Source organism: Salminus brasiliensis, chromosome 4 (genome assembly GCF_030463535.1).
Source record: "Salminus brasiliensis chromosome 4, fSalBra1.hap2, whole genome shotgun sequence".
NCBI classification, from domain to species: domain Eukaryota; kingdom Metazoa; phylum Chordata; class Actinopteri; order Characiformes; family Bryconidae; genus Salminus; species Salminus brasiliensis.
This window is the reverse complement of record NC_132881.1, coordinates 23,640,263-23,784,441: the sequence shown is the minus strand read 5'-3', so window position 1 is coordinate 23,784,441 and position 144,179 is coordinate 23,640,263. Positions and strand designations below refer to the sequence as shown.

General features: G+C 41.7%; 5 protein-coding genes across 15 annotated transcripts in view; 3 read left to right on the top strand and 2 right to left on the bottom strand.

Annotated features, from left to right (window-relative positions):
• Positions 1 to 60,176, top strand: part of LOC140554556 (KH domain-containing RNA-binding protein QKI) — a 119,441-nt gene extending 59,265 nt beyond the window's left edge. The window contains exons 3-8 of one of the 4 annotated variants that reach the window (XM_072677682.1): positions 2,468 to 2,584; positions 18,398 to 18,541; positions 47,703 to 47,790; positions 48,400 to 48,705; positions 53,300 to 53,377; positions 58,327 to 60,176. In XM_072677682.1, the coding sequence (XP_072533783.1) occupies positions 2,468 to 2,584; positions 18,398 to 18,541; positions 47,703 to 47,790; positions 48,400 to 48,705; positions 53,300 to 53,377; positions 58,327 to 58,343 (750 nt within the window). In that variant the 3' untranslated portion in view covers positions 58,344 to 60,176. Of the gene's footprint in view, positions 1 to 2,467; positions 2,585 to 18,397; positions 18,542 to 47,702; positions 47,791 to 48,399; positions 48,706 to 50,972; positions 56,728 to 58,326 lie in introns of those variants that run through there. The other 3 variants (XM_072677684.1, XM_072677683.1, XM_072677681.1) reach the window with 3 other exon arrangements.
• Positions 60,177 to 99,563: 39,387 nt separating this feature from the next.
• LOC140554555 (uncharacterized) lies at positions 99,564 to 106,661 on the bottom strand. 5 transcript variants are annotated; one of them, XM_072677675.1, is made up of 2 exons: positions 104,166 to 106,661; positions 99,564 to 104,065 (listed from the first exon to the last, which is right to left on the bottom strand). In XM_072677675.1, exon 2 carries the CDS (start codon positions 103,967 to 103,969, stop codon positions 102,530 to 102,532), a length of 1,440 nt encoding a protein of 479 aa, XP_072533776.1. In that variant the 5' UTR covers positions 103,970 to 104,065; positions 104,166 to 106,661; the 3' UTR covers positions 99,564 to 102,529. The 5 variants fall into 5 exon arrangements, with proteins under 5 accessions (XP_072533776.1, XP_072533778.1, XP_072533779.1 ...); XM_072677677.1 differs by having other exon boundaries at positions 105,124 to 106,661; XM_072677678.1 differs by having other exon boundaries at positions 105,407 to 106,661.
• Positions 106,662 to 106,812: 151 nt separating this feature from the next.
• timm23b (translocase of inner mitochondrial membrane 23 homolog b (yeast)) lies at positions 106,813 to 121,596 on the top strand. Its single transcript, XM_072677674.1, has 8 exons — positions 106,813 to 106,994; positions 107,846 to 108,033; positions 108,356 to 108,414; positions 109,852 to 109,945; positions 110,429 to 110,513; positions 113,444 to 113,502; positions 113,726 to 113,836; positions 119,983 to 121,596. The coding sequence occupies exons 2-8, from the start codon at positions 107,913 to 107,915 to the stop codon at positions 120,090 to 120,092; spliced, it is 639 nt and encodes a 212-aa protein (XP_072533775.1). The 5' UTR covers positions 106,813 to 106,994; positions 107,846 to 107,912; the 3' UTR covers positions 120,093 to 121,596.
• A 4,192-nt stretch (positions 121,597 to 125,788) lies between these two features.
• ncoa4 (nuclear receptor coactivator 4) lies at positions 125,789 to 134,713 on the bottom strand. 4 transcript variants are annotated; one of them, XM_072677671.1, is made up of 10 exons: positions 134,541 to 134,713; positions 131,874 to 132,000; positions 130,877 to 131,017; positions 130,604 to 130,692; positions 130,265 to 130,373; positions 128,927 to 129,004; positions 128,681 to 128,815; positions 127,436 to 128,473; positions 127,231 to 127,323; positions 125,789 to 127,130 (listed from the first exon to the last, which is right to left on the bottom strand). In XM_072677671.1, exons 1-10 carry the CDS (start codon positions 134,588 to 134,590, stop codon positions 127,125 to 127,127), a joined length of 1,866 nt encoding a protein of 621 aa, XP_072533772.1. In that variant the 5' UTR covers positions 134,591 to 134,713; the 3' UTR covers positions 125,789 to 127,124. The 4 variants fall into 4 exon arrangements, with proteins under 4 accessions (XP_072533772.1, XP_072533771.1, XP_072533773.1 ...); XM_072677670.1 differs by having other exon boundaries at positions 128,927 to 129,007; positions 134,541 to 134,712; XM_072677672.1 differs by lacking the exon at positions 134,541 to 134,713 and adding an exon at positions 133,292 to 133,502 and having other exon boundaries at positions 128,927 to 129,007.
• A 1,854-nt stretch (positions 134,714 to 136,567) lies between these two features.
• yipf3 (Yip1 domain family, member 3) lies at positions 136,568 to 143,955 on the top strand. Its single transcript, XM_072677662.1, has 9 exons — positions 136,568 to 136,866; positions 138,054 to 138,263; positions 138,645 to 138,751; positions 139,026 to 139,071; positions 139,192 to 139,284; positions 139,627 to 139,758; positions 140,775 to 140,888; positions 141,122 to 141,245; positions 142,669 to 143,955. The coding sequence occupies exons 1-9, from the start codon at positions 136,792 to 136,794 to the stop codon at positions 142,797 to 142,799; spliced, it is 1,032 nt and encodes a 343-aa protein (XP_072533763.1). The 5' UTR covers positions 136,568 to 136,791; the 3' UTR covers positions 142,800 to 143,955.
• Positions 143,956 to 144,179: the final 224 nt, after the last annotated feature.

Here is a 144,179-nt window from a genome sequence, read left to right as displayed (position 1 = left end):
CTGATAGCTGATCGATCGGACGAACGATCGGCGGTTCTTATCTTGTCACGGCGGGCCCGGAGCAGGCCGGGGATGCACTTCGCGCTATTGACACCCGCTCACCACACATCGAGCGCCATTGTCAGAGGCTGGCCTGATGAGCCTATGAGATAACGCTTAGACAGCCCCGCTCAAACAAGCTGCCGCATGGGATTCTCATTCCCTTTCCCTCTCACTCCCCTATTCTCCCTTCCATTACTCTTCTGGATTTTTGGTTCAGAAAAGCAGTTCTAGGCTTGTTATTCTGTTATTAATGTTAAGGCGATATGTGCATATTTTTCAGTAACTACTACCAATTATTCTGAAACTATTTATATATATATATATATATATATATATATATATATATATATATATATATATATATATATATATAAGTTATGTAGCTGTAAGAGAATGAAATATGGATGTAAGTATTGTGTGATTGTTGATTGTGGTACTGATATGTACATATGTGTCCACATGTGGTTTAGACCATTAGAGCTTCATGTTGTGTATTCATTTTGTATTAGACAGTTATTTTAATGTAATTCCTTAATTAAGTCTTTGTGTTCATAGTTACACAGATTACATGCATGCATTTACATGCATTTATATGTCGTCACTGTCCAATAGAAAAAAGCATGTCTCCAAATTGTTGACTTTACAGGAGAAGGCAACAATGCTCTCAGTGTAAAATATGTAATAATTTTAGTCATTTAGAGCATTTCTTTTGGACTATTAATCTAGATGTATTCACACAGTGTAGAGAGCAGGGTTCAAACTAATAATGGACAAAAAATGAGATGTTCAGCAATACAACAGCAATACAAAGCATATCAGCCTCGACAGGTGCTAGTGTGTAATAATACAGTGTATTGTACTGTATTGTTCAATACGAGCCTCTCAATTCAGTATACATGAATGTTGAACAACATAGTCAACAGACGGGAGCAAATAGAGTACCCATTTTAATACTATTATAAGGTTAATAAAAATGAACTAAACAAGCTCACAACAAAAATATCATACCCTCTTTACTTCACAATTAAGTGTGTGTGGGGGAGAGCACACTCTTCTTGACCATTGTTTTGCCTTGTTTTTTCAGGCTAAGCGATAGATCTTTTAACTGTACTAGTTTAATGTACTAGTGTTGTGCGTAAAAGCAACTCCAAATGCTGTCTACCCCCCCCCATCCCACTACCATAATGCTAAGTATTGTTTATGTGAGAGTTCTGCTAAGTTCTGCTAGCACTGCCTTAAACCACTTTGCTTGTAGTTAACCATTTCATATAATGATTGATTTATTGTTGTTTGTTAGCGACTCTTATGTTTGTGTTTAATTTAGGCTGTATTTAATATCTGATCAGAGCATTTCCTACATGGATTTGTATCACTTAGGAGTGAAAACATGCTGGGAGTACATTTGCCCACATTGGGTAGAATTGAATAGAATATCTTTGTCATTGTCAAATACACTGGAACAGAGCTGGTTTGGAGGAATGGGCAAAAACAGCAGGTTTCCACTTTAACTTACACTGTTCAGTGACCTTCTGAGAATGCTCGTCACTGCTGTAAAACAGGCTGTAAAAAAATGCCTGTTATTGGCCCCTAGAGGACACCAGAGGGCACTCTGCTAAAACACAGTGGTAAAAACAAAGGATCGGAACTGGATCAGGTTAAAAATAGATGATGGCCGATCCATGAACATACATGCCTGGATCGTCCCTAATCCAGATCCACTGGATCCACTGGACCAGATTGGGACATCATTGCCAAATGTAATGTTTTTCTTTCACAAACTTGAAACCTCAAATGTAAAAACAAAGCCGTTGCAGAAACATCCAGGCATGCCCAAAGGAGCAGTTTTAGTTGCTTCTTTCTACTTGAATACTGCATCAGCCTTATGGGGATTTTGACTCCAGCTTGTGTTCACACTGACCCCCTTCTCCTTTAATTACCATTAAATTCCCATGGAAAAGTGCATGCGGGAAAGGGGTCTCTAATATATGTATCTCATGGTTTTCTTTTGTTTTCCACAATAATACCTATTCCAAACCAAACCCATGTTAATATAATAATGCAGTGTTTCTTCTGTGACATTTATTGAAGGTTTAGGATCACCACTTTTCAATGAGCTATGGGAATTAATATCAAATACTACACACTGGACGTTTTTCGTCTATCAGCAGGATGTTTTTGTGAATGCATAACACTATGAGAGGGCAAGGCCTTACATTGTTCAGGAAAGCTGTTTTGCATACTGCCTTTCATCAAGGTCACCCTGATGAAGTATTGTGCGCTGCACTGTGTAAGTTTATTGTATTGGGTTTTTGTGTAATATAAAATGTATCATCTGCTTTTAATCTATTGAAACTAATGTAGTGTAGATGCATGCAGGGTGTAAGCCGAGGGCTAACTGGTGTGTGTGTCTGTGTTTGTGTCACAGTTTAATTTCGTGGGCCGGATCCTAGGCCCGCGGGGGCTCACCGCCAAGCAGCTGGAGGCTGAGACAGGATGCAAGATCATGGTGAGAGGCAAAGGCTCAATGAGAGACAAGAAAAAGGTAAGCCCCTCTAAACACACATAGACACACAGTCACTGCTATAGTCTCAAATAATTTATTCATTAGTTTTTAAAATACATTTTTAAAAGTCTATTAGTGTATGAGCAACATTTGTTGTAGGGCATATACCAAGGGTGGGAGGAAAATTGGATTCTTAGATGCATTTCGATGCGGACATGGACGATTGTAAATCGATTCACAAATGTCAAAAAATGATTTTCTGAAGGTTAATTAATAATGTAATTTTGAGGGAATGCAAAAGGCAGAACCCAGAATTGCAGCACCGAACAATCTGTGGCGTGCACATAACAAAGACACAAGATGGATGAGCAAGAAATCTGTCCGGCACCCCCTGCATTAAAAGCTAGTGTATTCTTACAGTCAGAAAAGCTAATGATGCAAACCATTAATAGCCAGGTATGAGCATTACTACATTATTGGAGCCATTACAACAACTGAAAAGCAACTCAAATTCCAAATAAGGCAAGGCACCACCACAAAGATTTTTAATGGCCGTAGGTGTAGGTGCATCCACGTGTGCAGTATGTGCAGGTGTGTAGCAGTGTGTGTCCGGTCTGGTCCAGTCGGCGCTGTGCTATTTGCGCGCACAGCTGAAACGTTCAGCTTTCCTGGTGATGGGGAATAACAAGCCCTCCCCAAACTGCAGTTTTGCTCCTGAGAGCTTTGGGCAGGTGTTCAAACATTGTCCTTGGCCTCAGATTGCATGGGGCCTGGCTCCAGTGGCCCCGCCAGGGCTGCAGTCCCAGTCAAAGCCAGGGTCTGAGCAGTGCACGCTGGGCCTGTATCTCTCTGGGTCAGCGGGGGTTATGGGAGGGTCTGGTGCCTAGGGTTATATCCATAGTCCATTACCACAGTCTATGAACACTTGGATAAACATACGCACTCTGTCTTTCGTAAGGGAGTAGACGTACCTCAGTGTTTGCTTATTTATCTGATAACTTATCTGAGCGTTCATCTGAGTGGTACCAGTCACGTTTGGACACTGCTGATTGAATGTATCTTTGGAAATTTGTTTCTGAGAAAATATCAATCAAAATATCACATTTAAAAAGAAACTTTTTTGGAATGTTTCCTGAGTGAGTGGTTCTCAGCAAGCAGCACGCATTCGGCGAGGAACTTTTTCAAGCCTGTTGGAAAAGCATTCCAAGTGGCTCCTCATGAAACTGCTTGAGAGAATGTGAAGTGTGTGTAAAGCTGGATCCAGACAAAAGAGGGCTACTCTGAAGAATTTAAAATGATGAGAAAGTTTAGATACTATGTTTTTAGCATTGTAATAAAAACCAAGTAGCGCTGCTGTCCATTTTGTGACCTTTTGGTGCATTGTGTAGTTAACTAGCTGTAGAGATTAAAACTGAGCTTTTTTTCGTTCCTTGTGTATTTCTTTGGAGTTCCCTTTCTGAAGTGTGGTTAACTCTATTCTCTAGTTCAGTTTGAAGGCCATTGGAGAGAGGAGTTGGTAAAAGCTGGTCGGCTAGGTTAGCTTCTGGCCTAGCACAGATACCCGCTCGCTTCCTGGCTTTTACTTCCTTGCTTACAAATTTGAGTTAGCCTTCTGAAAAGCCACGCTCATGAGGTCTGATTTTTGTAGCAACCCATTTTCCGAGGCCCGAGTGTATGTCAGATTTGAAGTGTGTAAATATAAATAAGTAAAGTAAATAAGTTAAGATTGTTACCTAACGGTTTTGGGATTGGCCCATTTTATTTCTCTGTCTTGGTGATGCTGAATTTGCTTTTGAATAAGGAGACAGACTTTAAGATTTGTGGTTTGTCCCTTCCTTGTGCCGAACTCCTTTTATTTAACTGTGCCAAGATCAGTACATTTTCTAGGACACCTTTAATATGAATTACGTTACTTGCATTACTCATGTGTCTCCATGAGAGCAATATTAATTTTACACGCTCCATTTCAAACGTCCATTTTCTCTATATAGATTATCCGTGCTTGTCCTTGTGTCTAATTTGTGCGAGCGCGTGCCACCTGCAACAGCTGACCGTGTGACTTTGATTGTGAATTGTGAAACGCAGCGAGTGGTCTGTGGAAGCATCTAATCATACTACAAGGAAACTGATGGATAAAGACCCCATGCAGAAGAACAGAGAGACCCAGCCTCACCCAAATGTAGCGCACTCAGCTGTTTTTGAACTATTTCTACTGGCTGGTTTGTGGGGTTTCATCATTTTAATCAGCATAATTGGCCGTTTGTAAAGAGGAGTAAAGTCGGGCTTCCCAAGCACTAGCAATGCTTCTGAGACTAGGAGGGTAAGGACTTAACACGTCAACAAGTGAAGCCAGCCTCTTTTTTGCCTCAAGATTTGCTGATGCAGCATCATCCAGGCTGCCAACATGTTTAAAGGACAGCGCCAGGTACCCAGCTCTGCAGCAGCAGCAGCTAACAGACGCCTGTGCCGCCCAACGTCGCTTAAGAGTGATGAGGGGAGTCGCGGTCAATTGTGCCCCCTCAGACGCTGGCCGCTGATGGCAAACCACCTATAGACAGGACTTTTGACGATTACTGGATGTTTCTTTAAATACTTAAATGCTACACAGGTTGTTGGGTTTTCTCACACTCGTTTTGGTAAGTGCACTCTTAAAAAGAGGTCAGAGCTTTCTAATAGTTCTTTGAGTTTGCCATAGAAGAACCGCTTTTGGTTCTATAAGGACATTGTTTGCTGAAGATTTGTGGGTGTGAAGAACCTAATTAAATTCTTCACTTGATGAAAAGCAGTTAACCAATTCAACAATTTGTCACACTCACACATCTTTATTGTAAACATGTTTTTTCATGGATCCAAAAGTGGTTCTTCAGTGACATTGCTCAAAGAACCTTTATTTTTAGGAGTGCCAAGGATATCCCTGTGGCATGTACACCACACTACACCAGTAAGACTAACACTATATTCACCTACCTGGGTAACATAGTTCAACTGTAAATTGGCCTGGATTAGAGCATCAGAAAAAAAACATAACAATAAGTGTAAACAGGTGCATCTCAGTACTGTTCATGGACCAGGTCCCTTTAGTAATAGAGCGCAAGCAGGAAATGTTTCTCACACTTACTCCATGCGTACGTGTGTTTGTGTGCAGTATGGTTCTAAGAAAGAGGTCCATTTGTGTTTCCATCAGCGGGGTCGGTTGTGTATTTGGACAAGTGACTGTAGCACAGAGAGTTATCAGAGGGCGTCCCGCTCAGTGGTGAGGGAGAGAGGGGGGAAAATTAAACAAGTGCTATGTGAAAAGCGCTGTTGTCATCTCACGCTCCGCTCCCACATCTGGATCAGTTCTGTATCCTGTTGGAGCACAGCTGGTCATCAGCGTATCATATCTCAGCCCTGTGTGTGTGTGTGTCTCCGCACATGTGTTTATGCCGATCTGTGTGTCCATGTGTGTGTGCATATTTAGACGGTTCATCTGACATTGATGGGGTCATCTGAAGCCTCGACCTTAAACGTACGCTCACGGATATACTCCGACAGCCTTGTTGATAAGTGTGGTACGAGTGGTGGGCGTTTGGGGTAATTCCATGGTCAATTACGGGTCATCAGTTTTGAAATTTTGAAATGATTCATGGCACCAAATTTAATAACAGAGACAGATCTGGGCTTCCTTTTGTTTCTCAAATGGCAGAGAATCCAACAGTAGCCTACATATATATTTTGTAGGATATACCTACAAAATAGATTTTGTAGGTTTTGTACCTTTACCTTTTACAGAAAGGCTTATTAAGCACTAAGGTGCATTACTCGGTAACAACAGGGACTTCTGTACAAACTGGTGGGGCTATTCTTTAGTAATAATGCTTTCGGCCCACTGGTGCATAGGCTGCTTAAGGGGTTAATAGCTTTTCTTAATCAAGCTAAATGCTAAGCTAAACAGGAGACCCTCACACATGCATGTCTATCAACTGATATACATCTTAGTTTCACATGGATGTTTTTCCTGTAGCACTGCTTAGATAATTGTACACGTCATGTAAAATAACAGTCCATGGTCAGACGTTCTGTATATTGGTCAAAAATCTTTGCCCTGTCAAAGTGGGGCGGATTTTAGCTACGTTGAGTGACAAGCAGACTATGGTGACCAAAATATGTTTTTAAAGGTCAGTTTGTTAGGAACCTGTTTCCAAGCTATCGACTATCCACTCTACTCTGTAAAATTACAAGTGTAACAATTCATAAAAATTTATTTAATTTGATTCAGTACACTTTTATTTGTTGTTGGAATTTTACCACAGAAGGCCTTGAGCCCTATTCACTGTCCCCTACATGCAAAAATCCAGATCACTATATAGAGCACTGATGTGGGCAACAGAATTCAAGGTAATGAGCAGTTTTGGACACCTCGTTGTGTGTGTGAGGTTATCGGTATTCCATGTCCGCTAGTGTGCGTTTATTGCTGAAAGATTTTTTTAAATATCATAATTTATATTTAATCAATTATCGATATTTAAACAATGAATTAAATTACATTTTGCTTTCGAGTATCTACAATTTTTTGTGCCATTCGTACCAACTACAGAATTTATGCTATTGTCACCTCACTACACTGTTAAAAATATAAGATTGTTGAGGACCTTTTAGAGGTTCTTCAGTTCAAAACTGGAGGAACCTGTTAAGGTGCTTTAAGGAACCTTCAAAATTCAACCTTTTTCTTCTTAAAACCTTTTCTTGAAGGTTCCTCAAAAGCACCATAAGAGGTTCCTCCACAGTTTAAAATTGACAAACCTTCAAACGTTCCTCAAAGATCTTAAACTTTTAACAGTACAGTCAATAGCACAAGCTACAGTTGTTTGTCAAAGTTCAAAAATCGACAGGTCGCTACAAATGCAGGAATTCGAGATTACACTAGAGGAATCTGATGTATTCCATGAACTACTAGTGGATTTGTGGTTTCAGTGTTGGTTCAGCAGCTAAACCTTCACTGGGTTGTAGTGACATCACATGTAAATGAAGCTTTCATTACTGTGTCTTACACCCTACAGAATCAAAATTTTTGAATGTCAGATATTTCACATATTTTACTGGTTGGCTATGTGGCTCTAAGTGGAGTTCTCCCGTCCATGCATAGCACATACGGTGCTCAGCCAAAGAGTAAAAAGCTCGTCCTTGAAGATCTTCTTTGACCTTCTTTTCCTTCTTGCCGCCTGCCTCACCCATAGAGGTGTGTGTTTTTTGTCACTGGGTATAAGAGCTTATTCTACCTGCACATATTTGATTAGATTACTCTCCTCTTGGGCAAGTGTCCTTGTCCTCTGTGTCATATTTCATGGCTCTCTCTCTCTCACACACACATACACACACACACACGCAGGTTCGTTCATGCACGCACAAACACACACCCTGCCTAAGTGAAACAAATGCCAGCTGACACTGTGTGTGTGTGTGTTCATGGAATGCAGAATGTCTCACCAGTAGCCCAAGCAGATGAGGAAGAACAGAAATGCAACATCCAGTGACGGAGAGCGCTGAAGGAAAACCCTGCATGGAGAACATCCAGGGCTGTCATTGGCCTTCAGAATAAAACCTGCTCAGTTCGGTGCTATGAGACCAGTGTATTTTCATCATTGAATATGTGCTTGATAAAATCACTGTTTACATGCATTATGAGAGCGAACGCACAGGCCTTTTCATTCAAATCTTGCCTCAGCAGCAGGTTCTCAAAAGCCTGTTTTTATGAGCTACAATGCAACGGATCGTCAGCTGGACGTAAGCAGACAATAGTGAACTTGTCCAAGCTCTCTAAACAGAATTGAGTTTCTTTTGTCTTGCCTCAGCCTAAAGCACAACTTTAATGCGAGTGGAGATAGAATCTGGCAGTTGGATCATTTTCTCCAACACTCAAGGCGAAGCTTTTCACAACCTGCACATCTATCCAGTTCTCATTTAGAGATGTTCTCAGGCAGCATCAGAGACTCAGCGAAAGAATCTCTTGTAGCTTTCCTTTTCGAAATCGCTCTCACAAGCGTAATGAGGATGGATGCCCAAAGAATACAGAGTTTTTATAGGAAAATAAAAACTCCCACGCTAAGTGTTGTAATTACAGGTGGAAACTTATAATGAATAGGAAAATTTTGCTTCCTAAACAGCTTCCGGCTTTAACCCCTTTTATCATGATAGAGGAACAGTTGGCAGCTGGTGCAACATAGTAGGTAAAGTCTAGTGCCTGTAGAGGAGTATTGTCAGTAGAATAGGACTCTCTGGAGCAGATAAACATGAACCTATTGACACCATGTCTAATTCCAGGCATGGGCTAGAGGGGTATAACGCCCCACCAGCATTGAGCTGTGGAGCAGCGGAACTGTGTTCTCTGGAATGATGGATGGTGCTCCATCCAGTACTTTTGGGATGAGTTGGGGAGTTGGAGATGAGGTGGGGTGGTGATCGTCCAACATCCTGACCTCACTAATGTTCTTGTCACTGAATGCTCCAGAATCTAGTAGAAGGTCTTTTCTAGACAGTAGAGGCAGTGGGAATATTGACAGATGTAATTGGCTAAAAATAAATACATTAAGATCATCCAGATCCAGGCATGTTTTCAGCAGTTCAGCTCCCTAGCTTGGGCAAGACTCCAAAAATTACATTATCCTGCCTGTGTAACAAGATTCTAAAGTAAGATCATCTGGATTAGAGACCAGACAGAGCCCATGAATGTAAATGTAAAGGCTGTCATGTTTAGGCAGTTCTGTATTGGATGAGAGATAAATTGTCTACTGAGGTTTGGACCCTGTAAATAAAAAAAGGAAATCAACACCTGTACTGCGAAAGAACAGGTGAAAGACTAAGACTAAGATTATCTGTGAAAAAGCACATGCCTGTATTTTCTAAAGTCCATCTATTTTAAGGCTTTTTATTTTTATTTTTTAACAACATGGCGACATGTTTGTTACTGATTACCTCCATTGCTTTGAGTGTGTTTTGCTTTAGATAAGATTTGGACTGTTTATCCTAAAACTCCGCTGCTGAATCCCCCAGGATTCCTGCATTGTTCAAGCATTTAACCACCAGGTGTGCACCAGTTTACAAAGCTTTGTCTACTGAACCATTCTCTGAGACAGCTTTAAGAAGAAAGCTTTACTTCTTCATTTTTGTCATCATTAATAAAACTCACAAAAGAATAAAGTAATGAAGTACAAAACCCAGCAATCCACAAAGGAAGCAAAGAGAGTATTAAGTGTATGCAGTATCACTAAAGACAAAAAACAGCTGACAACACTAAAAGGAGGCGGAGTTAGAACCCAAACACAGGTGAGGATGATGATCATTGGGCAGTACAAAGGAGGAAACACAACCCAAAACCAATTCTAGAGCACATGGCCACAAAGCACTATGGGCCATGATTGTTTATTGTTGTAAAAATGACTTGGGAAACAAAGAGCAGTGCTTGGCGTGGGCCGACGGGGCAGAAACGCAAGGCTAAAAATAAAGCTACAATTAAAGATTTAACACCCTGCAAAGTTTAGCTCCATGACTAATCCAACACCCCGATCTAGGTAATGAAGGCCTTCAGGAACACTGAATCCTAGATCCAGGAGCGTTGAATCTAAACACTCTCCAATACACAACATTTTATTGCTAAAATATTTAAATATTGTTTAAAAAGGGAAGTAATATATTTTTGTATGAAGCATATGAATATGTTTGTATGTTCGTTCCCTGACTGGCTGAAGGGGCAAGTGGCATTCCGTGAACCACAAATTCAGCAGTTCTAAAATACACCAGTCAGCCATAACTTTAACACCACTGACTCATGAAGTGAATAACCTTGATGATCAGGTTCCATTGGCACCTATCAAGGAGTGGAATATAAAAGACAGCAAGTGAGCAGTCAGTTCCTGAAGAGCAGTCAGTTCCTGAAGGTGTGAAAAGCCAGAAAAATGGGCAAGCATACGAATCTAAGACACTTTGACAAAGGGCCAAACTGTGATGACTAGACGACTGGAGGGTCAGAACATCTCCAAAACATCAGGCAGGTTTTATTGGTTGTTCCCGGTTATGCAGTGGTCAGTACCTACCAAAGCTGGAACAAGGACAACCATTGAACTTGTGACAGGGTCATTAATGCAATTCATGGAGGCCCTACCTCACAACTTACAGGGTCTGCTGCTAACTTCTTGGTGCCAGACACCACAGGACACCTTCAGAGGTCTTGTGGCGTCTATACCTTGACGGCTCAGAGCTGTTTTGGCAGCACAAGGGAGGCCTACACAACAATAGGCAGCTGGTATTATTGTTATGGCTGTGTATAAGTGTATAAGTGCAAACGTTAATAATAATCAGTAATTGGTGTTAACATGCTTGTCATCATCCTCCAAAAATTCCACATCAGTGCATTCCTAGCTGCGTTATGTACATTCTAAGCATACCTGAACACATCGAATTAGATCAGGCTAGCTAACTAGTCATGCCTCTATACTGAACGCAGTGGCTTTGTAATTATGGAAAACAGTTGGCATTAAATAAGTATGTGAAGGCAGCACAAGTATATGCAGGTTGCTGCTGTGCTTCTGCTGAGGTCCTGCTGTCTACTGGAGCAGCTATTGTTCAGGTTGGACCTGTCAGAAAGGCTCTGCTCCACTGTTGAGCCTGCTAGCAATTACTGTTATTAGGTCTGTCATAATCACTTCAGCATCTAGTCATACCATAGCCACCAAGCAGAAGCATTGTCTGAGATTGTGTGCATGTGTGTGTGTGTCCGCGCTTGCATTATTGCATGCAGTGTTTATTTTTATTTATAACCTCCTCCACCCCTTCCTGCAGAGGACACATATTGAGAGTGGTTGTTTATACGAGCCTCACCATGGCTTTTTAAATTAGCAGTAGAGGCACGTTGTGACTATGCTAACATGAAGTTAGCCATGGGCTCATTGTTCAGCGATGTAAATTACAAGTAGTTTTATGAATTTTAAAGCTCAGTTTAATTACTGCCTTTGCACAAGCCCTCGAAAGCGCTGCACCTTTGCGACAAGGACGCCAGACACTTAAATCAAGTTTTGTCCTGGCTCGTTCTGAATGAGAGCCAAACTCGCAGTGTACATAATATGAATGCATAATTCAGCACAGTCATTTTTGTCAGCCAGTCTTTATTAGTCAGCCAGGAGGAAATGGGCTGAAGAACAGATCCAGGGAAACTGCTAAATTAAAGGTGTGCCTGTGTGGGTGGGTATGCGTGTGTCCAGATCCAGATAAATGTGTGTGTGTGTGTGTGTGGCGGCGATCTTTAGTGCAGGGCGAATATTGGAATGTTGCAATTGGGAGTTCTCTAACAAAGAACATAACCCTGGATTTTTCTGTTCTCCAAATCCTCTAACAAGCAGCTTTGATGTGCTGGGGTTTTTACACAATCGCAGATTCGTCTGGATTTCAGAGCACAGCCCTCTCTCATTCTCCTGCCTCTCTCCCCTCAACCTGAAATCCTCCCCTGGGAGACAGAGCGAGAGCAAGAGAGAGAGAGAGAGAGAGAAGTAGAGGGAGGAGCCTGGTGGTTTCTGACAGTCTTTCATTATCCACCCCAAAGCAGCACTGAATTGAATATCTCAGGTTTTACACAAATGAAAATTTAGATACCATAGTCATCACAATGCACTCACTGATTAGATCATACTAAAGGCCCAATCAGGAAAGACTGCAGCTACTGTGGCAAAGCTTACCCTTCAGTTACTTGAGCATAAATCATGGATCTCATTTCCCAAAACCAGGGCCCTGAAACGGAATAAAAACAAATCACTTTGCTCTGAGCAGAACCAATATTAAAACTGTTCCTTTTCTTCTATTCCAAACCCAACAAAAACCCACGCTTAGAAAAAAAGTAAACGCTGTAAATTCTGTTTCTTTTACAAAGGCTGGATGTAACTATAGTAGCATTACATTTGCTATAGATACAGCAGTAGTATTGATAATGACATGTAATAATAATGATTATTGTAAATGATCTGCATTCTGTATGTTTTGGAATTGTACTATAGCATTAGATGTCTTAAATATCTTAAACAAGCTTCCTGCTGCAGTTTCTTGTGGCCACAACTATGAAATTGGTCCTAAAGCACTGAGCTGCATTCTCAAAGTGGCCTAAAGCATTGAGCTACATTCTCAAAGTGGCCTAAAGCATTGAGCTACATTCTCAAAGTGGACTAAAGCATGGGCAAATGCAATGAATTGCATTCTCAAAGTGGCTTAAAGCACTACGCTGCATTATCAAAGTGACTTAAAACATTGGGCTACATTCTCAAAGTGGCCTAAAGCATTGGGCTGCATTCACAAAGTGGCCTAAAGCATTGATCTGCATTCTCAAAGTGGCCTAAAGCATTGATCTGCATTCTCAAAGTGGCTTAAAGCATTGAGCTACATTCTCAAAGTGGACTAAAGCATTGAGCTACATTCTCAAAGTGGACTAAAGCATTGAGCTACATTCTCAAAGTGGCCTAAAGCATTGAGCAACATTCTCAAAGTGGACTAAAGCATGGACTAATGCAATGAATTGCATTCTCAAAGTGGCTCAAAGCACTGAGCTGCATCATCAAAGTGACCTAAAACATTGAGCTACATTATCAAAGTGGCCAAAAGTATTAATCTGCATCATCAAAGTGACCTAAAACATTGAGCTACATTATCAAAGTGGCCAAAAGTATTAATCTGCATCAATAAAGTGACCTAAAACATTGAGCTACATTATCAAAGTGGCTTAAAGCATTGAGCTACATTCTCAAAGTGGCTTAAAGCATTGAGCTCCATTATCGAAGTGGCCTTTGATAACATTCAAGAAGTAGATTTGTTTCTAAATGGGAAATGGGACTATGAGTGCAGCATTAAATACTGGTTGTGTGTATGTGTGTGAGGGAGAAAGAGGGGGGAGGGAGAGAGAGAGAAGGTGATAATCGAAGTGTAAATCTTTATTGCTCTGAAGTTATGTTTGCTTACATCTGTTGCGGTCATTATTCCGCAGTGTAGATCTATCACTGGAAAATCTTTATCGCACAATCTGACCTGCAGCATAACTTAATTTGTACCATCTGCCATGGAATTTGTCTAAGATTGAATTTGCAGCATTCTGTGCAGTGTGACATGCAATAAACCGCTAAAAATGCTGCTATTGCACAGTCTACAGTGGGCTTAAAGCTGAGGAATTTGAATTTGTCCTTTCAGGGCTATGCCAGATTCATTTGAAGTCTCACAATAGGTTTGGATGTTTTGAATATGCCTTTTAGGGGCTGTGATTTGTGAAACTGTGAGTCTGGGAAGATGTTGATAGAGATTTGGGTAGTTTGAAGAAACTAGTCCACTACACCAGATTCATTACACCCCAGATTTTGCCCCTCCATTCTTTCCATCCCTCTCTCTTCCCTGTGTGTTCCTCAGCCAATTAAACCTGACCCCCCCACCCCCCTCTTGAGCAGGCTGTGATATTAGTTCCCAGCAGCCTTGGTGGTGGGGCCAGCTTTGCTCCAGGGCAGTGTTATTGCCTCTGTGAGGATTACAAAGGAACTGGACAATGGATTTATAGACATTGATTAGGCTACTGCTCAGCTACTGGATGGCCAGGCAGCAAGGAAGAGGAGGAGGGAGGGAGACAGAGATGGAGGGAGAGAAGGTGTAAACAAAGGACTGCACAGCTGGACATGTTTCCTCTGTAGAGCGTTGCGGGAGCGTCACCTTGACTACCAGCCTGTCACCGGCCGCCCTGCAGGGCCTGGAGTGGACGTGATGTGAGACAAGCTGACCGGACCCCGAGAGGGTCCAGCAGTGCGTGCACACACCCAGACACACACAGACATATATATATATATATATATATATTTATTTATACACACAGTATATACACACTCAGACAGACAGGCCTACACAAAGGACTACCATTAACCTCCAAGCAAAAAAATAAAAGAAGCAGCACACACTCGAGCACCCTCCTGGATGTCTTTGCCAGGCTTTTTTCTGAGTGTTATTGACTGGGTGGTCGTGGGTGGGCTACTGGGCTGTGGCAGCCAGGCACAGAGGATCAATTTTTAGTGCTTGTCAAAATCAAGGAAACCCAAGTAAATCAGCCGAAAAAAGAAACAAAAATGAAAAAAGGAAGTGACCTAATATGAGCGCGCCACCTCAGCATCAGATGATAAATCATATTGAGCACATATGATGATGCTAATACTGCAATATTTTCCAGCCGCATCAGCCACCCCCCCCCCCCCCCCAACAAAAAACAGGGGCAACAATGGAGCCCTAATGAAAATCAACAGACACGAAAAATGCAGCAACACAGACGGCGGCACTGATTGCCATCAATTTCCCATTTGCTGGCACAAGGAGAAAAATGAGCACTGTTTGCATATCTGATTATTGCATAAATCAAATCTTGAGGGTTTTTTGCACAGGGAAATCATATAAAAAGAAGGGCAAGCAAAGAAGCTGGAGAGCTGCACTTTCTCTTTAGTAAGAATTGGAATGAATGCTGATAATTTTCAGAATTTTGGTTGGAATTCAAAGTCACGTATCCAACATTGGGTTGACCTAAAGCTCCAGCATTGTCCAGATGTTGAATTGTGGTTGGAAATCAAATTCACATATCCATCAAAAACCAACATTGGGTTGACCTAAAGCTACAACGCTGTCCAGACATTAAATTTTGGTTGGAAATTAAAGTCACATATACTGTAAAAACCAACACTGGGTTGACTTCAAGCTCCATTGTTTTCCAGATGTTACATTTTGGTTGGAAATCAACTTTACTTAACCCTTTAAAACCAACATTGGGTGGACTTCAAGCTCCAACATGGTCCAGACATTGAATTTTGGTTGGAAATCAAATTCACATATCCATCAAAATCCAACATTGAGTTGACCTAAAGCTCCAGTGTTGTCCAGATGTTGAATTTTGGTTGGAAATCAAATTCACATATCCATCAAAAACCAACATTGGGTTTACCTAAAGCTACAACGCTATCCATTAAACACAACACTTGATTGGTACCTTAATCTCCAACATTGTCCAGACATTGAATTCTGGTTGGAAATTAAAGTCACATATACTGAAAAAACCAACATTGGGTTGACTTCAAGCTCCATTGTTTTCCAGATGTTACATTTTGGTTGGAAACCAACTTTACTTAACCCCTTAAAACCAACATTGGGTTGACTTCAAGCTCCAGTGTTGTCTAGATGTTGAATTTTGGTTGGAAATCAAATTCACATATCCATCAAAAAACAACATTGTGTTGACCTAAAGCTACAACGCTGTCGAGACATTGAATTTTGGTTGGAAATCAAAGTCACATATACTGAAAAAACCAACATTGGATTGACTTCAAGCTCCGTTGTTTTCCAACATTGGGTTGACCCAAAGCTCCAGCATTGTCCTGATGTTAAATTTTAGTTGGAAATTTGTATACAGCAATGTGGCTCCATTTACTCCAGTGCCTGTGAAAGCCCCTGCCACTGTTTGTCTTGAGAATCTGTTGGCTGCTTCGTGAGTCTCCTTTTAAAAAACAGCGCATTACTGCATGGCACGTGCATGACACCTTTGGTAGCAGGCGGCAGATCAAAGTCACAGCACCTCTTTCTGCTTCGTTTTAAGTTTATTTCCACGGCCTCTCCTGTTTTGCCCTTGTTGGTTCTGTTCTTTGTTGGAGAAGTGAAAACACAGCATGTTGTTTTGGTCCCGTCAAGGTATCGAACAACAAGGGCTGGAGGCAAACTAGAATTCTTAATGCTAAAGTTTTGACAGCAAGGATGCCGCACTTAGATCCGAACAGCTCCGAGACTCATTTTTGATCTGTTCTGAGTAACAAATATACTCTATTCCCCATTCACGTTATTTGAGAATAAGGTCAGAATGAGTAAGAAACTGATTTAGTGACAGTGTTGGTGGATGTAGATGGTGTTAGTCATCAGCGTTGGTTTAGGATGGGTGCACACTGTGCAGTATCTGGGAGGCCATTAAACTGCATTGATTGTGTCATGAAAAGGTTTCGGACTGTTTTAACAAATACTCAGCTGGATACTCTTCAAGATCCCAGGATTCCAGCATCTGGATTTCACTATTTGTGCATTTACAATACAGGAAGAGGAAACACTGCTTGTTATCTTGTAAAACGTGACTGTAAATCACTGTATACACTTGGCTACTATAATGCACAAGTGCCATTTGCGCATTGCTAATTTCCACATCTATGTTAGCCCTGATGTCAGCTAGATGTTAACTAGTCTGGCTAATGTTATCTAGATTTTAGCTCATCTAGGTGGTGTTAGCTAGATGTTGAGTAGTCTAGCTGATGCCAGATAGATTTGAACTCCCCTAGCTGATATTATCTATGATGTTAACTATTATGATGTTGGCTAGATGTTAACTCTTCTAAGGTAAAGGTGCATGTATTTGTCACTGTACAGTGTAACGTGTCCTCCGCATTTAACCCATCTGGTAGTGAACACACACACACGTGTTAGGGGCACACACACACACACACACATGTGTTAGGGGCAGTGAGTACACACACACCCAGAGCGGTGGGCAGCCAACTCCAGCGCCCGGGGAGCAGAGAGGGTAAAGGGCCCAAAGGGTCCAACAATGGCAGCTTGCCGAGCTCGGGAATCGAACCAACAACCCTGTTATCGATATCCCGGCGCTCTAACCGCTGAGCCACCACTGCCTAAATCTGAGCCACCACTGCCTATATCTGATCATATCTAGCTGATATGATCTAGATGTTAACTACTCTGGTGTTATCTAGATGTTAATTAGTCTAGCTAATGTTATCTAGATGTTAACTATCCTGGTGTTAGCTAGATGTTGAGTAGTCTAGCTGATGCCAGATAGATTTAAACTCCCCTAGCTGATATTATCTATGATGTTAACTATTCTGATGTTGGCTAAATGTTAACTCTTCTAGCCGATGTGATCTAAATGTTAACTACTCTGGTGTTATCTAGATGTTAATTAGTCTAGCTGATATTTAAATGTTAACTCTCCTGTTAGCAAGATGTTTTATGTCTGATGTCAGCTAAATGTTGAGTAGTCTAGCTAATGTTATCTAGATGTTAGTTCATCTAGCTGGTGTTAGCTGGATGTTGAGTAGTCTAGCTGATGTCAGCTAGATTTTAACATTTAACTAGACGTTAACTAGTCTAGCTGATGTTAGCTAAATGTTAACTCTTTTAGCTGATATTATTTAGAGGTTAACTACTCTGGTGTTAGCTAAATGTTAACGATCTAAATGTTATCTAATGTTAGCAAGATGTTAACTAATCTGATGTCAGCTAGATATTAACTAGTTCAGCTGATTTCTACCTGTTAACCTAATGTTAGGAAGATGTTAACTGGTATAGCTGATGTTAGCTTATCTAGCTGGTGTTAGCTTGATGTTGAGCAGTCTATCTGATGTTAGCTAGATTTTAACACCCCTAGTTGATATTAGCAAGATGTTAACTAGTCTAGCTGATGTTAACTAGATGTTAACTCTTCAAGCTGATATTATCTGTTGTTATCTAGGTGTTAACCAGTCTAGCTGATATCTACATGTTAACTCTGATGTTAGCAAGATGTCAACTAGTCTGATGTCAGCTAGATGTTAACTCTTCTATCTGATATGTACATATTAACTTTACTGATGTTATCTAGCTGTTAACTAGTCTAGCCGATGTTAGCTAGATGTTGACTACTCTCGCTGGTGTTCACTAGGTCCAGAAGCAGTGAAAATGTATTTCTGTGACAAAGATAACGTCATTTTCCCTAAAACATCAACAAAATCATTGTGAGGTCAGTTAAAGTTCATCCTAAAGTCTTCACATTGTCAATGTTTTTGTTTTTTCCAGGAGGAGCAGAATCGGGGTAAACCGAACTGGGAGCACCTGAATGAGGATCTGCATGTTCTGATTACAGTTGAAGACGCTCAGAATCGCGCCGAGATCAAGCTGAAGCGGGCCGTGGAGGAGGTCAATAAGCTACTGGTTCCTGCGGTGAGTGAATGCCGAAATGTGTGGCTTCCTGCCACAGCTCGTGACTCTTCCTCTTCCTCCAAAATGCCTTTTCACACAGAACAGCTTTTTTTTTTTTTACCACAGAAATTGATGTCATGCATGTAAAAGTGAACATCATGAGACTAATGAAAAAGTGCATGATAAGTGCTGTGAACTTTGCCTTGTGATTAGGCTGTTGTAAGATGTGAAAAAATTTATAGAAGAGATTTACGGTTGCTATGCAGGGGGCAATTTCATAGTATGGCATGTTAAGGTGCAATGTGATCATTTGTATGAGTATGTGTGTGTGCTGAGTTTCCTATAGTTTTGACCTATATGAGTTTACCTTGCAATTTCTCTGAACCATTTCATGTAGCATCAGGTGCTTATTAGAGTATTCATTTCACTCAGAGAGGCATCATAAAATCAGCAGACAAAGTGTTTGCCCTTTAAAACCAATTATCTCTGATTGCATTGCTAGGCAGTGTACTGTACACCTCTGCAGAGTAGTAGAACACCCTCAGTGTCAGCTATATCTTAGCCAGTTCGTCTTTTGACACTTATGTTTTTTTCTTTAGTAATTGGTAGGTTGTTTGTGTGGTGTTGTCTTTGTGCATGTGCATCCCTGTTCATTTGCACTCTCCTTTGAGCTGGTACACATTTCCCCATTTCATTTCCATTCATCGTCATGTCACTTGATGAGCAGGAAGTGAAATTTTCTCTCATCTCTCTTGTGAAAGAGGAAGCGCCGTTTTAGGACATCTGCGATTGTGTAATCTGACATTCTTCAGGCTTTTCCCTTTTTGGCTGAGCTAATAAGGAGGTATGTGAAGAAAGAAAGCCAGGCCACTGACCAGAGGGCTGGTCTACTTCCAGTAGTAGATTGAGTCAGTAGGGCCCTGTACTGTAAAACAGAGATGTTGAGAGAATTACACAATGCAGGGAAAACAAATACATTAAATATTTAAAAAAATAAGCAAGAATTTACATATATCTGATTATATATATCCGCATTTTAGCCCCTACAGCACTTTAGCCCCATTCACACCAAACCAAGTTATAAGGAGGGTTTCAGCCTGTACTGCTTTTAAATAAAGCAAAACAGACTGGACTAGACCATAACTAATATAAGCTAATATATAAAATTGTTTTATGTTATTTCAGAAACGTGTTAAAAATATATAGAAATATCAGATCTGATCTAATAAGTGTTATTCTTTTTTATTTTTAATATGATATTAGCTTCTCCATGTGTAGGTAAGTAGGCGTTACCATGTATTTTTCTACAAATATCCTCAGCAAATCAGCTTTATATTGTAGCTCAGTGTAGTTTCTTTGGGCCACATGATATCTTAAGACAGGGGTCATGTGATGTGCTCGTAGCTTCACGGAGATCACGGTCATTGGATTATGTTAGCCGCCATTGATGATTTCAAAGCTACTGGGAGTTTGCTAACAGCTAGGGCATGACCGGTGAGGCCCGCCTCATTGATTTCATTAGCCACTGGGCATTAATGAAGAACACAAGACTGCAGGGTCAGCCTCTGGAGAGCCTGGCTGCAACTGGAGTAGGCACTGTGTGTATTAGTGCTATTATCATGGAGATCTACATTCATTATATGGAGCTACAACTGTGATTACACGTGGCACTTGTTTGTGTGTGTGTGTGAACAAGAGAAAAGAAATGTGCAATGACTCTGAGCAGCACCTAATGTTTCTCCACTTGAAAGGATTCTGCAAGGATGTATAACATTCTCTTTTCAATGCAACATGAAAAGAAAATACATCCCAATCGCAGGCAATGGCTGTTCCTGGTTCAGTACTTGTAGATAAGCAGCTAAGTTTTGTATGGGGGGGGTGGGGGGTCACAGGATTACACAGGATAGGATAGTATTACACAGGAGAATTACCCATTTAGCCTGGCTAACTCAATAGAGGTAGCAGTGATGGGCATTCCTGTAGGGCAGTCTTCACTTTTAGCTTAAATGATGCTTTTTACTGAGAAATTCTGCTTAATGAACTATCCCCCTGGAGTACCCCTGCCTTGTATATTTCGGTGTTTTCTCTGCTCTAACACAGCTCATCGAACTAATTGGCTAGGCAACAAGTCCTTGTTGAATTTAATCAGGTGTGTTAGAGCAGGTGGGGAACCACTTCTACAAGTTGCAGTTACCGTTACAGGTGCCGGATGGTACTGATACAGGTCAGTAGTATTAACCTGTATTTCTGAATATATCAGGGTATTACATGATGATTATGTTTGCATTAATAAACCCAGCATGCACAGAATTTAATCAATTTAATGCCAGAAACACAACAGACCCTAACATCTGAGAGATGTTGAATTTCAGTTGAAAATAAAACTCAGTTTGTTGTCAAAACCATACGTTGTACAGATCCAACTTACATAACTCTAGGTGGACATCAAGCTGCAATTGTCCAGCCATCCAATTTTTTCCAATTTTGATTGGACCAACATTGGTTTGATGTTAACTTTTAGTCAAGAATTCACCCTCTTGGATATTGTCCCCTTTTATTCATTTCACAAATATAATCATGGCCAAGATGAAGTAATTTGGCCTGTTTTACATACATTTCCAAAACATCAGGTTTCTACAAAGTAATGTAAATTGAATAAAAATATAGAATTTTAATTAAACGATTGCAGAAATATTTACCCCCTAATTCAACAGAGGTCCAGGAAATTGGTGCTAGAAGACCCTAAGATGCTAAGAAGTTAGTGAAATATAGATCACCTGAGTGCAGTGAATGTGTCTCAAGTGATTGCAATATAAAGACACCTGTCTGGAAGGTCCAGTCACTGGTAATTCAGTATTCCTAGCTACAATTACACCACGCAGACAAAAGAACACTCCATGCAACTCTGAGAAAGGGATATTGAAGAGTATAAGTCAGGGAATGGATACAAAAAAAATCACTGAACATCCTCTGCAGATCGGTTATATCTATCTTTAAGAAATGGAAGGAATATGGCACATGTGTAAATCTACCTAGAGCAGGACATCCCTTACAAACCGAGTGACCATGCAAAAAGAAGACTAGTGAGGGAGGCCACCAAGACTCCTACAACACCTGACGATGAGTTTGAGTTTATTTTGGGAAGTTCTTGCATATAAAAGGCGAATTATATCGACCATGATTCCATTTATAAAAGCAATAAAAAGGAAAGCATCCAAGGGGGTGAAAATTATTAAAGAAATTCCTGTTCCTGTGTGGACGTTCAGCAGACGTTGGGTTTCGGTCTCCATATCTCACAACTAAATGTTCTTATTTTCCATCAATATGGCGTTGGAATGTGACATACTGGAAGGTGGTTACTCAATATCACAACTTACAAAACCAACAGAATATCGACTATCAGCTGTCGTCAGTGTTTTACTATTCTACACCGAATAGACACTGGAATTAGTCGTCATGCTAACACTACATTTTGCCCACCCAGAGCCGTGACCTACATTCAACCAGATAACAATGTCTATCGATATTGGTGTACAGCTTGGGAGTTAATTAAGCCATGCTTCCTGCTGGTACAATGTTTTAAAACAATCAAACTTGCCACCTACTTGTTTCTCGGCTCTTGGAATCAGAAAAAGTGAAAGCACAGCGCGAAGCACCCAAATTTCATACACTGTTTGGATTCATATTCATAATTGCTGTTGTTTTATTCAAGAACAGCTTACACAGTTTAAACTGAATTACTGTAAGGTAGACACCAGATGGCATTTTTATTTTTATTCAGTAAGCTTTCAGTTCAGGAACACCAAGAAGGTGTGAAATGATAATATACTATAGTATATATAAGTAATATACTGCAATGATCTGTTTCCGTTCATCCACACATTTCTCTCTTACTGCAGAATAGCGCTACAGCTCTGGTTTAGCATTCTAGACACAGATACAGACACTGATTCCTACAAACCACTGAGACCTAACAGGTACCATGGAGCAGAAGCATTATAATGAATGAATACCAACACTTCATGGAACAGGCGTCTACATATCGACTTCATAACACATGCATAAGCATTGAACAGCATCAATGCAAGCAATACTTGAGAATTATGCTGAAGAGCTGTGTTTTGGACACAGAAGAGAATAATTGATCTGTGCACCCTGCAGCACACTCAACTACCTTCTGTCAGGGTCATGGTGGGTCCAGGGCCTACCCGAAATTCCTTGGCGCATGGAATTAAAAGGGTTTATTACCTTCTTTTTCTCATAATCTGTCCGGTGGTTCTACCACCTTAGTTTGAAGGCATCAGCATTGTACACTAGTGCATTTTGTCTTATAGACTAATAAACACTCAAATACTGATATATCCTCAACAAATTGGTTGTATACATTTTTAAAAATGACGTGTTTGGACCTGGACCTTAAATCCAGTTTCCAGTCCTGGATTTTGTTCTCGCTGGAAGTTAAAACTGACCGGCCATATATGTAGTGCCACAGCTACCAAGGATTGCAAAGTCAAGTGAAGCTTCTTTAGGCCCCTAAAAGGTTCTTTACAAACATTAAAAAGACTTATGACTAAAAGTGATTCTTCTATGGCATCACTCTAAATATATATATATATATATATATATATATATATATATATATATAAATATTAAAAACAGGAATTCTAGACTTTTGAATGGTGTGTCCAGACCTCAACATTGTAGAATGCACTGAATTTTTTCTGTTTTTTTCTTCATATTTCTTTATATTTTAATGCTTAAGTAGTCCTTTTCCATAATGGGAAGCCTATTGTGTAAGGTTCCTTTTAAATGGTTCTATTGAGAGTATTTTTTTCTGAGAGTATGTAGAACTAAAAATCAATCCTGGTGTGTGTACAGAAGTATAGATGTATCGCCCAGCACTAGGGCAGCCTTGTTACTCCTGGATGTCATGGCAACTGCTTGTTTTTCCAGCCACCTATCTGAGAGCTGTCCATCTCTGTCAGCAGAGCTTTAGCACTTTTTCACCGCCACACCTGTAACATCGTCATGAACCCTGACCTTATGTCCAACAGCACTGACCTGTGGTCACCCACAGGCCCACAGACTGTGCCTCAAGCTTCATTACCCCAACTCTGCTCTGCAGTGTGAGGTTTCAGAGAAGAGCACACTCTGGTGTCCCGAGGTAAAAGCCATTAACGCCTCCATGTTTGCCTCCAGGGGCTGGTCTCAGACAGAGCGCTGGAGAGAGAGTCTGTTTTTTCTTCTCAGTGTTTGTGCTCAGATCAGGGCTGCCAGTGTTCTGCTCCAACTCATTGAGAGCGCTCCTAATCCCCGCCAAAATTTACATACAGATTGAAGGCACCCCATGGCATTTGAACTGCCAGTCCTGCTCCCTGGTGGGCGGGGGTGGGGGTGGGGGGGGATGTTGCAGCCCAGCATCCAAAGGGCTTGTGGGAAATGCAGTGAGTTCAATGGCATGCATTAGCAGAGTTCCCATCACACCAGGATTTGGCATGCCTGGTTGTAGGGGGGCTGCCTTTAGAGTGCCACTCATGGTCTGGAAGGAGATCTGTTGCTACCTGCCCTCCAGGACACCAATAGAAGAGATTTTATTGGACCTGTAGTTTTGAGCCTGAATATTATGAGTGTATGATGTGGGAAAAGTGTTGAAGACATCTTTACAGTACACAGTACGTATTGCAATAACTCAGTTTTCTGAAGTTTTTTAACGGTAGACAAAACCCACCACACTGGTTCTCTATGATTGGTCTAAAGTTCTACTTTAGGGATTGGATGAGTTGAAGTTTTAGGGATTTTTAGGGATTTGATTAGTTTGATGTACTCAGAACTCTAGACTTTACTATATATATATTATATATTAGGATTTGTGGTTAATTTAAGGGTAAGGGTAAGGTTAGGGTTAGGATTTGGGGTTAGTTTAAGGGTAAGGTTAAGGTTAGGATTTAGGATTCGGTTTAAGATTTAGGTTAAGGTTAGGGTTAGTATTTAGGTTAAGGTTTAAGATTTAGGTTAAAGTTAGGGTTAGAATTTGGGGTTAATTTAAGGGCAAGGTTAAGGTTAGGATTTGGGGTTAGTTTAAGGTTAAGGTTAGGATTTAGGGTTAGGTTTAAGATTTAGGTTAAGGTTAGGATTTAGGATTTAGGTTAAGGTTAGGGTTAGGATTTAGGGTTAGGTTTAAGATTTAGGTTAAAGTTAGGGTTAGAATTTGGGGTTAATTTAAGGTTAAGGTTAGGGTTAGGATTTGGGGTTGATTCAATGGTAAGTTTAGGGTTAGGATTAGGAAATTGCAGTTGATTTAATGGTAAGATTAAGTCATGGATAAGGTTAGGGTTAGGATTTAGGGTTGATTTAAATGTAAGATTAAGGTTATGGTTAGGGCTAGGGTTAGGATTTGGGGTTGGTTTAAGGGTAAGGTTAAGGTTAGAGTTAGGATTTGGGGTTAATTCAATGGTAAGATTAAGGTCAGGGTTAAAAAAGAGTTTATCCCGCTTTTGATGTAGTAACTGTCCCCACTGTCCAGGAAAGGCTTTATACTAGATTTTGGACCACTGCTGTGAGGATTTGATTGCATACAGCGACAAGAGCATTAGTGAGATCAGAATGTTAGATGATCACAACCCCATCTCATCCTCAACTCCCCAGCTCATCCCAAAAATATTGCATTGCAGTTGAACACACAGTGTATCTTTGAGAACCTGACCAATCCCTGACCCATCCAAAATGTAAAATTCAAGCCGGTAAGCCTCATTTAGTGCTTAAGATCATGTTGTCTATTCAAACAATCATTATTACCCTCATCATCATCATCATCGTCATCATAGTCGCTCTCACAATCAGCATTCACTGCAGCTCCCGGCTTGGTGCTGGCTGGAGCGCAGTGACCAGCGGGATGCTGGTTACACAGTCAAAAGCAATTATCATCAATGGCTTTGTGGCAAAAATAAAAAACGCCTTGCTGCAGACAATCGCACCTGATTGTGCTGACAGTGGCAGAGGTCCATGCAGACACACCCCCAGTCAACTCACACACACACACATACACACACACACACACAACGACACACTGCCACAGGAGAGAAACTCTGCCTTGTGTCAGCGACATTCACACTGCGTGCCGCTGCAATACTTTGAAGTTGGGAAATGTGCAAGGTAATATTGCTTTTAGCTCTTAGCTTAGCCTCTTTCTTTCTCTACTCCTTTTTTTTGGATGCCTTTTCTTCACAGACTAAAAATTCCATATATCTGTAAGCGAAATGCCTCAAGTCCACAAAACTCTTTGGGATTACTTCTTCTTTTCACCCTGTGTATTCATTTCTGCAGTTTAGCCATCTGATATGAAGCCAGCGATGATTCATATTTGTAAACAGCAGGAGTGTCGCTGCAGTGTCGCGTGCAAAATTACAGCGACCGTTGAGTACATAAGCCAGTGGCCAGTTTCTCAGCCTTCGTAAAGCATCATGAAGCTCTCGATGACGTCTGTAGGGCCTTAGCCACACTAGCAGAAGCCAGGCCTAAACGTCCATTCCTGAAGGGGCCACTTTAATTAAAGTCCTGTCCGTCAGCCTCCCCACAGTGGCTTCCAGCCACAGTCGGGACAGATAAAGACAGCTTTAATTGTCAGGGCTGAAGATAAAGTGGAATTTAAAGTGTGGGGTAAGGGGTGGGGTGGGGTTGGGCAGGAGTTGTACACACATATAGTGCGCTTGCACACCGGCCATGTCTGGCCAGCAGTGTTGACGGATAAACAGCGAGGGCCTCAGGAGCTGCAGATTCGATCCTCCACCAGCTTGGCTTGTCAGTCACACGGTCCAAGCCCCTTCAGCTCGCGCAGTCTGAGCTCAGCAATTTTGTATTGGTGCCTGTGGCCTCGAGGGAAACAGTGGATGTTACTCTGTGCTCTGAATCTGGCCATTGCGTCAGGCTCAGGCTTCGTTCCAGTGTAACACTGCCTCTACACTACGGACCAAAAGTATGGAGGCAAGCAGAGATTTCTTACTTTCATAAGTAAAAAAAAAAATCACAATCAGCAATGCCAACCATCGGCGTGGTCTGCTCCACACCTCCGCTTCACTCTGGTGCAGTGGAAACGTGTTCTGTGGAGCGATAAATCACACTTCACCATCTGGAGGTCTGATAGATAAAGCACATACGGTGCTATAAACGATGTTATGTTTGGGTGTCCTCATACTTTTGGCCATGCAGTGGGTTATATGGGAAAAGCTTTCTTCTTCGCTGTTGATACCCTGAAAAAAATTACGTCTTGGCAAATGAAATCAACGCAAATTTAGACTTTAATCCATCCCATGTATCTTTTGTGTTTTATTTAGATTATTTTATGAATATTAATTATTAAATTATTAAACCCATTTCTAGACATTTTGACTTGTATATGAACACCTGTTCATCTGACATTTCTTCTGAATTCAATGGCATATAGTTTGTTCCCTTTTGCCGCAGTAACAACCTTATTATGAGAAGGCTTTAAACTAGATGGAACATTGCTGTGAGAATTTGACTGGATTCAGCCACAAACGCATATGCAAGGATGCTCCAAATCATCCCAGAGGGATGAAGTATTAGTCCAGTGCTGGGGGGGCGGGGCTTTATACCTTTTTACCATGGGAATGCATTGATAAGAAGGTGTGTCCACATACTTTTGGCCATGCAGTACATTATATAGGAAATGCTGTATCCACTGCTTTTGATACCTTGCAAAAATGATGTACACCGTGTGGTCAATGTACACCATATGGACAAAAGTATTGGGACACCTGCTCATGAAGCACTGCTGTAAGGATTTGACTGCATTCAGCGACAGGAATGGTAGTGAGGTTTGGAGGTTGGATGATCACCATCCCACCTCATCCCCAACTCCCCAACGCATCCCAAAAGTACTGGATGGAGCACCCATCCATCATCCCAGAGAACACTGTTGCACTGCTCCACAGCTCAATGCTCCTCTAGCCCAGGCCTGCCATTAGGCATGGTGCCAGTAGGTTCATGTTTATCTACTCAGAGAGTCCTATTCTATTGGCAATACTTCTCTACAAGGACTAGGCAGGCTGCGTGTGTGCATTTGCACATCTGTGCCAGCCATGGGAACGAGAATATTCAGTCTGGATCTCTTTGCTAGTTTTTGATTATTAACTTACAGTGTATGTCTGAACGTTAGTAGACACCTGATCATCTGACGTTTCTTCTGAAAGCAATAGTGCTAATAGGGAGATTGTCCTCCTTTTGCTGCAGTAGCAGCCTCTGTTCTTTTGACAAGGCTTTATGCTATAGGTTGGAACATTGCTGTAGGGATTTGATTGGATTTAGCCACAAGGTTCATTAGCCAGGTCAAGAACTGATGTTGGAGGATTAGTTCTGGATCACAAACTCCACTCCAGCTCATCCCAGAGATGTTGGAGGGAGCTCCATTTCTCCAGAAAAAGCCTTTCCACTGGTTTCTCCACTGTCTTCATACACCTTTACCATGGGAATTCACTAAGGGGTGTCTGCATACTTTTGGACTTTTTCATGTGTGTTATTCAATCAGCAGATCATTTCCGGAATCATTTATTGAACGATGCCTGCCAAGAGCAAAGCAAATGAACAGTCACTTGGTTGCGTACTGTTGTTGCAGGCATTTAGTCAAACCCTTTTGTTCTCTCTCTCTCCCACTCTCCCTCTCCCCCTCTCTCTCTCCCTCTCCTAGATCCTAACCCAGATAGTTTCAGTTTCTCTGGCTCTCTGTTGCTCTAACACTCGGTTCACCTTCTCCGGGGTTCACAGCAGGGTGTGTGTGAGCCTCCGAGCTGCTCGTGCTTTATGGAGGACGTGTGTATCTCAGTGTGTGTGTGTGTATGAGAGGGTGGGGAACTCTGAATGTTTAACTTGGGGATTCCCATCCCGAGTTCAGCCCCAAACCCACTCCCATAAACACTAAGCTTTAAGAGACACACGCTTACGTCTCTGTGAGGGAGGCCTTGAGTGGACATAAAAGTAGAAGGGTCCCTATGGGCGGTTTCTGTTTGTGACGGTGTGTGTGTGTGTGTGTGTGTGTGTGTATGTGTGTTTGTGTGAGCGTGTCTTTATGAGTGCAGTTGAATGGTGGAATAAAAGACGCAGTGGTTTGTGGGAGTTCCCATCTGTTCGCCGCTCTGCACAATAGACTCCCTCTTGCATGACATGTTTTTGTGCTACTCACTGCTTCTCTGAGTGCCTCAGCCCAGGCAGGGAGTCCGTGTGTGTGTGTGTGTCCCTCTCTCTCTCTTCCTCAAATACTGCCCTTGCCTCTGTGTGCTCTGTGGGAATGGGCTTGTGTGTGTATGCAGGCGTGAGCATCCCATTCCTTCCCTCCATCTAATCGTTTAGGTGTGTGTGTGTGTGAGAGAGAGAGAGAGAGAGAGAGAGAGAGAGAGAGAGGGAATGTGTGTGGGTGTGGTATTCTGGTAAACCTTCTTTTAAAAGTTTGGGGACACGCATTTCAAATACTCAGAGTATTGGTTTCTTTTGTAAAGTATGGCTAAAAGCACATATTGAAAATCTTTAGGTCCAAAGGAGGTTTAAAGGTAAAAAGGAGCAGTATGCAAGAATTGATATTTCAACGATATTTCCTACACTCGGGAAGTGTAATTCCTGCCTTGGGCCACCACTGAAAGACATGTATACATGCATTTCTGGACAAGATGAGAGTTCAGAATGACTGTGAGTTTTGGGGTAATTCTCAAATAGAGATTCTACTTACTACTAAGTAGTTAACCCCTAACACAGGTAGTGACTGATAAACCCATGGGAGCTCATTACAAAGAGCTATCATCAATACACTCACCAGCATTATGATGAATTTCATAATCTGCTCTGTTCAAACACCACTGCTTTGCCAAAAAGGTGTGCTTTCTGGCAATAAAAGGATCAGCGGATATAAAAGGAAAGCTTCTTTAGAATACAAAAGTGCTTGCTTTCGAAATGTTAAATGTGTTTGAAATTTCTTGAAAGTACGGAAAGCTCAGTGGGCCCAGCGCCGGGCCCTTGAGCAAGGCCCTAAACCCTCCCTGCTTCCTAGGTGCTGCAGCAATGGCTGCCCATTCCTTGCTTGGTTTGTTTACTGCATGGATGGGTTAAAGGTGGTTATATGGGTATATGGGTATCTTTGTTTTTAGAGCCTCTGTTACTTCTGCATACTACAGCTATGTTTGGGCAGTTTGTATTTAGGAGTGGAGTTTAGTGAAAGGTGCAGTATGATTGTTTTACAGTGCAACAGGATTGGTTTACATCAGTCTGGAAGCACATCATTTTGAGGTTTGAGGTATACCATGGTATAAAAATTTATTGTTATCATACTATGTACTGCTTAATATGGGTATTGGGGGCATAATTAATTAAATACGGATAATAATCAGTAGCTAGATATAGAAATAGTTTAAAAAAGCCACACCTCATGTGCACTTTTCTTATTTTGTTATTTAGTTATTTTCTTGTTTTGGGAAGACTTTTTTTACATTTACTTCCATTCCAATATAGACAAAAAAAGAGAAATGATAGTTAAGCACCTTTTCTTTTCATTTCTTAAAGAGTCTCTGTATCTGATAATAATAATAATAATAATAATAATAATAATAATAATAATAATAATAATTAGAAAAAAAGAATTTCACTGTGATTTTTGACACATTCATTCAAAAAGCAGAGGAGTAAGAAGTATTTATTATAGGTATATTTTACTCTGAAATTTGGTGTACAGTTGTGAGGTACATGAAGAACAGTACAACTGAACTTCAAGGAAGTACAGTAATATTCACATATGACCCTGTGTACCTCCGGATCAACCCAGTTAGCCTTTAATATATTAAGCTGTTGAAAACTGACAATGGAAAGAGAAGGATATTGCAGAGTGTATTATTCTTTAAAGCATTGGGAAAGGCTGGACATTTCCAAACATGAGAAAGGCTGTGTGCACTGGAAGAGCCTGGGAAGTCATAAATCCAGTGCGTTTCTTGCTCCACAGCTGTGAATGTTGCATAACTAGTTCAATTTCTTTTTCAATAGCAGTGGGGAGGTGGACTCAAGACCAGGGTCTATGACTTTGTGTGTATGTATGTGTGTGTGGCTGTTTTGGATGTGTGAACAGCGTAGACTTCTTTGCTCTAGTCACATGATTGAGTAGTCATCCAGGTCTTTGAGGCTGGGAGAGCATCAAAAGGGTCCTTTGTTTACAACTGGAGTGTGGAAATCCTGAGCGGAGCTTTCAGCTCCAGCAAGGCTGCATAATGCTCCCAGTGGGGCTCTCCCTCTTTCTCTCTCTCTTTCTCTCTTTCCACATACCCCATTCTTCAATGTCCAGTTCACTGAGTAACATGTTATCTCCTGCTACTCCTGTGAGTACAGTTGGGGTTTCGGTGGGGAATAAAAGCACGCTCAGCAGTGCACAAGGTTAGAGAATAAGTTGCCTTGGAGATCTTTGGAGAGAGGCTCCTGCCCCATCTTTCAAGCCTAAGGTCATATGACCGTGAGACGGAGGAGCTTTAATCCTCAAAGCCAAAAAGCCCCTGCTCACCATGTTCACATCACCCTGCTAACAAGAACCTTATAATGCTTGCTCACTCTTTCTTGACTAGGGATGGTAGATTAGTATTATCATATTATCATATGGTAGATGGTATTATCATATGTCACAATGATATTGCCAGTATTGCAAATAATGTTGTAATTTTGTCCTTTACATACGGGTGGGTTAATTGGCAGTACCAAATTGGGAGAGGAGAAAGTGTATCACTGTCCAAATACTTTTTTATTGAGGCTAGATAATGGCATAATGTCTAAAATCCAGCCAGCTCCTTTTTAGGAGTTTTATTGTTTCATAAATTTGTCAAATTATATCCATATCATTTGTTACTGCCAATTAACCCACCTGTTCAAAGCTCCCCTAGCAAAAGCAATGCTCCTGACACTAGGAGGGTAAGGACTTAACACATGTTTCCTCAGATACATGTAAAGCCAGCCACCGCCTCTTTTTGAACTACCCCCGATGCTTCATTGCTAAGCAGCTAAGACATTTGGAGGATTTTGCCAGGTCCTTAGCTCCACCACTCCAGCTAACAGACGCCTGTGATGGCCAACATCGCTTAAGAGTAATGAGGAGAGGGATTGCCATCCACCCACCCAGATAAAGCACAGACTTGGTCACTGATGGCTAAACAGCATGGCTCAGGATTCAAACTCAAGACAGACAAATATCTGTTTTTGGCCTAAAACATGCAGTTGGTCAGAAATACTCATGGTACCTGTAATGAAAAGTGGATTAAGATGTAGAGGTGGGCAATAGGAAGGTATTTTATCACTACATTATACAGGTATTATGCTATGTTACGTCACTTTACACTTTACTATGGATATTATCAGCACTTAAGAAATGCTGAACAACTGCAAGCTGCATTACAATTGAAGAGCATACTTAGTTCTGCTTAATTTAATTTTATACAGCGTTAGGTTAAGTGGATTAGTGAAATGGTGCGTTACTGTACTGCATTACAGTGCATTACTCCACTGATCATTTTAGATATTGCTTTGTAAATGTGTTAGTATTGCTTTACTGTCTTTATCAACGTACCAAACTAAAAATAAATAAATAAATAATAAATCCTGACAGTGCGTGATTCTATATTTGCCAAATTGCTCAATCCTGTCAGGATGTATTTTTTAAAGTAGTGTCATAACACTGACCCGTTACTCTCACCCATCAACCTTCATACTTTTCTCTCCCCTTTTCCCCCACCCCCATCCGCCACCTGCCCACCTCTGAATTGTGTTCCCTGCTGAATGACATATTAATCCCAGAGTAAGTGAAAGAATGTAGTAAAGACGCCGACTCCAGCGTCTCAGGAACCGATCCGATTCAGGAGCCTCCCCCAGGCTCTGCAAGAACGAAATGTCAGCGGTTGAAATAAAGGCACCCATTCTCAACATGTACCTTCTGTCAGCTCTCGTCACTTTCTCAAACACTTCGTTCTGACTCTCTAATACGCCGCTTGCCTCTGCTGAGCGCTCCGCGGCTTTCCCTCCCGAGAAGTTAGCGGCGCCGGTGTCATCCTGGGCTGTTTGAAAGTCTCTGACACCCCTGCAGTGCTGCGAAACATAAAAAGCTATTTTGACTCTTCATACTATGTCTTCATTGCTCCTGTAAAGCTGATTTCAGCATGGCGAGGAGCAGCACTGAATCCTCACTGATCCGACTGTAGACCCGGCACTAGATCCCGTTGCCTGTGTGTTTAAAAGCCAATTCCTACAGACGTTTCCATAAAAAGTACAATTCTGACCTGCCAGGGTGGCCAGGGCGAAAGGGCTCAACGTGAAGACACATCAAAGGTGTCTTTTGACACACTATAGCAGTCCATAGTGTAAAATGTAAAAATCCAACGGGACTTCCTAAGCGTTCAGGGGAGGTCTGCACAGGCATGAAGGTGAAGGCCTACCCGGCTCATACTGAGACCTTTTTGAGACCTCCCTGACCAGACCTGGTACGGGTCGATTTGAAACCCAAGCCTGACCCATAACTACTATTCAAAACATAGCTTTAGACTACAATGCTGCAAAACAGACAGGGAGAGAGGACAAATGACCCAGGACAATATTTTGACGGGCCCTGCCGTGCATACTGCTAGTATTTAGGGCCTTTTAAGCAATGTTTCAGCACAGGGAGCCGTCACATACACTATATGTCCAAAACTTTGTGGACAGCACATCTTCTTTGTTAATTAAGGTGCATCTGGAGGAGCTGCACAAAGGCCAAAGGTCAACATGCCCAATGATAAGTGTTGGCCAGACTGGTATAAAGTCCACACAGGGCTGTGAGGCAGTGGATGTAATTCAGAACTAATCACCCACCATCATTCCCCTACATAGAATCGGATTCCATTCTGACTAACCGGATATGCACTTGACAACCTAGTGTAAATGCATGTAGCTGAAATCTTATCAGGATACAGTCCAGATACTGGTCACATAAAGTGACCGAATGTAAACAGGGTCCTAGTGTAAAGACTTCCCAGACATACAGAGGCTGTTACTGCAGCAGAGGGATGGACAACATCCTTTTTTATCTCCTTGATTTCAGGAGAACATTGGGGATGAGCAGTCAGCCACAGATTTCGGACCACACAGTGCAAGCATCCGGAGATGTAGAGCAGAAACCCCTTCATTCTGAGGTCATTTGTCCTTCCTTAGCTTCTCTCCAAAAGCATTCGATTTCTCATTATTCTCCCATTGTTCCTCCAGATCATTATCCATTGATATTGCCGCTGCTCAACAATGCTTTTCATTCAGTAGGGGAGAGAGGCCGTCTCACTCTGGGATTTTTTTTGCTTTTCGGAATTTGGATGCAGTCGGAAAATGAATTATAAAGGATGGCATGCATTTTTAAAGGGCAAATTTGAGTCGGATCTGTTTTAGAGCGTCTGGGACAGCCACTGGCTTCCAGTGCTGCTGCTGGAGAGATGAGAGGGCTCTGTTTGTCTGATGTCAAGCAGTTTCTCTTTTTCTATTCCTTCTCCCACTCCCTCTCTCCCTCTCTCTCTCTTTTTTTTTTTTTACAATCCTGTCTCCCATAATGTTTGGGACTTTGTGTCCAGCGGACCCGTCGGAGCAGCGTTTCTTCTCTCGAGCGGTCTCTCCGTGCTTGAGGGCGTATTTTATGAGAAGAGAAGGAAACGATGGCATATTAATATATGGAGAGAGGACTGAGCCGTTTGTGAGTAGGAGCGTGAGTTCTAAGAGGGAGGGAAGGGAGAGTGTATGCTTTTTATTTCAACCACTGTGTGTGTGCGCATGTGTGTATGTGTGTGTGTGTGTGTGTGTGTGTGCACATACAAACGCACACTGAACAATCAGAGTTCCTTCCGGAGTGATAAAGTGAGTCTGCCTGGCTGTCACTCAGCCTGGTGAGCAGTTAGCTGGGTTTAAACAGACCCTCTCCCTCTTTCTCTCTCTCTCTTTCTCTCTCTCTCTCTCTCGCTCCTTCTCTCTCCTTCCCTGTCTCTGTAGTCTCCTCAGTTCAAAGCCGGTTTGATGTATGAGACTTCCTCCTCCCCCTAATTATGGCTCTTTAATTCCAATCAGGAGAGTGCCTACGCTTTGACAGCCAGTCATTGCCTCAACCTGCATTTACATTACAATTATGTGTATGCGTATTTGTACTGCTTGCTGAGTACATGGCTTACACTCTGTGTGCATGTATGTGTGTGTGTGTGTGTGTGTGAGTGTGTGTGAGAGAGAGAGAGAGAGAGAGAGAGAGAGAGAAATCATGGGTTGCACCCAGTCCCGGGTCCTTTATGCTAAATTCTGGCAGCTAGCGCAGTGTCTTGCTGTGCAGAACTGGCAGACACAACAGCTTGGAACAGGAACGCATGAGGCGTCTATTCCAAATGCGGGCAACTAATGCGAATCTGAACCGCTATCAAAGACTCTTTTGGACTCATTTTGTATCCCATACCCAGAGGCCTTGATTCCAAGACTGCTATTGTACAGAGGCAGGCAGATGACCCAAATCCAGGTCTTGGGATGGCTTACTTTAGCATAGCTTTCCACTGAAGCACTAAGAAAAGATGAAAGAGCAAATAGGTGAGCTGTTAAGATGATAACCGTAGCCATTTTTTTTTTATCAAATGCAGTTAGGTGTTTGAGTATCCATTTATATACCCTGAGCAAGTGCTGCGCTATTGAAGGTAGCAGGGAAATATACCAGGCCCCAGAAAATAGCAGGTCCCGCAAGGATGTGTGTCTGTGTGTGTATTTGGTTCCTCACACAACTCTTTGATTACATGGGCTTGTGTTTGTTGTAATAGATCTGTATGTACATTTATGGGGTATGACTAACACTCGTTCCCAAAGCAACATCATCTAGCAGTATTTATCTTAAAATAGCAGCTTTAGACTCATTGTGATGCTTCACTGACCTGTAAAAGGGAGAATAGCCTCTGGATCGTTGTTTCTGGGGGGGGTTGGCATGCTGCTAACTGCACTATGCAACTGTAGAGAAGCGGGCAGGACAATGTTTGCGATAACGGTGTAATGCTGCATATAATGCTGCCATATTCATATAAAAATGCATGTGTAAATCGTGTCCTTTAAGGGTGGCACATCCTGACTGTAGGGGGAGCCTAGTAGTTAGAAATAGACCTATTCTCACACAGTACTGCTTCAACAGGAAGCGAGCGTTTATATGTCGACCCAAGGATGCTTTTTTTGGAGTCAATACAAAATGTTAAACCATACATCTGTCAGTTTCCAGCTCTAGACTTCAGGTTCAAACTGGCTCTGTGTTATATTTTCAGTCCACAGGATAGGATAGTTTAATTATGCCGGCTAAACCTGGTAATTAACTAATGAGCTGAATTGGGAGTGGTAATTTAGAAGGCGAATTACCAAACTGTAGGAGTTCTTGGCCATTCTTCAGTTAATTTACTTGGGAACTTTGGGTCATTAGCTGTGTTCTAAAGTCTAGGTTGCAGCGGAGGTAGAGCGGGTCCTTGTAGAACGTTCCTTTTTTAAAAACTCTTCCGTTCACACAAATTGAACAGTCAAACCAGATTGTCTGTCCCTCCTCTTACAGTTGTGGCACGAAATGTTTGTGCTCTTTTCATTTTTTTCTGGAAATGAATTATAATTCAATTCAAAAACAGTTTTTATAAGAAATCTGGAGGCTTTCTTTTCTGCCATTTCCAGGGGGCTGTTTTTTTCCTTTTCCCCCCCGCATTGCATGTGTAATGGGAAAGGATACATCAGTTGCGTCCTCCAAAACAGAGCCTGCATTTCTGGGCCGTAAACTTTGTTACAACCTTCAATGACAAAGCGACTTGAAAGCAGCCTAGGCTTTGGAACGCAACTTCTTGTTGCATCACCCAGCATCTCTTCAGGACATGGACTTCAGCCTTTACATTCTCCTGTAAAATGAGAATTAATTGCTCCCTCAGTAATCTTTCCAAGATCTAAGACCCCAAAGCAGCCCCAAACCATGATGTTCCCTCCACCATGCTTTGCAGTTAGGATGTGTACGACTGTTTGTTTGTGTTTGTCTGTAATTGTGACTTGGATAATGATCAGGCAACATTTGATTTATCATCCAATGCAGACATCCAGGTCATTCCAAAAGGGTCATTAGGGGTCATAGAGCTGCCTTCTTCTTAAACCTTATGTTCAGATCAACTTTGACAAAAGGCACCTGGTTTCACTGCTTTATTTGTTCAGATGGAGCATCAGGGCAGTGTGATGCATACATCCAGAATAGAAACAGGGTGTCCTTCAAAAACAGCATGCGACATCTTGCTCTGCCTCCTGTCGGGGGTGTGAAGGCAGCTTTCGCTGATTACAGTGGAAGCGCTTTGGATTTGTCGTTGACGCTCACATCGCTTGCTGTTAGGACAAGGTGTTACACAGAGGACTACAAGTGCAAGTGTTAAAGGAGCAGCGTTTTTCAACCTAAGTCAATTACCGCAGACAGTAATTTCCCGATGCTTAGGAAAGAACTACAAAAAAGCAATGTTCAAATTACGGGAGAGCCTGGGGGAGCTTCTCCCACAAAAGGAGACTTTAACTCTGTTAAAAAACATAAAAATGACTTATTTGAAGTAACCCTCCTCTTATTTATTTTCCAATATATTTCTACAATTGCAATTTATTATAAAAAATTAAGAAAACTAATGAAATTTCTACTGTCACTATTCTAGCTTTCGTGATATTTCTGTGATGCATTAAAATTATGACAATATTTGGACACACAGACATAGATGACTAGTAGTTTAAAAAAGAACTACGAGAAACTCTATAATGAAGCATTATGTTAAAGCTGAGAGCTGAGCACAGGTACTGTGTCATGTTTATCCATCCCAATTTAAGTATCTGGAGACAGAAAGGCAGGTACAGCAGACTGTAGCTGTTGATACTCACTATACTCTCACTATAGCTCTATAGTGACAGAGAGAGTGTGGATACAATGCTGGAGAGAGAGAGACAGATATGAACTCAAGGTGAAGTAAACGGTAGCTACCTACAGTGCAGAGGGGGATGAAAGAAGAATAAACAGAAGTACAGTCTACGATTTGTCATAGCCAGGGAGAGGTGGGGGTGGAGCAAGCAGTGGCTCTTTATCATTTAAACAGGAACAGGTACTCTGTACAGGGCTGTTCTAAACAGGGTTGTTTAAACAAGGTTAAAAGTATGCTCCTGGTGCTTGATTCTTGTTGTATTTTGACCAAAAGATTGTGGAAAAGACATTCACAGTATGCTCAGAAAAATCTATAGTGGATCACGATAGTAAAGAATATCATATTGATAAAATATTGGCTTATCACCTCCAGGCTATCAGAAGCTTTGGTTGTACCGAAAAGTCCAAAACAACAGCACTTCTCATATGCGCGTCTGACCGTGCATACATCCTAACGGACAACATTTGGCTGTGCCTCAAAAGCACCCTTGAAAGCTATGGTGTGAAGGCTGCGGAAGACACTGAGAATTGCTGCCAGTGGGCAGGTGCTCCAGTATTCAGCATAATTGTCTTCTATTAGAAGTGAGTTTCGAGTTAACAGAGTTTCTCTTCTTTTGTAAGTGGAGGGAAATGTGTCACAGTTATTATCCACGGTAATTGACTGTACGCTACGAATACCGCAGATAGAGATTAGGTTTGAACAACAGCAGAGTGTATTACATTAACACAGCGTGGAAAATAATGTTCGCTGTTCGAGTGTATGTTGGTGTTTATTTGCATGTTCTGTCATTGCTCTATTTGGCCAGACATGCCCAGATTTCATTCCAACAGAGGGTTTTACATTAACATTCACAGTACATTAGAAGCACACACACACAGGGCTCTGACACAGGGGACACTTCCACCTCTTCCTACTCTCAAAACCAATTAACACCTGAGCTGGGGCTCTGCTAGACTCTTCCTGATTACTGTAGTAGATATGCAGGAAGATCTAACTTTCCCTCTCCTTCTCCACCTGACCTCTGAAATCCCCCTTCTGTTTACACACTGCTGGTGCACACACTCTCTCTCTCACACACATACACACATCTATGCGGTTAAACCTGAAGCTGATGCATGCTCACACACTGTTTCCCCAAATGTGTAGATACAGTGCTCATAATCCTCTTCCCACACACACACACACACACACACACACACTTACAGTAATTAGCCACGTAAGGTAAACACTGCCCCCCCCCCTTCTTTCTCATTTTCTTACTTTCATCTCTCTCGGTTTTTGTTGCTCTCTTTGTGCAATAGATCTTTGAGGAAAACACAGAGATCCTACCAAGAAAATGAAAGGGAGATAGAGAGAGATCAGCCATAACATTAGTACCCAATATAGTAACCTAAAAAAAAATACATTGCTTATCATCATCTGCAGTGGCATCTGCCAAGCGATGGACTCTACAGATTAGCCAGCCAGTGAGCAGTCAGTTCTTGAAGGTGATGAAGGCAGGCATAAGAATCTGAGACACTTCGACAAGGGCCAAATTTAGATGGCTAGGTAACTGGAGGGTCAGAACATCGCCAAAACATCAGGCATCAGGTCTTGAGGGGTGTTCCCAGTATGCAGTGGTCAGTACCTACCAAAAGTGCTCCAAGAACAGACAACCAGTGAACCTGAAAAAGGGTCATGGGAACCTAAAGCTCATTGATGTGATCCAGGGAGGCCCCACCTCACAACTTACAGGACTTAACGGACTTAAAGGATCTGCTGCTAACATCTTGGTGCCAAATACTACAGGACACCTTCACAATGTCTTGTGGAGTCCATTCCTCGAATGGTCAGATCTGTTGTGGCCGCAAAAGAGGACTTAGAATATAAGAATATAAGGCAGGTATTGTTACGGCTAATCAGTGTATGTCTGATTTCTCTCTCTCACTCTTATTTTCTTGGTCTAACCTCTCTCCCTTTGTCTGATCTTTTTTTTTTTGTCTGATCTCTCTTTTTTGGTCCAGGTTTCTTTACGTTTCTTGCTTTTTTCCACTCTTGTCTCCTCCTCTCTCCTCTCGCTCTCTCTCCCTTCTCTGTCTGTATCTGTCCACTTCTTTCTATAAAGGACTTTTTAGAAAGGTTTTTTTCCTTTCTCATTCTCTTTCTGTTTCTCTGTTCTTTCTCTTTTTCTCTCTTTTTGTCTCTGCACACACTAAATGGACAGTATTGTAGTATTGGGACACCTTCTCATTTATTGTTTCTTTTTAAAATCAAGGGTATTACAAAGAACGTATACTGTTTTTGGTGGAGTATCTGTCTCAAGTGTCCGGGGAATGAAGACTTTCTACTAGATTTTAAAGCACTGCTGTGAGGATTTGATTGCTTTCAGCGACAAGAGGGAGGTTAGGATGTCAGATGATCGCCACTCCATCTCACCCCCCAACTCCCTATCTAATCCCAAAAGTATTGGATGGAGCACCACCATCATCAGAAAACACAGTTCCACTCCTCCACAGGTCAATGCTGGAGGGCTTTACTTTACTCCCCCTCTACCTAGACCTGCCATTAGGCATGGTGCCAATAGGTTCATAATCGTCTGCTCTGGAGAGTCCTATTCCATTGGCTGTACATGCCCACAGGGACCAGACAAGCTATTCTATTGGCCGTACATCCCCACAGGGACCAGAGAAGCTGTTTCAGCAATGGGTGCAGCTTAAAGTAGCTGAATGCATTCATTAGAAAGGGTGTCCACAAACTTTTGGATGTAGTGTATTTGTCCGCCATTTCTCACTTTCTCAGTCTCTTGCTCGCTCTCTTTCTCTCCATCTGCTAGTCTGTGCTTATATGACCCTGGGTCTTGATTCTTGTTCCACACATCCAGGAAAGGCTGTTTTCCTCTGTTTCCTGATCTAATTTTAACCTGCATGCGCATGTGTGTGTGTGTGTGTGTGTGTGTGTGTGTGTGTGTGCTCAGACAAAAGACAGGGATGTCCATCCTCTTTGTGCTTATTTATATAGCTCTTCACTCTCTGTGCTCCTGGACTGCTGTTCAGACAACACACACTGCTCTGAAGCTGGGCGGTAAATACAGCTCTGGTACTGGTTCAAGATTCAAACCAGACTGGTATTAGAGGTGCCTCATTATCTCAGGGCATTTCCTAGACGACACGTTGCTCACCTTTTCTTCTCCACAGGCACACACAAGGAGGTTTAACAGACAGGGAGAGTGTTTTCTCCTCTTCAATTAGCAAGTTAAGCCACCCAATTACGTGACGTGCGGCAAGTCTGATCAACATTAAGAGCGGATTAAGATGCAATTATTCCAGCAGGTCTGTGCAGCGCTCGAGATGGCATTGCCTGAGCTGTACGCTCCTGCGCATGTTGGTGTGTACACGCCTTTAGATAGTGAGAGACAGGAAACCAGCATGTGTTTTCGCAGTCCCTGCAGCTCTGCTGTCTCGTCTCAGTGGGACGATTCGGCTGCGAGCAGCTGCAGTGGAATCTCAATCTGCGTTTCTGATAAACTCCACTTTGCACCTGACTCGCTGCCAGTGCTGCTGAACTTCGGGCCACCCCAGTTAGCTAGGCCGTCTTCATGTCTGCCACACACTCTCAGCTCGGAGCTCAGAGCTCTCTCAGCCTGAGAAAGCCTGTTCAGAGGAAGGACTTCCCAATCTGACTTGAAAGGCATATTTTAATGCCTGATCCAATCCCGACCCATTGTTAAGACTATAAGACCCCATTATGCTCAGTTTGCGCCACTGTCAGAAATGCCACTGAAACAGACCATGACTGAGGACACTGAGGGACACAAGCTTTTTAAAAGTCTATAATGTGAAAACAGCAGATGCCAGTATTTTCACTGCAGTTTCACTAAAACAAAGTTAAAGTAACTGTATGGAAAATGTGAGTGCATGGCTAGTACACAGTTTGTGGTAACAGTGCAAACAAAATCAAGAAAAGGTTTGACCTTTACATATTGGGGTAACCTAACATCGGAAAGCAACATTTAAGACACCATGATATGGTCATTAAATGTATATCAGTTCAGTTTGTCACTACACACATCCTGTTTCCAAGCTTCTGACACTTAACATCATTAGGCTGGATTGGTTTACACACTTTAAGTGTACTTCAATGTACGAATTAAAGATAAAACATGATCTAAACGTTTGCACCTGCTTGTTTCATTACATTTAGCTAAACTGAAGTCAATTAAAGCAACCCTATGGAAAATTGGCATTTCTTGCAATTCACACTTTGAGCCACCACAAAAGGACACGTTTTTCTGGACGACCTTAAAGATACATCACATGGACTGATGCAGTAGAGTAATTTTACAGAATTTTGCACAAAAATGGCTCGGGTTATGCAGTGTTACAGATGCCCTGCCCGCTGTTTGCCAAGCACACTGACCGCTTTACTGTTGTCTACATTACATATAAAACTCAGGAGACATGTGGCGGCCCACAGGCTGTTTTGGGTGGTAATTAAAATGGCTTTTACAACTTCGGATTCCTATCACCATCACTGTAAGGAAATCTGAGTTTCTCTACAATGATCGATTTTACACCAAATCACCCTAAATGATTTTGTTTATATCTCAAGCACAAAGTTTTAAAATGAGCACTTTAACGCTGTATGATCTACAAACAGATATTAAAGGACTGGATGGAACTGGATCGGGAAACCCAGTGTGATCAGGCCATCTCCAGTTCAGAGGCAGCAGTCAGGGTTTCGGGGCTACTCTGGGGAAAACGTTGGGTTCCTGTGTGGTGCAGGGAGACAGGAAGGGCCGGAGAGGGGATGAGGCGACTCTGTGGCGCACAGCCAAGTGTGTGTGTATGTGTGTGCGCGTGTTCGTATTCACCAAGAGCAGCTGTGCACACTGGGAGCGGGAGACGTTCTTGGAGCGGCGGCGTCCGGTTTCCATTCACACAGCTTTCCATGTCCTCACAGTCCTCCTTCAGCCAGTTGCAGCGCCTCTCTGTCCTCCGGCCCTCCGGCTCAGCCAATCAGATCAATGCCTCGTCTGACAGAAGCAAACAGCATCACTGCCCTTCAAAGAGTACCGCTAATAAGATCACTCACATAACAGGATCAAGCTTGGAGGAGTACCAAATCTGATCATATTTTGTGCTGTTAAGAAAGCAATCGCTTAAGTGGTTTGCTGAGTGGAAGGGGGATTGGGGGCGGGGTAATGGGGTAATGGGGTTGGGAGGCTGAATAGTAAAAGTTGCATGGAGGTCATACGAGAGTGCCTGTTACAGTGAACATGTTAGAGGTAAGAGAATACAAGAATGACAGTGTGATAGCAAGATAGTCTTGACTGGCTCATTCTGCATTTTATAGCCCTTAGCACACAAGTTACAAGGTACACTTGTGATTGTGAAGGGATTTCAAATAAAATTAGCCCAACACCTATGGTACCATTCATTTCATACAAATTTGTATACTATTTTTAAATACATTTTATATATTGAATACAAATTTAAATATTTATATTATACACATTTTTATATTGTACTTTATATTTTACCCATTTTTTATTATATTTTGAATTATACATTTTTCATTAATTTCATATATTTATACATAGATTTGTATATTATACATTTGGAATATATTCTATTTTCTTGTACATTTTATGTATTTTTATACATAGAACATTTCACATTCACATGTTGCCAGAATCTCATATACTTTAAACTCTCTTCTCTGTGATGGTTCTTTAAATAACCCTTTTTAAAATGTAAAAAAGCAAAAATTAGGCCTTAGGAGGTTAAAGCTAAGTGTTCCCATTTTCTGAGGTTTCTGAGCTTTTGAACACTTTCAAACGAACTGATATGTTGGCTCAGTCAATGTTTTGTTTGGCTCATGAAATAATAAAAACTAAATCTGATAATATCAGATAAAAATCATCAGTTCAATGGATGTGCTGCCATTGGTGAAAATGGCATTCATAAAAATCTGTATGCACATTCAGTAATGTGATGTAAACATAATGAGTGCTTTTGTGGTGATCATATCATGTTCCGATTTCACTTAGGTGCAAACACGCCCAAGACGCCTTGTGATCTGATTGTAATCGGATCACTTAAACTACATTCGAAGGTGGTCTAAACTACATTCTGTCAGATAAGGGGAAATACAGATTTTTTACTGGTAGATGAGAGCAGTTTGTTCAGAGCCGTTACGGGAACCTTGTATTGATACGTGGCGATGCGTGTAGAACCCTCACCGTTCCTCTAAACTGTTTACAGTCTCCCAGAGAAGAAACTATTGGTAATAGGAAGTAAAATTGAAACAGTATACCGTTGGTGTGCTTTTTACGCAGGGAAGTAAAATCGAATCTTATCTGGTCTCACTGGGAACACATTTTAATGACCAGTGTAAACAGAATCCGACCATAGTAGATCCAGATACTGTCCAGACACTGAAAGCATGCTCTTGTTTGGTTTTAAAGTTCAATTATAACCTGATTTTTTATTTATTTTTTCAATTATAAATCAATTCTGATTTGTAAAAGTTATTTATAAGTGGTCTGTTAAATTATATAAGACATACTTTTCTAATTTCACAATTAAGATCTGAATCATATTCATATTTATCTGTTGTTTCAGTTTTGATTAAATTAAACCATATCAGTTAACATTGTTGACTGAGGACATTTTTCCGGCTCTAGCACACAACCCTCTGAGAGATGGGGTGTGTGTGAGAAAGTGAGAGACAGAGAGAGAGAGAGAGAGAGAAAGAGAGAGAGAGGCAGCCTGACAGGCAGTGATGGAGAGGGCTAGGCAGGCAGGCATTGTGCTCCAAAGGTCATTATGATCCCAGCCTGAATAGGTCCAGAGTGATTCCTCTTTATGCAAGCGGACATAAAAAGCATTCCACTGCGGCTGACCTGCGTTTTTGCCCCACTGTCCCCACTCCAGTCCACCCCCCCCCTCCACACACACACACACACACTCTCTCTCTCTCTCTCAGGGTCTGGGGTTAGAGCATGCACCACAACATCTATAAATCTCCATTACTCCAATCCATTGTTAGAGGCTCATCAGCCATTACGTGTGCTCCCAGCCTGGTGAATGTGTGTGTGCGCGCATCCGTTTGATGGTGTGCGGCGTGGACGGCTTCCTCATATGAAAATGATATCTGGCACGTATTGCTAAAGAAAATGGCTTTTCTGCGCAGGTGGTGAAATCTTGTGAGTGCCCCCGGCGTGTGGGGTGGATTTCTTCACCTGTCTTGTTTTTTAGGTTATAGAGCAGGGATATGTTTTCCAAAGCAAGACCTTGGAATGGGATCATGATTCGGATCATTATGAGATTGAGAGAAAGAGAGAGAGAGAATGGTCATTGTACAGCTCACTCTACCCTATCCGTTTGTTTGTTGTCATGATGTTCTTGGCAACTGGCAGCAGTTTGGACGCTGCGAGCTTCAGTTGTATAGCTGGGCTCCTTTTAGTTCTTTTTGTGCAGCCAGAGTTTTTGTCTCGGCCTTCGGAATGTGGGAGCACTCCAGCGAAGACAATCGGCCGAAGCCCCCGGCGGAAGAGTGAGAGCGAGATTCAGAAGCTTCCCCATCCTAGAGCATCCTTTATATTAAATCGAGATCAACCATATTGATGTTTGCTGTGAGCGCCAGCGAGCCTCCACCACTCGCACTCGCGTAATCGCGGAAGCTCGTGATCGGGAGTGCGGCTTTGCTGGGCTTTTGTCTGGATGCAGGAAAGGCTTTGCCACACGGAGAGAAAGAGAGTGTGTGAGAGTGATGAGCAGAGGACGGGGATGAAGGAATGATAGCAAGGAAGAAAAAGAGAATTATAGAGTGAGATAGAGGAATAGAGGGGACAGTGAAGCATGGAGGAGGTACCCAGTGTGAGGAAGATAGTCAGCAGGCCTGTAATAGATTACTGAGGTGTGAGGGAAAACTGAGAGCAGCCGAAATCACTCACGTTCAGCCTCAGAGAGATGAACAGAGGCAGATAAGAGTGGAGCACAACTACGGAGGATGAAAACGGCTTTTGATTTGTAGAATAAAGAGGAATAGAGCTGTGGGGAAAGGAAAGGGGGCATCAATCAGAGCTCGGATCAGCTGGATTTGCTCCACGGCTCTCTCTAACACTGGCCGGATTCGGTGAGGAGCTAAGGCTCCTCTGTAGAGAGTGATGCACGGAGCGAAAGTGAGAAAGTTGGGCTGCCACTACCATTCATCGTGGTGCACTGTGGAGTCTGTGGAACTGTATAGGCAGCTGGTCCTTGTCAAGAAACTACAGTGACAACACAGCACCTCTCACTGGTTCAGACCTGACACTGCACCATATTGTCTGTGGCCTCATATTACAATGCAGTCCCCCCTCAGCCTTCCCTGAGCACACAAAATAGAACCTTTTCCATCATTTAACACCACTGTCATCATGAATTGTTGGCTGCTCCAACAAATGTATTCATATCACATACCAAATCATATCCTAGTGCTTTTGCTGTTCAGTGTTTTGCTGTACATTACTATGCAAAAGCCTCACCTCTTCTAAAGTAGGCCACCAACTGAACACCAACACCAAAGAGAGTTCTCCAAACTCTCTCTCTAGTCGTTCTCAGGCCTTTGCAAGCCTGTATGTCAGGGTGGCCCGCAGTAGCCGAGCCCCCAAAGGCCCTTCTTAGCTTCTCCCTCTGTAGCCAAGGACAGAGAGCATTTGGCTGATTACATAAAGACAGAGAGTGATTTATAACAGCTCTCTCTCCCTCCCTCCCACGCGATTCATCACCAGCCTCTTGACTTAATAAAGTATTGATATTTAGACGCAGTCGAAGCTGGGGAGCTCTTCAGCGGCGCAGCGGGGGAGGGCACCAGGGGCCCGGACAAGAGCATGCCGCGACAGGCCACGAAGCACGCCTCCCCTTCCGCACCTCGTCTCCAGACGCCTCAGACAAATCAAAAAGACGAGGACGGACTGAAGGCTTGATAGCATTTCACTTGGCAAGTTAATTGCTGCTGCGGGCCTGCGAGTGATCAAACGGGGCTGTGATGTGGGATGGGGGGGGTTAGTGTGTAATGAAACAAAGCTTTGTTATGTTGTCGCCGCAGTGCCAGCCACGCAGATTAGAGTCGACGTAAATATAAGAGATTTTGGTCTGATTAGATTTCAGCTGCTTTTTTATTCCACTCTTAAGTAAAGTGAGGTCCTACAGAAGATTGAGAGGTAGTTTCTTGTGATATGAAGTGCACGGGGGGGCAGAAGTCACATGGTTTACTTCACACCACTGTTTGGACATCGCGGTTCACAATGATTTTGATACAATGGACAGAAAAGCAACAAAACCTCACAAATTCAGAGGCTTTTTTTTATTATTTACTCAGACAGTGGAATAGTCCCACTGAGGTAGCTGGTACAGCCTGGAGTGCGTAAACATTAGCATGTTCAACATGTTTCTGTACACACACTCTACAACAGTCCAACAACACAGACACACTGTCCTCGTCTGATCCACCTTGAGTTTATGAGTTGGAAAAAGATGGGAAAAGGCCACAATGTCTGTTAAACACATAGCCCGCATTATCGCCAGCCCCACCCCCTGTCCCGCTGCTGCCGGCCCCACCACTGTTCCCATCATCTGTCAGATCCAGACTGTCCCAACCGTGTGTTCTATAAGTACCACTATACACCCGTCCACTGGCGCCCGCCACCTCCATCCTGGAGTACCCCATTGATTCCAGCGGGGTGCTAGGTAAGGATGGCTGGACCCATTGTCTCACTCCCACTGATCCACTGCACCCCCACCAATCCATCTTGCTTTCATGAGTTGAAATAAGATGAGAACAGGCTGGAATGTAGGTGAAATATCTTTATTTTAAAGAATAAATAAAGAAGAGTTATCCACTCTAGACAGAAGAAGGTGGTGGTGGTGGAGAGCTAATAAAACTACAGTTACCATAGCGATACTCCTAAAGCCAAGCGTTACTTGCTGGCGGTTAGAAGCATACGTTTTCCTGCTGGAACTCACGCTTGTGAAATGTGACGCCAAATGACGTTCATCAGTCTTCATCCATAACACATACCATGTGTTCTATGTGCGTCTGTATGCACCAGTCGATGATGTCCATATCGCGGCAGTTCGGTATAAGTGAAGTACCGTTACACCTCTGTTACACACTTGCAAGCACACACATAGACAGGCAGTGGATAAGGGTGCGAGTGCCTCTACTGATTACTGACCTTTGTATTTTTCACCCAGGCTGAAGGAGAGGACAGCCTGAAGAAGATGCAGTTGATGGAGCTGGCCATTCTAAACGGCACCTACAGGGACGCCAACATTAAATCACGTAAGTGCCTCTTCTCCACAGGGATTTGTTTGCACATTGCTGGCATTGTTAAAGGGCTGCACGATCCCGACTTTTTGCTAATGCTCAACCCTGTGCTCTCAGGTAACCCTGATTCGCAGATAAGAGCACTCAGAAAGCGCTCAGTGCTTTGATTCTAAATTGCCACAGCGAGCTGTAGTAAGCCTGCGAAAGCTTGAAAACAGTCAAAAAGGAGGGGGCGAAAAAGCCTTGTTTTATGTCATGGAACATTGCGCTATTCCCCTCTTTCGCCTCGCTGCTTTTGCAAACGTTGCTGCTGATAAAGTGCCACCCTGTGGAGTTTTATATTAGCCGAAGTATAAGTACCACTGGATTGCCCCTCCCCCCCCCCCGCCCCGCCCCGCCCCCAGCCCTGCCCCCAGCCCCCAGCCCCCAGCCCCCAACTAACGAATGTCTGGCCACTCTTGTCTCAGCAGACATGCTTTATGTGCCGTGTACAGCTCATGCATGATACTAACTCTTGTTTTGTCTCCCCCTCCCACCCTCCCCTATTCCTCCCTTTTCCTCCCTTTTCCTCCTCCCTTTCTCCCCCCTCCTCACCCACCCTCCACATTCCTCCGCTCACCGCAGCTGCCCTTGCCTTCTCTCTTGCAGCGAGTGCCCAGGCACCCCGCATCATCGCCGGCCCCGCACCTGTCCTGCCACCGGCCGCCCTGCGCACCCCCACGCCCGCCGGCCCCACCATCATGCCCCTCATCCGTCAGATCCAGACTGTCATGCCCAACGGCTCGGCCCACCCGGCCGCCGCCGCCACCCTGGTGCCGCCCGGCCCCGAGTCGGCGGGCCTGATCTACGCCGCGCCCTACGAGTACCCCTATACACTGGCGCCCGCCACATCCATCCTGGAGTACCCCATCGACTCCAGCGGGGTGTTAGGTAAGCACGGCTGCGCCTGCGAGTGCCCACCGCTGCACCCCCACCCGCTCGGCCAGTGGGTCACAGCACCTGCCCTGATCCTGCACCACTCTTCTTAGACTCCTCAACTAGGGATGGGCTTTTTAAGCGGTTTTGGGCAGTTTGATTATATTCAAGTCTTTAAACAGATAGTTTTCCAACATCCTAATGAGAACCTTTGTCATATTGTGGTGAATAACAGACCATGGAAGGTTTTCCAGGATTTAACATTCTGATATTGTGTGCATCTACTATAAGAGGCAACCTGTGCCGGATTGTTGAGTTTGTGATATGTCTTTGTGTTTTAGGCAAATGTGATTTAACACACTACCAGCTGATCCACAGTCGTCAAATGAAATTTGTCAGTTTTTCATTGTAAATATATCCACAAGCTTTAAAGCTCCAGTTACCAGAACAGAACCAGGACTGTCCAGTCGAAATGTATTTAAAAAGTACGATAATTGTTCAAAACTATGCTACAGACGCAAGCTTCAGTACCTGTTTAAGGAAGCGAATACTAAGAGGAGTAGGAGGTTCAGATATCTGTATATTCAAATAACCATGCCCATCCCTAACCCCAGCCTCCCCTTAAACCCTTCCCCCAAGCTCAGCCTCCTCACTGCAGTGTAGCTCTTTATACACCTACGCAGCCCAGAAGAGTTACTGCCGCCTCCCCAGTCCTCTCCCACCTCTGCTATCGCAGTGGGCAAGTAAAAAAAAAAGCAACAACATAAGAACAAAAAACAATAACACTCCCAGCCTTTTCCACTTAATCCATTTAGTGTCATAAAAGTCCTCTCTCACTGCTAAAAAAAAATCCTTTTCAGAAATGTGTGCATAAATGATTGGGCTGTTAAGTGCTCTGCTGGCTTTATGTGAATTATAAGAGAGCGCTCTCTTTTCCTCACTGCTCTCGCTCTCGCTCTCTCTCTCTCTCTCTCGCGCTCTCTCTCAAAGGCCCTGTCCTCCCCTCTCCGCACAAGCTCTATGGCTTCATTAAGGCACTTGAGAAAAGCCGATTATGAATATCATGTTACAAACAGCATTCTGCCAGTTTAACACAGGCTGCTCCCAGAGGCGCAGTGTTAAGTTGAGCAATGACAAAAAATGCGTCCCCATGCCAAGAGCAGCGTGTCCAATGAGATGAGCCCAAGCAGGGTTTAGCCACTGTCCAATAAGCAGCCTTTATTCAGCCAAGACCGAGCCGGCTGCCCCCAAGTGTTCCTAGCCCAGTACAGCGGTCCTGTCTTCAAGGGCTGTTCCAGTGTGTTTCTGTGGGGGGGGGGATTGGGAAAGGGGGGATTGGGTGGTTTTAGTGTTGATGCTTTAGGGCTCGTCCACATGTATATGGATATGCATTAAAAGTAGGGATGTCTCGATCCCATTGGGAACCAAGAGCATTGTGGAAATTTGCTTGTGCCGATTGTGCATGGCCTTGTCTTTCTGGTGTAAAACCAGTGTGTGGCATTGTGGGCCAAAAGCGAAGTGATTTTACTGTAATTACCAGCCTGGATATGCAAATTATATGCAAATTGTTTAGCTGATACGCAACATTAATAGGAGTGGATTGGATCGACAGGCAAAAATCCTGGATCGGGACACCCTTACTGAATGTGTTATTTTCTTCCTCTGTTTTTATTCAAATTCCCACCCACACCAAAAGTGTTTTCTCTGTCCTACAACATAAATGACAAAAAACTATTTGAAAACCTTCATACAAGCATGTCAGCCTCGGAGGAGGCTGTCAGACGCTTTGAGAAGAACATTATTACGTTTATTGTACTGTGTATTGCGCAAAATAAGGAGCCAGAATTTGTAGAGAGGCCATGAAAACAAAGAGGGGGTGTCATACAGTATGTGTGGACTGATTGTGTTAACATATCTCTACTGTCATTCCAAAACCTTGTATCTCTGTTTCTGTTGTTCTTTACTTTTTGATATAATGTGATGCTGGCAGTTGTTCTTTACATTGTGTCACAATTTCATGATAAACAGACCAATAGAAATGCTCCAAAATTACTTGAAAAATATCTCTTCCATTGAAAGCTAAAAAAAGTTTTCTCCTCTTCCTATAAAGTTGAAATTTTGGAGATACAAGGTTTTTGCATAATAACATTGATTATATACCGGATAGAGTCCAGTTCAAATCCGTATACAGGTGGACGGGGTCTTGGTCAGGTGAGGAGGGATTGGGAGGGAGAAGAGTGGAAGATTTCACCCTGTCTTCTCTCTTGTGTACACCTATACAGCGTCCTCAAAGGCCGAAGAGCTGCCCCTCTACCTGGGCTTTCAGACCTGTCATTTTCCCATCACTGTCCAGCGCGGAGAGCCAACCAGCCGGCCTCCATTTTAAAGCAGAACCCCTCACCACCACCACCACCACCCCCCCACCCCTTATCCTTTTTTCCCCCTTTTCTGACCCACACTCACTCTTCCAAGGGCCACACCTATCGCACCCTCCCCTCCCCAGTCCCCGCCCAACAACCGCCCGTCTTATTGGACTGACCGGAAAGCAGCTCATTGGAGTCTCTTTCACTGTATCTCTTCTGCTACCATGCCTTGTGTCCGTTCCTTTCCCTTTTTTTTTTATTCTGATTTATTTGTTTTCATTTGTGATGAATGTGCTGTGTTGAAACTGTGTGTATCATAATGAGGGAGATACAAAAAAAAGAAAAAAAAGAGCACTGAGCCCCAAACTGCTGCAAAACCTTCTCTGGATGCTCTCTCCATTCACCGTTCTCTTAGGGCGGGCCAGTCCGGAGGGGGCATCAGGAGGGGTAACATGACGACGGTGAGGGGACAGTGGGGGTCAGACAGGGGCTGCTTTTGGAGACTACAGCGGGGCATCTGATCTGAATACAGCTCTGTTCACGCAGCCGTTGTAGGACAGTTCACCAGACTTCGATACGAATGTGTGTTTACAGTATGACCTAACCAGCTCTGAGGGCCCTTGCTACGCAGGGCCTCACACATGACTCGGACTGCCCTAGAACGGCTGTGCTGATTCAGCAGACTGTAGTGTGTGTTGCTTCCCGAAGACAGACACTCCAGGCACTAATTTCCCATTCCCTTCCTTCATTCTATAGGTGTGGCTTTCCCCACGAAAGGCTAAAAGCGCTTTTGAGGATCCTTACTGAGCCCCTCATCCGATCTGAGTGTTAACACACATGCGCTTTTTGTTTCACAGCGGCCTTGTTATTGGTGAACCCTGCTTATGTGTCTAGCAGTCAGTCAGACACACTACTGTTTTCTGGTTTTGTCTGTTTGTTTACACTGGCCATGCCTCGCCCAAAGAGGCTCAGCTCCTAGTATATATATATATATATAAACATGTATATAAATAGTCATTGTCGCGCAAACACCTTGTGTCATTTTTTCATTTTGAGTCTGACATGATGTGAATCTGACAGTTGTTCTTTAGACTGTGTCAAAATTTCATTTTGTACATACAAGGTTTTTGTGTGCCAGCAATAGTCTCTCTCTTATATATATATATATATACACACACACACACACACACACACACACACACACACACACACACATTTATATTACATCTTATATATATATATATAAGAGAGAGAGAGAGTGAGATTGTTGTTATCACGCAAAAACTCTTTCACGTTTTGATATAATGTGATACAGTTGTTTTTACGGACCAATAGAAATGCTCCAAAATGACGTTAAGGAGCCAGAGACGATACACATACCTATATTAATATATAGATCATCACTATCACTCAAAACACTCACTTTAATATGACATAATATGAATATCTATGTTCTTTACATTGTGTCAGAATGTCATGATGACCGGACCAATAGAAAATCTCTGTCCATTGACCTCCATTGAAGGTTAAGAAGGTTTTTTCCTTCACCTGAAAAGTTTTGATTTTGAAGATACAAGGTTTTTGCACAACAGCGACAACATACAATGTTATATGCTATGTGTTTTGGTTTAGGAGAAAAGTATCCAAAAAAAAAAAGATCCCCCCCATGATCTCGCTTTACTAATCACCTAATTCATCACTGTTGTGTTTTCTACCTTGTTCTTTTTTATTGTTAACTACTGCAGACGTGCCTAAACGCTATCGTCTCTGTGCCTGTGCTCAGAGCGCGAGTGTATCAGTATTATATTTAAATGTGGAACTGGAGACGCGCACTTCCCTGTTGCTCCTCCGCAGGAATTATGTGACTAGTAAAGCCTCCCCTCTGTGTGTGTCTGTGTGTCCGTACGCGTGTGCCTGTCACTAATGTCCGTTATACTGTATCCAAGCAACGCATGGGTCCACTTGAGATAAATGCAACCATGTTTTATTTTTGTTTTACTTTGTGTTTGGTTGGAGTTTTTTTTTCAATTGCTAGTTTTACAGATGAAAGATGAGTATTTTTTGTGCCTTAACTTGTATTTTTTTATCCTTATTCTTATTGTTTGCAAAAACAGTGGTTTAGAGATTTGGTCCTTACAGATATATGCCACCTGTCCAGTCTTGCCTTAAATTGATCTGTTGATCTTGGGAATTGTGACGTTTGATTGATCTAATCTGTGTTGTTGGTGATATTGTTGCAATCCAAGCAGGTGCAGTGACCACTAAAGTTCGAAGGCACGAAATGCGGGTCCATCCTTACCAAAGGGTAGTGACCACAGACAGAGGTTAGTTTAGCTCCCATGCTTTCGTTTTTCATCACCAGTAGTTGTTGGTCCTGTTGTGCATCATACACAGTGTGCAGGCCATTCCCAGCTCCACAGCATTCACCGTCAGCCTTTTCCTGTAAGCTCCACTTAGGATAAAATAAGCCGTGAGCATGCGTACAGTACAAGCGCAGCACACACAGCACCTGCAGAAGTTAAGTGGTTGATTTCACTCCATTATTTCGATGACCTTGTGAATCTGACATGATGTTGATGACAAATAATGGACCCTCTTGCATGAAAATCTGCTGTAGACTGCTCTCAATTTCCCATCACCCCACTGGCTCTGCGTGCCGGTGAGGTTCGCTATTTACGTTTATTTATTTTGCAGACCCTAGTTACAAATAGTGACTCAAATTGAATACAGTTTAATAATCAGACACAGATATAGTCTACAATAAAATAAAGGTGATTGAAACTATGCATGTTTACTTATGAAGACAATAGGGGGCAGATATTAAAAATACAGCATTAAAGGAGCTATATGTAATTTACTATTCTGGCTTCCAGATTCTACCATGGGTGCTTCATGTGAGCTCAACCTGGAGTCTGCATTGTTGACCATTTTCATTTAGTAATTTCTGGCTATATTTGGGGTGTTTATTGTTAATAAATGAATTAAGGTGGGTAAACTTCAAATTTTAGTGGGAGCCCAGTTGGTTAACTGTTGAACGATGACTGCTCACAAAAACCAGACAAACAATATCTTTGTATCCTTTTAAATCACTGTAGTTTTATTAGCTATCAGGTTTATAATTTGTGTTTTAATATTTGTTCACCCTCAACTTTACCTGATTGTACACAGTAAAAAAACACTATATAAGCTATGTTGGCACATGTGGGCTCAGGACACAAACACCAATTTATGAGTTTAATGTTTAAACATCAATGTAAATATTACAGATTAGTTTTTAACATTTCAGCAAGCCAGTATTATATAAGAGTACCCCTTAATTTTTATCACTTCCCAGATCCTGAAGTCATTTATATTTATCCATGTATTGGCTATTTATCAACTATTTGATTTAAAAATGGTAATATTCTGGACCTACACTGATGAGGATAAAAAACAAACAAAAAAAATCACGCTTAAAAGTTTGATATTTATCCCAGTTTAAAAGAAAAAGTAACACCACCTTGAAACTGGAAATAACTGTGGACAAACTAGAATCTGCAGATGTACAGATGATTTTTGAAATGATGGAGCATACAGATGCTACAACATATCAACAGATGACTTACAAAACTGTGTCACGTATAAAATTACCCACAACCCTGCATTCCAGCAGACCACTGCAACTGACCCTCACTGTGAAGTTAAGAGCCTTGAATACTGTGTTTCCAATGTATGGATTTAGATCAGTGTATATGCTTTTTTATTCCTTTGTCCGTTTTTCTCCAAATGTCTTCTGATTGACGTTTAGGGGTGCTTAGTGGTACTTCTGACTGACTGAATCCAGGAGAAATAGCTTAGTTAAGTCAAGTGTGTGTACGAGAAGGAAGAAAGTTGTTCTAATGCCATTTTAAAGGCATAGTTTAGTAAAACATCAAGTTATCAGGATTTATCACTGAGTCCAGATGCAGTGGATCTACCAAAGACATGCTAGGTATCAGAATTTTGCTTCTTTAGTTTAGAACAGGAGATGCTTGGCTAACGGCGCTAACACAGACTGGATTCAGATTGTCACCAATCTCATCTATGTGAACAGAGACCCAAAAACATCTGCTCAGAACCCACCCAGGCCTTCATCGGTTTTGGACAGATAAAGGGTGTGGTTTAGAACATGGTAGGACTGAATTTAGTCTAGAAAATAAAATAAACACATCAGCACAGATGAATGGCAGCCATTTTGAGTAGCACATTATGTGGTTTGATTCTAGTTTGAGGTGTTGATAATGTAGTTCCCCCCCGAGTATCTCTTTGCCGTTTTACTAAATCCTTTCATAGCAAAGAAATAAAATGAGGGCTTGTATGTACTGAGATGAAACTGGTGATCGAGCATGTCTTGGCTGATTGAGTGCATCTGGGGTAAGTGATAAATTAGGTTAATTAATTTTTTGCTGAAGCATTCCTTTAAACCTGGCTCTTTTCACCAGCTACAGCTGGCAATTAGATCAAGGATGTCAAGCAGGCAAAATTGTCTCATGAGATTTTTAAAATCCTTATTCATTATTATCATTTCTCATTTATTTCTCATTGTTTTCTTTTATACTGTAAATGTTTTTATATTATGGTACTACTGCTTTCAAGAGAGTCTACTTTTGAGAACCCGTTTGCACAGAACTTCCAAATTCCCAATCTGTGCGTTCTTACTGGATTGCCAATCTACATAGAGGCCTTCATTTTTTTGTTTATTTGTTGTTTTTTTGGTTTGGTTTGATTTCTTTGGTTGGTTTGTTTGTTTCAGTTGTTTGGTTACATGTTTTGTTTATTTCCACCGGTTGTATTTGCCTCATTTGGCACGACTCTTATTTTTGCACTGAACGAGTCAGAAGCATTCATCTCCTCTGCTCTACCCAGAGCGGACATGTGACATGAAAAAGTGAAAAAACTACATCAAACCTCAGACGACGGAACTGAAAGAACCTGTTGAGTACATGTGCGATTAAAGCCGCATTAGTCTTAAGGTTGACCACTGTGATGTGGACAAAAAAAATGGTGTCGAGTCCGCTTTGTGGATTTGATCGTGTCCGAGCATTTATGAGAAATATTCCACTTGATATTTTTCTTCTTTTTCTTTTTTTTTTTTTACATTTTACTGTAAGCTTCTTTTTATTTTTTTGGTTGTTGCAAAGAAAATAGTATTTACTTGTGGCTTCTTAAAAAAAATATATATATATAAATATATAAATATATATATACAAAAAAATATAAAGCAGGAATGTATATGAAATGTCAGATTTTACTTGTATTTTGCAAAGAAATAGCAATGATATTATAGAGGGCTATTTGTAGGAAAGAACAAATATGCATCATAGTGGCTTTATAGTACCACCTTAGAGAATTTCCTATATTTTTGGATATATATGTTAGGGCTTTATATGAACGACAGGACTTTTTTCAGTGTTTATATGCAAAAGCATTTTATATTATGTGTCCTGTGAATTACTGTCAATAGTCTGCAATGCTGAGGGTAATGGCTAAAATTCCCACAGCTTGTGTTTCCATGGCTATTATGCTATCTAGAGAATACCTTGTAGTGTTGCTTTGTATCATTAAGGCCATGATTTTTATGTTGTTGTAAATAGAAGGAAAAAAAAAAGAGTTTGAAAAGGCAATAAAAATTTTATTGAGTACAAAAAAACACCAACACTTGTTTTGGCCCTAAATTCTTTTCCTCCGTCCAATGTGGACCTCTCAAATTCCCTTCTGCCTCTTAGTCTTAACAAGCCAGCCATAATAATTCATCTCCATCATAACTGTCAGCTTGCTGCTTGATCCTGTGAAGAGCTTTAGTGCTGGATAGCAGTCGGTAGGGTTGGGCGATATGAGGATATTATACTGTTATTGTGATTAATTAGGACACAGTATGCTTTTCTGAGCATTTCAGAGATGTCGTCAGCATTTGTAAATACTGACCGGCTGCATATTTCATTAACAGAGAGAGATTATTCATGTTTGACCCTATTCAAATCACTGTACTGTCCATTCTGGATTGAAATGATCAATCATCAGATTGATAAATTAGAATATTGAGCTAAATGTTGTGATATAACAAAAATCAGTAAATAGTGAGAAATTATATTTTGAGACTGATAATATTGTAATCTGATATGCATGGTGATAAATATTACATAGCGATAGTGATACTATCATGATAAATATGATGATAGTAATAATACTGTGTTTCAATAGCTTTGTGATATTTTGTTTTCCATCATATCGCCCATCTCTAGCAGTCAGATTATGAAACCTTTGCCTGCTGCTATCTCTGTCCTTTTCATTTCATTAGGACCTCTTGCCCATTCTCTTGACTGCTACTAACCATTAGACACATTTACTGCAGTTATGTTCTGTTTTGGTTTCTCAGGTTTTCTCTTTTCGTTTCCTCCTCCTTAACATGTGACCTGTTAGAATCAGGCGGCCTGCACTCTTTACAATAAAGGTGCTACGAAGGCTTCTTTGGGTGATGCCATAGAAGAACTATATTTAATCCTATAAAGGACCATTTATTGTAGGAGAAACCTTGTACAGGTTTTAAGAAGTGGATGTAGAGGTTCTTCACCAATTACAATGTTCTTCACAGTAACATCTCTCTTTTACAGAAATGGTAGATTATGAAAGCCAACATGGTTCTCCAATTGCATCGCTCAGAGAATCCTTTGTAGCTCCTTTAGGTTTTAGGGTTTTTCTTATAAAGAGTGTCACACTGCTGGTAAAATCATTCACTGATTTTACGGCCGCATTTAGGTTAAATAAATTAAAAAAATCAATCAATTGTTGGTCCATTATGCTTCCATATTCATTCAACCCACTGTTGGACTTGTTCTTAATTACACAACACTGTTTTCATACCCAACATAACATTACTGATGGTCTTACCAGTCTTATCCACAAAGGGTGGATGTGGCTGCACATCTTCATTCCAGTCAAGCTGGAGACCTACAGCTTGAACCAGTGCAATCAGGTGAGCTCCAGCTGGGTTGGAATGAAAACCTGCAGCCACTCCGGCCCTTTCTGGATAGCATTGATGACCCCTGCCTTAGGGTGTTGTGAAAGACATGGAAACAGTGAAGGAGTTAAGAGTAGTGCTCATGAAGCCCAATTGTGATCAGTTTATCATATTGTCATCCTGCCGCCACTAGCTGAAACTAATCTCCTCTCTATCTTTTTTCCTTTCCTTCCCTTCCTCTTTTGTTCCCCCTTCTTTACCTTCCCCTTTCCCTTTCTGTTTCTCTAACCCACCCAGCCACCACCGGCAACTAACCCCTGACCTTCTGACCTCTCAACTTCACCCAATGATGACCTGCCCATTACCTGCCTGCAGATCACTTCTCTGAACTTCTTTCTAAACATATACAAAACAAACAATCTAAACAGAACCAATGAAAGAAAGGAAAACTTAAAAAAAAAAAAAATCTCAACAGTGTTAAACAGCCTTCACTTGTCAATGGCAGTGGAGAAGCAGCTTTCCTGCATCTGACGTATGGACGCACGCCCACGGCTGGAAGACGCCCCTCTGGGTTCGAACGGTCTGCTCCAAGCGGACCGCCCTGCCACTGTCGACCTGCACTCAGTCATTTGTAAAGCAATAAGCAATAACGATTAGCCCACTCTTCTCCACCGACGTCTCCCCTCAACGAAGGCTACTCGCTCCACCCCACAGCCCTCTCGGTAGCCCACACATGACCTCCAGACCCAGCCTTCAGTCAATGGGACTGAAGCTCTTACACCGCCCTCATTGCCCATCTGTTGGTAACAGCTCTATCTGAATGTATAGCGTGATGGTGTGGCCTCAGTGCATGCACCTTTCCCTTCCCAGCACATCAACTCGGCATTAGCTGTCCCAACTGTTCTACTTCTGCTCCGACATTGTGACTAGGGGGGAACGTTAGAGTAACGCCGTAGCGCGAATACAGAAAAAGATGCGTGTCAAAAAGCATTTCCCCCCACAACACCACCCCCCAAAACAATCGAACACTTTTCAGTGGACGTAAAAAACACTTTTCTGAGGATGTAAAAGCCATGCTTGCCTATCTGCTGTACAAAATGTATGAAATTTGTAGATAAAAATGTTTAAAGAGAACAAACAGAACCACCGAGACAAAGAACACGTGTACAGAAAAGAAACCTTTTATTACCCTCCGGTGCAGGGGAAGAACATATATATTTTTACAAATCAGACTTTTATACTCGCAAGTATTGTCAAGTGAACGAAAAAAAAAAAAAATACAGAAAAAAACTAAACAAAAATAGATCAAACCGAACCCTTTATGAAGTGAAAACAATCCAGTTTTCTGTAATTGGATGTAGAAATGGATGACCAAAACAACCCTCTCTTCTTGCCGACGGAGGGTTGAAATGGAAACATTACAAAAGTGCCTTATTGTGGTTCTCTTCGATCTGAATGTGTCATCATTAGTGGCGAATGAGCAGACCAGAGCTCAGTGCACGCAGCTTTCTCGGAGTGGCGGGACGTGCAGTCATCCTGTTTCGCCCTGTCACTTCCCTCGCAGTTTAAGCAGGTCGACCTGCTTCGACGTCCGACCTGCTGTAACACATGGCTTAGAATCTAAATTCTGAATCTGAATCTTAAATCTTAACTCCTTAAACTCCAAGCTTGATGTTCAGGTTTCAGTCATCAGAAACTTCAGTCTTCAGTAACTACTGTGAATTATTCAGTTACTGCTCTGAAACTAATGCAGTGTGTAAGAGGTGCAAGTAGGCTCACATATAGGCCTTCAGGGGTATAAGGGGTTAAAGTGTTCAGCTGTAGATTGATTCACCCTTAATCTGCACTCCTCAAACCCTCAACACACACACACAACCTTTTAAATGCTTGAATCATTGCTCAGAAGTCTGGAATGAATGTGTTCAGTAAGAAAATGATCAAAAGTCCAGTGCAGCTTTACAGATTTCTGGCCCTTTGTAATAAACTGAGAATCTGAAATAGATCAAACTGATTCATTCAGCTGGACAGTGTAAACTAGGCAATATCTCAGAAACCTGTAGAACATCAAGAATGAAGCGAATATAAAGACGGCCTTGTTTACGGATGGATGCAGGTGCCACTCCTCACCTTGTCACCCTGTGTCGGGAGCATAACATGTGGGGGGGGGGGGGGGGGGAGTATTAACAGGTGGGTTGTGTAATTGGCTATCTAAAACTGGGGCCAAAAAATAAAGTGAGAAAAGTGATTTTATTATTTATACATTTTTAATAGCTTTATGTACACTTCATATACAGTTCTATATAATACTATAGATAGATGTGTTGACCCTTTTTTGGTGCTAAAAACAACCATTTACATAAAGGTCATTTATAGAACCATGTATAAGATCATGGAAAAGATCAATTTACCCAGGCAAACACTCATTTAAGGTTTCAGGTCATTTGAGTTGTTTTAGTTCTTTTTAAAACAATTGGCTTTTTTGTCCAAGAACTTTGTGAATGCTTAAAAAGTTCTTTGCCTGGTTAAACATTTTGCATATCGTCTGGGTCACACCAACACATTAACAAATATAAACTTTACAGGAGAAGGAAAAAAAATCTTCTTAATTTTCAATGGAAGTCAGCTTAAAAATAGTCATTTAGGAGCTTTTCTATTTGTCCATTCATCATTCATTATCAACATTTTTTAACAACTTCCAGATTTACAACATTAAAAATAGCTAAATTTGCTCAATTTTTGCTCCAAAAAGAGTTCAACAGATGTTAAAACCCCTTCTGGATAAAAGTGAACATTGTGGTGGTTTATCATATTGAAATCTACACTGTAGAGGTGCTTATAGAATAACACAAAGCGATTCCAGACTTCTGAACCTCTAGGAGTCACAGGTAAGCTGGTGTGAAACAGGAATAGCATTGTGCCCAAAACCTCAAGATTCCTGATTGGGGCTTTAATGCTATGGTCAATATTTAATACAGTACAACAGCAAACTCGGTACACTGTAATCTTTTGAGCAGTATTGTAGAAGTCAGCCTTCAGTGTGGCCATTTAACAGTAGGAGTCACGGGGTTGTAATTTGAGTGAGTTGCAGACAATGCAGGTTGCACTACTGTATCAGTGAACTGCAAAAGTTTTGTTCAAGTGAAAGCTGCGTGCACTGCCCACCCTGGACTGCACCATACTACTGTGTTGCGTGTCCCCACGCACCCCTTCATCCCCCCCGACCCCACCTCCAAATCTTTCTTTACTATGCAACAGAATGGCCTCTGACGTCTTGTGGGGAGTCTGTGTGTCAATCAGACATGTCTTCCTGTACCGTCCTCACTTCACCACCGCTCTTCAGTTTGGATTCTGCAGTGCCATGACAGCATTATTGTAATTTTGAAGGTATTAGAATTGTTAGTCTTTTGGAATGAGATGAAAATAGCCTGAATGTCTGAAACACGCTGGTTTTTAGTCAGTTTGATTATAAGAGAAAAATTCAAGAGTGTTTCAGAAGAAAAAAAAATAAAATAAAATAAAAGGTTAAAAGATACATTACAGGTTACATCTGTCTGTGGGCGGACTGTACCATAATCAACATTGCATGATACTTTACCCCTTCGATAGCAGTTAGTCTAAATCTGTTTTTTTGGGGGGATTTTTTTTGTTGTTGTTGTTTTGATAAAATTGATTTTTCCAGAATTAGTCAGAATTGATCAATGTGAATGTTCTTCATGGTTCGAGTGGATAAGTGTGTTACAGACCTGCAGACTGAAGTCTCTGTGTTAGATCCATGCTATGTGTGCGTCCCTACCCAAGTATTGCCTATGAGAAAATACGTATGTCTGTATCAACAGCCATTGTTACAAGTTTATACCGTATTTTTCTATCTTATTTTTTATGTATGTAATAAACTACATTAAATGCATCGTCTCCGTACAGTGTGTAAATGAAGAGTCCTTCATGGCGTCTCCGTTCCTCGCGCTGGGGCACTGCTACCCTCAGCCAATAAGCTAACAGCACGTTCTGTCGTGTTTTATCACCGAATGTTAATAGCATACGCTGCTACCGTTGCCAATATCATCAGATTGATCGCGTCAGATAAAGGCCCTGGCGGAACACTGCGCCTGCATTCTGAAAGCCTAGTGATGTTAATGGATCTGTGCCAGGAGAGCACTTTCAAAAATTAGTAGAGCCATAGATCATGTTGTTCTTAACGAGCTGGGCATGTACCTCCTGCAAGGAAATGAAGAAAATCTTTTAACTCTAATAGCCCCCCATTTCATTTCATACTTCAGCACAGTCCTCATACTTTTAACGACATAATGCCAACAAAATGCCATTATTTACATCCCTAGTCCTTGCCATTGCAGGGAGTGTCCTTAGATGAAGAATGCTTTCTGACGATTCTGCGTTACATCAAGGCTCAAAGACATGGTCAGTTAAGAAATCACTAAAGTGCCTTTTGCAGCACGAGTTGGTGAGGTGCCAATTTGGTTTGGATCTCATGTAAGGAAACATCCAGAATGTCCAATCTTTTCACTGTATCCAAGAATGCATTCAAGAACCTTTTCTCATCAGTCAGGATTCATAGGGATCATGTTAGCTATCTTGTTTTTTCCTCAGAGGAGCTTTAGGAGTTATACATGACAGCAGAAAAGGAATTCTCAGGCTTAATTTTAGGAAAATTATTAGTTGTCCAGATTGATCACAAACTAAAAGATGTTAAGATCTAAAAGTGGAGAGACCTTGCCCATTCTTTACACCAAATGATGCACCAAAGGTCATGATACGTTTCCCAAAGGAGTGCTATTTAAAAACGGCCCCTCAGAGCAGCTTTCTGACAAGGTTCAGATTGACAGAAAGACAGAAAATAGACCATTCAGAAAGCCAGAGCATGATGAAAGACTTCATGCAGGGTTCCAGGAGGCCCTGTTTACACCCATATGCTCCATGTCATCAGATGTTCAGGAAAGGAATTGTGTGTAATAATCAACTCCATGCTAAAGTCAGGAAAAAAATCTAATCCCATGATCCTTACAGACAGTTCCATAGTGCCACAATATGAACTACAATGTTCAAGGTTTGTGCATTAATACATGACACAGGGCCAATTATGCTGTCTTGCTTACCAGTTTGGGATTCAAACTCATAACCTCCTGACAACAGGTTGTCCTTAAATGTGAATCCTCTACTAGACTACCACAGTATGCAAACATGCAGCAGGTCAGTGTTCTGGAAGTACGGGAATAGAACTGAGCCTAAAGACTCAAGTTTCCTTATGGAGGCTTTAAATATTATGGTCAATATGTTACATACACTGTATGGTCAAAAGTATTGGGACACCTACCCAAATCAAGGGTATTACAAAAGAAAGTTTAAATACAAGTTTAAATATTTGTTGAAGGTACGGACTCTCCTGCCCAGGGAAGGCATTCTACTAGATTTTGGAGCATTGCTGTGAGGATTTGGTTGCATTCATCGACAAAGGCATTAGAGAGTACAGTATATTGGATGATCACCAGCCCTCCTCATTACCAATTCCCCACCTTATCCTAAAAGAATTAAATGGAGCACCATCCATCATTCCAGAGAACACAGTTCCCACTGTTCCACAGCTCAATGCTGCTCAGGCCTAGCATTAGACATTGGGCCAATAGGTCCATATCCTATTCCATTGGCAGTACTTCTCTACAGGGCCTGGACTAACCATGTGTGCACAGTTGCACACCTGTGTCAGCAATGGATGCAACTTAAAGTAGCGGAATGCATTCATTAAAAGGGGTGTCCACAAACATTTGGACATGTAGTGTATTGCAAGTGCTAACTCAGTAACCCATGGTTTGAGCACTATATGTTAGTGTTCAGACCCTGTGATGGTCTGGCACCCTGTCCAGGAGCATTCTTGCATTGCGCCTAAAGATTCCAGGGAGGCTCCAGGTGAGCGCGCCATGACCAGGAGGAAGCAGATAAGAAGATGGATGGATGGATGGATGGATGCTAGTGTTCATTGTGGCCTAACGATGAGGGGCTGCACTGTCACCACTGGCCATTTAATGGGTTTTTTTTAAAGTGGACCGCAACTGAGTTACTCCATCGTTGCTATGCACTGCACTCACCCTACAGTGGGATGTCCACCCCAACAGTTACAGTGTTATGCAGTACACTCTAGCCACAAGTCATGTTCTCAAACACTGGGTGAAGCAGACAACAGTGTGTGTTTTCTCACTCATCGCCGATACAATTGAGCCAGGAGGCCCCTCACTGCGCCCTGCTTTGTTTGTCTCTCCCGCTCTCTTCACCCTTTCTTTCCCCCACTCTGCGTCCTCTAACCCTTCGTTCTCTCATTCTCATCCTCCTCCTCCTCCTCGTCCTCCGAATCTGGGGCCTGTGCAGCCGGAAATTGCCGTGTCTATCACAGGGCTCAAATTGCCTGGGCCTCTGCTCGCTGCTGATAAGGCTTGCTGGGGGCCCTGCTGGCTGTTTGGGGGGGGGGGGGGGATCGCATCTTGAGTCGCCACCGGGTGTTGAGCCATGAAAGTGTTTGTTGCGGGGGAGAGAAAAAGCGCAGCTCACAGACCTCATGACCGGGGGGCCAAGGGATGCAGCCCTTCTCTCCACACCCCACCATCACCACACTTTCCTCCTCTTCCCACCCCCTCCCACTCTCGCTTCCTCAGTGCCTCGCCTCCTCTCTCCACTACTCTGAGCTCGCTGGGAGCTTCGGGGCAGAGGGGGCGTCAATTATACAGTGGCAGCCAGAGAGGATATTAAGTCTAGAATGCATCGCATCGTTGCAGAGATGAGGAACATGCAATGAAATGAACTAGTGCACCTTGTAATGAAAACAGCAGCTATAATAGCCGTGCATTCAAGGAAAGGGTGGGTGATAGCGTGCCGTCTGTAGACAGGGGGAGGTTCCGATGTTTTCTTCTGGTGCACTTTGACATTCCTCAACTAATCCTGTATTCTGCTGCTGTAGGATTGTGAACGCGAACCTTTCCATTTCAAATGTCTTGAAAGAAAGCCACTTACAAAGCTCTGTTTACCAAGTATGCTTAGCTATAGACCTTGTGAAATGCATCCATTCTGTATTCATTCACACATATATATGAGAAGACATCATTAAAAATATGAAAATATGAAATGTTCTTTGAAATAAGACGTGAACACATAAAAACTAAGCTACAAAAATTTTTGTTTCCACTAGCTAAGATACTTCAGCACATGCTATCAGCGCTAAGAGGGTGAAGACTAGCACACGCTCCCTCTGAGTTCCATAAACCCAGTCAACCGCTTCTTTACGAAACTGCCAGATCAGTTAGCTTTAGCTAACGGTCACCTGCACCGGCTAGCATCACACGGTCACGAAAACTAACATATATATACTCACCTATCTGACCTGCAGCTGTTCAGCCTCGCCCGGTCAGTCTGAATCTCAAGCCATGCCACTTTGCCATCAGCAGCCAGAGTCCAAGAGCGCACAACTGGCCGGGTGGGTATATGGCACTCTCTCCTCTCATCACTCTTAAGGGAAGGTAGCCTGGCACAGATGTCTGTTAGCTTGTGCAGTGGAGGTGGGGACCTGTCACTTTCCTTACCCTCCTAGTGTCGGGATCACTACTAAGCAAGGGGGAGCTATGAATGGGTGGGTTAACTGGCAGTATTAAATTTGAAAGAAAAAAAAAAAAAAAAATCGATTCACACAAGAGTGAACCTTAGGGTAAACAGGAAGGACAATGGCTCTGTAAAAAAAGTTTGAAGAATAAAGTGCTTCTCATACACACACTTAAAAATAACAATGGCAAAAAGGTGTTTTTTTTTAGGCCGGTTCCACAGGACAATGTTGGTCACCAACCCACTTCCTGGACACGTTAGCTTGAATCCTATTGAACTCTACCTAAATCATCGATCTACTGCCCTCAGAAGCGCTTAATTAGCTAAAGAGTGTTCGATTTGGGATTTTGTTGAATACTGCGGGAAGGGATGGTTGGTGACCACAATCATAGAACTACTGCTTTTGGTTCCCTTTAGAACTTAACCTGACCCAACCTAATATTTATCTGCTGCACCTGTAACAGGCTGGAAACCCACTGATTATTAAAGAGACCAGGAGGTATAGCCTTGGGAGTTTGAAAGGACTGAAAACTGTGAAGGAACCCAGGCTAATAACACACTCAAACAGCTGATCTCTCAAACATCTAATAAAGTATATAGGAGAGCAGCATCATGGCCACTTGTGAATCCAGAGCTGTGGTCTCTCATAAAAATGCAATTGACTGAAATTCAGATATCAGATATCAGATATAAGTGTCCACAATAACAATTTTATGTGCATTAAATGTTGAGATATGTCTTAGTATTGAAATCTGGCACATCTAACCATGCACACTGATAGCCTTTTAAAAGCCTGGATTGTGCCTTTAAACCCCCTTGATTTAAGGGTGCTTTGTGGAACCAACAGTAAAAGGTTTTCCAGCTTAAGTTCTTTCTTCTTTAAAACACATATTCCTTACATACTAAATGGACAAAGGTATTTGGATACCTGCTCATCCACTGCTTCTTCCCAAATCAAGGTCCTGCTTTTGCTGGAGTAACCGTCTCTACTGTCCAGGGTTGCATTCAGTAACAAGAGCGATAGTGGCGCCAGGATGTTGGGTAATCATCATCCCACCCCATCCCAAAAGTATTGGCTGGAGCACCATCCATCATTCCAGAGACACTTACCCCTTTAGCCCACCTCTGGCATTAGGCATGGTGCCAACAGGTTCATGTTTATCTGCTCCAGAGAGTCCTATTCTATTGACAGTGCTTCTTTACAGGGACTCGACTAACTGTGCGTGTGTGTGGGCGCACATTTGCACATCTGTGTCAGCAATGAGTGCAACTTAAAGTAGCTAAATGTGTTTACTAGAAGGGGCGTCCACAAACATTTGGACAAACAGTGTATGATCAGTGGCTACAACGTAGGAACAGTCTTAAAGTGGGAAGTTGTTGAAGAGAGAGCCAGGCTGTGTGGATGGTGGGAAAGAGAAAGGGACAGAAAGACAGAGGGGGAGAGTTTGTCCCCCTCCAATCTGAATTAGCATGTGAGAGAAAGAGAGCTGGGTGAGATCAGGTTCTCCCTACATCGGCAAACGTCACCGACTGCTCTCAGAAGCTGCCTCTTCACTCTCTATCCCTTTCTCTCTCTGACACACACACACACACACACACACATTACCCTAGCCTATTTAGCCTAATGTAGTAACACAACGCAGCTAGGCTGTGAGAAAAGGAGGGGCTGGGGGCTAATGAGAGAGTAATTGTGCTGGGCAGAGGGGGTGGGAGCGGGTGGGAGAGGTGGGTTTTGAGTAAGGCGAGCCGACCTGGTCCAGTTAAAGAGCCCTGAGAGGGTTTTTAACAGGAATGCAGGGGATCACCTTTGCCAGGCCAGGAACACCACTGACCTTCATGTCCAACCAGGGTGCTCAGGCTCAGCTTTCTGGTGACAGGGTGGCGTGTTGGATCTGTGGGCTGCCACTGCTGACTCTGGCTAATGTGAGTAGTTAGCATCCTACTGCAGCAGCAGTAGCCATTAGAACACACTGCTATAAAGCGATAGTCTGGCCAGAAATCACATTCACACAGTTTTGCTCTTGCTGTAATTGAAGAGAGTGAGCCAAACACTGCTGCAGTTGCACCAGGTCCTTTTGCTCAGGTTTCAGGATGATGATAAATCTTACAACCTCCCAAAATGAACTCCAATTTTATGTAATTCGCTAAAATATTTATAACACTATACTAAGAATTTTAGTGAGAGTCAGTGGAAAATGCAATTAGTTAATACAACTGCATCCAGGGGTGTTGCTAGGCCAGTTTTGACATTCAGAAGAAGATGAATGGATGGACAGAGTGTTATTTTACAGTGTGTACTTAGAGGTATGGCAAGCCATTTTTTGTCAAAAATCACAAGTTGAGTAAAATCATAAATTCAAGATCTATGTAATGCAGTGTTTACTATTAGAAACGCTTATTTTAGATCAGTTGAAATTAAGTGTTAACTAGTAATAATATCAAATCATCAGATTAACAAAGTCATTTTGACTTGTCATATTGCGGTCACGGTTTGTCAAGCTTGGAGATGGAGGCTGACATAAACTCAAGGTATTAATAAAGGAAAACAAACAGAACAAACATTCCACAAACCAAACACTGAGACTAAAAACAGAAACAAACAGAAGCACTCAAACTAACAAACCATAAACTGGCATAAACACAAGTCCATGCGCATTTTAACATGCACAAGACCAGACAAAGGAAGTCTAAAAAAACAAAAACAAAGGGGTACTTATAAAGAGACTAACAAGGGAGTCATGAGGAACACCTGGGACTAACAAGGGGGCGTGGCTACAGAGGAGGCACAGGTTGAAACACTAATGAACAGGAGGGGCTTGAACCGACAAGACACAAACAGAGCCATGTGCTTGGGAGCACATGGCAACAGAAAACAGAGGCAGACATGACAGAACAGGGGCAGACATGACAATTGCCAAGATGACATTTGCTTAATGTATTTTTGACTATTCATGTGTTACCATTGCTTTACAGGAAATTGCAATCTCTCTTATACTTAAGTACATTTTTACTAGTAAAAACAATTACGTTCATTTTACTAGTAGAACCTGTAGTTCCAGATATGTAATTCTGACTAGGAAAAACTATAGTTTTAGATATTATTAATATTCTTCTTACTAGTCATACCTCATAGATATCTAAACTGCACATATCCTAAATGCACATCACTGCTAGTCAAAATCCAATTAGGGATATCCTGAATTAGCATTTCTACTAGTCAGAATTGATTTACACATAAGTGGTCCTGGACTTTATACACTGTACACATCTGAAACTAGTAAAACAAATTTTAGCAGTTATAGTTATCTGTAACTGGAGTTTTACTAGTAAAAATGCACTTACACATAGACATTCCAAGTAAATTAATGGTAACATATGATGTCAAAATTACATGGCGCCCTGGCAATATGACTAGTGAGAATGGCTTTATAGATCTGTAGATCTGAAATTATTACTAGGAAGAAATGTCATAGTTAATATATCACTGAATTGAAGTTTTTACCAGTAGAAATGGAGTTGGGACTGGTATTGCTGGTGTGATTTTAGCTTAAACAGCTTGCCATATCTGGGTAGGCTTTGGGCCCACTGTGATCCTGGGATCCATAAGAAGATGGACAGATGGATGGGTATATGGATGCAGTTATAAAGAGGGAGAGAAAAAAGCGGAAGGACACAAGATGTCATTCAACAAGAAGGGCTGAAGAAGCAACACACCATTTTGTCTTTGGCTGATGTGTGTGTTGGAAGTTGATGGAGAATATTTAGGTCATATTAAGCCATGTATGCTTGTTTCTACCGTAAAGTACTGTTTATCCCAGAGGAGCATGCACTCAGACCCCCCTAGTAAAGGATCAGCATGTCCATGCACAAATGTCTGGTGATGCCTCTGACTGCATCTTTATACTAAATATGTATCAAATATGTATGTAGTTATTTACTGAGGTTGGTCCCCCCACTTGTTAGACCATATCTAGCTCTCTGGAGCCAAGGCCTGTTAGTTTTGCTATGATGCTAATGTAAACGGGAAGGTAGCTAATGCCCCACCAGTCAACATGAAACTGCAAGCCTATGTTCATAATGACACACAGACTTCAATAAAATTTTGCTCATCTATTCATGCTCTTAGCTAAAGGCTACTATATAAATGAGCTACTGACCATCCCATAAAGAACAGCGTCGCTCACGTAGATGAAGGGATTTTCTCTTTTTTCTGTTTCCGCTGTGGGGTTTGAGTTGGGTGAGACTACATTGGACGTTATTGACATTCAGTGATCCATCAAACCAGCATTACACCAGAGGCTCCTGACCACTGCCCTGCCCCTCACATTCTAAAGTCTCCACAGCTTTGCCTGATTGTGACTAGCATTTCAGAAACACTCGGCTACTGCGGTAAAATTACTAACACCCAGCTTTAATTAAAAAAACATGTCTGCGGTGCCGGCTGATGCTAAGATCAGCTCCACAGTTTCACACAAGTAAAAGTGGGCTTGGGAGAGCAGCTTGCTGACGGAGCTGTTCTTCTCTTGTGTCTTGTATCTCTCTCTCTCTCTCTCTCGTCTGTCTGACGTGACTGGAGGTCTGATGTACAGGCAGAGCATACAAATAACTGAAGTCTAATCTAAACTAGCTTCCTTCCGCATGGTTTGTTGAGTAGTCTAACTAAACATGATAACACTTTTTAAACAATTCTCTCATTTCTCACTCTCTCGATCAGGTGTCAGGCAAAGAAAACTGAACCGACTTTGGGTTAATGATCAAACCTTTAGTATCTTTGAGATGAGTTTTCATATTTGATATGGAGTTGGCAGCCTGGTTAAGTCTACATCATCCATCTTCTGTTGTTTTCACACAACATGCAGTCAATTAACATGTTTCTAAAATGCTCAGACTTTCTGTACACACAAGCTTACCCAATACCACAATTAGGGTTATTTACACATGCTTGCACTGGTAAAAGGATAAGATCCTGGAGGAAATTTTAGAAGTTCTTCCATTTGAAACTGTGGAGGAACCTCTTGAGGTGCTCTGAGGAACATTTTTCTTAAAGAAAAATTCAAAGGTTACACAATAAAAAGGGCTGCACAATATATTGTATCAGCATTGTTATTGCAACATGCACATGTGCAACACTCATACTTTTTTTGGCTGTTTAATACAAAAGGAAACTCACTGTTCTCATTTTCCATCTAGCAACACATCTAGCAAAGGCAGATTATAATTATAAATATAATTATAATATAATTTTGCTCTATTGATATCATACCAAGTTAAATCACTGACTACTGGTGAAACCAAGTATAAGGCCATGCATATTTAATATTGCAATACATTGCGAAATATAAAAACCAAATATCGCAATGTCAGTTTTTTTCCAGTTACGGTACAGCTCTAGTTCAAAATACCTTAAATATAGAACATCTCCTCCTGCACCAGCAGTGGTGAAACTATAGGGCTGTGCAATATTGGGAGTTAAGAATCCAACATATCACAGTATCTGTGTAAGGCTGGGCAACATAGTAAAAAAATGGTACAATATTTAGAGACATTTTCATGATACCCGTACTGAATACAGTGATTTTTATTCAACATCTGCTGCATCAGTCTAATTACACTGTTCGTAGCGAAACATGTGCAGTTGATCAGTGATTATTAAGCGCTAAATACTCTATATAAACACAAAATCCACAATATACTTAAATAAGCATATTTAGTATCATGATAACAAAATGTCTCACCGAAATATCGTCGTATTGCCCAGGCCTATCTCTGTGTATCCAACATTGGAGACAAATAGAATCGAATTAAATGTGCCTTACCTAACACGCGCAAATTGCACATGCACACATTGCGATGATGATGCTGAAATGATATATTGCCCAGCCATAATTGGAGCAGCTGACATGCATGTTTAAGGTACAGATCATTGAAATAATATGCTGTAATAGACCAACCACAGCTGATTCCTGATTGACCACAGCTGATTGTCTGTGGTCAGTCTGGCTACAGAACAACATACAGGAGCATACAGAGAGAGAGAGAGAGAATGAATGAATGAATGAATGAATGAATGAATGAATGAATGAATTAATTAATTAATTAATATGTATGGACGAGGGAGAGGGCGAGTAAGAATGTGTGGTGGTGTTTAAAGAAGAGTAAGAGATGTCACTGATGAAATAGGTTCTTTTTGATAGATGACAGTGAGCAGGTCAAGGAACTCCAACTCCAATAGATCCAGGTATAGGGTCTATACAAATATACAAATCTGTATTGGACAGACAGACAGACAGTCCAGTACATGTCTTGTACTACAGTGAGTTTTACACCATGCTACTCCACATATAAACATGGGTTACAATGCATACAGTAGGACAAGCAAAAAAACTGTAGTGGTTACCAGTAAAAATGAACTGTATGAATTATTTAAAAATGCAATGTCTATAGTTTGCTGTTTCTGTTCTGTTAGTATTTTGCCAGTGGTGGTGCTTCCTCTTGAATAGTAAACATATGGCACTGTTTTGAAAGAATTATGTGATGTTAATTCTGCCATGCTTGACAGATGTGGTGTAAGCAGTAAATGTGTGTATGTTTTTTTTCTATTGACTATTTGGCTAACTGTGTAATGTAGAGGTGTTGTGTTGATGGATTGTTAAAAATGTACGGTAAGTATCCGTAAACACTTCTGAGCAATTGTTAATAAATAAATAAATAAATAAAGTAGTTTGTGCAATGGAAATTGGCCATGCATAAACTTCGAGTACTTGTTAGACTACTGAAACAAACCTCAGGCACTAAACATAAATATGAGATGAAAAAAACTTCTTTTTTTTATACAGTATCACATTAATTGTCCAACTAGTAGTTTGCTTAAAAATACTGAGGACCTGGTTTTCTCCGGTCAACAAAAGTTAAAGAAAAAAGATAAAATATCAGCATGATCTGAAACAACAATTTGATTTAGTGTACACTCTTACAAATGAAGGTGCTGGAAAGGGCTTTGGCCCTGGAGAAGAAACCTAACCCAAACCTACTACACCTCAACCTAAACCTAACGTACTACACCTCAACCTAAACCTAACCTACTACACCTCAACCTAAACCTAACCCTAACCTACTACACCTCAACCTAAACCTAACCTACTACACCTCAACCTAAACCTAACCTACTACACCTCAACCTAAATCTAAACTTAACCTACTACACCTCAACCTAAACCTAACCTACTACACCTCAACCTAAACCTAACCCTAACCTACTACACCTCAACCTAAACCTAACCCTAACCTACTACACCTCAACCTAAATCTAAACTTAACCTACTACACCTCAACCTAAACCTAACCTACTACACCTCAACCTAAACCTAACCCTAACCTACTACACCTCAACCTAAACCTAACCTACTACACCTCAACCTAAACCTAACCCTAACCTACTACACCTCAACCTAACCCTAACCTAATACACCTCAACCTAAACATAATCTTAACCTACTACACCTCAACCTAAACCTAACCTACTACACCTCAACCTAAACCTAACCTACTACACCTCACCCTAAACCTAACCCTAGCCTACTACATCTCAATCTAACCCTAACCTTCAATACCTCATCCAACTATACCTCACCCTAACCTACTACACCTCAACCTAAACCTAACCTTAACCTGCTACAATTCAACCTAAACCTAATCCTAACCTACTATATCTCAACCTCCACCTAACCTACTAGACCTCTACCTACCGCTAACCTACTACATCTCAACCTAACCCTAACCCTAACCCACTACATCTCAACCTAACCTTAACCTACTACACCTCAACCTAACAATAAACCTACTACACCTCAACCTAAACCTAATCCTAAACTGCTATATCTCAACCTCAATGTAACATACTACACCTCAACCTAACCCTAACCTACTACACCTCACCCTAAACTTAACCCTAACCTACTATACCTCAACCTAATCCTAACCTACAACACCTCAACCTAAACCCAACCTTAACCTAGTATATCTCAACCTCCACCGAACCTACTAAACCTCAACCTAAACCCAACCTTAACCTAGTATATCTCAACCTCCACCAAACCTACTAAACCTCAACCTAATCCTGACCTACTACACCTCAACCTAACCCTAACCTACTACACCTGAACCTAAACCTAACCTACTAAACCTCAACCTAAACATAACCCTAATCTACTAAACATCAACATAACCGTGACCTACTACACCTCAACCTAAACCTAATCCTAATCTGCTATATCGCAACCTCAACCTAACCAACTAAATCTCAACCTAACCCTAACCTACTATACCTTAACCTAACCTACTACATCTCTACCCAACTCTAGCCTACTACACCTCAACCTAAACCTAACCGTAACCTACTATACCTCAACCTAAACCTAATCCTAACCTACTATACCTCAACCTCCACCGAACCTACTAAACCTCAACCTAAACCTAACCCTGACCTATTACACCTCAACATAACCTTAACCTACTACGCCTCAACCTAAAACTAATCCTAACCTACTATATCTCAACTTCAACCTAACCTACTACACCTCAACCTGAACCTAATCTACTAGACCTCAACTCAAACCTAACCCTAACCTACTACCCCTCAACCTAAACCTAAACCTAACCTACTAACCCTCAAACTAAACATAACACTAATCTACTAAACCTCAACCTAACCGTAACCTACCACACCTCAACCTACACCTAACCTTACCATACCACACCTGAACCTCATGCTAACCTTCTACATCTCCACCTAACCCTAACCTACTACACCTCAACCTAAAAATAACCTATTACACTTTAACCTAACCCTAACGCTTACCTACTAAATCTCAACCTAACCCTAACCTTCAATACCTCATGCAACTATACCTCACCCTAACCTACTACACCTCAACCTAAACCTAACCTTAACCTGCTACAATTCAACCTAAACCTAATCCTAACCTACTATATCTTAACCTCCACCTAACCTACTAGACCTCTACCTAATGCTAACCTACTACATCTCAACCTAACCCTAACCTACTACACCTCAACCTAATCCTAACCTTAACCTACTATATCTCAATCTCCACCGAACCTACTAAACCTCAACCTAAACCTAACCTACTACACCTCAACCTAACCCTAATCTACTACACCTCTACCTAACCCTAACCTACTACACCTCTACCTAACCCTAACCTACTACACCTCAACCTAAACATAACCCTAATCTATTAAACATCAACCTAACCGTAACCTACTACACCTCAACCTAAACCTAATCCTAATCTGCTATATCGCAACCTCAACCTAACCTACTACATCTCAACCTAACCCTAACCTACTATACCTTAACCTAACCTACTACATCTCTACCTAACCCTAACCTACTACACCTCAACCTAAACCTAACCTTAACCTACTATACCTCAACCAAAACCTAATCCTAACCTACTATACCTCAACCTCCACCGAACCTACTAAACCTCAACCTAAACCTAACCCTGACCTACTACACCTCAACATAACCTTAACCTACTACACCTCAACCTAAACCTAACCCTAACCTACTACACCTCAACCTAACAATAACCTACTACACCTCAATCTAAACCTAACCTTAACCTACTACGCCTCAACCTAAAACTATTCCTAACCTACTATATCTCAACTTCAACCTAACCTACTACACCTCAACCTGAACCTAATCTACTAGACCTCAACTCAAACCTAACCCTAACCTACTACCCCTCAACCTAAACCTAACCATAACCTACTACACCTCAACCTAAACCTAACCCTAACCTACTACACCTCAACCTAACAAGAACCTACTACACCTGAATCTAAACCTAACCTTAACCTACTACACCTCAACCTAAACCGTACCTTAACCTACTACACCTCAACCTAAACCTAATCCTAACCTACTATATCAACTTCAACCTAACCTACTACACCTCAACCTAAACCTAATCTACTAGACCTCAACTCAAACCTAACCCTAACCTACTACCCCTCAACCTAAACCTCAACCTAAACATATCCCTAATCTACTAAACCTCAACCTAAACCTAATCTACTAGACCTCAACTCAAACCTAACCCTAACCTACTACCCCTCAACCTAAACCTCAACCTAAACATATCCCTAATCTACTAAACCTCAACCTAACCTTAAACTACTGCACCTCAACCTCATCCTAACCTTCTACACCTCAATCTAAATCTAACCTTAACCTACTACACCTCAACCTAAACCTAATCCTAACCTACTATATCTCAACCTCAACCTAACCTACTACACCTCAACCTAACCCTTACCTACTACACCTCAACCTAATCCTAACCTACTACACCTCAACCTAAACCTAACCCTAACCTACTACACCTCAACCTAACCTTAACTTACAACACTTAAACCTACACCTAACCCTTACCTACTATATCTCAACCTAAACCTCAACCTAACCTACTACATATCAACCTAACCCTAACCTACTATACCTTAACCTAACCTACTACATCTCTACCTAACCCTAACCTACTATACCTCAACCTAAATCTAACCTTAACCTACTACACCTCAAACTAACCCTAACCTACTACACCTCAACCTAAACCTAATCTACTACACCTCAACCTAAACCTAATCTACTACACCTCAACCTAACCCTAACCTTAACCTAATACACCTCAATCTAACCCTAACCTACTACACCTCAACATAAACCTAACCTACTACACCTCTACCTAACCCTAACCTACTACACCTCAACCTAACTCTGACCTACTACACCTCAATCTAAACCTAAACCTAATCTACTATATCATAACCTAAACCTAACCTACTACACCTAAACCTAACCGTAACCTACTACACATCAACCTAAACCTAACTGTAACCTACTACACCTCAACCTAAACCTAACATACTACACCTCAACCTAACTCTAACCTACTACACCTCAACCTAAACCTAATCCTAATCTACTATATCATAACCTAAACCTAACCTACTACACCTCAACCTAACCGTAACTTCTAGACCTTAACCTAACCCTAATGTTAACCTACTACACCTCAACCTAAACCTAATCCTAACCTACTATATCTCAACCTCCACCGAACCTACTGAACCTCAATCTAAACCTAACCTACTACACCTCAACCTAACAATAACCTACTACACCTCAACCTAAACCTAACCTTAAACTACTACACCACAATCTAACCCTAACCTACTACACCTCAACCTAAACCTAACCTACTACACCTCAACCTAACCCTAACCTTAACCTACTACACCTCAACCTAACCCTAACCTACTACACCTCAACCTAACCCTAACCTACAATACCTTAACCTAACCTACTACACCTCTACGTAACCCTAACCTACTACACCTCAACCTAAACATAACCATAATCTACTATACCACAACCTAATCCCAACCTACTATATCTCAACCTCAACCGAACCTACCAAACCTCAACCTAAACCTAACCTACTACACCTCAACCTAACAATAACCTACTACGCCTCATCCTAAACCTAACCCTAACCTACTACACCTTAACCTCAACCTAAACCTAACCAACTACACCTCAACCTAACAATTAACTACTACACCTCAACCTAAACCTAACCCTAACCTACTATACCTCAACCTAAACCTAATCCTAACCTACTTAATCTCAAGCTCAACCTAACTTACTACACCTCTACCTAACCCTAACCTACTACACCTCAACCTAAACCTATCCTATAACACCTCATCCTAAACCTAATCCTAACCTGCTATATCGCAACCTCAACCTAATCTACTACACCTCAACCTAACCCTAACCTACTGCACCTCAACCTATTTCTAACCTACTACATCTCAACCTAAACTTAACCCTAACCTACTACACCTCAACCTAACCCTAACCTTTACCTACTACACCTCTACCTAACCCTAACCTACTACACCTCAACCTAAACCTAAACCTAACCTACTACACCTCAACTTAACCTAATCCTAACCTACTATATCTCAACCTCCACCTAACCTACTACACGTCTACCTAACCCTAACCTACTACACCTCAACCTAAACCTAAACCTAACCTACTACACCTCAACCTAAACCTAATCCTAACCTAACCTACTATATCTCAACCTCCACCTAACCTACTACACCTCAACCTAAACCTAACCTACTACACCTCAACCTAAACCTAACCTACTACACCTCAACCTAACTCTTACCTACTACACCTCAACCTAAACCTAATCCTAATCTGCTATATCATAACCTCAACCTAACCTACTACACCTCAACCTAACCCTTACCTACTATACCTTAACGTAACCTACTACATCTCTACCAAACCCTAACCTACTACACCTCAACGTAACCGTAACCTTAACCTACTACACCTCAACCTAACCCTAACCTACTACACCTCAACCTAAACCTAACCGTAACCTACTATATCTCAACCTCCAGCGAACCTACTAAACCTCAACCTAAACCTAACCTACTACACCTCAACCTAACAATAACCTACTACGCCTCATCCTAAACCTAACCCTAACCTACTACACCTTAACCTCAACCTAAACCTAACCAACTACACCTGAACCTAACAATAAACTACTACACCTCAACCTAAACGTAACCCTAACCTACAATACCTCAACCTAAACCTAATCCTAACCGACTTAACCTCAAGCTCCACCTAACCTACTACACCTCTACCTAACCCTATCCTACTACACCTCAACCTAAACCTATCCTATAACACCTCATCCTAAACCTAATCCTAACCTGCTATATCTCAACCTCAACCTAATCTACTACACCTCAACCTAACCCTAACCTACTGCACCTCAACCTATTTCTAACCTACTACATCTCAACCTAAACTTAACCCTAACCTACCACATCTCAACCTAACCCTAATCTTAACCTACTACACCTCAACCTTACCCTAACCTACTAAACCTCAACCTAACCATAACCTTTACCTACTACACCTCTACCTAACCCTAACCTACTACACCTCAACCTCATCCTAACCTTCTACACCTCAATCTAAACATAACATTAACCTACTACACCTCAACCTAAACCTAATCCTAACCTACTATATCTCCACCTCAACCTACCCTACTACACCTCAACCTAACCCTTACCTACTACACCTAAACCTAATCCTAACCTACTACACCTCAACCTAAACCTAACCCTAATTTACTACACCTCAACCTAACCTTAACTTACTACACTTCAACCTACACCTAACCCTTACCTATTATATCTCAACCTCAACCTAACCTACTACACCTCAACCTAACCCTAACCTAATATACCTTAACATAACCCTAACCTACTACACCTCAACCTAAACATAATCTTAACCTACTACACCTTAATTTAAACCTAATCCTAACTTACTATACCTCAACGTCAACCTAACCTACTTCACCTTAACTTAAACCTAATCCTAACTTACTATACCTCAACCTAAACCTAATCCTAACCTACTACACCTCTACCTAAACCTAGTCCTAACCTACTACACCTCTACCTAACCCTAACCTACTACACCTCAACCTAAACCTATCCTATAACACCTCAACCTAAACCTAACCCTAACCTATTACATTTCAACCTAACCCTAACCTACTACACTTCAACCTAACCCTAACCTACTACACCCCATCCTAAACCTAATCCTAACCTGCTATATCTCAACCTCAACCTAACCTACTACACCTCAACCTAACCTACTGCACCTCAACCTATTCCTAACCTACTCCCCCCAACCTAAACTTAAGTCTACCCTACCACATTTCAACCTAACGCTAATGTTAACCTACTACACCTCATCCTTACCCTAACCTACTACACCTCAACCTAACCCTAACCTTTACCTACTACACCTCAACCTAACCCTAACCTACTACACCTGAACCTAAACCTAACCTTAACTTACTACACCTCAACCTAAACCTAACCTACTACACCTGAACCTAAACCTAACCTTAACCTACTACACCTCACCCTAAACCTAAACCTAACTTACTATATCTCAACCTCCACCTAACCTACTACACCTCAACCTAAACCTAACCTACTACACCTGACCCTAAACCTAAATCTAACCTACTACATCTCAACCTAACCTTAACCTACTACACCTCACCCTAAACCTAAACCTAACTTACTATATCTCAACCTCCACCGAACCTACTAAACCTCAACCTAATCCTAACCTATTACACCTAAACATAATCCACACCTACTATATCTCAATCTCCACCGAACCTACTAAACCTCAACCTAAACCTAACCTACCACATCTCAACCTAACCCTAACCTTCTATACCTCATCCTACTATACCTCATTCTGACCTACTACACCTCAACCTAACCCTAACCTTAAACTACTACACCTCAACCTAAACCTAACCTTAACCTACTACACCTCAACCTAACCCTAACCTACTACACCTCAACCTAAACCTAACATACTACACCTCAACCTAACTCTAACCTACTACACCTCAACCTAAACCTAATCCTAATCTACTATATCATAACCTAAACCTAACCTACTACACCTCAACCTAACCGTAACTTCTAGACCTTAACCTAACCCTAATGTTAACCTACTACACCTCAACCTAAACCTAATCCTAACCTACTATATCTCAACCTCCACCGAACCTACTGAACCTCAACCTAAACCTAACCTACTACACCTCAACCTAACAATAACCTACTACACCTCAACCTAAACCTAACCTTAAACTACTACACCACAATCTAACCCTAACCTACTACACCTCAACCTAAACCTAACCTACTACACCTCAACCTAACCCTAACCTTAACCTACTACACCTCAACCTAACCCTAACCTACTACACCTCAACCTAACTCTAACCTACTACATCTCAACCTAACCCTAACCTACAATACCTTAACCTAACCTACTACACCTCTACGTAACCCTAACCTACTACACCTCAACCTAAACATAACCATAATCTACTATACCACAACCTAATCCCAACCTACTATATCTCAACCTCAACCGAACCTACCAAACCTCAACCTAAACCTAACCTACTACACCTCAACCTAACAATAACCTACTACGCCTCATCCTAAACCTAACCCTAACCTACTACACCTTAACCTCAACCTAAACCTAACCAACTACACCTCAACCTAACAATTAACTACTACACCTCAACCTAAACCTAACCCTAACCTACTATACCTCAACCTAAACCTAATCCTAGCCTACTTAATCTCAAGCTCAACCTAACTTACTACACCTCTACCTAACCCTAACCTACTACACCTCAACCTAAACCTATCCTATAACACCTCATCCTAAACCTAATCCTAACCTGCTATATCGCAACCTCAACCTAATCTACTACACCTCAACCTAACCCTAACCTACTGCACCTCAACCTATTTCTAACCTACTACATCTCAACCTAAACTTAACCCTAACCTACTACACCTCAACCTAACCCTAACCTTTACCTACTACACCTCTACCTAACCCTAACCTACTACACCTCAACCTAAACCTAAACCTAACCTACTACACCTCAACTTAACCTAATCCTAACCTACTATATCTCAACCTCCACCTAACCTACTACACGTCTACCTAACCCTAACCTACTACACCTCAACCTAAACCTAAACCTAACCTACTACACCTCAACCTAAACCTAATCCTAACCTAACCTACTATATCTCAACCTCCACCTAACCTACTACACCTCAACCTAAACCTAACCTACTACACCTCAACCTAACTCTTACCTACTACACCTCAACCTAAACCTAATCCTAATCTGCTATATCATAACCTCAACCTAACCTACTACACCTCAACCTAACCCTTACCTACTATACCTTAACGTAACCTACTACATCTCTACCAAACCCTAACCTACTACACCTCAACGTAACCGTAACCTTAACCTACTACACCTCAACCTAACCCTAACCTACTACACCTCAACCTAAACCTAACCGTAACCTACTATATCTCAACCTCCAGCGAACCTACTAAACCTCAACCTAAACCTAACCTACTACACCTCAACCTAACAATAACCTACTACGCCTCATCCTAAACCTAACCCTAACCTACTACACCTTAACCTCAACCTAAACCTAACCAACTACACCTGAACCTAACAATAAACTACTACACCTCAACCTAAACGTAACCCTAACCTACAATACCTCAACCTAAACCTAATCCTAACTGACTTAACCTCAAGCTCCACCTAACCTACTACACCTCTACCTAACCCTAACCTACTACACCTCAACCTAAACCTATCCTATAACACCTCATCCTAAACCTAATCCTAACCTGCTATATCTCAACCTCAACCTAATCTACTACACCTCAACCTAACCCTAACCTACTGCACCTCAACCTAAACTTAACCCTAACCTACCACATCTCAACCTAACCCTAATCTTAACCTACTACACCTCAACCTTACCCTAACCTACTAAACCTCAACCTAACCATAACCTTTACCTACTACACCTCTACCTAACCCTAACCTACTACACCTCAACCTAAACATAAACCTAACCTACTACACCTCAACTTAACCTAATCCTAACCTACTATATCTTAACCTCCACCTAACCTACTAACCTCTACCTAACCCTAACCTACTACACCTCAACCTAAACCTAATCCTAACCTACTATATCTCAACCTCCACCTAACCTACTACACCTCTACCTAACCCTAACCTACTACACCTCAACCTCATCCTAACCTTCTACACCTCAATCTAAACATAACATTAACCTACTACACCTCAACCTAAACCTAATCCTAACCTACTATATCTCCACCTCAACCTACCCTACTACACCTCAACCTAACCCTTACCTACTACACCTAAACCTAATCCTAACCTACTACACCTCAACCTAAACCTAACCCTAATCTACTACACCTCAACCTAACCTTAACTTACTACACTTCAACCTACACCTAACCCTTACCTATTATATCTCAACCTCAACCTAACCTACTACACCTCAACCTAACCCTAACCTAATATACCTTAACATAACCCTAACCTACTACACCTCAACCTAAACATAATCTTAACCTACTACACCTTAACTTAAACCTAATCCTAACTTACTATACCTCAACGTCAACCTAACCTACTTCACCTTAACTTAAACCTAATCCTAACTTACTATACCTCAACCTAAACCTAATCCACTACACCTCTACCTAAACCTAATCCTAACCTACTACACCTCTACCTAACCCTAACCTACTACACCTCAACCTAAACCTATCCTATAACACCTCAACCTAAACCTAACCCTAACCTATTACATTTCAACCTAACCCTAACCTACTACACCCCATCCTAAACCTAATCCTAACCTGCTATATCTCAACCTCAACCTAACCTACTACACCTCAACCTAACCTACTGCACCTCAACCTATTCCTAACCTACTCCCCCCAACCTAAACTTAAGTCTACCCTACCACATTTCAACCTAACGCTAATGTTAACCTACTACACCTCATCCTTACCCTAACCTACTACACCTCAACCTAACCCTAACCTTTACCTACTACACCTCAACCTAACCCTAACCTACTACACCTGAACCTAAACCTAACCTTAACCTACTACACCTCAACCTAAACCTAACCTACTACACCTGAACCTAAACCTAACCTTAACCTACTACACCTCACCCTAAACCTAAACCTAACTTACTATATCTCAACCTCCACCTAACCTACTACACCTCAACCTAAACCTAACCTACTACACCTGACCCTAAACCTAAATCTAACCTACTACATCTCAACCTAACCTTAACCTACTACACCTCACCCTAAACCTAAACCTAACTTACTATATCTCAATCTCCACCGAACCTACTAAACCTCAACCTAAACCTAACCTACCACATCTCAACCTAACCCTAACCTTCTATACCTCATCCTACTATACCTCATTCTGACCTACTACACCTCAACCTAACCCTAACCTTAAACTACTACACCTCAACCTAAACCTAACCTTAACCTACTACACCTCAACCTAGCCCTAACCTACTACACGTCAACCTAAACCTAATCCTAACCTACTATACCTCTACCTAACTCTAACCTACTACACCTCAACCTAAACCTAAACCTAACCGACTACACCTCAACCTAAACCTAATCCTAACCTACTATATCTCAACCTCCACCTAACCTACTACACCTCTACCTAACCCTAACCTACTACACCTCAACCTAAACCTAACCTACTACATCTCAACCTAAACCTAACCCTAACTTACTACACCTCAACCTAAACCTAACCTTAACCTACTACACCTCAACCTAAACCTAACCTTAACCTACTACACCTCAACCTAAACCTAATCTGCTATATCTCAACCTAAACCTAACCTTAACCTACTACACCTCACCCTAAACTTAACCCTAACCTACCACATCTCAACCTAACCCTAACCTTCTATACCTCATCCTACTATACCTCATTCTAACCTACTACACCTCAACCTAACCCTAACCTTTACCTACTACACCTCGACCTAACCCTAACCTTCTACACCTCAACCTAAACCTAATCTTAACCTACTACACCTCAACCTAAACCTAATCCTAACCTACTATATCTCAACATCCACCTAACCTACTACACCTCAACCTAACCCTAACCTTTACCTACTATACCTCAACCTAATCCTAACCTACTACACCTCAACCTAAACCTAACCTTAACTTACTATACTTCAACCTACACCTAACTCTAACCTATTATATCTCAACCTAAACCTCAACCTAACCTACTACAACTCAACCTAAACCTAACTTACTACACCTCAATCTAAACCTAACCCTAACTTACTACACCTCAACCTAACCCTAACCTAATATACCTTAACCTAACCCTAACCTAATATACCTTAACCTATCCCTAACCTACTACACCTCAACCTAAACCTAAACCTAACCTACTATACCTTAACCTAAACCTAATCCTAACCTACTATATCTCAACCTCCACCTAACCTACTACACCTCTACACCTCTACCTATCCCTAACCTACTACACCTCAACCTAAACCTTACCTACTACACCTCAACCTAAACCTAATCCTAACCTACTATATCTCAACCTCCACCTAACCTACTACACCTCAACCTAACCCTAACCTACTACACCTCAACATAACCCTAACCTACTACACCTCAACCTAAACCTAACCTACTACACCTGACCCTAAACCTAAACCTAACCTACTACATCTCAAGCTAACCCTAACCTACTATACCTCAACCTAACCTACTACACCTCAACCTAACCCTTACCTTAACCTACTACACCTCAGTCTAAACCTAACCTTAACCTACTACACCTAAACCTAATCCTAACCTGCTATATCTCAACCTCAACCTAACTTACTACACCTCAACCTCAATCTAACATACTGCACCTCAACCTATTCCTAACCTATTACACCTCACCCTAAACCTAAACCCTAACCTACCACATCTCAACCTAACCCTAACCTTCTATACCTCATCCTACTATACCTCATTCTAACCTACTACACCTCAACCTAACCCTAACCTTAACCTAGTACACCTCAACCTTATCTTAACCTACTACACCTCAACCTAACCCTAACCTTTACCTACTACACCTCAACCTAACCCTAACCTACTACACCTCAACCTAAACCTAACCCTAACCTACTATATCTCAACCTCCACCTAACCTACTACACTTCTACCTAACCCTAACCTACTACACCTCAACCTAACTCCAAACTACTACACCTCAACCTAAACTTAATCCTAATCTGCTACATCTCAACCTAACCCTAACGTACTACACCTCAACCTAAACCTAACGTACTACACCTGACCCTAAACCTAAACCTAACCTCATACATCTCAACCTAACCCTAACCTACTATACCTCAACCTAACCTACTACACCTCAACCTAACCCTTACCTTAACCTACTACACCTCAATCTAAACCTAACCTTAACCTACTATACCTCAATCTAAACCTAACCTTAACCTACTATACCTCAACCTAAACCTAACCTACTACATCTCAACCTAACCCTAATCCTATCCTGCTATATCTCAACCTAACCCTAACCTACTATACCTCAACCTACCCTACTGCATCTCAACCTATCCCTAACCTACTACACCTCAACCTAACCCTAACCTTAACCTACTACACCTCAACCTAACCCTGACCTACTACACCTTAACCTAAACATAACCTACTACACCACAGCCTAAACTAACCTTAACCTACTACATCTAAACCAAATACTAACCTTAATTTACTACACCTACTCCTTAACCAACTAATTCTAACCTTCACCTAACCTAAACATAACCTAACTTTACCCTCAACCAAACTCTTAACCAAACCCTACATATAACCATAGCGGAGTGTGAAGTTCTATCAGTCTCTGCAGTTTCCATCTATGAATCCCCTTCTAGAAGCTACATAACAGAGAACAACAGAGTGCTGTTGTGCCGCTGAGTTGTGTGTATTTGACAAAACAGAGCCACCAGTGGACCGGAGCTCCATGTGACTCGTTAAATACTGTATGTAGGAAAAGCGGATGGGAGCTCCATGTGAATCTGACATCTACAAATGTTACAAAGTTTTTTAGATCTTAGATGTGTTTGGTTCCACAAAAAAAACAGTTTGGGAAATGAGTTCTGAGAGTGGGAAGAACCTTCACTTGATGTAAAGGTCGTTTACCAGTTTAAAGGTTCTCCACAAATATATGTCTTTATAGGACCAAAAGTGCTTCTTTGTAGCCATTTTTAGGAGTGTATGTTTTGAGTCTTTGCGAGTGTATAATTCTCCAACACGTCTACAATGAGAAAAAAAAGTGGCGCTGAACATCTTAAACACTTCACCTCTGGAATCAGCGATACGTCTTTTTGATTTGGTGGCTGTGGGCGGTATTGTTGCGTTGTAAACAAGTGCAAAATGAGCACTGCTGAGCTCCTTTCTGTTGTAAAAGAGGAGTAATTAGCTCTTGCTTATCTAGTTCTCATGCCCCTTGGCAGATGCCGGAGCCCACTCCATTAAACACCGGCCTTATCAGGACGCTGCAATGCCTGCTATACAAAGTGTCAAAATACACAACAGGGCAGTGTTTCTTTTTGCCCTCGTCAGTAGGTGAGGCCCCATAATGTGAGAGTGCCGGAGGTGGGGATTACCATCAAGAAAGGGGAAACAGAGAGTTTTGTTAACTTCAGAATACCAAATCATGCCCACTGTTCACAAAGAGCCTTTCAGAAAGCAAATAAAAATCATCTTTTTAAGTCGTCGTTAATTCCAGGCTGGGAAAGCAATGGAAGCCCTTAGACTCACGCCCCCTCGCTGTGCAGCAGCTGAGCCGCCTGAATTCATGTGCGAATTTCACAGTGATGAAACCAGCGCTGCTGGTGTGAAAGGACCGTCGGGTCAAAATGCATCCTGGCTGAACTCAGATTTATTCAAATGGCTGCCTCTATAAATCAAGCTAACTGTATGCTACAAAAGAACAGTTAAAGAACTTCGCCGGTGCTAAATCACTCCGTGGCTGTACGGCGGCAGTGGGAATAAAAATGAAGACATTTATCCCCCCCCCCTCTCTCTCTCTCTCTCTCTCTCGCTCTCTTTCTTCTCCTTAGAAACGTGTCAGAATATGTTTCGTATGCTAATGCTGTCTGTACTCCAGGCTCAGTGTGAGAGCTGTGAAGAAGTTCAGCTCTAAACACGTATTGTCACTGTTTAGTGTCCAACAGAAAAACACCATAGTGACACTGGAAGTTCGCCTGAAGTGACCCTGACTGGTGGCCAAAAGTGGAAGAAAAGTGTCAGGGAAGAGCACCGTGAGAACTCTTCCATCTTCACAATGGTTCCTTTAGCCTCAAAGGCTTGTTTAGTCTTTTTAAATATATACACACACACCTTCTCGCGCCTACACTCAGCACTGTCAGTATCAGTCTTGGTACCTACAAACATTTCTATCGACTTTCTGAACAAATTTCAGAAAGGTTTTCATAAAGAAATCATTTACATTACTAATCTTGCGACATGGTATTTTCGATCCAATTTAACTGAGCCAATTAACCCACCCACTCACTAGGACTCGAGAGTAAGGACTAGCACATGCCTCCTCTGATACATGTGAAGTCAGCCACCTCTTCATTTGGAACTGCCGCCAACACAGAATCACTACGCAGCCCAGCATGCTTGGGGGAAAGCCCCGGATCCCCACCTCTGATCCAACAGACGCCTGTGTTGGCCAGCATCACAAAGGAAGTAATAAGGGGAGGGATCGCCATTGACAACTGTGCTCTCATGGGCTCTGGCTGCTGATGGCGAAGCAGTTAGCAAAGCAGCATCACCCAGGATTCAAACTCACAATTTTTAGGCCATAAGTTCCTCCTCAGTTATAAAAATAGGCTGTATATAAACATTAAAAGCTAAAGCTCAACCCTCCCGAAAAAAGAAGAATGGAAAGAAATAGGCGGGTCTTCAAGCTCCTGTGTGGTATTTGCATTTGCTATAGTCAAATGCCAATCTCCTCGAACTAAGCCTTGCATGGCACATTGCATAGGGGCAGTGGTGGCTCAGCGGTTAGAGCACCGGGTTGTTGATAACAGGGTTGTGGGTTTGATTCCCGGGCTTGGCAAGCTGCCACTGTTGGGCCCTTGAGCAAGGCCCTTTACTCTCTCTGCTCCCCGGGCGCTGGAGTTGGCTGCCCACCGCTCTGGGTGTGTGTGTGTGTACTACCAGACAGGTTAAATGCGGAGGACACATTTCGCTGTACAGTGACAAATATGTGCACCTTTACCTTTTTACTTACTAACTGGTTACAGCTTACGCGCTTGTGAAAACACATAACTTTGCTCCCCTATATGTTATAAAAAAAATGTCACATGACTCGATAAACAACATGATAAATTAATACATAAATTAATATTATTCTTAACTTTTAATGGAAGACAATAGAAAAATATACATTTTGGTCATTGGTCAACATTTCTATTGGTCCATTCATCATGACATGTTAATACAATATAAAGAACAATATACATGAAGTTAGTGATGTCAAACTACAGCTGGGCGATTAATCGAACATTAATCACAACCGACATTCAGAACCGCTAATCCATGTAACTTTGCCCAGTAGAATCTCCATTTTTTTGGAAAATTGTATAAATATTTTTGTATGTTCTGTTAGTACTTTGCCAACCGTGTTTGTGTACTGTCTCCTTAAAAAAACAAAAAAACAAACTTAAACACAGAGCCTACTGAACAACTCGAGCAGCTTATATAATCGTTTTTTTTGCGAAGTGCGGACCACACTAGCTGAGGCAAGGAAGTAGAACTCAAGAAATTTGGCCTGGAGTTCTGGGGGGGCTTAAAGCGGATGGGACCCGAAGCCAGACCCACCCCTTGCCAGGTAGAGGTTAAGTATAATTGGATCATCAGGAGGAGCAGGGGCGGTGCTGGGGTGCAAGGTTTCGTCACGATAACGAGAAGGGAGAGGAATGGTTTTATAGTGCATAGTAATTGAGGGGAGGAGTTTGGGTGTGGTCCTTCTCCCAAACTTTCAGTTATTCCATAACTCCATTTAATCATAATCGAGGTAAAATGTTAATCATGATACTGATTTGAGGTCGTATCACGCAGCACTGTGTCAAACATAGCTTTCTTTACTGATAAGCCAAAACGTATGTGACCGTTTTCACAGCCTGTGTCGACAAGTGCTATCCCTTAAGTCAAATCCTTTGGACAGAAACATTGCTTAGTGTTTTTCCCATCTTTGGTATGTGATGGCCTGGTTAATGGCATACAATCCCGCAAAGAAATACAGCAGGAGAACCAGAAGAAGATCTGTTGCTTGATTGAGCAGACGATAAACTAGATGACTAAGGATGGCTTGTTACAGGACTTCAGCATTGTCCACCTGTATTTCCTGAACAAAGCGGGGATCAGAACGTTCAGTGAAAGAGGCTCATGCTGCCTGTAGAGGATCTTGAGAGATCACACGCTCCATTAGACTTTCAGACTTTTGTTTGCGCAAAAGCCTGGAGAGTGAAGGATTACAAATTTGTTTTGGAGGAGTCCAAATTCCCGCTGGTCTCATCCCCTCCAGAACTGATTTCAAAGGCCGACACAACTCACCACCACCATCACTGCCCCTGCCGCCCCCTCCCAAGCCACCACACTGTTTCCACGTTTCCCTAGAAACCAAGTCTTACTGAGGGTTTTCTTTATCCCCATTTTTGGATTTGCCGTGAAGTCCATCCCATAATGGGGATCTAAATAGAACAGGAAGGGAACAGTTGGGTGGGGAGGAGGGTGGGTGCGAGGGAAGCTGTGAAAAAAAAGCAAGAACAGTAAGAAAATGCATTGATAATGACATCACCAGCATTTCCCACAGCAGCCGATGTCTTAGTGGGGAGTGGGGCCTTTCATTCATTGGCTCGGGGTTAGCTTTTCAGGAGGCCTGGGGAGGCCAGCGTTCCCTTCATCTCAATGAGCTTTTTGTTGACGAACAGAGGGGCTGTTTCTAGGCCCCACAGAAAAGCCTGGCTAATTCACTTCAGGGTTGCCAGGAAGCCCAGGCCTGCGAGCTTGGCAACAATGGCAAACTTCATTGCCTCACTTCGATGGCCCGAGAACTCCCAGCTGCAGCTCCAGAATTCTAATGGGAGCTTGTTTCTCCTCTTTCTGCTCTCTCTCTTTCTCTCTCTCCCTCCCTCTCTCTCTCTGCCAGCACCCTTCTTTCTGTCCTCGCACATTCCTTCATCTCTTCGTCTGATGTGGTGCTGTGGCAGCCAGAGGGGGGAGAGCTAAATGGTTGGAGCAGGATGTTTTCTTGGTAATCGGGCGCCCTCTGTGGGTTTAAGTGTGTACGAGACTTTCTTCTTGAGAGTGGAATTCTGTGAGATTCCTTTTGCTCTGTTAGCTTTTCAACAGCAATCCATAAAGCTCTTCATATTTGTTGCTCTTTTCCAGGCGTGCACTTGTCTGGAGACTCACTTCAGTTTTATTGTGTCTGGATTGCGCTTATCTATACTGTCTTGTTGTATCTGTATAAGCAGACACTGTCCCAAAGCTGTCCCATAGTCCTGACCACTGACGAGCGTCACTGAGGGTGACCGTGACAGAAAGAAATAGACGGTCAAAAGCAAAAGAAAGGAATGCTGAGTGGAACCAAGGGAACACATGATTTTTTAATCTATTGTTCAAAATACTGATATGGAAGAGTATGTGACTTAGACCACAACTGGGTGTGGCTTAAACCAGAATCAAGTGTGAGCTGCTGGAAGTGGGAATATGCATTAATCACAGTGTATTGCATTTAATTAATTAACATGCAACATAATACAGACAGCCAATCACTAGCCTTTATTTTGAACACAGGTTCTGATAAGACCAACTTACTACTGAAATTAGATTTTTTTTTAAATGCCAACATACATTCTTATCTACTTAAAAGATCATAAAAATGAGTGCCACAAAGCTCTGGGGACCTGGGGTTGTACATTCGATCTTCAAATCAGTCACTCTGAGGAGTGTGTTTGTTTCCTCTGGGTTATCTGGTTTCCTCACACCCCTTGAAACACATCTAATACCTGAACTAGCTCGGGGTTTGTTGATTGTGAGGTTTGACTGCATGTGAGAAATATGGCTGGCGTCAAGCGTCAAGTTGTCCAATAGCTCAGAAATCACTGCCTTCACAAAGGATACAAAAAGACAGCAAAGCACAGAATGTTCCTTGAAATCCAGCTGGAAGTACAGATCACAAGATCAAAGAACACTGGCTCCACTACCTGGACATGGCAGAAAGAGGACGCTATCACTGGAGGAGGCAGGTGGTTAAAAACCCTCCAGTGACTGGAAAAGACCTGCAGCAAGATTTGGTGGCAGCCGACATTGAGTTTTCAGTTTGCACAGTAAGGTGCATGCTAAACGCTGAAGGTCTCCATGCCCGTACACCTCTACTGACCCAAAAGCAATGTGCTCAAAACCAGATAAACAAGCCTGTTCTGTGGAGCAGTGAAACAAAACAGGCCTATTGATCAGCGATACGTCTGGAGGAGGACAAATAAAGCATTGAAAACACTGAACAGACACCCTGCCCATGCAATGCATGGTGGTGGCTCTGGGGGTGATGCTCTGGCTGCTTTACCTTCTCTGGCACTGGAAACCTAAAGTGTAAGGAGGGCAAGATGAATGCAATCACATATCAGGAAACCCTAGGAGAAAACTTAATGCCTTATCTGAGGAAGCTGAAACTTGGGCACCATTGGATCTTTCAACAAGACAATGATCCCAAGCATATCTCAAAGTCCACTAAGCCTTGGTTTCAGAAGAAGTCTTGGAAGATTCTCAAGTAGTTGTCGCAGATACCTGACTTGAACCCCTTGCAGCACACAAACCCAAGAGTATTAGTGAACTAGAGAATGCTGCCCATGAGAAATAGGTATGAATTCCTCGGGAACGCTGGAGAATCTCTTGTGTGGCTATGCATCACGTTGCAGCAGGTCATAACAGCAGAAGGATGCTCTAGTAAGATCCTACTAAGATCCTTGTCAAGAAGGGCTTGAGAAATTCTTAAATTGCTGTAGTGGCATTTTGTGTTGAATTTGGAGAAACATTTGTTCTAGTTGTTGTGTTGAGATATTTAAATTGGTTTTGTTTGATTGGTTTATTACAAACAGCTAAAAGTTTGTACATTTTACAAATAAACTTAATTTGTGAGCACCATTGACTCCTTACGTAAATTACTCATTCTAACTGTATATATAAATTAGTAATTAAAAAACATCAATATCTTTATGCAAGGATCAGTTGAAAGTATCTGATCACTGTTCATCCTTTGTTGTTAAGCGTTACAGCAAACTCGGCAGAAGCAAACTTTGTTGTGAAATATAATCTACATAGTACCAACATTACAACTCCACCTCCAGATGATTGTATATACGTTCCATTTTGTTTTGGGTCTGCCCAAAACGGATAAAAAAACATAATCAATGAATCCTGCAAATTTAACTTAAAACATCTCATTTAAATTGAAATATGTCCTTGAAGACTATAAATATATTTGATTTATAAGCCACAAAAATGCCCATAGTTCAGCTTGAGATGCCATTGAATGTTATTAAACAGCTTGAATAATAAAGATTAGCGTTATTGTAGCTGGGGTAACTGTAAGGCTGGGTTCATAACAGGAAACCTAACATACCAGCATTCATACAGCACAAACACAAAAAGGGGAAGCTACAAACTACATGGAGAAAAGAAGTTGTGTCATATGTCACAATGTGGTATTTTAAGTTATGATCTTAAAGGCATGTTTACAGACATAATATTACATTTGCATTAAAGGCATTTAGCAGATGCTCTTATCCAAAAGCGTGTCACAGTGCTTTACTATAGAACATGTCCCTAGCTGGTTTGTAGAGGCTACAATTCAAAGACAATATACAAAGGTCAGTGCAGATACCTAGATACACAATACTCAACACACCCTACACTTTGCCTAAGTACTCTTGGAAGACACCCTGGGGAAGTTTGTTCTATCGCTTCGGTGCCAGGACAGAATATATAAGAATATAGGGACAGAATATTGGAGCCCTGTTGTGCAAAACATGAAAAATGGAATAACTGACAGAAACTGCATCAGTACCCAGGATACGGACTCTTGTCTTCTTTGACTGTATCATCATCCCTACGTTTGTCTAGATTCATAGTATATGGTTTGAAACAGGGAGAGCCTATAAACTATGCGGGGCAGAAGGTTACAGCTGGGAACCACTGTAGAACATCTGTTATCTTCTTCTTCCTGGTAAGGGTGGGTCCAGAGCCTACCAGAAGGCAATGGGCCAGTCCAGCTCAGTGCCACATGCTCAAATTTAGGGGGCAATTTACTATATCCAAGGCACATGGACACATGGGCAGAATCCTGGAGCTGTGCAGCACACACACCACCTGCTGCACCACCATGCCACCTGCTATACGACATCTTATAGCCTTTATTTTTAAATAAATTAATCAGAATCAAAAAGAAAAACTACTAAGATTCTTGAAGCACTGACTCCAGCTGCAGTCCACTCTCCCCCACATTTTTGAATGGGTTTTATTTCACAATCCTCTCCAGGGTGTGGTTATCCCTATTGCTTGTACACTTTTTTCTACCACATCTTTTCCTTCCCTTCGCCTCTCTGTTAATGTGCTTGGACACAGAGCTCTGTGAACAGCCAGCCTCTTTAGCAAAGACCCTTTGTTTTAACAATATTCAAATTTTCTGAGATACTGAATTTGAGGTTTTCATTAGTTGTCAGTTATAACCATAAAGGCTGTATTTACAACTAATGTGAAACATTGATTGAAACAAATTTATTTCCTTATTTTTTAGGTTATATTTTAAAGACATTCATTAAATTAATATTTGATGACTGTCTTTATATTACAGTTTTTCTCCAAAATATCTGTCCTACCTTTCACATCACCTAGTCACTTGTGCACATCATTAAATCCATTTCCTGCTCATTCTGAACTACTAGCAACTGCTTTGGCATATCAACTGTCTGCTGTTTCCAATATTATTAATTACTTTAGTCATGTCGATCATAATGTATTGTAATATCCTCCAAAACATCACATTCTAAAGGGCTGAACCAGTTGTCAGAACCTGGGAAGCAGATTTTGTACATTTCTAGTACACTTTTTTTTGGTAAACATACAACAATCAGCCACAACATTAGTATCACTTCCCTAATATTAAGTAGGTCCCCCTCGTGCCACCACAACAGATCTGACCATTTAAATCATGGACTCTACAAGACCTCCGAAGGCGTTCTGTGGTATCTGGCACTTAATCATTAGCAGCCGATCCTTAAAGTCCTCTAAGTTGGGAGGTGGGGCCTTCACGGATCGCGACAGTGAGCCTTGGGTGCCCATGAGCCTGTTGCCGGTTCACCAGTTGTCCTTTCCTGGAGCACTTTTGGTAGGTACTGACCACTGCATACAGTATTGCTGTTTTGGAGATATTCTGATCGAGTCACCTAGCTATAAGAGCTTGGCTCTTGCTTAAGTGGCTCAGATTCTTACGCTTGCCCATTTTCCCTGCTTCTAACACACCACCTTTAGGAACTGACTGTTCACTTGCTGCCCGATATATCCCAACCATTGACAGATGCCACTGTAGATGAAGATAATCAATACTTTTGTATTACTTACCCTGTTAGTAGTGTAATGTTGTGGCTGATCAATGTATATAGTCAGAGAACAACATCAGTGTTACAGTTTTCGACAATGGAAAAACAGCTCAAAGGATCTCAAAGACATAGTTGGTCAACAAATGACAGTACTAATACTAAAAGCATGAATGTGAAGCCTGTCCAAGATGTTGCAATTAGACTCCCACATGTAGTAATGTGTAACTTTGTACTGCTGAAATTCATTTATGCCACACAGAGTTCTCTTCCGGGCAAAGAAAATTGTCCAGGGGAAAATGGTGAAGTGGTAAAACACTGAGCATTGTTTGAGGACTGTGTTAAAGCAATTGAGAAGACCTGTAATGATCTACCTAAACAAACAGACACAGTAACTTAACATGGAGAATACTGAAGTCTAAAACCATGAGTAAGAACCAAAAGATTTTTTTGCCCAGGATCAATGCTGACACACTGACAACATGTACACAGTAACACAAGTGACAACTCTAAGATGCTCTCTGACATGAATACGCATTTTGTGGGGCATGAATTAAGGCTTTTAAGCAAGTCATGGGCTTTTGCTGGTAGTCTATTCTGTGGTGCTGTTTGTACAGAGTTTTGAGAAATGCACTCAGTGTTTGGTAAAGGTTCATTATGATTCGAGAAGTACACCAAAACGTCCGAGAGACACTGTCATATTTCTTTAAATAATTATCACACAACACTATACCAGGCTTTTATAACCAATTAATCTACACATGAATACTTCAAGCCACTGCTGGGGACTGCTGCTCCTGGATGTGCGCCCCCTGCCTGAGCGAGGAGGTCTGTGCTCCAGTCCAAAATGACTCTTTCACAAAGCTCTGCTGCCACCTTCTGGAAGAGCACTGAAGACTGAAGTACATAAGGGAACATGTAGTTCCTCCACTGAAGACCAGGATCACTGTTGTGTAAGAGGCAGTCACTTCTTAAACCTCAGGCTCCAACACATCTGTTCTTCTGTTGGACTTAAAGTATTACACACATTCTCTTGAATGCTGGCAATGATCCAACGGATTATTTCGTGTGGTAGTCCAGCATCAACTAAACCAGAGGCTCGAATCCAGTTTCCAGTCCTAGACTTTGTAATCCTTGGCAGGTGTAACACTACACGGACAATCAATTCCATTAACTGTATCCTTACAAAATCCAGGACTGGAAACTAGATTTAAGATCCAGATTTGAAGACCTGGGACCAAAAATCAATAGAAATATCAGTCAAATTTCACCTGTGCCCAATGTTGAGATTTTTGGTTTGTAAGCTAGTATCTGCAGAAGCAGATATGAGTCACTAAGCATTCCTAAAATTCATATTTCATACTTCAAAATAAGCAGTGCTTCTTAAATGACCTATCATACAAATTGACTGCCTGCAAATATTGGAATAATTTAATTACCAAATATTAACCAATCTCACATGAATTTGTAAATGATGGTAATTCCAAATAGGCAATCACTCTGTGCATTTACTGTGAGTAACTGCCAGCATTCATTTACCATTTCAATCCAAGTATCTGCAAACAATTACTGTCATTTTGTCTCTGTACACCACTACAGTGGATAGAGCAATCAAGATGGGACTACTATATATATATATATATATATATATATATATATATATATATATATATATATATATATATATATATATATATATAAAAATATAATACACATACACAGTGGGGAAAATAAGTATTTGGTCAATAACAAAAGTTCATCTCAATACTTTGTTATATATCCTTTGTTGGCAATGACGGAGGTCAAATGTTTTCTGTAAGTCTTCACAAGGTTGGCACACACCGTTGCTGGTATGTTGGCCCATTCCTACATGCAGATCTCCTCTAGAGCAGTGATGTTTTGGGGCTGTCGGTGGGCAACATGGACTTTCAACTCCCTCCAAAGGTTTTCTATGGGGTTGAGATCTGGAGACTGGCTAGGCCACTCCAGGACCTTGAAATGCTTCTTACAAAGCCACTCCTTTGTTGCCCTGGCAGTGTGCTTGGGATCATTGTCATGCTGAAAGACCCAGCACCGTTTCATCTTTAATGCCCTTGCTGATGGAAGAAGGTTTGCACTCAAAATCTCACAATACATGGCCCCATTCATTCTTTCATGTACACAGACCAGTCGTCCTAGTCCCTTTACAGAGAAACAGCCCCAAAGCATGATGTTGCCACCCCCATGCTTCACAGTTGGTATGGTGTTCTTTGGATGCAACTCAACATTCACTCTCCTCCTAACACAAGAGTTGTGTTTGTACCAAACAGTTCTACTTTGGTTTTATCTGACCATAAAACATTCTCCCAATACTCTTCCGGAACATCCAAATGCTCTCTAGCAAACTTCAGACACGCCCGGATATGTACTGGCTTAAGCAGGGGAACACGTCTGGCACTGCAAGATCTGAGTCCCTGGCGGCGTAGTGTGTTACTGACGGTAGCCTTTGTAACGTTGGTCCTAGCTTTCTGCAGGTCATTCACTAGGTCCCCCCGTGTGGTTCTGGGATTTTTGCTCACCGTTCTTGTGATCATTTTGACCCCACGGGCTGAGATCTTGCGTGGAGCCCCTGATCGAGGGAGATTAGCAGTGGTCTTGTAGGTCTCCCATTTTCTGATTATTGCTCCCACAGTAGATTTCTTCACACCAAGCTGCTGCCTATTGCAGATTCAGTCTTCCCAGCCTGGTGCAGGTCTACAATTTTGTTTCTGGTGTCCTTCGACAGCTCTTTGGTCTTCACCATAGTGAAGTTTGGAGTGTGACTGTTTGAGGTTGTGGGCAGGTGTCTTTTATACTGTTAACGAGTTCAAACAGGTGTCATTAATACAGGTAATGAGTGCAGGACAGAGAAGCCTCTTAAATAAGAAGTTACAGGTCTGTGACAGCCAGAAATCTTGCTTGTTTGTAGGTGACCAAATACTTTCTTTCCACCATTATTTGCAAATAAATTCTTTAAAAATCAGGCAATGTGATTTTTAGAATGTTTTTTCTCATTTTGTCTCTCATAGTTGAGGTCTACCTATGATTTCAATTACAGGCCTCTCTCATTTTTTTAAGTGGGAGAACTTGTACAATTGGTGACTGACTAAATACTTTTTTTCCCCACTGTATATATATAATATTTGTATATTATATACAAATATTATATTAGCGTTTAAGAACCGTTTAAGAATTTCTACTATTTTGTACATAGTCTCTCAATTTTGACATGCTCAAAAGTAATCGGACAATTGATTTAGAAGCTTTAACATTTCATGATCATTATCTGATGACAAATGAAGATGATTAAAAAGTGGAGTTGATTCCAAGTGCTGAATGTACATTAGGAAGGCTATTTACAATCAGGAAACGACTTCATTACAATACAGGGTTGTTTAGGGTCAAATGTCAAGACGCAAACCACTGGTAACACTCAAGAACAGAAAGGACAGATCAAACTGTCAAAAACCATCTTAAACAAAACAGCCTGGACAGATGAAGGCAAGATTAATGGGATTACAGAAAAGGAAAGATGCATCTGTCAAGCATGATGGAGGCACTGTTATGGCATGGGCATAACGGACATGACTGTGGCTGATATAAGCAGGATGAACTCTAAAGCGTATAGAGACATATTTTGAGCTCATGTTCAGTTAAATTCTGCAAAATTGATAGAATATTTCACAGTAAAAATAAATAATGACTCTACATAGTCACCGGACTTTAACCTAATTGAGCATGTTTCAGTTTCTGAAGACAAAACTGAAGAGGAACAAAAAGTGACTGCAAAGCATCTCAAGGGAGGAAACTCAGCATTCAGTGCTGTCCATGGATTCCAGACTTCATTTGACTGCAAAGAATTAAAAAATAGTCCTTATATTTAAGGACGATTGACGTTAGTGTGCACTTCCACACTTCAATTACATCCTGAATGTCTAAATAAAACAACTGAGTTGGTGTACAGAGGCAAAATTACAAAAACCTTCACTGTCCAAATACTTGTAGACCTGACAGTACACAACCTCTCAAAACTTTAGAATCATTTTTTTTTGGCATTTTAGATTCATTAAAAACTAAAATACCATAAATGTAAATAGTCTCAATAAAGGAAAGGGTATATATGTATTTCCAGTCAAGACGTCAGCAATGAGATCTGACCACAAGAAGATTTTTTTTGCATATTAAATTATTCCAGCTTAATTGTTATTACACACTATGAAACCTTCGAGAATACACAGGTCAAAAGTATGGAAAGTATTTTCCTGAAATCTCTGGCTGCAGACTTCTGAACAGTAGAAGATATCGTTGCTGTACAGCAAAAAACATGTATCTCCAAGAAAAGGGGACTTTACAGGAGAAGGGAAACAATTTTTTAACTTAACTTTGAATGAAAGTCAATGTAAAATATAGTATATTTAGAGCATATCTACTGGTCCGTTCATCCAGAATTATTTACACAGTGTACAGAGCAGCTACAGGCCTCAAACCAAGGAGAGAACTAATGGAGATAGCTACATGTTCGGACAGCAGCGATCTTCACAAATATACGCTGAGAATGATGTTAGTTAATATGGAGACTTTGCTTGAACCAATGATTTATTACAAAAAAAATGCAAGACAGTAAATTCATAAAGTGTAATCTAATGGCAAACACAATACAAAAACATACACCTCTATATTAGGGGCCACCGCACCGGATTATGGAGACCATGCAGCGGTTAAGAAAATCAAACAGGTGACAATATGGACAGAACCCACATTATGGAGAGAACTGCAGAAAACCAGGCTAACGCTGTTTGCCACAGGAGAAAAACAGAGGCAATAAACTGAATCACAACAGTGAAAAAATAATAATCATTAGACTGAGAACATTTAACCCTCAGCTTTAATAAAGAGAACAGAGGAACCTCGTTAAAACATAAACTGGGGGGGGAGGAAACATGAGTACCAAGCTTTTAGTTCAGGTTTTGGGTTTTTTTTTTTCCTTAACAAACTAAATATCCAGAACCTAATATCAGAGTGTAAGCTGTGCTTGATCCCGGCAACTCAACACCACCCATGGTTTCATCTGTCAAACACCTGCCGGCTCTGGAAACAGGGATAGCCTGCCCCGTTTGGAACAGTAGACAGTAGCTGAGCAGGAGACCGGGTGGACGTGAACACGGGTGGACTGGACACACACGGAACGCTACACGGACCACAGAACTGGACCGAGTGCTTGTGTACAGGCGCCTTCTTAAAGCTTTGGTGTTGCTCAAAAGCAGGTAGATCTTTGTGAGAATGAATGCTAAGTGTTTTTGTGCCTCATGAATCACAAAAGCTTTAAACCCCCATGTGAAAATGGTACCGCGCTGGTTAAAACAAAGGGGAAAAACAGGCCCGATTTTTGTTAGCTACCCTTAAAGGGGAACTCCACAGGTTCATCCACATTTCTGCTAGAGGTTTGATGTGAAGAAACATAGCTAGCTAACTACCCAATGTTTACAGTGGCTGTGACTGGAACCAGACTGAAGTCTGAAGAGTTACTACATGAACATGGGTCAGAAGCTGCTGCCCGATACCTGAGACACTGGTTTCCATCAGTGTTATGAAAAGCCTTTGGCCTGAAATGTACTTCTTTGTAAAGAGGCTGGTAGTGGAGCAGTACATGCAGAGTGCTGTGTGGCAAAATAGTCCCCATATACAAAACTCTTCTGCATTTATCCCCATTTGTTATTCCAAAAACTCACTGGTGGGTTTTTGATAGTAAATAAAATGGCTATAATTGCATCATGGACACAGTGATTCCTGGTTCCCATCACCACTGCTGTAAAGAAAGGGAATAAAACAAGTTGGGAAGTTCCTCTATAATGATCCATTTCACATCAAACCACCCTGAATGAGCCAGTTTTCATCACAACCATTGAATTATGTAGAAACGTTGAACAATCAGTGGAACTCCCCTTTAAAACGTATTTCCAAATTCATGTGTATGTAGTGCTTTTTTTTATTATTATAATTTGTTTCTATAAATACAATAGTGCAACATTTGTTGAAATCTGAAGTCCCTTGGCTAGTCCATAAATTATTCAAAGTTCAAACAAATCATTCACACAAGTTACACAGTCCCCCTCCCCCCACTTCAACGCTTTTCATTTGTACACATATACAGTAGATTTAAAATGTATATAGTTTTTTTTTATCATGAGTATATTCTCTCAGTATATTCATCATGCACACGCACACACACTAATTTATAATGAAGTCACTGGTTTTCTTTTTTTTCCCCCCCCCCAACGCATTCAACATCACACATGTCCGAGCCGCAGTTTGCGGTTCCGAGTAAATCATATGGATCTTTACATGTTCACAACCCAACGAGTAACCTTCCAAATCTTTCGCTCTTTAATTATCAGATGAAGGAAGAACAGTATGAGGAAACAGAAACAACATGAACTGTGCAGAGCAAACGAACGGATTCACAATCCGATTTGTGAAACGTGAAGACAACACCGAAACCAAGGAAAACACCCCCCCCCCCCAAAAAAAAAAAAATTAAAAAAAATGGAAAGAAAAATAAATGTAAGTATTCTATCAGGCGGGTAACAAATTCACCAAAGAGTAAATTCACGTCAGCCGACAACTAAACCAACAAATACAAGCCACTGTTTAAAAGTGTGTGTGTGTGTACTTCGTTTAAATTTTCTTTTTTATTAAAACCACTTGTCAATACTAATGTGAGGAATACAGAGTACTCAGTTTCTTGTATGTGTTGGTTTATATTGAAGGCGAGGGGGCAGGTGGGATCCCAGCTCCAAATAAAAAACCCCAAAGAAATAACCAAAACCCATCAAAACTTCAATAAATAAATAAATAAGGGTCACATTGTTTACTATTCTCATCATATAAGAAATTCTGGGCATCAAATCCACACTTTAAGAACAGCTCCCAATCTTTTGGAGAGCAGCACTGTCAACCACACACTACTCACTTAGCTGTCCACTAATATGAAGGTGCAATTACAACTATTCCTTGCTACTTTTATCCTGGACAACCATCCCCAGTCCATTTACTTTAAATAAGTACTTTGCTTTGTTTTCAGTGCCAAGGGTATTTAGTGCAAGCATTCAAAAATATGCAACACCTGCATTGCTAATGTCAAATCAAAACAAATAAAGAAGGTAGACATAAATAACACTACGAAACTGGGGCAAAAATGACCAATATCCCTAACTGTGATTCCCAAAAAAAATGGAATGTCCAAGAAGAAAAAAAAAAAAATCTTTTTACTTTACACACTGCCAAATGATGGCCGGCACGTCCTCTAGCTGTACCCCACGTGAATGAAAAAGAATGAAAAAAAAAAAAATTGCTGACAACACAGTCAATGACATCAAACCCACTTCACAATGAGAGCAATGCCAAGTCTATCTGTTCTTTAACAAAATAAGAAATGGGTGGGAAATTAAGGGAGGAGGAAAACAAAAAAAAGAGAGAAACCACAACAAAAACAAAGAGGCCTCATTTCCATCTGCTGTGTTGGGATAGTTCCAGAACCTGTCTTCTCACTCGGACTCAGACTCAAGCGGTGCGGTCTCGTCGATCACCTGACCCTGACTGCAAAGATCAGGGGCCTGCTTCAGGTCAGCGTGGACCTTCTTGTGACGCGAGAAGCTGGACGAGTGGACAAACGTCTTGCCGCAGTGCTGGCACTCATACAGTTTGCCCATGGCGTGCGTCTGCTGGTGCTGCTTCAGATTAGACAGCCGGACAAAGGTTTTCTTGCAGGAGCTGCAGCCGTAGCGCTTCTCGCTGCCATGTGTGTCGTGTGCGTCGAAGTCACTAGCGTGGCTGAAGGGCTCTTCGCACTCGTCGCCGGGCGGCAGCGGCAACTTCTTCCGGCCTCCTTTTCCGCGCTTGTTCTTCTTGCACAGCGTGTAATAGTTGGGCTTGTCCCGGGAGCAGAGTTTCAGACGGATCTTCAAATCCGATGACTTGTCGAGGGCATCCTTGCCCTGGGCATAGGAGTTGAGCAGCTGCCGCACGTGGGACACCTGGTGCTTGGAGAGGCTGGTGGAGTTGCTGAAGACCATATCGCACTGCGTGCACTGGTACTGTTTCTCTTGCTCACCTGGCACAAACTTGTTCTCCACCGGTGGCGCCTTCTTTTTCTTGGGGCACCGTCTGCGCTGGGTCACGGTCACGATGGGTGCCGGGGTGGGGGTCGGGTACAGTGGTTTCAGCTTTTTGTCCAGGCCCCTTTTATGGATCAGCCTATGCCGCGAAAGACTAGAGCTGTGGTTGAAGGTCTTGCCGCACGTACTGCATGCGTGCAGTCTCTTGGTTTTGTGACATTTCTTGTGTATGGCCAGAAGCCGCTTGCCGTTGCACCGCACCCCACACACGGGGCACTGGATGAACTTCTGGTTATCCCCCAGCCTTGCTTTAGGAGGAGATGAGGACTGGTCCCCAGTGGTGTGCATGTGCAAGTGGCGTGCCAGGCTGGAGGAATGGCTGTAGCTCTTGCCACAAAAGTGGCAGTTAAACCGTTTGTCTCTAGAATGGGAGCCCTCATTCTCCCAATCACCATCTGAGCCCTCTTCCACCTCCATGCTGTCGTCTTCATCGCCGTCATCATCGCTGCTATCCTCCTCCTCCTCTTCCAGTTGTCTGTTCACCAGCACCATGTGCTCATCCACATCCGAATCGCTCCGTACCACCTCCTGCGAAGCGATTATGCTCGGATCCGTCTCCTCGCATTCTGCGTACACTGCCTCGTACGGGACAAAGTACCTCTCGTCGGGCTCGACCTTGACCAGCTGGTCAGAAGTGAAGCAAGCACCCTCGTCCGATTCCTTTTTCACACAGGATATAGTAAACTTGGAGCCAACCTCAGCCCATTTGACCACATATTCAATGGGCTGGGTGTCGAGTTCCACGGTGATGAAGTCCGCCCCGAGAGCCTCTGGCTCAGATGAAGTCAGCTCAGTTTCCGTGTCCTCCATTAGGGCTGTTCTCCAACGGTCCTCCAGCTGAACCCTCGAGGTACGTAAGCCGCTGGTCCTTGGTTATCACAGCCTCAGTTCACCCCTCAGTAACTCCTGCCAGACAAAACCAGAAAGATTTAAACATGCATCATCAATCTGCTGGTTGACTCATTACCACAAAAACAATTTGGTAAAATCCTGAATAAATGCTTACAGAAAACAGGTTCCCAATCTTGGTCATGGAAGGCCCAAGCTCTACTACATCATGAGTCATTATGAGTGGTTTAATGAGAAAATGTTGATTGTGAACTAACTCAAGTTGTCTTCTTTACAGTATTGGAAATAGGGCTACAACACAATTATAGCCATTTTACTTACTATCCAAAACAGTGAGTCTTAAATTTAGCACTGATAATGATAAAACACTGGTCTGCATTTATTTTATAACAATATATTTTAGACCAAAACCTCAATATAAATCCTAAACCCATGCATGAAGCGGTGTATTCATAACTATTTCATGCAATAACTTGCTGTAGGCTTTTAGCGGCCTCTTTGGACACCAGGATCCTCTCACCAGCATTGTGAACATGTCTGACTCTGTAAATGTCTCTAGAATTGAACTGAATTGAAACTCTGGATGCCTTTATTTACATCGTGGCTATTTAATTACACAGACATTTTGCACACTGTTAAAAAGGCTCAACCCTTAACTGATGAGATGTCTTTAAGCAGGGGGAACATGTGTGCAGAGGTCTTCAACTCCAGGCCCTGAATCCAGTTCCCAGTTCTGGATTTTGTACTGAACTATATTGTACTACTTTTAACTGGCTTGGCCAACTACTGTCCTACCTACCAGTGATTCCAAAATCCAGTACTGAAAACTGAATTCAAGGTCCTGTTGAAGTGGAGTTGAGGACCACTGCACTACAGTGTACGGGGTCTGGAGTCCTTGAGAACCAGGACTGAGAACCACTGCACTGTGGAAGCAGAGGTTCTCAACTCCAGTCCAGTCCAGTCCAGTCCAGTTCAACTTGCACTGACCTGCATAGTTTCACCTATTCCCTATTGCCCCAGCAGAACACCTGAATCTATGCTGGTCAGGAGGTCGCCAGGATTAAAGCTGTAAAAACACAAACAGGGCTCAACCGAGTCACTCAGCCCAACCTCACCCATCATTTCAGCGGCTGATACACCGCCTCACGAACCACCTCAGAAAACCCACTGAGAAGACGACCATGGCCATGGCTCCCAAGTAGATTGTATCGGTGATACAAAAAGATGTTAGTAAGGACTGAGTAAGTGTTCTTACTGTCCTCCTTCTCACACGTAAACCGAAAGCTAGCTAGAGCTCATTTCCTGATCTTGGCCATTCTTGGAGTCGTCGTATATGTGCTATAGCGGTGGACACCGCGTTTATGTTACCTATAGATGTAGCTAATCATGTAGCCTCACCATCGTTTAGCCCGTCCAAATGCAAAACATGTCCCGAAAATCATTTCACTGTAAGAAAACCAGTCAACAAAGCATTGCGGAGTCTCTCTCTCTCTCTCTCTCTCTCTCTCTCTCACACTCACTCACTCTCACTCTCTCTCTCTCTCTCTCTCTCACACACACACACAACTCCTCCAACGGAGGGAAGCCACCGCCACGGTGCATTGTGGGTAGGGATTAAAGGGGCTGCTCAAACTGTAGCCGACTCTCTCCGACGGCCGGCCGAACTGCCTCTAATAATACCGCTTTAACCACCATTATCTACACTTATCCACGACGTGAGAGCTCTCTTAGATGGTGCACTGCTGATCCCGTGCACCGAGCATGCTGATTATACCCCCTCGCTGACCTTGTGGATCCATCCTCACGAACACGGCTCCCTGTATCTTGCTGGCCTGGATTCAATCGGCCCGCCATAAATTCCCCCCCTCAACATCACACACGATCTACGAACCTAAGCCTAACCCTGTACAGTCCAGCACCCTACAACCTGGATCGACTAATGATAACTAGAGCTAGCTAACGACCCCTACCCGGGTCAGTGCAAACCGCAGACCATGATCGTGTATGAAGAGAGAGGAGGGCTTTCACTGTAGGAGGTCGTTTTGACAGGTCTCGCCAGTACTAACCCAGCTAGCTACCTCTGAGCAAAACTGCACGCCAGATGCAAGCAGTGTAATGAGCAAATAGGGTTAGCGCACACGATCCCATTTATGAGGACACCACTTACCTAGCTAGCTACCAACCGAGCCACAGACAGAACCGCCTTAAACGAGGGCGAACTCACTAAGCTACTGGCCGGTGTGGTCCCATGCCACAGAGAGAGAGAGAGAGAGAGAGAGAGAGACAGACAGAAGCACCGCACAATAAATAAACACACACACACACACACACACACACACCCTCGCACATATTTCACAATAGAAAGTGACAAGCAGGCGGTCGGGTTTGTAAACGCGGCTACGGCATCGTGCTTTCCCCCGCTGTCACGGTGCAGCGTCGGTTTAGCTGCCTTTTGTAAACAAATAAGCCAGCAGCGACTCTTTGCGCTGGGTAGGTCGGCTAGCTAACACAAATCATGGGATTTAGAGACATTACCGAGCATCTGCCCAGCAAAAAGTAAATATCTCGCAGTCTCGCTCCTCGCAGTAATGTGACTGTTCAGCTCTGCCGCACCTCTCTGCTCGCCAGATCATAACCGATGTCGTCACGACTGTCAATTTTTAGGCGTTATTTTTTTTTTGGTGTTTCACCGCTGATCTCACGGCATGCGGCTTGACCAACACCAGCGCGGAGTCGATCGGATTGGGTTGCGATTTCGCTATACTAGTCTGGCCACAAAGCAGGGCTTCCTGTCGCAAGGACTGTCGCGACGGCCCAGCGAGGCTCGTCCAGAGACGTGGCTCGTCTCAAAACAACGACACTACACGATTTAATGCGGCATATGCGCTCACGTTAAATGGCGTAAATATTACGTATAGAGAGACTGCTTTTACAACAGTCTGCTGGGACGATAGATTCGAAGACAACAGCGGCAAACAGGAGAGAGGTTGTGTGTGTGTGTGTGTGTGTGTGTGTGTGAGTGTGTGAGCGTGACAGTCAGTGAGACAGGCTAATGTAAATAAACATGGGACTGGCTTCTGATTGGATTCCCGTTCCACCTTAAACGGTGCAGCAGTTAGAGGAGCAGTTACTGGAGCCAGAATGAAACGGCTGCACGGTTTTAAGGTGGAACGGAAACGAAGCTAAATAATATAAATTATAATGTTCTCAAAGTGCACTTACAGATTGGTCCTGGACGTCTCTTCATGAATAAATATTATAAAAAATATTAACTACCTGTCACGTTGAAATATTTAATCTTTTAATTTCAGTAAATTATTTTTTATTTTATTTATTTATTTATTTATTTGTACTGAAACCAAGGCTAATATCTATATTTCTTCTTTTAAATCTACAAAGCTTTAAAATGAGCTGTTTCTAATAGAAATTCCTAGCATCTAAAAGTAGACTGTGTATTTCTCAGCCTACTTAAACACTTGACTACCCCACAGGAGGCAGTCACACAGATTACACAGATTACAATTACAATGTAAGTGTGTGCTATTTCAGGCAAGATTTGTTACAGGATTGGATCAGACCCATTCCTGTTTATCCCCTTTGATATCTGATTCAGCACTTTCTGCTGACATCAGCCTAGTATCTTTACCTTATATAGGATCAGTGCCATTTCTAGGTAGGGTAACTCATTTTGCTTATGCCCTGTCCAGGTAGACCAACCCAGTCTTCTGCTTGTACTGTTTATATTCTGCTGTGTCCTCATTTACTTGCTAAGTTTAGCCTTGCTGAAATTGATTATACTGTCTTATACTGTTTAACATGTGCATGCTGTTTTCACAGGGTTCTATCCTTCTAGCTAAGTGAAAGACATACGCTACCAAGTAAGGCTGTGGGCTTGTAAGGGAAGATGGATAGTGACCAGGGAGAATCGCCATCCAGCCAGGGCTCCAGATCTGGAGGAGGATTTGGCAACCTCTTCAGATCCACTGGACCGAACTACTCAAACACTGAGCTTGCTGGAGTGCCATGTAGGTAACTAAAAGAAGGTTGACCAAAAATATAACCAGTTTTTAACCTTGCCTTAAATGTCACTAAACCGCCAAGACATGTTTAGTGTCCAATGTTGGGAGGTTTAGTTTTGGGTGATAGATTCTGTTAGTTTTTTAGCTACATTAGCTTTATAGATTCAGTGCAAGGCTAAAGAGGCACTTGTTTGCCAATCAATTACATGTAAGTGCAAAATTGGGGAAAAATGGAAAAAAATTCATTAGTAAAGTGTTCCTTTAAGCTTGTGCTTGTACCTATAATACATTCCTGAATAATTGAATAACCCATTGTGTTGTTTTGCAGTGTCCGGAATGAGCCCTCTTTCGCCATACCTAAATGTTGACCCCAGATATCTTGTTCAGGTAAGATTTGTGGACGCTACTACTCTCTTACATAAGTTATCATTCAATAAACATTGCATTTAATTATCCATGCATTCTTGAGCAATGGATAAAGTAACATGGCACTACCATAAAACAAGTCTGCATGATTTCTGAAGTCTGATAGCTGTGTGTCATTAATTCAGGAATGCTGATCACAAACCATGCCTGTTTAACTTTTACACACAGGTTTGTTAGCAGTTAAAATACTTAAACTCACTCTCTAAACGATTTCTACTGAAGTTATTTTCCATGTCAGGGGAGTCGAGTCTTGGTCCTGGAGATCTACCACCTTGAAGAGTTCAGATCCAACAGTATTGCTTAGGCCTTCATTAACTGGATCAGATGTGTCCGATTAGGGTTGGGGTTTAATTTAGCAGGATTTTAGACCTTCAGGACCAGGTTTGGGCATCTCTGATTTGAAAGAAAGAAAATTTAAGAGGAGTCAGGACAAGAGGGCAGGATATTCTTTAACATCATTATGACAGGGATGACTGCACTTTACTAAACTGACATGGCATGTCCAATAGTTTGTAGACACCTATTTACACACTGTATTTTTTTTTTTTCTCAAATCAGTTATTGGAAAGCCTTTATGCTGCACTGTAAGTAAAAGGGATTCTGTATAGTCCAGAAAAAGAGTTATTTTGATAATAACAATAGTGGAACCCTTCCTTGTAAAAGGTTTTTAAAGCAACTATATGTTGCATTTTTACCTTAAAATAACAACTTCATTGTGTCATTGTGATGTAATACATATAATAGTGTTGCTGGCGTTGGTACTCTGGGCTTGCAGTATGTAACTTTGGAGAAGTGGGCAGAATAAGAGTACTGTGTAAAACTGCATAACCCAAGTCACATTTGTGTAAAATCATGTAATGCGACTCTATGCTACCTCAGTCCACATGCTTCTTTCACTTTCAGTGGCTGTTCTGTATCTATTAGCTTGTCCAGAAGAATGTTTTCTATTAGGGGTGCCTCAAAGCGCAAATTACACTTCCCAACTGTAGGGGGAGCCCTGGGGCAATTTTCCATAGTGCTGCTTTAAAGTACCATCTACAAGAGTTAAAATGGAATGCAACTGATGTTGGATAATCAGCTCTGGATCACAAACACTGTTTCAGCTGATCTCAGTGGTGTTCGATGGAGCTCCATTAGTCCAGAGAACACAGTTCCACTGTTCCACAGCGCAGTGCTGGGGAGGCTTTATAAAGCTTTGGGCATGGTGACATTTGGCTCATATGCAGCTGTCCCATTCTGTTGCAGTTGCCTTTCTTGGAGTGCTTTTTTAATTTTAAAAGTTTTAATTTTGAAACTTAAAACTTTTAAAATGTGGAATATTGAAAATAATTTATGGTTTTGTGAAATCCCCATCAGTAAGTCTCATTGCTGACTTGTCTTCTGACCTGTCTATTGTAGGATGCTGATGAGTTCATTTTGCCCACTGGTGCAAACAAGACCAGAGGTCGCTTTGAGTTGGCTTTCTTTACAATTGGATCCTGCTGTATGACGGGTACATGTTAATCACTCTACTCAAATCACATAGTATATACGATTAATGTATTTCTGTGTAATATGGTGCTTCTGTGACTACCGGCACGTTTAGATCCTAACAGTGATGTATGATCAAATATAATGAGCTTATGTAATTTATTAAGCATATTTTGGATCAAAATACCATGATTTGTGTTCTGAATGACTGAATTATACATACTGAAATATGTCAAAATGACATTTTTCAATTGAAAATTATTAGTCTCTGTATTCGCAGGAAAAAAAAAGTATGATCCTGATTTCCTGTTTTCATAATCCACAAGATACAAGCTTTTAATGAATGTATTCTTTCTGCAGAAAATATATTTTCACTGTTTTTCTAAACAATCTGGATGGCCAAAACTGTCTGATGAAGCTGCAAAAAAACATATATATATATATATATACTAATGAGCAGAGCAGCTTCTCTATGCTTTTATGACTTGCTTCGTTGTACATTTAGGTGCACTATTTGGAGCCATCAATGGACTCAGAATGGGAGTATCTGAAACCAAGAACATGGCCTGGTCTAAACCTCGTAATGTACAGTGAGTATCCTACCATTCTGTGGAAAAAGGTTATAAAAAATGTTATTATGGTAAATATAAACCAGAAAATCAATTAAATAATCCTTTCTTTAGAGTCATTTTCAGTGAATGATCAGTTATATCCCTTGTACCTTTTTCCTGATATCTTCCCATCTATTTGAATCTAATCCTGGCCTTTGACATCTTTGGATCTGTATGGATTTTTGTGCAGGGCTTCCACAGAGCAGACTAATCATTATTGTAGTGATGGACGTTAAACAGATGATATACTGCAGTGGTTTGGTTATTTTAGTAGGGTCTGTATGCAGTTCCTTGACTTTATTTATGTCCCCAATGTACTTTATATATTTAGCCAATAGAGGGCAGTGTTTACCAGGGCTTGATTTTGTGGTTTGGCTGTTATTGTTGGTTAAAGATTTGTTCCGGCTCTTGGGGGCATAGTCAGATGACTCATTCACAAAGCGTAGGTGGAGTTTTCTCTTCTGTGAGAACAGGCTGAGGCTGACACACAGCGTGGAGCTCTAAATGTGGCCAGAACTCCATGTGATGAGGCTGTCATTTCCAACTGCTCACTTTTATATGAAGTTCCAGTTTTTAACATTCGCAAGCCAGAGAAATGCCAAAAAAAAAGCTGTTTCAGTAGGTCATTATCTTGAGCGTTGATGTTCATAATGACATGGCAACTAATAGTCCATATTTTAGAGGGTGGAACATCTGAATGATCTGAATTAAAAATGAGCTATTATAAAAGCCTCCCTTACACAATTACTCTTTTGCCCTGTTGGGTATACAGCAGCTTTATGAGGGTGTGCTTTGTTGGTGCAATGCTCACTGCACTGCATGTGTAACCAGATTTGTGGTCCAACTTTAGCTCAGTTCAGGCTTTTTTAGGCACTTTCAAGACATTGCTCAAGCAAGCTCTTGGATCTGCATCAGTGAGGGACAACAAGGCTGTGTGTAAATTTCAGATTTAGACATGCACAACTGGTCAGAAGTTTCATAAGACCCCAGTTGTTCCAGTTTTTATTGACATTTAGGCAATTCAGGTCCAGTGAATGAACCTGAAGTGATAAATAAAGGCCAGGGACCTCGAGGGGTGCAAGGGTAAGCAGTAAACTGCCAGCACTTTTGAGGAAAAAAATTAAAAAAGCTTTGCTGGCTATAGCTGGTCTGTATTAATAGTAAGTGAAGCTTTAACCATTGACAATTTACCAACCCCTTTAGTCTATGTTAAAGCAGTGTTGGGTAGACTCTACTGCTGTGTTCAGAAAACATTACACATTTGACAGTGACTAAGACACTGAACCAAGAAACACAGATTTACCATAATAACTCTAAAAAGTGGAGCCAGAATTACAAATAAGGCTGGCATGTGGTGAGGACAGTTTCCTATGGCATCAAAAGACTCTTGGAAACTGGAGAAGATTGAAGAGGTCTGGTACTAGATTTCTGAGAGACAACAGCTTGCAGAAAAGCTCAACACTGGAGCAAGTCTCCATTTCAACTGTAAGGAGAAGACTTGGAGCTACAGGTTTGACAGGTGGAGTGGCAGTAAGGTCATTGCTAGGATGGCAAAACAAGAAACGTAGGCTTGTGTGGGCCGTGCAGCACCACCAGTGGACAACTGGAGACAGTAGTCCAAACTAGTGTAGATTCAGGGACTGTATAGTGTAGTATAGTTTTGTAGAGTGTTTCCTAATAATGATCTAATGGCTAAAGAGGTACATTTGAAACTTTACGATATTTAAATAGATCAAACATTTAAAATATGTATGAAAACTATATATAAAACATTCAGCTGCAGGTTCTTGGTAAGGACAGGAGACACCTTTACCATATCTCTCTCATCTAACGGGACAGGAGCACTCTCATTCAGCATAGCGGTCCAAACCAAACATGCCTGTATTTGTCCCACCAGCGTGTAAATGACATGTAGGAACAACAAACCATTCACCAGCATTCCTGAGTCCCTCCTTGACAAGCCTTTAATAGATACAGTATTGTGTATATTATGTCTGAAGGCACAAATCTCGCTAGCACTCACACAAGTCTCGGCTCCCAGCACAGAAAGTACATACCTGTATGAGTAAGGCAGCGCAGGCAGCCTTGGGCCCACCACATGCAGGCACATAGAGGCATGTAATTGGATCCACACATACAGGCCCTTACTGTGGCCCTGACCACTGGCTACATTACGTCACACAGGTCGGTACACACAGCTGTGTTTGTTCTTCTGATCAAACTGATGATTTTTAACCTTCAGGTAATGTAAAGGTTCTTGCCACTCAGAACTATTTGAAGCACCCTTATTTTTTAAAACATCCCACGGGTGTTCAATGGCGTTAGAAAATTAGTAAATTGTGGTCATTAAAAGAGATGCACATGGTCAACAACAGGAGTCAAATAGGCTGTGGCATTCAAGCAGTGATAAATTGGTATGAACAGAGTGTGCCAAGAATCTCCACCAGCCTGGACTGTTGACACAAGTCAGGTTAAGTCCATGAATTCATACTGTTGGTGCAAGACTGCATCAGATCACATCAGTGTCCAGTCTGCAGCTTTCTGTTCATGACTGATAGAAGTGAAAGCCAACATGGTCTTCTGCTGTTGTAGCCCATCCACCTCAAGGTTGAACGTGTTATGCATGCTGATGTCATGTGATGTGAGAGGTTAACAGAGAATGGCCTGATTACTGGTGCTCAAAATCACAGAGATGACCCCCCGCCCCATTGCCTCTGGCAGATTTGACTGATGACTGCAAGAATGTGTAGGTGTACAGGTGTTCCTAATGCAGTGCTCAGTGAGTGTGTGTGTGTTCTATTGCCTTTTTGTAATTATTACTATTGCTGATATTCATGAGTCAGCCTAGTACCTTTCCCTCCTCTAAATCTGGATTAGTTCCGAAACATCCTTTTTATTTTCTCCTGCAGAGTGCTAAACCTGGTGACCCGTCAGGGTGCGACATGGGCAAATACTCTGGGCTCACTTGGTAAGTGCCTTAGTTTCTCATTGTCTGTTTCTGTTAAAGATATGGTTCACATGAGCAGTGAGTTGCACTAGCACCTCACAGAGCATGGTAACGTGAATCGTTAAAGCAGACTACACAGGTCATTTAAATAAGGCACTGAATTACCAAATAGCCTTTTGTCATTATTTGTGTGTGTATCTCTCTCTCTCTCTCTCTCTCTCTCTCTCTCTATGTGTGTACACAGCTCTATTGTACAGCGTGTTTGGCGTGATCATAGAGAAGGCCAGAGGAGCAGAGGATGACCTCAACACTGTGGCTGCTGGGACCATGACTGGTGTCCTTTACAAATCCCCAGGTGAGGAAAACTCTGCCACATTTAGCTTACAAACGACTGACTTTAAGGAAATATGCAGCAGTGGGGAAATATACACAATAAAAACTCATAGGACTTCCTTGATATGTTGCATCAATGAACTGCATTTAGTTTCGCCCAGTTCTGAGAAAGGGAAACATCTTTTACATTTTGTATTAAAGCCTCTGGGTCTTCCTTCTAATTAAGTTAAACATTTCCCTAATCACTCATGTCAGGGAATACTATGTGCAATATCCCACCCCCATGTGCAATTAAGAGTCTTTTGCTGTAAATAATATTGTTTATTGCTTTTTTTAATTCTTATCTATATTGTGTGTATATAGTCTAAATTATTTATTTATCGAAATTTTTGTAACTGCGTGTCCTGCTATCCCTTTCTGCTGTTACACTGTGAATTTCCCCACTGCGGGACTAATAAAGGATTATCTTATCTTATCTTATCTAAGGCTAGCATGGCTCCACCCTCTCTTTGAGTCTTAGCAACCTAACTAAAGCTAAAGCTGGCAAGCTAAAGCACGTGGGCCCTGTTGTCGTCCCTTCCATGGCACATGATACCGCTATGAATTGGAAGGGCACTGGAGGAACAGCATGGCACACAGGGCTCGAGCTTGTATCTATAAATGGACTGGTAACTTGATTACAAATATCAAAACCTCAGCCCTAACAATCTGTGAAATCACAAGCACAGTTTAAAGTAAAAAGCTTCTCTGTCTCAAGGCTCGAGACATTGCCATGGTAAGGTAAACAAACTTGTGTTCACTAGTGATGGAGGGCTCTCATTCATGCACATTTACTAGAATATGAAGAGACTGTTCTCAGAGGGGTCTGATGAGTTCTGCCTTGTTTTCTATGTAGACTTTGCTGAACGCTTCAGTTAACACCCATGTTTAGGATTATACCCCAAAAAAGGAATATAAGCAAACAGTTAAAACTTATTTATCTGGGCAATAATGTGCTGCTTGTGTAATACTATAAAACATTAGATTAAATTCACACACATTAATGCAGTGCAAAAGGAACACAAATACATTTTCATAGAAGAACAGAGCTTTGGTTTCTCTATACCCCCAGACTCAGATCTGTTCAGATTCACCAGCAGGAGAGCGCCTGATTTTACTAAAGCACTGATTAGCCAAACCAGGTTTTAGAGGATAATTACACTTAATACTGGCCTTTCCTAAAGAGAGATTTGGAATTTGAACATAAAACACATGAAATCATTACTTTTATAGTACCAAGTTTGGACACCTGCTGGAATCACCTGCTGATCATCATCATAAAAACATTTGATCCAAAGGCCAGGATGACCATATTTTTGTTTTCAGAAATAAGGATGGATACTGGAAACACACGGGTAGCTACCATAGTTAGGATGTCGTGGCTGGGAGGGGGGGTTCCAAGTAAGTCACCCGAAAGGTGATGATTTGGTCATATGAGGCTAATTAGGCTATTTATTGGTCTTCACAGCTAACACTTAACACTTCCACAGTCCTACAATTTAGGCCTACATGAATCAGCTCATCCACAACATCCTAGCTACAGTAAATACCCGTTTGTTACCAGTGTCACAAATGGTCACCCAGCATTTGGATGAAATGGATTTAAGCACACATTCAGTCCAAAAGTTTTTTTCGTATTTATTGTAATATTAATGTGCAAATAAAGATACACAGTTACTCTTTAGCCTTTGACGGGTAGTAAATAAACAACAAAATAGTCTTATCAAAATAAGCATTTATTGCATTTGTGGTTCAGAATAATTCCAGTCAGTGACCCAGACTTTCAGTGGAACTCAAAGAAGGATGCAGAGGAGACCTCAATTTGGCTGGCTTATTAGCAAGCCCAGAGACGCCTTGTGCCTTAATGAATTCAGACAGGCTTTTGTTGTGGCGGCCCGTTTAACATACCTTCTAAGGGCTGCCGTACAGTTGGAACACACTGTGAATTCCCTCCACAAACCGGGTTTTCAGTAAGCTGCTTGTGTATGAAATACTCAAGGTTTGTGTGAGATTTAAGAAATGGATTCTAGGTCAGTCAAATATTTGCAAAAATATGCAAGCCACTGAGAAGTAAAAAAAATTAAAAAAATAATATATATATATATATATATATATATATATATATATATATATATATATATATATAATTTTTTATTTTTTTTACTTCTCAGTGGCTTGCATGTTTTTGCTATTGGACCTATTGACACTGTCGTATCCTGGTTCAGATCCTATTTAACAGATACCTTATATGATCAAAAGTAGAACTGCTCAGTCATTGTTTCTTCTGAAATTAGGAGTATTTAAAATAGTTGAATCTGCTTTTGTTGGACTAACTGTCGAGTACTACTAGTTTTTGGAGCATTGCCCATTTGATTGCATTCACAAGAGAGTCAGGATGTTGGAGGATCACCACCCCACCTCATCTGCAACTCCCCAACTTGTCCCAAAAGTATTGGATGGAGCACCATACATCATTCCCGAGAACACAGTTGCTGGGGGGCTTAATACCTCTGTAGCTCACACCTGGCATTAGGCATGGTGCCAACAGCTTCATGTTTCTCTATTGCCATTGCGTCATTACTGAGACTGGACAAGCTGTGTGTGTGTGTGTGCCTTTGCACATCTGTGTCAGCAATGGGTGCAGCTTAAAGTAGCTGAATGCATTATTTATAAGGGGTGTCCACAAATTAGACATACAATGTAGGTGTCAATTTCGTTTCTATTAGGGGGATCAAACCTCCTATAAAGTCTCTGGAAAGCAACAATATGTTTTGCCTCGCTAATAAGGACCCTCTGGTGTGGGTCTCGTAGCTAACCCTAGGTTCAGGTTGTCCACTTTAGTGTTGCTGCTCCCTCTTCTTCTTCTTCTTCTTCTTCTTCTTTATGATTGAGGAGGTTAAGGTCTGTCCTGACAGATTTAAAAGCCAACCACTACAGGAGTGTATGGACAGCAGTAAGGCATGGGTGGAAAGCAGTTCTTTGAAAACATGAAACAAAGTGGTGTGAGGAAGCTCAAGACCAGAGGAAGAGTAGCAAGGCTGCAATATGCTGCAAAACTGACACCATAGCATATGAAATCATCTTAAACACAGTTGCCATGTGTAATATTTCTCATTGAAAGATAATTTTAGTCATTTTTGTGTTTTTAGTAATTTTATCAAGTGAATGTATCTCACTATATTGGATCATTTGACTTCTTTTTAAAAATAATATGCATGAAAAAACAAATTATTTTTTTAACAGTCAGTTGTTTTTTTAATCAGTTGTTCTTATGTTTATCAGTAATCATTACAGCAAAAGCTCTTTTAGACACTGGGTATTTAGTTTGAGGCGGTAAACTAATGAGGAAACGGAGGTTTCGGTTCTCTGTAGCAGACTTTTGTCTAGGAACTGAAAATCCCTTTTACAGTTCAACCCTCTGGCGGGTCGAATCTACTGGCAGGTTGCAAAAATCACAGAGGACACCTCTGTCAACAAACCCTGGATTGTCCCCCTACACTCTCAAAAAACAGGTTACTAGAAAGCAGAAGTGTGTGTTTGTGTGTGTGTGTGTGTGTGTGTGGTGATACAGGGGGAAAGGCCTGTGGAGTTTTGCCAGTCAGCTGAAAGGAGTAGGCTAGAGTTCAACTGCAGATAAGTGAAAGCAGCCCCCCCCCACCCCCCACCCCCCACTTCTCTATTCCGGCCTGCTGATTTGGCTTTAAACTCTGTGAACCTGCTATCCAATCACGAGTTCACTGACCACTCAAAGTGACATTTCCAGCTCACATGTTGCTTGCAAAGGTGTCAATAGTTTTGTTTTTCTTATCACAGAGGAAGTTTTGCCTGATTTTATTGTACATGTTCAGTTGTTAAGCTTGTTAAGGCCTTTTTTTTTTACAAGTGTTTTCGCATCCAGTTCAAAGTCTCTTGTTGGGAATGTTGTGTGCCGCACATTTCTTTGTTTTTCACATCAGATGACAGCTGAGCAAACAGTTTCTCGACATGTGGACGTGCAGAGGCACAGGGTTGTAGAGAAGACGGAAAGACTTGCAGTCTGTATTGCTAGGATTGAGAGATATGGAGTAGGATTTTGGGAAAGGAATTTCCGTTTTTTCCCCCCAAATAGTCCAAATGAGGTTAGGCTCAGCATGGAGTTAGGGGAAATCAGGTTCGGTGTGTATGTAAATAAGGCAGTGTGGTGTATCAACCCAGCCATGCCTAGAAACTTGTGCTCAGGCACCCTTAGAGAACATATGTATGCTCTTATGCAAAAGTTTGGACCCTGGTCAGAATTTGACCACTGGTCAAATGACGCATGATAAATTGGTGAACAAATCTTAAAAATGTGAATGTAAAAAATAGCCCTCAAATCAATAAGGAATTTAAGAACAAAACATCTGCGGTATAAAATGGCCTGATTATGTTTCATGTAGCAGTTCATGTGACTCGGCCTGGTAAAGGACTCAAGTCTTGTCCTCAGAGCCTTAAGATGTAGACCACCTTACTAGTTTTTAGATGTGAAGGGCCCAGGACCTCTTGAACATGGCTTCTGACTAACGTGCGGTAATGATGCTGGGCGAGGCTAGCAGCCAGCCCACTAACACCATGGTAGAGATGCTGGGCAATGCCTTCATCTGGCATCAAGTGCGCTGTTAATGCTGCGGTAGCGATGATGAGTAATTGAGAGATTAATTACATTACCATTAGTGCCACAGTATTCTGTGCACCACTTCCCTTTACAGAGACCCAACCTCAGCTTACCTAAGATTACATCTCCCCTCGGCAGCACATATACTTGTTAGCTTTGCGGCAAAATGTAGTCCTCAGTTCTTACGGATGCACGATTAAACAAGATTCGTCAGTTAGGCTCTCATTCACTCACTCATTCAGCCAATCAGTGAGCGAAATTGCCTCTTCTGTGGTTCGGCAATAAAACTTAACCTATTTATTTGTGCCATTACGGGTTACACATTTAATGTGAAGAACTGGGCTGTTGATAGAGTATGTAAACTTTTATCTATTAAATTAGAAAATCAGAAATGTAATTTTACCAAGAGCTCCAAAATCTTTGCGCAACACTTCTATTAGACCCTGTTTTGGACCAGTAGCTTCTTAAAACTAGTGTAAAACAATGTAGCGTTATTGTTTTAGATTGCACCATATTTGTAATAAAAAAATGATGACTATTTAGGGGGATGGCGTTCATCAGATCTGGTTCCTAGTACTGCCACTTTGAACAATTCAGGCTCTACGCTTCTCTAAAACTCTTCTCTGAATGACTTTGTTTATATGATAACCATTTATTCATACAGCAACTTTGAGATATGTGTGGAATTCACCTTTACGGACACAATAAAAGGAGTAGAAAAGTCCACAGTGCTGCTTTGTCCTTCTTGTTTGTCTGATGTAGTCTAATAACACCCCCTCTTGCAGGTAGAGAAGGCATGAATAACCTGATTTTGTTGTAATGAAAAGCTGACTGTAGGCCGTGTCTACTTCTGAAAGCCATGGGTGTGGGCACAGCACTGGGGGAGAAGAATGAGTGGAGGCACTGACGTAGCGCTTAGCTCATCCCGCACTTATCAGGGCTCCCCTGGTAGTGGGTGTGGAGGACATGCACCGTTACATGAGAACTCTATCAGACCTTATCCTGCTCTTCTGAACCGAATGCAGAGTTTTGTCTCTGTTAGACCACTCTTTGAAATTGGAGTATTGTGAGGGGGTGGGGTTTAAGTCTGTCAAGTTGTTTTGGCAGTGACCACGGCTGACTGCTTTGACACACTTTTCACTTTCTACCCTCCAGACATGGTTCTGAGACCTGAACATTGTTCTTGACCGAAACCTAACCTTGATTGATTTCTCAGCAGTTTGGCAGCAGCCTGGGCTAGCTTGAGATATTTGGGTTCATGTTGTGGCTGCTTTCCTTCGACCACGTCTACTCTGACCCTACGCTACTTAGGCTGGTAATTGCGCTGATAATGTTTGCCTGTGTTCCCAAATCCCAGCTTTGTTTATACTTCGAAGCCAACAATCACGTCTCACTTGCATGAAAGGAATGCTCATCTGTCTAGGCTTGAGCTTGCTGAAATGTAGTATGCATATACAGTCAGAGCTGTTGTTCTTCAACCACGCCTTTGTGTGTTGCAGGAGGGGTGCGTGGAGCAGCCCGGGGGGGTATGGTCGGCCTGGTGCTTTCAGGACTCTATGCCCTGTACAATAACTGGAACCACCTGAAAGGCTCCCAGACGCGCTACTGAGCCAGAGCCACAACAGTAGTCCTTCAGTGCTTCTAGACACCAACATCCGTCCTACAAAACATCTCACTGATTGAGTATGAATGTTGCTGGTACAGAGGTTGTGGAGATTAAACATGTACATTTCAGTCCCCATAAATGCTGCATTTAATTGAATTGTAAATGGCTAGTTTTGCTGACTTTTAATAGTGCTGTAATTTGTAGTTCTTGCATTTTCATATTTTGAGCACAGCTGATGTTCTGTGATGCACTTTTTTTCTTAGTTTAACACAAAACAAATGATTTCATGCCAGAATGTGAGAAGCTTTTGAAAGAATGTCTCATTTATGACTTGCTCAAACATTGCACTTTAAATTTATTGAAGGAATGGTTCAAAGATAAAACCTGTGTACCCAGTAAACTGAAAAAGCAGAGTCTAAAGAGATGTAGACGTCAGCTCCGATTGGGGTAAAGATTGAACTGTGTACATCTGCTTTTTTAAGAAAACCATTCCTTCAAGACATTATATAATCCATTTATGGTGAAGCTTGACTTAATTAAAATTCTGTGTCATTCTAATAAAAAAAAATATCTTTGTAATATTCTCTGTTATTAACAGAGATTGAGAATAGTGGTTGGTGTAGCTCAGCAAGTGATAACATTGCCGGCAGAGTCCCTGGGACTGGGAGCAAGACTCCAGACACTATATTCACCTACCTATGAAACATGATTCAAGACAAGACAAGACAAGTCAGACACAGATGGAATTTGGCCTCCACCTAATCCGTTCGTGCAGTGAACACACACAAACACACTAGTGATCAGATGCACGCAGTGACTGAGCACACTGTGCCCATGGCACAGGGAGAATGAAGGGCCTTGCTCAAGGGCCCAACAGCGGAGACTTGCCGAACCACGGTATCGAACCCACAATCCTGTCATCAATAGCCTGGTGCTCTAACCGCTGAGCCACCACTGCCATTTGGCTGATACTGTTATCCAGAGTGACTTACATTTGGGTAAGTCACTCTGGATAACAGCATCAGCCAAATGTCATACATATATACTACAAATATCAATATATTTTTTTGCCAATTAACCCTCCTAGCAATGCTGGGAGGAGCACCCAATGGGTCTTCTGATACATGTCAAGCCATCCACAGCACTTTTCCAACTGTCACCAATGCAGCATTGCCGGGTGGGGGGGAGGTTCCAGCTCCACTGCACTAGATATTGGACGCCTGTGCATGCCAACAACACTTAAGAGCGATGAGGGGAGGGCATGGCCAATTGTGCTCTCTTGGACTCTGGATGCTGATGGCAAAGCGGCATAGTTTGGGATTCAAACTCACGACCCCCAGGCCAAACTTTAGCTTCAGTGTCTGGACAGTTAACATGGTTGTCTGCCAAGACTTGCTCCTCTACTAACAGCCGTATTTATCAAATCCTGTTAATAAAAGCATGAAGTGGCTGATAAGGAGGAAATTGCCTAAGCATTGTAAAAAAAAAAAAAAAAAAAAACATAAAATCAGATCTCTTGGAAATAATTAACTGTTACTTTCCAAGGTCATTTGGTAAGCGCTTACATGATGTAACCTATATAAAGACAGATTAGCTCTGATGAAATCTTGTTCTTTAGGACAGTGATGTGACGGACAGGTGAATAAGCAGGTTGCTGCGGCTCTGTGCTTCAGGGGATTTAAAATGAAACACCGACTATTAAAGTGCAGAATGTCAGCATTAACGGCTTAAGGGTGTATACTATTATGAGTAAACAAGGAATCACAGCCCACTTATACTCGTCATCCCCCATTAAATGCACACTGTGGCTACTCTAGTTTCTTTCCCAGCTGTCATGCTGCCACTTTTACAAGAGAGTTAAATCTAGACGTGGCATTTATTTCAAAGAAATGCTGATGGATGTTAAACAGGCCATTGTGTGAGGAGTCGCAATAAATCACCCACAGCCAGTCAAAAGCAAGAACTCCTCTGGGGATGTCACAAAGCATTAGCGTAACCTGAAAGTTTAGGCCTTTTTCATGCGTTCAATCAATAGGTTGTTCTTCTATGCATAAATAGTAAGCATGTGACATTACTTTGGAGGGAAAATGCCCAGATGGGGTTTTACACAACTATTTACAACCCTGTTATTTAGCCTCAGAAGGCATAGAAGGCTGATCTTCCTTTAAGGTGAAAAGAAATTAGTACTGCACTGGAGCTGCAAGGCAAGTCCAGTAGACGTCCATATAAGATCTTTCAGGGTAACATAAACCTCCATTAGCCTCAAAGCTCCAGTACAGAACTTCAGACACTCAACATGTCCTTACTTTTCAGCTCCAGAGAGCTCCATTCCTTTAAGACATAAATTAATGCTAGGATTTATTTATGGTGAAGCTTGACCTAATTAAAGTGTGTTCTGTATATGTATGCCATCCTAATAAAGGTAATATCTGTAATAGTTTTATTAATCTGTTATTAAAAGAGATTTGACTGAGTGATAACATTGCTGTTCTTGTGGCAGACTGCGGTTCGATTCCCTGGGCAAGACTCTGGGCAAGACTACCTGGTTTACAGCACAGTGTTGGCTCACTGTAACTGGTTTTGTAGTTCCTACCGGTTTACACTGTTACTGTCCTCTTGGTCTTCCCTAGCTGCATGGTGTGCATTTAGCTAGCAGAAGAGCCTAGATTGTAGCCGGTCAGCTAGGGCCAGCTTTTAACGTAACATGGAGAAGGTCAGCTTCACATAGCAACCCATCGAGTCAAGACTGTTAGAGGAGACCTAGCAGTTTGGGGAGATTGGGAATTAAGCTCTATTATGCTTATGTGGGACTTTCTTTTTTTAATGAAGACCCAACAGTGGTTGAGGTTCACAGTCTGTCACTTCCATGTACAGAACTCTAATTATTCCACTATGCCAAGGTGAATACAGCTTTCCATTCTAGGGCACCTCTAAGCTCAAAGTCCATGCTGTCCGGTAGGAGGAGAGCTAAAGAAAATTCCCAGTTATCCAGCTTACTGTGAAAAGCCTGCTTGTGGAATACCCTCCTGAAAAGCCTTGCAATAGGAAACACCTCGGTAGACCATACAGGACCACAGCGGTGGGTGACTAAATCGTGTTGAATCCAGAACATAGGCATGGATTTTTTCTAAACTACCATTTAGAAAAGAAGGGCGTCTGAGGGTTTACCACAAGATGAAAACCACTGGTCAGCTTTGTAAAAGACCAGGGTGATTTTCTAAAAAAGTACCAAAAAGGCCTGTGGTTGTGTGGACGCACAAAACAACGAGGCTAACCTTTACCAGAGTGTTGAGAGGGGGGGGGGTGTGCGATCATGATCAAAAACAAACCACCTTATCTGTGAGAACATGGTGACGTAGACATGTACGTATAACGTCCAGCAGAAGTGGAACACTGCTGATAATGGGACTGCAGGCAGCAACAGAACCAAATCTGAAATGAACAGAAACAACTTATCTGCTCAGATCCAAGCAAATGTAGCAAAAATATACTACTGAAGGTAGTATAGGAACTGCTCCTTTGTGGAATGTCCCCATCTGGCCAAATTGGTTACTTGCTGCAAGCAGGGCTGAAGTGATAAAGGCCTGGAAGAGCATTATCCTGTCCCAGACGTCAGTTGATTGCAAGGGATTTACAACCTACTGATAACTGTATCTCCATATTTAAAATGATACTAATTATTTGCTGTTAAGGGCTGCAGTAGAAAAGAGGAACTATATTGGGGCCCTATCGGATCTCACAGCGTGAACATTCCAGAGCAGTTGAAGGACATGCACTTTTGCAGTGAAGTCAAAACTAAACACCAGAAGCTTTTTTTTTTTTTTTTTTTTGCTGTGTTGACTGTCCTCAATAAAAAGGCAGTCACATCCTTCAAGGAAGCACCCAGTGGCACACTTTCTGTTGTTCTGTTTATTTGAATGACCAGGAAGGCATCTGTTAAATTTCACCTACATATGAACCGGTGTTGACGTCTTAAACACAGCATGCTGCTGATAATTAAACTTGGGCGGAAATTGAAATGTGCAATGAGCAATTTCACAAACACACACACACACACACACACACACACACACACACACAACCATGTGAGGTGCTGAGAATGATCAGTCAACAAGCATAACATTAATACCACCCCCTTTGTTTCTACACTGACTGTGCATATTATGTCAGCTCCACTTCCCAAATAGTAACGAAGTACAAATACTTTATCTTACCTTTTATATATATATATATATATATATATATATATATATATATATATATATATATATATATATATATATATATATAGATAGATAAATAGATTTTATCTATACTGGCGTAATTATTCTTCAGCTGACATTTTCACCCAAATGCCTCTGAAGTTTGACATTTTGCATCGTTACAATACTTCTAGGCAACTACTCATCATATTTTCCGCTCCATGAAACACATTAATGCTCAGTAGTTCACATAGATGCTCCTTTAATATATTTGATATTACTAAAATGCATTCATTTTCAATGGGCAGATCTGCAGCAGAAACAGGCAGCCTAGTGCATCCCAACATTTTTCAACATGAACATTTTAATAGAACATTATAGTCATCATGGCTTTTAGAAAAATGTTTTGTTTGGGGAGGTGGGGTAGTGCACTATAGGCCCCGGTGGCACAGCCTAAGCTTTTGGCCTCTGTTTTCCTTATATTACTTTAACTTTTCTACTTTAAGTAGTTTTGAAACCAGTATTTTTACACTTTTACTTGAGTAAAAAGCTTAAGTTGATACCTTACCTTCTATAGAAGTCTTTTTAAACCCTAGTATCTACACTTCTACCTGAGTAATGACTGAATACATTTGACCTTTGAGTCTTCCTTTCACCCTGTTCTTCACTGGTTAGGACCCCACAGGACCACCACAGTGATGGGTCATTCTCTGCACTGCAGTGACAGTGACATGGTGGTGGTGTGCGACTAGTATGTGTTGCACTGCTACGACTGGATCAGACACAGCAGTGCTGCTGGAGTTCTTAAACGCCAATAGTGTCACAGCTGGACTTATAATAGGCCATCAACCAGAAACGTCCATCCAACCGCATCCCGCGGGCAGCAACCTGCGAGCACTGATGAAGGACTAGAGGATGACCAATTAGGCAGGGTTGTCTAATTTAGTGGACGTAGAGTTTAAACACTCCAGCAGCACTGCTGTGTCTAATCCACAGCAAGTCCAACACACACACTACTAACACACCGCCACCTCATCAATGTACACCCCACCACCCAAATAACAGCTTTGTGGTAAGTCCTGTGAAAGGAGGCTAAAAGCATGCAGTGAAACAGATGGACTACAATCTGAAATTATGGAACTACATAAATTGATCGTATATGGGAAGTGGATCTGATAAAACAGACCCCCACACACACACACACACACACAAACAAATTGGCCTTCTAAGATTAGCATGTTAAGAATTCAACAGCTTCTGATCCTGAAACAATCCTAAACAATGTTAAGCTGCATTGGCCGAGCTGTCAGACTAAACGTACAGTTAGCTGTCTTGTGCCACACAACAGGAACTATTTTGCAACTACTTCATCTTTTTCCCGCCCTTAGAATTACAGCACCAGCAAACATCTTCACCAGCACTCATGAAACTGCGCACTTCCACATTTGGCCAGTCAACAATAGGAAAAGTCCCCTGAGAAGGAAACAAGCATCACAGTACTTTTACGGTTTTCTTTATTTATTTAATAGTTAAGAGTTAAATATGGTACAGGGATCACAGCAGAGGACAGAAAGCATGAAAGCAGTACTATTCCAAATAGCTTAAGCCTATGGGTTACCTTGGGCACAAGTATGTATATATGGTGCTGCACCTCAGGAAGAGAGCATGGGCTTAAGAAGGGAGCCGTGAAAAATACTTGCTGGAGACCATTTCAAGCTGATGTTTCTTAATTGGCATGAAGTAAGGTAATTCATCACTACGTATTGCACTGAACCCTTGGTCCTTTAGTGGGGGGCTTCATACAGGCCCAAAAAGAAAAGTTCAATATAAAATGAGCGCAACATTTCTTTGACCATTAAAAGCAAATCACGGCAGTCATCGCGTCTTGAAAGTGACTAGTGAACTACTATCGCCTGCTCAAGCCCATGCTTTCTGGCACAGCACAAGCTTTGAGGTCAGTGGCAGAAAAGTAGAAGAAAGAAGTGGTTATTTCTGATAAATACACTTGAATATTGTAAGATGAAAATTTGCCATACGGTATTCTAAGCCGGCTTCAAGCAGGCTAGAACTTCACATTAGGCTCACCTAATACACTGTGGCAAACCTCAGACACAGAGTTCTACAGCGGTTAAAATAACTGTGCAAAATACTGTGGAATTTGTTTACCTATTCCACAAATGTGCTGAATCATGGCAGTAGTAGTTTGAGGTGGCATCTGCATGTTCAGCATTGCACTCATAGGAAGGGGGCATACTTAATGAAGCTTACTGAATGACTTGGTTTCATATCCCACTGTGGAGAAAAAAAAGAAAAAAAAAAAAAACAACAACCCTTTTCTCAAGCTAAAAATAAAAGTTAGACAGGGCCAATGGAATGCACTCTCTGCTTAAGGATCTGTCCTCTTCTAGGTGTAAAGGATTAACTCATTGAGAAAAAACAAGCATCCTAAAACACTTTCATTATTAAAATAAACTTTCATCCTTTTTATCCAACCAGAGCAATGAAATGTTATATTCTTTACATGTGCACCAATCTGGTCCATTTAAACGTGTTCCATGTAGTTGGCACTGCATTAAAAGAATTGTATGCATAGGAGTATCCTTGCAGATTCCCACTCAATCCCCACCAATTTGTAAAGTGACGGCTGCCCCGAAAACCTATTCTCAGAGAACACCATTTTAAGCAAATACCGGTTTAACTACCTAATTTGTGAAAGATTACAGAGAGAACGGCAACCCTACAGAACATGAAAAATAAGGCAGTTGAAGATATTGTGTGCGATGATCAGCAATTCAGTGGGTCCACCAAAGGCCTAGTGAAACTGATGCAGTTTTCACATCTGAAAAAGAGAAAGTCGTTTTTACTTCCCCCTATATTTCGCAAATTCCACTTCAGGCAATTTCAGATTCTTCAGCTTCATAAGCAACAGTAAATCCTACCTGTATAGGTGCTCTATGTAGCCACTTTTCTTTATCTCCATCGATTTTCAGACAGGAAAATAAATCACATACTGTGGGAAGAGCGAGTCTTTCCTGTAACACAAAGGAAAATTCAACGTCACTAAGCTTTCAAGTTAAGCCACACATTGCTGGTGGCTTGCAGACTGGTTTTGTACACTCCATCGTAGAAATCCATTGGCCTTACCTGTGCATTAGCTTTCTTGCGTACAAGCCACTTGTCCTCCTCAGAGTCTGTGCTGGCTAGCTCTGGCGTATCCAGTTTGCTGGACGTCTTTGTGGTGCTGTGCGTTTTCTCTGGCAGGACCCAGCTCTCAGGCTGAAGAGGTTTGTGGAAGGGGCTGTCAGACTCTTTCACAGTGGATGTGAAGTGGGAGCTCTTCTCCTCACAACTGGCCTTCTCGCCCCCTTGAGCGCATGGGGACACCCAAACCGAGAGGGAGGATAAGGCCGGGGTGGCGGCGCTTTTGCTGGGATGAAGCCAGGCTTCCAGGATGGCCTGCACCTTCTGCTGCTGCTCCTGCTGCTGGAAGATAGCTGATTTGCTGGCAACGTTCTTGTCCATGGGCATGCCATTCTTGTCTCTGCCTTCTTTCTTGAGGAGCCAGGCGCTTAAGGCCTCCTTCCCGCAGTTGTCGTCACACACGCACTGGGCAAAGCTGGCACAGGTTTCGTTGGCTTTGCATGTGGTCTCCAAAGGAATGGTCTGCTGGAGCCACATTTCGATGGGGGCAGGGGTGACCGGGGAGGGAGCTGGAGTGCTGGTGGCTGAAGCTGGGGGAGTCTTCAAGCACTTGAGCTTTCCTAGGTTCTCAATCTCCACAGATTTGGCGCGTGTGCTGCAACAGGAGCCGCAGTCTGACTTGGGGAGCCATTCGTTGGGGGAGAAGCCTTCGTGGAAGGGTTTGAACACTTGCTTCCAGCGGTCTGCATCCGACATGGTGTGGGTAATGGTGTTGCTGGTGTCTGGAGTGATGAGCCAGTCACTGAGCATTTCTGTCTCAGCAATCTCCTCGTTGCTCTCCATCTGAACTCCGTCCTCTTCCTCCACATCCAGTAAGTCACTCTCATCGATCTTCTCAATGGAGAATGCAGAGCTGCTGCTGCTGGCATTGCTATTGGTACGCTCACGCATAGGTGACTTCTCCTTTAGGAGCCACACTTCTAGATCTTTAAGTTGACCCCAGGCTTTCTGGAAGTCGAATTGGACTAAGGGGCAATACACCTAGAAGGTGAGAAAACACTGAATTATGTGGGCAGTTGTATTATGAATAATTATGATTATTCATACTGCAATTAAACAGGCATCTCTATTAGGTTAACATAGCAGGTGACTCCTCAATGCCTTCACATAATTAAGTAAGATTCTAACTAGGATCTAGAACTGCATGTATAGAACTGCATGTATAGAAGATTCATGGTCCACCCTCACCTGTGGTTTCTCTCTAGGGGCCATCAGCCAATCCTGTGGGTTCTTACTGCACTGGTATCCAACTGGAGCACTGGCCACAGGACGGCTGCCAAGAAGCCATTCAGCAAGAGGCACTCCCCATTCGGAGTCTACCTTCTACACACACAAACCAATCAGGGTTTTTAAACTGTAACATCACTGCCCAGCAGATTCTAGACATTACAACATTATCTGATACGGACACATAAAGACACAACAAAGACAAACCTGTCTCTTGGTAGTGACGGGGCAGTTTGGTAAGAGCCAATTTCTATCAGCAGACACTGAGCTTTGAGCAGTCTTCATCTGCTGAAGAAGGGACATTAATGTGGATTTTAATGTCTTAAAGAGTGTCAAGCTTTCATACAACAGAAAATACTTCAGACCATAAGACAGCAAGGTGTAAATACAGCACGTTAGCTTAATTTGCTGTTTGGTTCAATTAGATACAGGCTTATGTAGAGATTTGGACATAATTCGACCCTTAATTTGTGATTAAAATGGGAGGCCAATGCAAAAAAGTGAGACTTATGCAAAGGTTTGGACAAACCCTTTGACCGGACTTGCAAACACTTTTTGTAGCAGTTAAATGTCTTTTAGTTTTTGTAGTGGTGTTTAGAGTCCATCTACAAATGTTCTGATGTTAAATTCACAGGACTGTGAGAGCCATTCCAATACCTTCCAATAGCTTTGGATTATTATCCTGTTGTAGAAGACATCCTCTTTTCACATATGCACATGCACTCAGTATTAGCTGGTATTTGTAGAATGTTCTCACTTCACCAGTGCAATATTGCCAATGCAACTGGCAGTAACACTAAACATGCCTTTGCTAATGGTGGCCTAAGAGTTCAGTTTTGAACAAGGCCACTTGATCACTTGTTTTTATATATTTAAAATAAATGTAAAAAATCATATTCTTCCCATTTTCTTTGACATTGAGGTTTGTGATGAGGTTGGAGGTATCGTTTCCTTCTTATGACTCTTCAATGAAGATTATGTTTATGCAAGCAATGTTGCACAGTGCGCCACCATTCTTGACTCAGCTCTCCCTGGAATGTTTTTCTTGTCCAGACTGACCATCCACTACTATTGTTTTCAAATCTTTAAACAGTTGCTTGATGAGATTCAATGCAAGGTTTGAACAGTTTTCATAAAGTTTTTTTTTTTTTTTTTTTAAATAAATACATAAGGAAAGAATTGATTGAGCATAGAAATCTGATTTAGCCGTCAAACGCACAGAGCCTTTTTAATGCTTAGGATGCCCAGACCTTTGCACAGGCAACACTTATTGTTCTAAAAAAAACAGTAATTGAGCATAAGCATTTACAAACAAAATAATATGTTTTATATTTGAATAGAAACAGAGGTTGCATTTACTACTTCTTAATAAAGAAGCCAAAATGAGTAATTTGGCTAAGGGGTAAGTCAAAGAAGTTATTTAATGCTAGCAATCTGAAGGCCAAGCAAAAACGGAAAACTTCAAATCCCGCACCCTAAAACAGAACCACAAACCTCTGTAAATCAAAAACATTATGTGTGTGTGTGTGTGAGGCTCCCACAAACCTGTGTGGAAATGGTCCCAAAAGATGTAATAGCCTGGCGCAAAGAACGGGCATCTGCTTCAAAACTCATCTCTGGCGTTTCTTCTGGAGTCAGATTTAGCCCCGAAAATCTGCAGTCCGAAAAAGAAATAATGCTTTTGAGTGTCTTATTCCTGAGACATACACAACTCAGAAGCCATACAATGTGTGTGTTTTTAAACGGCAAGTAAAGAGAATGCCTTAAACCACTACAGTGCCTCTATTGAACAGCCTGGTCTGTAAATAGTAATTTGGCCTGTTGAGGCAAACATGTAAGCTATGCTAAATCCAGCAAAATAGTGCAGAATGAGGTGTGGCTTACTTTTCCAAACAGCTAGTGAGCTGGTTGGCTAGGTCGTTGCTGTTGGAATTCTCCAGCTGATGAATGAGAATGTCAAACTGGCCTTGGAGCTAAAAATAAAATAAATAAATAAATAAATAATGAACTTTACATATTTAGTATCACAGCTAGAACAGAACAAACTGGAAAACCTCTCAAGGCTACAAAGTCACCATAATGGCCGATTAGCCCATGACATCATAAAAATACATACGGTGAGATCATTAGATAATTCAGGATTTGTGGCAGACTAACCCAGTGGAGTTGCTGTAGCTGTTGCTGTAGAGCTTCTCCTTTAAGCTGCTCCACCAGGTCGATTTGTTCCAGCAGCCAGACCTCCCGAGAGCGCAGGGTCTCCAGATGTCTACTGATACAGCTATGCAGCTGAGACTTCACCTGATAACAAAGCGAGGAATTAAGATGAATTTAGAGGAAGAGAAAATGGTAGTTAAATTCCAATGACGGAAAGTGTCGAAGTCTGTAGATAAAAATAGTTGGGAATAAAAAGTACCATGTGCATACATATGCACACTGCTGCCAAGCATTAAACCAGCCATGGGAAATTTTTAACTCTGCAGTCACTGGTCCCAAAAAGGCTCAAACTCAAGAAAGAAAACTCATCATAAGTGTACCTATTTTTTTTCCAATGTTGGGTGGAGAAAAACTTCCAAAAATCTGCCAGAAGTCCCACAGGCACACTCAAACAACAAGAAGCTTCAGCTAGGTCTGGAGAGACATGCACTGGTCCAAGGAGATGCTGATTGTGAGGTTAAACATTTACCAACGTCCCATTTATACGCCTGGTGTCAATGATTCGCTTTAGCTGTCACATTGCCAGTGATCTCAGCTGACAACCTCCTATAGATAAACCTTCCGGTCTTAAAAAAAAGATTACAGTGAGGTAGCAATTATTAACCGGGCAAACGCCACAGAAGCATTGTTATGCCATTCAAACGGACACGTCTTACCATGCCCAGCCACATCACAATAGCACGCTCAGGGGCGTGGGTGAGCTGGTGGTCATCACGTCATGTGCATGGGTATTTACTTTGCATTTGTAATAAAATGCCCTCTTCTCTTGCAGTCCCACAAAGGATTAGCTAAAGAGCCTACATGAGAACCTCATAAACAACAGTGTTTACAGCAAAGAGAACAAAAGACCCTGCTGACACTCTACTGCAAGACATGGCTTAGCGGGAAGCCCTCCAAAAGAGGGTCAGCTGTATATTGGGGAACTACTTAAGGCTCTCACCTCTCTTGAGTTACCCCTGAGCTGTGCCTCAGCCTTCATCACCCCAGCAATGGCCTGCTCCAGCTGTGTCCGGGCCTGAACACACTGCCTCAGGGCAGACTTCTCTTTTTCTTCTACTGGAGACATGCTGGAAACGAAAAGAAAATTCATGAGGCTCATTTTTTTTTTTTTTATCCTGTCATCAATATTAAAGGAACTCTATGGACAATCAGAAAAGCCCAGACAGTAAATATACGATGACTGAATATTCTCAGTTACAGTGTAGGGTGTAAAAGGTTTGGTGGTAATGTTTTCAGCAACTATACAGTATTTAGGATCAACTGCACAAAAAGACAAGAGGTAAAATGAAAAGTAGCTTAGTATACAGAAAAGACTAGAATAGCTTGCAATAGCTTATAAACTTGTAGTTTTAGTAGATCTTGACAGATCTCCACAATATCATAACAAAGGTGCAACAGCATTATGCATTAAGCATGCACTGTTTTTTAAAGGATGTAGCTAGCTACTGCATTTCCTTAATGTTCAGCTGCACTAATTCGACTAAGAAAGCTCAAGGAAACACTGCTAGCACACTTGGCAGACGTTCACTTTCTGTTTTCTCTGATAAGAAACTGGTGCCTTCCTCGGCGCCCTGCTCACTTTCAATTTCATGAGAATCGACATGCCGGAGCTCCTGTCAGCCTGACAAAAGCATATGCTTCCTCAGCCTCTCAAGCCCTGCCAAATCGCCAGTTCTGTTTAGGGTCGCTATAATACCATGCATTCACACACCTCAGAGAGCTGGGGTGCACAACTAGATAACTTGAACAGTAAACATTTAAGAAACGTTTAGAGGCAATACAAACGTTTCCATGATTTGAATGCACGTTAACGTGGATCTCCAGCTAGCCTTTTCCTGACAGGTCTCATCTGTCTGCGCTGTGTGCGCGCGTGTACAGGAACATGCCAAGAGAAGCACAGCCTTACATACAAACGGTAGCACCCGCGTTAATAACACTGTACTAAGGATTTAGCTAACTAGAAATTATGAACGTAAAACTGAAACAGATTATTAGTTATATTCGTTAAAGGAGATATTAAGTTTATTCATGTTCGTATTTAGCTGCAACTGTGCTCACTTGGTTAGTCTGACACAAAACCGACAGCTTTACGGTTAGCATATTTAAGCTAACCGATATAGCGAGGAAAGCGAATATGAACCTCCGAAAGACCCGTGAGAAAGTTAACATATATAAAAAATTATACAACATTTATGCGTAAATAAACTTAGCTACAAAAAATTATAAGTTTGCCCGATGTATTTCTGTTGCTAGCCAGCTACTAAGTTAGCTAGTGCTAGCTAAGTTGGCTAGTCAGAGCCCGAAACGGGTCGTCGCCTCGAAAAATAAGCTAGTGACTATTAGCTGGTCCATAGCTACCTCGCCGGGTCCGGTTCAGTACACACCGACTGTCAGATAGATCCGAGTTAATGTCGTTTCGGTACCAATAAAAGTACGACACTGGCTTAATTGTGGACCTTCATGGTTTTATGCGTGTGGCTCAGCCCACATCTCCGTCCGTCCCTCTGGCCCCTCCACCACTGCCGAGACTCTGATCTGCACGTACACAGTCTGGCAGACTGGGGCCCAGACAGGGGGACTGCTGACGGGGCCATAAAGCCAAAGCAGAGACACAGAGACACACACACACACACACACACACACACACACACACACAAAACATGCCAGGGGATACTGCTGACAGAGGCATTAGTGCCAACACAAGTTTAACTTCCCTTTGGACCGTAGAGGGTAAATAAATTGAGGCTAAGATCGATCGTAAGCCACTTCCACGCCAGTGCCACTCCTGATCGGAGGCAGTGGCCCTGATGTGAGGAGACTTCGACAAGTTAAGAAGTAAAGAAAAAAAAATAAAAATAAAATAAGCAACAAAAAAAAAAATAGATATGAAAATACGAATATTTAACAACAGTAGAACGTATCATGTTTATTATTATAACAATACTACTACCTCTACTGCTAAACAGTGGAAATCCTTATTATCATTGTTACTGTTGAATCGAGGTTACATATTATTCTGAAGACAACATGTTTAAGATAAATTAACCAAGTGAAAAAAATACAATGTTACCATTACACAAACTCCAAACTCAGTACTCTTCAATTATTAACGACCACATGTACGACCAACTACTGATGACAGCATGTCCTTTATTCATGCAGGGTAACATCATTAAAATAATCGCTTATTTTCACATTACATTTAGATCTAGGTAATTCTGCAACATGAGCAAAATGAGTCCTGCAAGCAGCTGTCACTTAAAAAGCGCGCAGTCTGTCGTGCCTTGATGTCCCACTTCAGGAAGGAAGAGGCACATTCTTGCAAATATAGTTAGCGCAAGGGCATTCGAGCTACCTTAGCGCTACACCCGGTTCACATCTTACTGGAGTATTAATGAACAGGCCTGTTCTCAACACCGGGGCAATAACGCTATAAATGCACTTTCAAGTAAGGTGGAGGGGTGACAAGCGAACAACAGCCCAGCGCTCAGTAGCTAGCTAACGTTAGACTGGCCGGCTAGCCAGTTAGCTAGCTAGCTAACTTTAGCTAGCGAGCATTATCCAGCACGCAGTTAATCTCACATGATTATATGTAAAGGTTACCTACCCATACTCCTTTTTCTGTAGCACCCTGAATTTGGATGACATTGAGAACATAGATTTTGCCAAACTAACTAGTTTAACGGGATGACAAAGAGCCCAAAAGAACTAGCAAAGGACAGAACGTTGAGGAACCGGCAGGTTCACACGCACTGCCAAAATGTCAAACGCTCTGAAACCAGAGACGCAGAAGATGCACTGAGTGCGTCTGACTTCCACAGATTTCATGCAGCCGTTCACACACAGCCCGCAGGTAAACGGTGTGTCCGCATGTCCTGTAGATCGTTTTTTATGCGCAGCCAATACACTCTCACTACGTCATCATCTCGCAACGCAATGCTGTCGTCATGGCTCTTGCGCTGCTGTTCCACTGCCGGAGTTTACAGTTTTACTGCGACACCTCGTGGCGGAAAGCCGCTTTAGCTTTAGTGTATAAATATATATATATATATATATATATATATATATATATATATATATATATATATATATATATATATATTAGTAAAAATTCTATATCATTTATATATACTCGAATCAACAGCACAGCGTTGTAATGGCTTTTTTCACTTTGATTCACAAATCAGATCTCTGACACGTCATCAGTAAATGGGAACTGTCAGCTGAACCAAGCTGTTTAAGTTTTATAAATGGAAACTCAAATATTGGGCTTTTCTAAAGGTCTGAAAACGAAAGTAATCAATCAAGATTTCAAGTAATCAAGATTTCAGTGCGGTTTCCATTAGGAATTGGCAGTTGTTAGGGACTGTGGAGATCTGCTGAGAAAGGCCCGTCTCCCTCCACCCATCCTCACCCTCTTCTATAGGGGAACCATAGAGAGCATCCTAAGCAGCTGCATCACTGCCTGGTTTGGGACCTGCACAGCCTCTGACCGCAAGTCCCTCCCCCAACGCATTGTTAGGACAGCTGAGAAGATCATCGGAGTCTCTCTCCCCTCCGTCATGGACATTTACACCACCCGCTGCATCCGCAAAGCAACCAGCATTGTGGATGACTCCACCCACCCTTTACACAAACTGTTCTCCCTCCTGCCATCAGGAAGAAGGTACCGCAGCATCCGGTCCAACACGACCAGACTCTGCAACAGCTTCTTCTCCCAAGCCATCAGACTCCTCAACACAACTCAACTTCTGAACTGATATCTTTCTGGTACATGTACACTCTCCCTCTCTCTCTCTTTCCAACCATTTACCCCAGATAACATGGGAAGCATTTTTTGCACAAGCATTTGCACTAATAACTTTACTACCTCACTGGACTCTATTTATTGCACATTGCACAACTTGCACACTACCGTCATTATTTATTATCCTCTGTCTGTACTGTGTTGTGTTGTCTGTCCGCACTTGTTTGTTTGTGTTGCACTTGTGTCTTGTATGCACTGTCTATGTTGCACCATGGTCCTGGAGGAATGTTGTTTCGTTTCACTGTGTACTCTGTATGTAGTTGAAATGACAATAAACCCACTTGACTTGACTTGACTTGACTTGCTGTTGATACTATTATATATAAACATACTGTGATATTGCATTGATTGATTGCAACTGCTCGACACTACTTTCAAAAATGTTTAGCTCACAATTATATTTCATTCATTGTCTGGTTAGGTAAAGCATGACCAGTTAACAAAAACAGAATACAAATATAATATTACAAAAATAAAAAATCTCATCGTAGCATTTTAAGTTCTTTAGCTATGTAATTTGTAATAAAAATGATTATTAAATATAGTAAACATCTTTACTTAGCTATGAATATATTATGTCTTGCAAAGATCATGAAAATTAGGATTACAAACTGAGGAAAACAACATTTAACGATTGCGCTCAAAATCATCTAATCCATTGCTTATTTAACACAACAAAACAAAAAAATAATCAGATGTACAAACACGATGTTCTGTATATTATTGACCTTGATTTATTTTTTATTTATTCGTATTTTCCAGCGCCCTGACCGACGTTCACATCACGTCACCCACCGTACGCCTGATCACGTGACTCTGGCATTCGACGCTTTGGATTCGGATCAGCAGTGAGCCGACTCAGTGTCGCTCAGCACCGCTTGTTTCACTCCTCTGATGTGGCATGAAGCTGCTTACAGTTGGCAAGACTGATCGTCCCGATTCACGTATCTGCCGCTGAAACTAGAATGCATGACAGTGTCTTTGTATAGTCACTATTACAGTTGCACAGCTGGTGAAGTTTTAAAGTCTCGCAAACCCATCGTCTGCTAAAATGTCGGCGTCGGGAGGAACCAAAAACACGAATACGGAACCATGGGGTGGCTTTGATGACAACATTATTATCCAGGTAAGCTAGCGCTAGCTAGCTACATAGCCGGACAGGTAGAAAACCCAATATCTTCTACCGGGATCGCAGTGAAATCTCCTCAGTTTGGACTGTTTTGGTTAAAAATACGACATAAGCTTTGTGTTGTGATTGAACCAGAAGCGGTGTCGTATGAAAGTTGTGACGTAACGTTAGCCAAATAGCAGGCTAAGCTAGTTGGTTAGCCTGGTTTGAGGGTTCTGCTTGGCTTGTGACTTCTTACTTTCTCCTGTTTAATAAACTATTTGTCTTTGTCTGATGACAAGTCATACGTGTATGAGATATCTAGCTAACGCATGCTGTCTCCTGTATAACTAGAACTAGTGTTTTATTTGGTGTGCTTTTAAGGAAACTGCCCTGGCCCTGGTAGCTAGCTAGCATTTTAATCTAGTTGGTTGCAGTCATCATCCACTTTATCCAAATCCTTGTTCTTCCACTTACTGGTCCCTTTTAAGGTCCAGTTAGACTATATATCCACTTTATACAGTAGGTGTTCAACTACAGACTGAACCACATCTGTTGCCATTTCCATCTGTCCACATCTGTGTTCATCCTCTTCTGTCAGTGTCTGACCACAGGATATTTGTTAGCCAAATATTCTTTGGTTGATCGGTCATTCTGTTGGGACACTAAATGTGGCCATAGTCATGACAGAGCTGTGTAGCTGGTGTTTAGACATGTCAGTGTCACTGCTAGGTTAAAAGACTGGTCTTCTAGCCAAGAGTGCATCTGAGGTCATATGAAAGGCTTTGATGAAAGAATAATAATGTGGCCGACAGGTGTCATGCATCAGGGACAGCTTGAGCTGTGAGTTATGTTTTGATATCATTACATTTACATTTATGGCATTTAGCAGACGCTCTTATCCAGAGCGACTTACAGGGTTACTCGTATTACACAGGGGGACCAATGTAGTATTAGGAGTCTTGCCCAAGGACTCTTATTGGTGTAGTGCAGTATAGTCACCCAGGCTGGGAATCGAACCCCAGTCTCCCACATGGTGTGGTAGCACAGTGCCAGGTAGTGTTGTTATCTGTTGCGCCACACCAACCATCTGATATCATAATATCAGACGCGCAACAAATGTAGTCTAGCAAAATGTAGTGACCTCAAATGACAAAGTTTCTGCAGTCATATACACACTTACCTAAAATCTCATTCATCCACAGGGCAGCGGCTCTGCGGTAATAGACATGGAGAACATGGATGACACCTCTGGCTCCAGCTTCGAGGACATGGGGGAGATGCATCAGCGTATGAAAGAGGAGGAGGAGGTGGCAGCAGAAGCGGAAGCTACAGAGGAAGACACCGGCGAGGATGGAGAGTTCCTTGGCATGAAGGGCCTCAAAGGACAGTTAGGCAGACAGGTTGCCGATGAGGTCAGCTGTGGTGTGGCTTCATTTTTATCAGTTCCCACTGAAATGCCAAATCCTGCTTTTGCAGGTTTCTTCAGATTGCATGCTTGAGGTGTCTTATCACATTCAAAGTGATTATATTCAGAAACAAAGATTGTGCATGCTCCTGAAGGCCACTGCCGGTCCTTCAGCAGTGTTGGGTGAAAGTTGAATTCATGTGCTCTTTCTAGAAAGGACTTGTCTTGCACATACCTCTGCTAAACTTTGCTTCAAGATCAGTAGTCACATTAAATCGTGTCAGGTGCATAAAGCAAAACCCTCACTGTGTGTGATCTGAATGCATCAGTATGTTATGTATGGTATTGCGTAATCAAATTTAATCTGATGTTGCTTTAATTCATACAGGTCTGGCAAGCTGGAAAGCGGCAGGCCTCAAAAGCCTTTAACCTTTATGCTAACATCGACATTCTCCGACCTTACTTTGACGTTGAGCCTATTCAAGTAAGACACAGGTAAGACTCATCATGCAGGCCTTGTAGATGTTTTGGGGCAGGGTTTTAGTACTTGTATAGAACTCCAACCCTCCAATGTGGTGCTTTCCCCATGTAAACACACCTACTAAACCTGGTAGAGGTAAGTTCAACCAGGTTGGTTGGAGTTGGCTAATCACTACACTTGGACACCTGTTGGATACAGTTTCTCCAGGGCCAGTTAGAAGACAATATATTGTTTATTAGAATAGAATAGACCACAAAAATAATAATACTACATGTATACTTTTCACAGATTAATCGAATCCATGATTCCGCTCAGAATGATTGCTTTTCCACAGGTAAGTAATACTCCATTACTTATAGAACATCTTATAAGGAACCCATCACTGTCTAAGTATAAGCAGGAGACTGAAGGTGGACTTTTAATGTCCTACATGTGCTACTTTTTAAATTCATAGAAAGTTGCTGGGGAGCTATATGGACCAATGATGCTGGTGTTCACTCTGGTGGCCATCCTGCTGCATGGCATGAAGACATCTGGAACGGTCATTGTAAGAAAAACTCTTTATTTTTGCTGTTGGAACAAAACTTACAGATACATTTACAGAGCAGACAAATAAACAACCATACTTTGTAATGAAAGTCAATGTAATCTTTTTTTTCTTTTAACATAACCAAATTGTTGAACATTTTTGTTTGTTCATTAATCATATGTTACCTTAATGCAAATGTAAAGTGTTCAAATGATGCAAAAAATAAATTAAACTAGAAATAGTGGTAAAACATTTAACATTTATATATATCATATGGTCCATGAATTGTTTTCCCTTGAGTGATTCCGAACGAATTGGTGTGAATAAGATTGACATGAGAAATGATATTTCCCAAAACAGAGAGAAGGTACACTGATGGGCACCGCCATTGGAACCTGCTTCGGCTACTGGCTGGGCACATCCTCCTTCATCTACTTCTTGGCCTACCTCTGCAATGCTCAAATCACCATGCTCCAGATGTTGTCTCTATTAGTGAGTAATCGCAGTCTGATGAACCATTACTTCATCACGATACACTGCCATCTAAAAGTTTGGAACCAATATTTAAAAATTTATATATAAAAACTGTTCAACTCTTGTGTAAAATAATAGGTTTGTCCTGGGTACCTTGAAACAGGGTTGAACACTGTCATCTAAAAGTTTGGAACCAATATTTAAAAAAAACTGTTCAAAGTAATGTGTAAAGTAATAGATTTGTCCTGGGTACCTTGAAACAGGTTTGAGCTAGTAGGATGTTGTGCAGAAAGAAATCTTCATATGCAGTTATTAACAACAAATGCCATAATGTTTGGTATCATAACTGTTTATGTAACTTGCTCATCTTTAAACATTGTAGCACCTGAGAATAACTAGTAATAGTAACATGGCACTGTTCTATTACTGAACATAATGTCACAATGACTCCATAACAGCATGATATGTTTATGGTATGATATGGTGTTATGCTGATTTATCATGTAATAAATTGTTGTTCCCAAAATACTCCAAATATTGACAAACAATTCTAACTATATCATTTGCTGTTTGGTTTGTAATATGTCAGTATACTATGAGTTAAAGCAGCTTTATAAAGAATTGACATTTCCTGCTCATGGGCTCCCCTACAAAGCAATTCTTGCATTGAGCCACCCCTAAAAGACAACTTTTACACATGCATTTCTGGACAAGCTGAAGGATACAGAACCGTCACTGAAAGTGAAATGAGCATGTGAACTGAGTAATATTACAGGCTTTTGCATGAATATGAGTCTGGTTACATAGTGTTATGTAGTTTGTTACAAAAACATTCTCCTGCTCACTCCAGAAAGTTGCATAGTGCATTTAACAGTGTGCAGTGAAGCAATGACAGAGATGCCGTTCTACCATTTGCAAGTCAGTGTAGCATTAAAATGATCCAAACTTACATACAAACGGTAGTGTATGTTCATATCAAGTAGTGTGGGCTGTGTCTGTGTTCTGTGTGTAACACTGTGTCACCATGTTTGCAGGGATATGGTCTCTTTGGCCACTGTGTGGTCCTGTTCATTACCTACAATGTCCACTTCCACTCGCTCTTCTACATTCTGTGGCTGGTGATTGGAGGACTTTCTACACTTCGGATGGTAAGGACAGTGTCAGATGATATCCAAATAAAGTCATTCAGATTCGATGAACTGCAAATGGACTCCACATCCATAAAGCTAATATAAATAAGTAGATGGGCCAGCGTGCAGTGAATGTGAACCTGGTTCAGGTTGATGAAAATGGCCCTATTTCGGATGAAATGCTTATTAAGGTATTCACACTACGATTTGAGAGGTACTTCAGTCTTTCTCTCACCCCCCTCTTTGTCCAGGTGGCTGTGCTGATCTCTCGTACAGTTGGTCAGACTCCTCGTCTCATTCTGTGTGGCACCTTGGCTGCTCTGCACATGCTCTTTCTCCTCTACCTGCACTTTGCCTACCACAAGATTGTTGAAGGTAAGTTGCGGATCCAGAATGTGCGCAGTGAGTGGTGTAACAAGTGTGTAACAGAGAATTATTTAGGCAAGTTAATTCAAGGTTTTCAGCTCTTGTGCTATATTATACAAAAAAAAGTTAACTGTGCACTCTGGTCCCAATGAGCAACCAAATAATGAAAGTGGAGTCTCTAGAGGGAATCTAGGCGTTATTAGAACCTTGTGATAATAGAGTTCTTATTTTTTAGTCTGTTCTTTAGTCTAATTTTAGAAACAATTATGTAGCCTTAGGTTCAAAGCACCTAAGTGATTTTTTTTTTCAGTTCATCAGAACTGGGTCAGCTTTTGAGAACTTTTTGTCAGTCACACTGTCTAGCTTTTTTATTATTATTATTGTTAATGTTTAAATAGTTACTGTCTCATAAATCATAAAGTAAGAGCAATAAAATATTAGTACTGTGTGATGTTAAGGGTATTGAGACATTCACCTAAGAGAAAATGAACTATATTCTAATTATATTGTGTGTGTATAGCTGTATTTTCTCCTATACGGTCAATAACGATAATAGAACAAGGCTCCTTCAACGCTTTCTAAAAATCCAACCACCGTGAGACAGTTTTCAACTAGAAGATTTGATGCTCCTGTGTTTATTCTTTTTTTATATAGATGTGTAAAAGGTAACTAGCATTCTAATAGCTTCTTTAACTGTACGTAGGCTCACAAATCAAATCTTTACCACTTATAACGGTAATAATCTCATAATTAACATCAGTTACAGATGCCCTAAAATAAAACCCTCATGGGACTGAAGAATGATTACTTCGCCTTCGTCTTCTACAACCCTTTTGTCTTTATCTTCCCACTCATCTCTTTAGTCCCTCAAATGCAAAGTGCTTATTTTTCCTATTTGGTCAAATGGGGATAGTTCACCATTTCACATTTGCCTGGCCAGTGATGCACACATTTGCACAACACCAGCTTTCTTTGCTGCCATGCTGTAGGTGTCAAGAGACTAAAGTTTGGGAACCCAGGTGTCTTAATGTGACCATATTAGGACCTAACTGAGTCTGGAATGTTTATATAGAGAAGACCAACTGTGGCACTACAATTTAAGCATTGGCTCGATCATTGGGATGCTGGTAATGCTGCAGCAATCTGTGGCTGGGAGCCCAAAAGAGCATAATTGACCTAATTTGGGAAAAGAACAGAAATGTTTAAGATTTATTTGTCATTTCTACCCATCACTACTTGTCACCCTTATTAGTAGTTGATGCTCCAGTATATCTCTACTACTGTTTATCACTAGCACTAATAGTAAGCAGTATCAATAACTAGCCCTAAAAACCTCATATTTGGCCTGTACTCATTTTCAAAAACTGTATTTTCTTCTGATTTATCATTAATGTCAGTATTATTACAACATGTTTTTATTTTTTGTTTGAAGGTATCCTGGACACCCTAGAAGGACCAAATGTTCCCCCTATCCAGAGAGTGGCCAGAGATCTGCCTAACGTGGCATCCGCTGTTGTGAATGCCACTATGAAATCTGTGGCTGCAATAGTACACTTGCAGTGATCACGTGATCAGTACTGCTGCTTCCTACTTTGGTTAAGGAAGCTGGTTGGGGTGTGTATGAACTGGACAAACGAGAATGACAGGGAAGTTCACATCTGGCACCTTTTCTAGGCCTGAGTCAGGTTGTCAGTTGAATGTCATTTGTCAGCTATGATGACGGACAGACTGTAAGATCGTAGGCAATGGTGGCATAAGGTGGATCTTCACCTCGGGAAATTTTGAGCGACGAAGCAATGTTCACAAACCATCCCCATCACTGCACATGTGTCTTAACCGTTATTGCTCCTTCAGGTCATCCCGTGTTGAAACGTTCTGATTCCTAAAAGGAAAAAAAATGCTCTGTTGGTGTTGCTCACATCAGACATAATTGTTATATGTATAAAATGGCAACACTCAGTCCTGTATGTAAAGTGCCCCTGCGCTTTCCCCCATCTAGTCAGACAGCGTACATTTGTAATACATTTGTAAATTACTTTAAAAACGTAAAGTGTGGAGTCCCACCCTTGCCACGAGTGCATTTAGATTCAGTTACAGTTCAGATCTGTTCTGAGTTTGGGACATTTTAAAGTTTTTGGGGCGTTTGCTTTAGAAATGACAGCAACTATCATTACAAATGTCTTGCTAACAAACTTACGAAGATCACAATTGCATACAAGTCCTACTCCCTGTACCTTTATCATATTCGATTTGCATTCAATTTAATGCAAAAATCCTGCTTACATTTATACAGATGCAGTTGTAATGAATAAGCTCTTCTTCTGTCATTCATTCCACCTGGGAACCTTCATGGTTTGTCTAATTCACCGAGACAGCTGAAGTTTTTTTTTGTTTTGGCCACTTTATTTAACCGCTGTTTTTGTTTTGTTTTTGGGATGGGGGTAATATTGAAGTCTATATCTATGATTACTTATCTTAATTAATAGGAGCAATGTATTTGTGCAGAAATGCAGTGATTTATTTGCATTGGTTTCCTCAATGGTGCATGAGATTTTTTACCGGCCATAATGTGTGCTGCACTCTGGACTCTTCTGGGAACCATTTTGGGTAGAAGTCTATCAATCCCTGCGCATCATTTTGTCTTTTACATGTGGAATTTCTATTTATAGGGTTATTGTACAGAGAAAATGTAGAATAAAGTACTGACAACACAGGTCAACATGTGGCCAATTGTGTTAAAATTGAATGACGGGGCAAATATGTTCAACAAAGAGGATTAGACCATGCATTGGGGTCCTGAGTCCACATTGAGAATCTAAGATAAACCAAAACAACATTTACTTATTTTAACACCTTTTAAGCAAAGAAATGTCAGGGTTAAATACTAAGAAATTATGTTTATTCATGTTTAACAAATGTGTTACTGATATTGGTTATATACAG

Excerpts from the sequence above, each read along its gene's own strand:
- yipf3 (XM_072677662.1), top strand. The coding sequence starts at position 136,792 with ATGTCGGCGTCGGGAGGAACCAAAAACACGAATACGGAACCATGGGGT. Across the intron at positions 138,264-138,644 it reads GCAGACAGGTTGCCGATGAG|GTCTGGCAAGCTGGAAAGCG; the intron begins GTCAGCTGTGGT and ends TAATTCATACAG. Across the intron at positions 138,752-139,025 it reads CCTATTCAAGTAAGACACAG|ATTAATCGAATCCATGATTC; the intron begins GTAAGACTCATC and ends TACTTTTCACAG.
- timm23b (XM_072677674.1), top strand. The coding sequence starts at position 107,913 with ATGGATAGTGACCAGGGAGAATCGCCATCCAGCCAGGGCTCCAGATCT. Across the intron at positions 108,034-108,355 it reads TGAGCTTGCTGGAGTGCCAT|TGTCCGGAATGAGCCCTCTT; the intron begins GTAGGTAACTAA and ends GTTGTTTTGCAG. Across the intron at positions 110,514-113,443 it reads TCTAAACCTCGTAATGTACA|AGTGCTAAACCTGGTGACCC; the intron begins GTGAGTATCCTA and ends TTTCTCCTGCAG.
- LOC140554555 (XM_072677675.1), bottom strand. The coding sequence starts at position 103,969 with ATGGAGGACACGGAAACTGAGCTGACTTCATCTGAGCCAGAGGCTCTC.
- ncoa4 (XM_072677670.1), bottom strand. The coding sequence starts at position 134,590 with ATGTTCTCAATGTCATCCAAATTCAGGGTGCTACAGAAAAAGGAGTAT. Across the intron at positions 131,018-131,873 it reads TCAGGGGTAACTCAAGAGAG|GTGAAGTCTCAGCTGCATAG; the intron begins GTGAGAGCCTTA and ends CTTTGTTATCAG. Across the intron at positions 127,324-127,435 it reads GCAAGAAAGCTAATGCACAG|GAAAGACTCGCTCTTCCCAC; the intron begins GTAAGGCCAATG and ends TTTGTGTTACAG.